The sequence below is a fragment of the Ipomoea nil genome, unplaced genomic scaffold, assembly GCF_001879475.1.
Source record: "Ipomoea nil cultivar Tokyo-kokei standard unplaced genomic scaffold, Asagao_1.1 scaffold1074, whole genome shotgun sequence".
NCBI classification, from domain to species: domain Eukaryota; kingdom Viridiplantae; phylum Streptophyta; class Magnoliopsida; order Solanales; family Convolvulaceae; genus Ipomoea; species Ipomoea nil.
The window spans coordinates 4236694-4380872 of record NW_017617502.1 but is presented as its reverse complement, the minus strand read 5'-3'; the positions used below and the strand labels follow the sequence as shown (position 1 = coordinate 4380872).

Sequence of the window (144179 nt, the reverse complement as noted above, 5' to 3'; positions counted from 1 at the left end):
GGTCCTTTGAAGTGTTTTCTAGAGAGAGGAAAGGGGGAGCCTCGCGCGCGCCGCCGCCGCCGCCCGCCCGGCTCGGTTCGGTTCGCACGCGCGGTGTGGCCAAAGTTTTATTCTTTGTCCAAATTTTTTACTCTTGAATCAGTCTTCTAGTCCGATTTTTGCGCTCAGGAAACGTTCTTGTGGACAGGAGCAATTCGAGCTGCGTAGTGGCTGGTTTCTGCGCTAGCTATCCTCTCTTTGCGTTCTTAATTGTGGTAGTAGTGGGAAGGCAGTTATTATAAACTAGTATAAATACCCAGCCTTCCCATACCGCAAATGCATTCAGCAACTACGCTATTACGTATACTCTGTGCAACCTATACGTGAGTATCCTCTGTGTTTGCTGGTCGAAAGCCCTGGATATAAAAGACTCGCACGGTCTCCGGAATTAGCTTTTAAGGCAGTGTGTCTATACACACGTCACAGAAATTAAACAAATAACCCTTCGTTAAATATTATATCTGAAACACTCCCAAAACACAACATTTTCTGTATTTAATGAATAATGTCTGAGAGTACAGAGAGCGAATATATAGAGATGCTAGATAGAATCCTAGTCTAACATGAATAATATAGTCCTAGTCTAATATGAATAATAGAGTCCTAATACTCCCCCTCAAGCACAAGTTTGGTCAGCCAAAACATTGAGCTTGGAACGGAGTAAATTAAAACGTACAGACGAAAGAAACTTAGTAAAAATATCCGCTATCTGATCTTTAGTAGAAATAAAATTGACTTGTAATTCCTTCTTTGCTACTTTATCACGAACAAATTGGTAGTCGATCTCAATGTGTTTGGTGGGAGCATGAAACACCGGATTAGCACATAGATAAGTAGCACCCAGATTATCACACCAGAGTTTGGGCGCAGAAGGTGGCGCAAACCCGAGTTCCTTCATCAGAGAGACAAGCCAAGTAACCTCTGCAGAAACATCAGCCAGTCCTTTGTATTCTGCCTCAGTTGAGGAACAAGCCACAGTACGCTGCTTTCGACAAACCCATGAGACAAGATTGGTCCCCAAAAACACAGCAAAACCACTAGTAGATTTTCGATCATCAGGATTGTCAGCCCAATCCGAATCAAAATATGCATGAATATCCAGAGAGGAAGAATGAGTAATTTTAAGACCGAGATGTAGTGTCCCATTTACATACCGTAACACCCTTTTGAGATCCGCCCAATCTGCAGTAGAGGGAAAGTGCATGTGCTGACATAAACGATTGACTGCATAGGAGAGATCAGGACGAGTTACCGTAAGATATTACAGAGCACCTGCAAAGCTGCGATACTGAGTGGGATCAGCATATGGCACCATGGCACCGGTCTCAGCCTTCGCGGTTGAAACCGGGGTGGCCACAGGCTTGCAATCAACCATACCTGCTCGTTTTAAAATATCCTTCATGTACCGTTGTTGAGACAGAAGCATGCCACCAGACAATGGAATAGTCTCAATACCTAGAAAAAACGAGGGCACTCCCATATCACGAACTTTAAATTCAAGAGCCAGCTTGCCAATAAGATCAGTCACAAGAGCCGAATCAGAACCCATGACTAAAATATCATCCACATAGACCAGAAAATATAGACGAGTATTGCCACGTGAATATATAAATAAAGAGACATCAGTTTTGGAAGGTGAGAAACCAACAGAAACCAGAAAATCATGCAAATGAGTGAACCAGGCGCGGGGAGCTTGTTTAAGCCCATACAAAGAACGTTGAAGGAGACAAACGTGCCCGGACATCGTTTTGTCTTCATAGTCAGGGGGTTGGCGCATATAAACCGTCTCAGCAAGGTTGCCATTTAGGAAAGCATTGTGAATGTCTAACTGTCGAATAGTCCATCCACGAGAAATAGCTAAGGATAAGAGAAGTTGTACCGTAGTCGGTTTAACCACGGGACTAAAAGTCTCAAATAAATCCTCACCGGCAACCTGATTGAATCCCTTGGCATCTAATCAAGCCTTGTAACGCTTAACCGAACCATCAGTTTTTCTCTTGGTTCTAAATACCCACTTGCAGCCAACCACATTCATACCTGATTTAAAAGGAACGAGCCGCCATGTATTGTTGTGCACCAAGGCATTAAATTCCAAATCCATTGCATCCCGCCATTCGGAAATTTGACCGCTTGAGTAAAACATGTAGGCTCAGTAGTGACATCAGTGGATAGAGCAACATGATCATGCGGCCCCGAGCTCTGCGTATTCATCCCGTGAGACCGAACGGGTGAGGTAACGAGACGAGATCAACCACGGAGTCGACCTCTCGGCCGAGCAGGTGGCTGGTCCGTGATTGTCCGCTCGAACTCGGTCACGGACGACTCGGCAGAGGCGGGCTGATCGCGGTGCTGGTCGGACCTGGCTACGGGCACGGCAGGTTGATCATCTAAGGCCGAGATAGTACTCGGCTTACCACGAGACACAACCGACGCAACACCACATGGCTCCGGGCGTGGTGCGGGTACCTGCGAGTCAACAGAAGCAACAAAAGGAAAGACAGTCTCATCGAATCGCACATGGCGACAGATAAAAACCTTGTTAGTATTAGTGTCTAAACAACGATAGCCACAAAAAGATGGGGGATATCCTAAAAAGACACAAGGAGACGACCGAAATTGTAGTTTGTTGCGATTATAGGGACGCAGGTTAGGAAAACATAAACACCCAAAAACAAGCAAGTATGAATAAGAGGGAGGAGACCGATGCAAGAAATAATGAGGAGATTTATCAGATAAGACACGAGTGGGCATTTTATTAATGAGATACACAGCAGTTTCGAAGGCATAATCCCAGAAACGAGACGGAACAGAGGACTGGTGTGACACCCCGTAATCCAAAATCGATTAAGGGATTAATTAAGTAATTAATCCTAATTCAATTGCCATCTTAATTCCTAAAAATCTTGAAAATTCAATAGTCGGGGACTAGTAATTGACTAGTCAACCCCAAAGTCAAAGTTGTACCTTGAGCTTTGAGAGGAGTTCCCTTGTTCCCTTACACCTCTTCATTTTAGTAAGGGTATTCATGACATTTCACCTTGTGTTAGTAATGCAAGCTAACCTAGTAGACACTCCTCATTCTTTCTCCTTACACTTCCCAAATTAGAGCTCTACCTTCTCTCTAAAAGTTGGATAGCTTTTCTTCCAAGCCAAGTTGGAGCTTTGTCAAATCCTCAAGTGTTGTCTCCAAGATTCTACCTTTCATACCTTTGAGCATCTAGGAGGGTAAGATCTATGTTCATCTTGTGTTTTTAGTGTTTTCTAAGGTGTCTTTTCTTAAAGATAGAATCTTTATGATCTTTTGGTGTGTTCTTGAAGTGGGTTTGGAAGGTGAGCCTTAGTAGGAGCTTGGTGAAGTGTTAAGTGAAGGTTTTTGTCTACAAGAGGTAACACATGCTCTACAAAATCTATTTTGCTTACCTATATGATGATTTCTTGGATTCTACATGTGTTTTGCTATGAAATGTGAGTGTTTATGCATTGTCTTGTGAAAATGCATATCTAGAGCTTGTGTTTAGGGTTCTTGTATGTCATTGCTTGGCTATTCCTTTGATTCAAGTCATTTTGTTGTATTTGGTGAGATTTGGCATGTTTTGGACTTGAATTTGAGCTTGGTGTTGAAAATCCCCGAAGGGATTATTTTGGTGTACAGGTACGTACCCGCGGGCGGAACAACGGGTAGGCGTCCACCCGCCGCCCACCCGCGGGGTACAAGTTGGGCATGGGTGAGTACCCGCGGGCGGAACCACGGGTAGGGGTCTACCCGTGGGCCCACCCGCGAGGAACATGCTGGTGTTGTTGAGGGATTTGTTCCTCGTGATTCTTTTGACTCGGTATTTAGTCTTTTGACTTCCCGTTGTTCTTTTGTGGAACTATTTGAGCGTCTTCTTGATGTTTCGTATGTCTAGAACTATATGGTAGGATTCCATGTAGGTTTTGGTGTCTTGGATCGTGCTAAGTGTTCAACATTGTATTTTGTTGAACCGTGATGAGTCTTGTGTGTTCTTCAGAACTACGTTCGGTTTACCCGTTGGATAAGCATGGTAGTTCGGTGTTTAAATGCTAGCGTGTGTGTTGTTTGTACCTTCTTATTGTTGATGATAACTTGTGTTATTCATCGTTGTTGTTGGACTGTGATCCATTCCTTGATTGAGTATGGTTTCATATCTTCGTTGTGATCCGTTGATTGATTCCTGTTGAGGTGTGGTGTGTGTGGCTGTACCTGGATTGCACGATTAGTGGTATAGGACACTAGTACCAAGGTACGGCAGTGGTCCTCGTGGTGGCCATGACGTGATTATGGAGTTTGTGACCTTTGTGTAAGGTTCACGTATTTCTTGGGTGGCATGTGTTGCCGTGTGTGTGATCGGTACCCTCGTGTACTATGAAATCGGTGGTTCTGTCGGAGAGGGGACGACGGTCCTCGGAGGAAAAAGGTTGGACTTGGTGTACAGGGGTCCTGGAGGTAAAGGTTGGAACTAGACATAAGGTTGGGGGTAGCCATAAGGTTGGAACCGGGCATAAGGAAGGCATATCAATTCGTGATGAGTGATGTCACGAAGATTTGTATAGTCGTTGTTGTGAGTATCTCTTCTTGTGACGTGTGTAGTCACAAAGACATGTGTTGCCATTGGTTGTGTCCTTATTATCTTGAGTTATGCATGTCGGGTGTTAATCTACTGTGTGATGGTAGATTATGTCTTGAGCCTTCTTGTGAGTCGTTATTACATTTCGTGTCTTGCGATGTGTTCCCGTATTGTTGATTGTAAGTGCTTAGAGTCTTGCGTTGACTTCTACTCTCGGTTTTGGAACTTATATATACATATTTCGTTTCGCAAATGATTTTACAAACGTATATCTTATCTATGTATGATAGTTCACATGTATTGGTGGGTTACCAGAGTTATTCGCTGACCGGGCGTCGTCCCATCTTTTATGTGTTTCTTTCAGGTGATGTTTAGACGAGACCGCGGTTTAGTGCCAGCTAGTGTAGCTCCTTTCTTGTGTTTTGTGGCCTGTGAGCCAAGTATAGACTTAGTACTTTGAACATTTATGGTTTTAGATGTTGAATTATGCAGTTGTTAGCATGTGCGTTCACCACTGGGTAAGCGTGGCATAGCACCCCTTTTACTTCCAGTTTATATATTCCTCTTTCAGTCTTCCGTTGTGTGTGATGTTTTATTTAGATATCTGCATATTTAAGGCTTTAAATAGCTTGGAAATTAGGAAGTGTTACAACTGGGCCATTAGCGCCAATCCTATTTCGACAACATGGCGATGCTTGCGTTCTACTCTGCCGTTTTGTTCATGAGTATACGCACAAGACTGCCTGTGACGAATACCCAACGACGCGAGAGTCGAACCAAGCTTTTTGTATTCTCCCCCTAAATAAAACTAAAAAGATAGAATTTTACGAGAGAATGAACGTTCAACAAGTGACCAAAACTTATCAAATATCGCATACAAATCAGACTTAGCCCGCATTGGATAATACCACATGTAACGAGTGTAATCATCCACAAATAATACAAAATATTTAAAGCCATTTGCAGAAAGTATCGGCGTAGGGCCCCAAATATCCGAATATATTAATTCTAAAGGATGCGAACTAGTAGATTCAACATGCGATAAAGGAAAACGAGACGACTTGTCCAATTGACAAGAGGAACAAATATTGGGTAGATCACTGGGATTAAAAGAACTAAGACTAGACGAGCCTAAAATTTGACGCAAGACCCGAGAGTGTGGATGCCCAAGCCGCATATGCCAAACAAAAGAGGATCGTGCAGCAACAAAAGCACGCGAGGTAGGCAGGCATATAAACCCCTAGACGCATGCCCCTTAAACAGAGTGTTCCTGGTTGTAATGTCCTTCACAAAAAAAACACAAAGGGTGAAACTCAAAAAAGACATTATTTTCTTTAGCAAAACGTTGAACAGATAATAACGAAGAAGATAAACCAAGAACATGCAAGACAACAGACATACGAAACGACCTAGAATCAGTGGCTAACGAAGTAGAACCAACAGTAACAATAGGCAAACATGTACCATTGTCGACCCGAAGTGTTTCCGGACCATCATACGTAGTAGAGGACGTCAATAAGGTGGGATCAGGAAAACCACTGATGAGATTCATCCATAGAACCTTCAACACCAGAAACGGCGACATTCGCCTGAGGATCCGGATCAGGAGTGAAACGATGCCAACATGTCATAGCTATATGCCCTTGCTTATTGCAAAGCTGACACCGAGGGCCCGAGTTGGACCGCCCCCGGCCACGGCCACCGCATCCTCCGCCGCGGCCGCCACCTCCTCGGTTCTGCGGACTGCCACCGCGTCCTCCGCGGCTCACGGCCAAGGCTGCCGGTGCGCCTAGAGCTGCACCGTCATCCGAACAGATCCATTCCTACGAAACAAGAAAATCTGCAACCCCCGGGAGGGGAACGGGAGCACCGCGGGCTAGGGTTGCCACCAATGGTTGGAAATCCGGGCGTAAACCACGAAACACGTATAAGTTCTGATCATCCAACTCAACATGACGACCGGCGAGAGCCAATTCATCAATCAACATCTGGGCACGACCAAGGTAATCAGATATGGAGGAATCACCTTGACGGAGCCCCTGAAGTTCACCGAGAAGCAGGAGTGCACGAGAGCGGGTAAACGAACCTAGGGTTTGTTCGATTACCTGCCAAAGCTGCCGCGAGGTGCCCTTGCCGACGGTGAAGCGAAGAGTCTCCTCGGATAAAGAGGAGATGAGCATGGAGAGGATGACTTTGTCTTGCCGGCGCCACGCGAGCTGCCATGTCGGGAGATCGGAAACCACCTTCGGGGCGCTGTCCGCGGTTGATGCCAGCGCCGGCGATGCCGTCAGAAAGGGTGTAGAACCATCAATAAACTCTAGAAGTCCTTGGCCTTCAAGAAACGGAAGCATCTGAGTCCGCCAGAACAGATAATTCCGGGAGGTCAACTTTAACAAAACAAAGTGATGAGCCGATGAGAGGCTACCACTCGTAGGAATCTCGGTAACAGTCCGTTCAGAGGAACCAAGAACAGAGCCGTCATTAACACCGATATTTTCCATAGAAAAAACCTAGATGATACCAGATGAGAATATATTTTCTGTATTTAATGAATAATGTCTGAGAGTACAGGGAGCGAATATATAGAGATACTAGATAGAATCCTAGTCTAACACAAATAATATAGTCCTAGTCTAATATGAATAATAGAGTCCTAATAATCTTTTTCGGGGCAAACCCTTCATTAAGAATCAAGCTCCAGTCTTTAAAATTGGAATAAAACAGGTTGATGCTATTGAACTTTAGACTTGAATTTAAAGAAATCAAAATCCAAATAAATGTTACCAAATCATTTGAGTTGCATGGGTCATTTGTTATTGAATTACATGCTCAGTTTGATTATTTAGATTACATGTAAATTGAAAGGATAAAGTTGTTTTTAGCGGATTCCATGTAACATCATTCTTTTCCAAAATTCAAATGCGCTGCTAGAGATGACAACTTGATTTTGCTTTTTTATTGGATGACAAGGAGATCTGTCGTTTAATTTTTATGGTATATACAAAGTATATTTTATATTTTTGTAATAGCATGCAAATGACATATAAGAGGTAAATTGCATTAAGAAGATCATGTATAACGGACTCAATTGAAAGTGTGTTGGCAAAACAAGATTGACAACTTGATTTTGAATTTTGGATTGAAGAGTTTAAATTAGATTAATGTGGGTGAATTTGGATTTAATTTTAGGTGATATGTATTGATATTATGAATTTGGACACTTTAATGTCCTGGTACATTTTTAATAAATAATATTATATATTAATATGTGAATAATATAATATCAAAGAATTTTAAGTATACAGTTACATATATAGGGATACGCTCTAATGCGAACAAGCGTACAGGAGAAAAATCAAAACGCATGATATCCATTCACGTGCTTAGATCTCACTGATGAGAAATATTGATTTTTTTTTTTTTAAACGCTATGGCATTTTCGTAAATAATTGAGCATCGAAGTGTAAGTAAATTGTGTTAAAAGTTCAAATAAATAATTTCATATAGTGCACCTAAGTGCAAGTAAAATGTATTACAAGTGCAAGTAAAATATACACTGAGCATCAATATTAAGTGCACCTAACGTTATCATTAGTTGCATCTAACGTTATCATTAAGTGCACCTATGTGAAATACTTTATCATTAGGTGCACGAATTTTAACAAGGTAAATTACTTGTACTTGTAAATGAAAATAGTTGCACTTGTAACACATTTTATGTGCACCAAATTTCGAGTTATTTACGAAAATGTCAGTGCGTCGTTTTTTTAAAATTACATCTGATTCGTTGATCTGGACACGTGGACGACTGTAAGTGGTTCTTATTTTTCTCCTGGGCATACCATTTTCACCTGAACACACACACACACACACACACACACACACACACACACACACACACACATATATATATATGAGAGAACAGTTTTATAATTCTTACAAACTTTTAAATTTTCATTATTTATAAAATTGATCACGCCCTTTCTCACCCTCCTTTTAATCACCTTCAATAGTTTATCAACCCAAATAAATGTATTAGATCTCACCATATATTTATCATTTGTTCTCACCATATATATATATATATATATATATATATATATATATATATATATATATATATATATATATATATATATATATATATATATATATATATATATATATATATAAAATGAATTGGGTTAAAATTTTAGAGGTAAAATAAACTTTTTTAAATTTATTAATATGTTTTTAAAAAATTATATTGGTTGTTGGTTGGTGGCAATAACTTATATTTTTATTATGATTATGATATGATAAGTCATCCAAAGGATATGATCACACCTAGCTGTAAATAAAAATAAATTAAAAATGATTATTCAAGGGATAAAATTTTGAATTATGTAAGAATGAGCTAGATGAATCATTTTTATATAAAATTTATGTTTTAAAATAATGTGAATTGTCAGATGTTTATTTTAAGTTAGAGAGACGAATATCTCCGAATGAACCTCTCCTAAGCTCACAACTATGGAGGGTTCAACTTCAACTAAGAGCCAAATACAAAACTATTGATTAAGGCAACCAATCGTTTATTAAGTCCAAAAAAAGAAAATAAATAAATATAAAAAGGAGTATTTAAATGGATAAATCTCAAAGACTCGATGAAAGGTCGCCGCGTAAAGTAGTTTTGGCGCCTATAAATACGTGGCCTCAGCGATGGAAGCGGTACACTCGCAAATGAAAGAGTGAGTCTAAGAGCAGAGCGTAGCCTGTCAACTTTGGCAACGTGTTCTTCTCTCCCAATTCTCTGCAACAAACTCTCTCTCTCTCTCTCTTTCTCTCTCTTTCCACTCTGTGGACTTTCTTTCTGATCTCTTTCTCCCATTTCTTCTCTTCCCACTTTTCCTCTCTACTCTCTAGTCTCAGTAGTCTTTTTGCCTTAGATAAAGCCATGTGCGGAATCTTGGCTGTTCTGGGTTGCTCTGATGATTCCCAGGCCAAAAGAGTTCGCGTTCTCGAGCTCTCTCGCAGGCAATTTTCTTCATTTCCATATTTCTCTCTCTCTCTCTCTTTTTGTTCTTGCTCTCTATCTATATATCCTATCTCTTTTCGTTTCTTCATTTTCCATGTGGGGTTTGATTGATATGGATATACCCATAAATCTCCATCTTGTCAAGATTCCAAAACTTCCTTAAAATTTGTTAAAACTGAAACAGAACTATGTAAAAATCGAAACTTTTTGGTTATGGATGTGACGAAACAGGAAATTAATTCTCTCTGGACAAGATTTCCGCTTATTATCTACGTTTAATGTAAATAATTTGGTTGAATATAAGTATAAAAGTGGGGTGGGATGAATCTCATCTCTGTAAGACAAATTGATGAGTTAACAGGGGAAGAACTCAAGAACTATACATGTGAAGTTGCTGACTTGCTATTCTATACCATATTTGTTTGTTTCTTTAAAGTCTTTGATGCATTTGTGGGCCAACAAACCTTTCATCATCGCTTGGAAATTATTAATTTAGGCTGCTACTTGATTTCAACTTTATAATAGTATTGATTTGAAGCTTTCTGCTGAAATCACCCTAAATTAGGCATCATAATTATATTGCTAGTGTTTAGATTTTATTTATTTATTTATTTTTTTGTTGAGTACTACTGACTCTATTACATTGTAGTATTTGTTTATCTATACTTTCTCAACCTTTTGAAGCAGATCTCATAACCTCCCATGGGAGAGTCACTACATGGTCATCTGATCACAAGGTGTTTGATGAAACAGGTTGAAGCACCGTGGTCCGGACTGGAGCGGGCTGTACCAACATGGGGACTGTTACTTGGCACACCAGAGGCTGGCAATCATTGATCCTGCCTCGGGTGATCAGCCTCTCTATAACGAGGACAAAACGATTGCTGTAACGGTAAATGGAGAAATCTACAACCATGAGGAACTCAGGAAGCAGTTGCCTAACCACAAGTTTTGGACTGGGAGTGACTGTGATGTCATTGCACATCTCGTGAGTAATAACCTTAGAAAACATATATAATATGCTTAAACAAGACCGAACATTAATGTCTGATGACAAGTTTAGAAGCTCTGATAATTAAGCTTTGATATCTTCTTCACCAGTATGAAGAACATGGAGAGAACTTTGTGGACATGTTGGATGGAATATTTTCCTTTGTTTTACTTGATACTCGCGACAACAGCTTCTTTGCTGCTCGTGATGCTATTGGGGTTACTTCCCTCTACATCGGATGGGGGCTTGATGGTAAACCTTTTAATTTTTAAATGGGTCGTTTAACAATCTTGAACCTAAGCTAAGCTGACTTTGTTTTGATGTTCTCTAGGCTCTGTCTGGATATCATCTGAACTAAAGGGTTTGAACGATGACTGTGAACATTTTGAGGTGTTCCCACCAGGGCATCTATATTCGAGCAAGTCTGGTGGTCTTCGCAGGTGGTACAATCCTCCTTGGTTCTCTGAGGCTATTCCATCAACTCCTTATGACCCCATGGTTTTGAGGCGCGCCTTTGAAGACGTGAGTCCAGTGTAGTCGTCTAATTTAATTATAGACGTTGTTGTTTAGGCTACTAAATGTTGTGATCATCGTGGAAATTGTTGCAGGCTGTGATTAAGAGGCTGATGACTGATGTGCCTTTCGGAGTTCTTCTTTCTGGAGGCCTCGATTCATCGTTAGTTGCTTCTATCACTTCTCGTTATTTGGCAGGCACAAAAGCTGCCAAGCAATGGGGAGCTCAGCTGCATTCTTTCTGTGTTGGCCTTGAGGTCAGTCAATCTTGTATATGGCTGAGTTGATAACATATGTATATATATATATATATATATATATATATATATATATATATATATATATTCTTGCATACGAATCAATTTCTCTTCTTGTGCTGGACAGGGATCACCGGATCTGAAGGCTGCAAGAGAAGTTGCGGATTATTTGGGAACGGTTCACCACGATTTTCACTTCACTGTTCAGGTATGCACACTAGTAGATCAGAGGACTAATGTTTTGCCTTTTTTTCTTATCGGATCTTGGTGACCAGCAACTATGGCTGACATGTTTGCAGGATGGAATTGATGCGATTGAGGATGTTATTTACCATATTGAGACTTATGATGTCACAACAATCAGGGCAAGCACTCCAATGTTCCTTATGTCGCGCAAGATTAAGGCACTCGGAGTGAAAATGGTCATATCTGGTGAAGGATCCGACGAGATTTTTGGTGGGTACTTGTACTTCCATAAGGCCCCCAACAAGGAAGAATTTCATCAAGAGACTTGTCGAAAGGTAATTTATATTTATATTTTCCCTGTACTGTGCTGCTTCGAGTAAAGAACAAGTTAGCAAACTCATGATGTTTTCTGTTTACGTGTAGATAAAAGCCCTTCACCAATATGATTGCTTGAGAGCCAATAAGGCAACATCTGCGTGGGGCTTAGAAGCTCGAGTCCCATTTTTGGACAAGGCATTCATCGATGCTGCCATGAGCATCGATCCTGAATGGAAGATGGTAAGCATTTTGCCCGAAGAAAAGTGTATGAGAACAACGAATTGAGGTGTACTTTCTCATCCTTCTCATTACTTTACAGATAAAACCCGAGGAAGGACGGATTGAGAAGTGGATTCTTAGAAGGGCCTTTGATGACGAGGAGCATCCCTATCTACCAAAGGTCTCGATTAACATCTTGCCCAGTTTATCCACTCGTTACTGAAGATTTTGCGTTTAATTCCACTGACATCCTCGGTTGTATTTCCACAGCATATTCTGTACAGGCAGAAGGAGCAATTCAGCGACGGTGTAGGCTATAGCTGGATCGATGGACTCAAAGCCCACGCCGAACAGCATGTATGTATCCTTGCTTTGTTTCATAATATCAAGAATGAAATATAATGGGTGTAACCCCAGCCAAGATAGCTAAGGATACAAACCTGTAACCAGTGTTGCAAAATCGGGCCTAGACGCTGATTACGCTAGGCGGTCAGCCACCTAAGCGCTCTAGGCGCCCTAGGCGGTCCCCAGGCGCCTAGAGGACGCTTAGCGATTTTTTCAACCTTGCCTGTAACCATAAGGTCACGAGTCCGAATCCCAACCTTTTTGGTTAAGCCAGTTAGCTATGGGCTGGTTTACCTCCTTGTGGTCATTTGCCGGCTAGGGTCACAGCCTCAGATAGTGGCTGCGGATTTCCCTCATCACCCCAAAAAGAATGAAAGCCAAGATGGCTAAAGATACGAATTTGTAACCATAAGGTCACCAGTTCGAATCCCAACCTTTTTGGTTTGAGCCAGTTAGCTCTGGGCTGGTTTACCTCCTTATGGTCCTTTGCCGGCTAGGGTCACAGCCTCGGATAGTGGCTGCGAATTTCCCTCGTCACCCCAAAAAGAATGAAATATAATGAATTGCTCAACAACCTAACTAGCTAGCCTCAAAATCATTCGCAGGTGACTGACAAGATGATGTTGAATGCTGCAAATATCTATCCTCACAACACCCCTACATCGAAGGAAGCATACTATTATCGAATGATCTTTGAGAGGTTCTTCCCGCAGGTAATAACACACTTAGCTTGTTCATAATCAACTACTACTCATAAGTTCCAAGAAGAGTAAGTTTGTGCCATTGTTTATCCTTAGAACTCAGCCACGCTAACTGTTCCCGGGGGAGCGAGTGTGGCCTGCAGCACAGCAAAAGCCGTCGAGTGGGATGCTTCATGGTCCAAGAATCTTGACCCTTCAGGGAGGGCTGCCATCGGTGTACACAACTCCGCTTACAAGAACCAACCGCCTCCTGCTGTTGCTGCTACTACTACTGCAAACATCATTGAGAACGTGCCTCGAATGATGGAAGTCTCTGCTCCAGAGCTCACAATTCGGGGCTAATATCATCTCATCTCCCTTCAAATCGAAGCTTAGCTTCTCACTCGATCTGCTTATGAGCTGTAGTAGAAGTAAGTGTCTCTTTTAGGCGCGGTGCTGAGTGGTATTATTAGGCTGTGTATAAATAAGAGCCCTTCCTTGTGGTGGTGTTGTAGAGGTGTTGTTTGTGTAAGCTGTGTTTTCTCTCTTTGTACTGTTTATCAAGGCTGCTTCTGTTATGCTTTGTATGAAAAGTTTAACCTTGTTATTATGGCTTCTTCGTTATCATTAAAAAAAAAATAAAAAATAAATAAATAAATAAATAAATAAAAACTCTGCTTCTAGTCCAAACTCGCATTAACTGCTCCAAATTCACTGCTCTCCTAAACGAAAAGAGCTTTTGGAGAGGGTTTGAGTGAGTTACTGCTTTGTAGAAGGCCATTTAAATGAACTACTATTGAAATGATTAGAGTAGTCATTTTTATTTCAGAAATTTTAATTGGAAGGTAAAATTTTGATAAAATTGTTATCATTGTTCAAATTTCTACCCGGCTCATAAGCCTTTATTACGAGCTTTTTTTTAGGCTTAATTGGTCATATTAGGGCACATTATACTATATGAATTATGATCTATATTTCAATATCCACCACATTGAAAGTTAAAAGGAGAAATTTCAGTTTTTGTCCTATGACTATAGGAGTCTTGTTAATTTGAGTCCCTGATTTTTAAAAGGAGTTAATACCCAAAATCGTCCTCGACTATAGTGGTTTTTCTCAATTTCGTCCTAAACGATTTTGGTGACCTAATATCGTCCCAGACTTTTGTGTTTCGCTCAATTTAGTCCCAGACTTTTGTGTTTTTGCTCAATTTAGTCTCTCATTTGTTATTCTGTCCATTTGGTGTTAAATAAATAGACAATTCAGTAATTTTAATATTGGCATTTCGTTACTCATAGACATGTGAACTGCGAAATCCCTTTTTTTTTTACGAATTACTCCCAGAATTACTCCTAAAACTGCGAATATAAAATTTGATTTGTAGGTCCGGGAGTAATTCTGGGTGTAATTCGTACAAGAAAGAAGAATTTCGCACTTCACAAGTTGAAAGTAAAGAGAGATCAATATTGACATTATTGAATTGTCCCTTTATTTAACACCAATTTGACGGAATAACAAATGGAGGACTAAATTGAGCGAAACACAAAAGTTTGGGACGATATTAGGTCACCAAAGTCGTTTAGGACGAAATTGAGAAAAACCACTATAGTCGATGACGATTTTGGGTATTAACTCTTTTTAAAAGTGACAATTTAATACCTTGACTATGCAATTTTTTTTCAATTTTGGACAGTCCGACCAAATTTCACCGGAAAAACATAATTAACTAATTAATGTTTAATCTGAGGGACAAATTTGTCTTTTTACTACCTTTCTCCCCCACTCCTCCCCTCCCTCACAAACCACCAGCCAAATCCATTATTTCCGGCGATGGTGGTTAGGCCATGGATCGGCAAAGGCAACAGCTTCATCTTCATCCATCTTCGATCCAACGGAGCAGCAATTAATCAACATCATCTTCATCCATCTTCGATCTCGTCATCCTCTTCCAGATTGACTTTCTATGTCAACACCGGGAAAAAAAAAAAAAAAAAAGGAAATCCAGTTCTCGCTTCACGCCATGGGCACCGGTGGGGAAAGATGTTGACGCCGGAGGAAAAAAAAAAAAAAAAAAAAAAAAACAGTTTTCATCATCCTTATCCAAGCTTCGTTGGTCAAGGTCGTTGGAGTTGTTGCGCCAACGGAAACCCAGTCGTCGCCGTAAATTTAAAAAAAAAAAAAAGTCGCTGGAGTTGTTGTGCAGCTGCTCACACCGTTGGTGCTGGAGGTTGTCGAAGCTTCGCTGATCAAGGTCGCCGGCTTTGCTGCTCCGTCGGAGAAGAACTAGCCACTGGAGAATGAAGTGTTGCCTTTGCCGATCCATGGAGTTGGTTGGTGGTTTGTGAGAGAGGGGAGGAGTGAGGGAGAAAGGTAGTAAAAAGAAGAATTTGCTCTTCAAATTAAACATTAATTGGTTTTTTTTTTTTTTTGAGATTAAACATTAATTGGTTAATTATATTCTTTTTGGCGAAATTTGGTCGAAGTGACTAAAATTGATAAAAATTACATAGTAAAGGTACTAAATTAACACTTTTGAAAGTTGTGGACTAAGATTAACAAAATTTCTATAATCACATGATCAAAATTGAAATTTACTCAAAATTAAAGTATAAAACTTATGTTCGTGATTTACTGTAAAAATAAACAAACATTCAAGGTGGGGCAAATTATACCACAGACTATGTTCTATATTGCATTGTGGACCCTGGTCTAAAAATAACATTCAAATTCTATATCAACAACTGATACATTTTGTATTAACCAACATGTTATGTGTCTGCAATTAACATATTATGTACATCGAGTTATGTGTTTGGAGTTATTATGTTATGTGTATGTAATTACAATGTGATGTGCCTTCAATTTGTTTACAAGTACAGAAATGGTTAACTATATGTACAAAATGTGTTAACTGTAGACACATAATTTTTAAGCTAACACCCTGTTTGGTAACATAATTTATCAGCCAATTTTAGCTTGATTGATTAACACGGTTCTATGTTTATAATTACTGAACTATATGTTCATAATTATAAAGCTATATATTCATAATTTTTGAACTTCATATTCATAATTATTGAACTCTATATTCACAATTACAGAACTCTATATTCATAATTACTGAACTATATGTTCATAATTATAAAGCTATATATTCATAATTTTTGAATTTCATATCACAATTATTGAATCTCTATATTCATAATTATAGAATTATATGTTCATAATTATGTTCACAACTCTATATTCATAATTTTTGAACTATATATTCATAATTATGAACAGTTAGGTGGACACGGATCCACAACATAATTTGTCATTATTTTGTATGGACCTAAATTACGTAAATTGTTTAATGGATTTGGGTCCACCTTACAAGGTAGACCCGAATCTAAAGATACACAATTTACATATTAAATGTTTACAATTTATTTTTTTAAAATTCACAATTTGTGATAACTCTGTATTGTATTCACAAATTCTCAAAACTTAAAAGTACAATCTATATTCTAGATGTTCACAATTCTAATACTAAAAATACCCAATTTAGTATCAGAGTTCACATTGTGCGGACCCTAATCCATGGTATAACAATGGGAAAAGGGTCAAATAGACCCCTAAACTTTTCAAGAAAAGTCAATTAAGCCCACGAACTTTAAAATAGTGCAATTGAACACATTAACTTACAATTTTAAGGCAGTGAAGCCCATTAGCCGGTTACTAGCCTGTAAGTGCCGGTAACGGCAAATTATGCTATGCGCACGGCGCTAAAACGGCGTCGTTTTCCGTGAAAACGACGCTGTTTTAACTAAAACAAAAAACAAAATTGTTCGAAACGCCGTTAACGGCATATTCGTTATGAAATTATGAATATACAATTATGACATTATGAATGTACAGTTATAGAATTATGAATGTATAGTTATGGAATTATGAACTTACAATTATGAACATAGAGCTTCGAAAATTATGAATGTTCGGTATGGAATTATGAATATACAGTATGGAATTATGAATGTACAGTTATGGAATTATGAATGTACAGTTATGGAATTATGAATGTACAGTTATGAAATTATGAACATAGAACTCTGACATTATGAACTTACAATTATGAACATAGAGCTTCGAAAATTATGAATTTACAGTTATTGAATTATGAATGTACAGTTACGGAATTATGAATGTACAGTTATAGAATTATGAATGTACAGTTATGAAATTATGAACACAAAGCTGTGAATATATGCTCCTATAACGAAGCGGTCTGAAATTAAATTTAAAAAAAAAAAAAAAAAAAAAAAAAGGGAAAATAACGGTGCCTGACGGCACCGTTATCCGTGCCCATGAAGCACGCTGGGCACGAGCCCACAGCATAACTATCCGCCGGTAACTACACATCTAGCTCGCCACATAAGCCTAATTAAAACAAAAAAAAAAAAAAAAAAAAAAAAAAAAAAAAAAAAAAAAACAAAAAAAATGAATTCAGTCGTATTTCTCTCAATCGCACAGTGCCCATCGGCTTCCTCCTCCAGCCCTAATCGCACCACCACCAGCGTCGCCCACCACTGTCCTCTACCACCGTCCACTACCAGTGTTGCTCCACCACCAAAATTTGGGTCCAGCCCTAATAGCACAACCATCATCATTGGCTTCTTCACTGCTGCATCACCACCAGCGTCGCTCCACCACCAAAAGTTGAAGATTTTTTCTTTCTTTTTCTTTTTCTTCATCATCGTTTTTCTTCATTACATTAATTGCTTATACTCCTTTCGTTTGTTATAGCTTGGTCAATCACGGGAGCCACTCATTCACCCGGGATCAAACTCAAGCAATCAAGCCTCTCAAGCATCAATGAACCAATGAACTGACATTAGAAACTTAGTTTTTTTTTGGGATTAGAAACTTAGTTTGCTTTCGTAGAACTTGTCCGAAATTTTGCAGAAACTTAGTACTGTAATTACTTGATAAAATTACTGAAATCTTTTGAAATGACTGAGAGCATAATGAATTGAAGCTTTTGTTTGGCTTAACTCTGTTTTCCAGTAGAATCTTTTGTTCCTGGCAATTGGACCTCAATAGTTTACTTCATATAAAGCAAATTGCAGGTTTTGATGACTTAATTGTTAAAGGTTTTGAAATGTGCAACTTGTGGAATGCAGCTCTCTTGTGTTGGAAGGTAGTACTACTTGTTACGATGAATTAAACTGAGAAAATTCCCCTTTTATTTTGGAAGTCAATTTTAACAAACTTTCATGTCAGGTAGTGGACGGTGGTAGAGGACCGTGGTGGGCGACGCTGGTGGTGGTGCGATTAGGGCCGGAGGAGGAAGCCGATGGGCACTGTGCGATTGAGAGAAATACGACTGAATTCATTTTTTTTTTTTTGTTTTAATTAGGCTTATGTGGCGAGCCAGATGTGTAGTTACCGGCACTTACAGGCTAGTAACCGGCTAATGGGCTTCACTGCTATAAAATTGTAAGTTAATGTGTTCAATTGCACTATTTTAAAGTTTGTGGACCTAATTGACTTTTCGTGAAAAGTTTAGGGGTCTATTTGACCATTTTCCCTATAACAATTGATATATTTATGCTATGGACCCGGGTCCACTTTGCAAGGTGGACCCAGGTCCAAAACGACGTAGCTTTGAACGTTTAGAATAACAGTGTCGATAGTGGCACCATTTTCTATATTTTTTGTGAATATAGAGTTCAAAAATTGTAAAAATAATGTTGTACAATTGTGAATATTGAATTCAAATAAGAAAGAAAACAATTATTTTTTTAATTCAGACGACGTCGTTTTGGACCGTGTCTAGAACATAATTTGCCATTATACTGTGGACTACGAATAATTATTTATTTATTTTTAATAGGGAAAATGACACTTTTTCCCCCTATGTTATATACTTATAGCACTTTTTCCCCCTCAATTATTTATGTAAGCACATTAGCCCCCTCAATTATTTTAAAAGTGGTGGTTTTCTCCCCTAATATATTAAATTGACATTTCTACCCTTAAAGTAAACATTTTATTTATTTTACTTCTCCAACAAATTATTGCGTATATGTAGCGATTACCACAGTTCGGTTCGAACTGAACCAGACACTATAGCAATCGAATTAAAAGTTTTCAGTTATGATTCAGATCTAGAACCCAATATTTGGATTTCAATTTATTAAATTTAAGAATTAAAAAAAAAAACTGGATCATGAACCGGCGGTTCCGGATCCCGTTCGCGATTTTGAACCGTCTTTATTTTAAAATTTTATTTTTTATTTTAAAGTATTTTAAATTCAGCAATAAATGTATTTTATTTTTTCAGTTTGGAACATGAACAGGCCATTCCAGTTCGTGATTTTAATAAACTATAAATATCGCGTTTTGATTATAAATTGTAATTGGAATATTTTGGTTTGGTTACTATAGTATCTGGTTTGAACCAAATTATAGTAATAATTTATTGGAGAATAAAAATAAATGAAATATTTATTTTAAGGGTAAATATGTCCATTTAACATTTCAGGGGAAAAAAGAGCCACTTAAATAATTGAGGGGGGAAAAGTGCTATAAGTATATAACATAGGGGAAAAAGTGTCATTTTTCCTTTTTAATATGATTGCCTAAATTAGCCGATGGAATCGCCCGGAACCCTCCAGACTGAAGAACCTAGATCATATACTTTCGCCTCTCCATCGCACAATCGACGCTACAATTGATATACACAAGCAAAGGAAAAACAAAGAGAAAGAAAGCAATGTTCTTCTTCTTCGCGGGAGGGGTAGAGCAGCAAGTGAAGCAGGTGCTCAAGAGTGGAGTTGGGAGGTGCATAGCCTGCGGATCGCGCGCCGATCTCGTCCACTACGACAAAGTCCTCAAGCTCTTCTTCGTCCCTGTCTGGAGATGGCCCGCCGACCAACCATCCCTACACTGCAACAACTGCAACCTCTTCTTCCCCGAATCTCTTTCTCCTCCGCAGCCGCCGCCCCGCCCTACGCTCCCCCACGCTCTCACCTGTCGCTTCTGTGCCCGGGAGATTGAGCCTGATTTCCGATTCTGCCCCTTCTGCGGTGCCGCAATCTGAAACTTCTCTTCTCCCTGCATAACTTCCTTCGTTCTCGTTAGAAATCACTAATGAAATAAATGGGGTAATTTTCACTTTTTGGTCCTTCTATTTTGTTGTATTTGTACTTGTAGCTAATTTATCATTTGTTTTGAAAAAACCATCCCTTTACACTATGAAAATGAGGGTGGAATTGCAAGTCCTTTTAACCAAACAAGGGTGGGAATTTTGTGGCCTTTGAAATTATGTGGGAATTAAGTGTGAAAGGAATTTAAATTCCCTTCAACCGAACGCCTTATAAAAAATAGCTTTAATTAAACACTTCAACTTATTAAAATAAATCATGTTTACTGATAGTTAATAGATTATCAGTAAAATTATCATCGTGTTATGACCGATCATTGTCGTTGTCAAAAATAAAATCGTCGCCATTCAAAAAAGAATTTGTTGCCGATTGCCTTCTCCACTTGTCATTTTGGAGAAGGCGACCTGGTTGGTCGTCTTCTTCAATTGTGATGTTCAATGACCGTAATTGTTGGTTGTCAAAATTATTGCCGGAACCTTAATAACAAGTTATTTCATGTGGATAATTCTATTGAATTTAAATGTATCAAAATGACAAATTTGAATGGTTAATTGCTAAAAAGTTTGTACAATTTTTAAATCATGCTCTTGAAACATTGGAGGATTTAAAGATAAAAATTGTAAGAGAATAGATCTTTGCTCAATTTTGTCTATGGATATATTATAGTGATACAGCCATACAAGTTAGTAAAATTATGGCATGATTGTAGGCAAAGAATAATGTTGGATGATTATAAATAACCTCATTAGGAAACTAGGAAGGAATCTAGCTAGGCTGGGAAGGATTAGGAGATCTCCGTTAGAAGAAAAGGGCAGTGTAGAATAATTGATTCCAAGTATCCGGCAAGCCGGGAAGGCACCAATGGCTACAATCGGAGGCGTGTTCCGGGTTGGCCTTTTGATCGGGGGTGAGGTTGCCGCTATAGATGGACGGGTGTGCGTCTTTTCTCATTGCAGATAGAGCGGTTATGTCGAGCAAGAATGGAGGGTTGGCCATGTCCCCTAGCACCGCCTTCACCGCCTCCATTTGGTCGGTGTATGTCCCCGGATATGTCTCTCCGGTCATCGGCGTTGTCTCGCCGTAACAGCTCTTTGTCGTCGTCACCGGTCCTACGTTCCATTCCCCCGGCCTGTAAGTCAAAACCAATTCAAATAAGAGAGATTAATCTCAACTTTTACCCTCTCACAAGTTTACACACTTTTCTATGGATTCACATGATGAAAATAACAAATTATTATTCGCTATTAAAGAGTAGAAGTGGAGTATGTATAGTAGAACTCGAGATTAATAAAACCAACTATCATGTAGTGTGATAATATTCCAATTACTATTCCAAATGAGTGGTCATAGATTTAAACCCGGTGACAAGAGTTAAATTCTGAAAATATTTAAAAAATTATAAAAATACAATCATTAAATTTGTTTTTTTAAAGAAAAAAAAAAAGAGAGATTAATAAATGCTCCCTTGATTGATAGCAACTAGCATTTGGGTGGTGCAGTGCGGTGCGATCGAGACCTTTTTTGATGTATTACAGCAAAATATTTAGCTTTAGAAAAATACTTTTGGACCTAAAACTCCAAAAATGCTTGTTGAAAGTGTTGCAACGAGTTTTTTCCCAATTTTTGTCACTCGACTATTGTATTTTTCCTTTTTTTTTTGGTTGTTTTTGAGTTGAAAATCAATCATATTTTATTTCCCATGACTGAAATTGTTACTTTTAGTCATTAAATTATAAAAACTGTCACTTTTAACCCTCCATGATGACCAAAAGTGATACGTTATTTAATAATAGGGGTCAAATCTAGTCAATTTTAACTTAAGAACCAAAAGTGATAAAACATTACAATCAATAGACTAAATTTGGAATCAAACTCTTTTTGCAATTAAAACCATAAACCCATTACATTCACTTTTGGCGGGAGAACAATAGACTAACGAGGCAAACAAGAATTACTATTACTATGAATTATATTTTAATTTTAATGTTTGGTTTACATGGCAATTGAAAGTGAAGGGAATAAGTAATTTAAAGACTAAAATGCTTGTGAAATTGTAATTCTTATAAAAGATAGGTAATTTGGTCCTCACAACTTAATTTTATTCCCACACCACATAATCATGAAATTGCAATTCTTAAGGGAGGTATGTTGGAGGGAGGCCAATAAAGAGTCAAGTCCAGCACCCTATTTCTCAAAAATAAATGTAATCTATAAGGAAATAAAATTGCACATTTGCTACTAGCTATAAGTTATGGTGTAGTGGTAAGTGTCTGATCGTAATAAGTAGTATTAAACTCAGGTTACAAGTTCGAGTCCCGATCCACCTAACAGGCCGCAAGTGACCCTCCCCCCATGGGTACCAATAATTGAGTCTCATGTCACCAGACCTATCCTGCTCCCTCCAACTTTGACATGGACTATTGCCAGCTATGGTAGCACACCATAAAAAAGTGGCTACACCCTAATTAAGCCTTTTTTCCAAAGGCAGGAAGATATTTATATACAGTTCATTGATAAGATACTGAAGAACTAGGTTGCAATGGTTGGTTTTGACTGTCGGTCGGTCTCGGTTTAGGGTATTGATGCAGAAGCAATATTAGTCGGATTGCAGTTATATGCTCAATAATAAAGAAGTTGAAGAATGAAACATACCCGTAGTGAGTAGGGGAGATGCTTTGGAAGAACACTCTGCTTCTGCTCATATCAACATTAGATTCAACCCATCTTGCCCAGGTTCTCAGAGCTCTTTCCAGAGCATCCACTCGATCCATATCTTCATACATAGTCCCACCATACTCCATGTACTCCCACCTGCCACATTATTAATGCATCATTCATCCCAATCTCAATAATTAACTTCAACTACAATCATCATGTTGCCGGTAAGACCAAGTCTAGCACCTGGTGACTGGGGTTGTTGGGTATAGGCCACTAAAGGACGGTCAAGTCCAGCACCCATCTAGCCTCTTAAAAATTGTTATGACGGTCTATAAAGAAATAAAGTTGAGTCATTGTTACTAGTTACAACTTTCGGCATAACGGTATCGATCCTAACACATCATTCAACACCATAAGAAAAGAAGCCAAAGTTGCCCACATGGGCAGCTCAATTGGTCATAGGGATAAAGTGTGAAAAGAATGACTAGGGATCGAGTCTCATTAGCAGCTGTGTGGGAGCAACCTCTCAAATGTGGTTCAACTGAGTTACCATAATTTACATCCTCAAATACTCTGTCGGGCCGGGGTGTGGGGCCCTTAGGGTTGAGGATTCAACCTTGTGGGAAGAAGAAGAAAAGAAGCAAAAGTAGTTGTACCCTTGGGAAGAGCCTTTGTGACTCCACCAGTGACCTGTGTTGAAAGAAAGCACATCGGCATTCCTCCAAGCATTCGCATTCCCTCTTATATCATCCAGTTTCAGAACCCTTTTCCCCTCAATTGTGTCTATATCCACTAGGTATGTTGCTTTGTAGTAAGAGATTGTAACTCCATAATCCTGAAATTTAAAATTTAAGCTAGCTGCTGCAGAAATTAAATTTGAAATCAATCAATCTTACCAGGAATTTGAAAGAGGAGAAAGGGTCACCCCCTTGCATCTGGGTCTGTGTTCTTGGAACAGAAGTTGAAATCATACAGATCAAAGACTCCCATTGGTTGCGCCCCAATGAATCGCCCACAAACATCACAGTTTTCCCTCTCATTTTCATCAGAAAATCAACCCCGCTGAACCTACTCAACACCCCACAACAATAAGATTGCATATTTCTCCACATTATCATTAACAGAAGCAAAGAACTTAGGATCTTTTTCGGTGCTACCTAGGAAGCTCGCAATTGGCCGGTTTCCATCGGTACTTGAGGTAATCGGTGTCGCGTCGCCCATACATTTGACAGTTAAACCTGGGGTCAATGATGGAGCAAGCAGAATAGGAGTATAAAGGGTAAGATTCGTCATAAACCCAGCTGCCCGCAAATACCTCGCAAGAAGTCTGGTTGGAATGGAGCATTGGGCTTCTATGCTGTGGATGGCTATGGCGGTTCTTCAACCCCACCAACAACATAGCAGAACCTGCGAAGAAATGTAGGGAAAGTAGCCATAGGATTGTAAAAGAAGATGAAAAGACAGTGTGGGAAAGAAGAGGCATTTGCAGAGAGGCTCAAGAAAAGGGTTTAAGAAAAAAGCAAGAAAGAGAAAGAGAAAGAGAGAGAGAGAGATGAATCAGTAATGTCGTGTTGCATATGTTGATATGCAGTTGTTATATTATAGACCGCGGTGCATAATCGATTATGCACCGCGGCCCATATACGGCGCCGTTTCTTTAAGTAAAGAAACGGCCCGCCGTTAGAGTTAACGGAGTCCGTTTGTTTGGTGTATTAAACACCAACTGACACTACAGTATATCCAAACCGACATTGCAGTTATATCAAAATGATACTGTAGTTATAGTGAAATGAAACTGCGGTGTATATAAACTGAAACTGAATAACATTTCACATATTTGAGTGTATATTATACAATGAAGCTGTAATTATATCAAAATGATCATGTAGTTGTGTTTTAATAAAACTATAGTGTATATAAAATAAAATTAAATAACATTTTCACATATTTGAGTCTATAAATATCGAATGAAACTATAGTTATATCGAAATGAAACTGTAGTTGTGTTCAACTGAAACTGCAGTGTATACAAAATGACACTGAATAACAGAATTACTTTTTGTAAAAGGGTGCGAAACGGCGGAAATAAACACTGTTAATTTTCATTTAAAAAAAAGACGCGCGGTGCATAATCGATTATGCACCGCGGTGCATAATATAATTTGCCGTTGATATGTATATTTTTATAGTGGAATATAGGTGTGGGTGTTGTAAATATATAGGGATGTCTATTTTATCTTTCTATGGTCAAATCAATTCTTTCCCTTTGTTTATTTTTTTACTATTTTTTACTTATTTTTTAAATTGAATTGTTTTGTGTTTAATAGCATTTTTAATGAAATTTCTAAATATATAAATTTTGTATACTAATTAATACTAAATTTAATATTATGAAAAATTGAATTAAAAATAATTTCAGTCAAGCCTCGTTAATCGAACTTGACACATAAAATGAGATAGATGGAGTAATTCATACTCATATTCGACGAAAAACTTACTCTCGTCCCAATGAAAAAAGAGGATGGGAATAAAAATAGGGATACGTTGCCACGTTGGTGAGGATGGGGAAAAATTTTAATTCCTTTGTCAGGAATGGGGGTAGGGGTGGGAATACTCTTTCCCCTAGCCCCCGTTCCGTGTAGTTGACATCTCTATAATTATATATATTTTTTGTTATTATTCTAGTTTTTCTCCTTGATTGGATACGGTTTTTTTGACTTTATATATATATATATATATATATATATATATATATATATATAATGGGTGATGGAGTTGATGAGTTCAATATGCTCTGTTCTTCTTTTCTCTTTATACAACAACTCGACAAGTGTCCTTATAATACCCGATATACCAAGTATAAATTGTCACGATGATAAGTAGCACATTAAAAATTATCATTTTGTAAGATATTACATACAATAATTTTTTAGGAAGTGTTTCATTTTATTTGTTATATACTCCGTATATATTAACTAGTAATTCACTCGCGCGATGCACGAGAAAAAATTATGTTACTATAAATATAAATAAAAAATAGAAAAATTAAAATATTTTAAATTATTTAATATAATAATATTTTTGAGCTTCCATTGGTCAAGTATTTATTATTTTTATAGAATACAAAATTACAATTAAAATTAAAATTAAAATTATAATTTTGTATGGTTAATATAATCTCTAATTATGTACATATTCAAATAAACTTATAGAGAGAATTTACATAATTACATTGATTTATTCTTAATTGTATTTCATCTATATTATAATTTTCACAATACGAATAATAACTAAGATAATTACATTTGAAAAGCAAATTTCAAATTTTGTATGTGTAAATTTAAACTCTAATTGCACACATTTTTTATATGATTATATAATATATAGCTATTTTATTTTTCAAAAGTATATTTTTTATATGATTATATAATATATATAGCTATTTTATTTTTTAAATATTGTGTTTTTTTTTTATAATAAAGGATGTTGTGGCATTAATTGTAACATTAATTATTTTCCAAACCATATAGCTTTATTATATAATAAAGGAAAGGGTGAGAAAGTATCACTTTCATTATTATATTTATACAAAATAGTAAATTTAATTCTTCAGATTTTAATGTGAATATTATTGATCTTTCAATTTTTATAAAGTGGCTTGATTTTTACCACAGAAACAATTAAAATTCATCATTTTCACCTTGCACGTGTGAAACATATTTTGATCAATATACAGACAAAATTATAATTTGAAGTTCTAAATCATTAAAGTTTTTATTAATGGTTAATAAATCAAAATCATTGTCTCGTAAAAAACAAAACAAAACCACCCGCATATAAATAAATAAAAAAAATAATTAAAGGGTCACTAATATAGTAATATTCATATTAATAATTAAAATTACTATTTTGTATAATTATATAGATTTTAAAAATCTCAAATTTTTTATATTATTTATTGGCAAATTAGTTTTTTTTTTCCTCTCTTACAAATTTTTTTAATTAAATTTTAAATTAAATATTATAAAAATTGAATTATATATACTGTTTTGGGTTCAAGTGTTCAACAATGCATGTGATACTGTGAAGGAGGGAGTGGGTAGGACCGCAGGAACCAGGGCTCACGTGTTAATGGCATGACTGGTCAGTGTTCAAATGGCGAACTACCAATCTAACTTCGATTTGATCATCTTTTCAAAAAAAAAAAAAAAGCATTTCGATTTGATCATTCACGGCTGTCATTCACTAATTTTGTCAGTTTCACACGGTGGGACAATCTATACTCCCACACAATTCTTTTAAAATTAATAACCAAAATTATCACTTAACTATAACAAAATTATTAATTTAATCATCGATTATTATTCTTATCTAATTAAGTCATCAACTATGAAAATCTTACTCAATTTAATTTTATATTATCATTACCAGAATTACGTGAAGTCTCTATGTATTTTAATGTCAATAATGTATCACTTTTTCTTGTTTAAAATGGTCTTCTAATTATGTTAAAAGCTTATAAATGAGACATTAACGAAAGACTAAATTGAGTAGGGTTTTCATAGTTAAGGACTTTTTTTTTTTCTAATGCTACTGATTCTATTACAATGTAGTATTTGTTCATAACTACTTTCTCAACCTACTGAAGGATAAAGAGTCAATAACGCCTCCACTAAGGCTCAAACTCACAACATCCCATATGGGAGTCTAATCGGGTGCCATTAGACCACAAGGTCTTGGCAGTTAAGGACTTAATATAGCAAGAATGGTACATTTTGGTTATTAACTCATTTTTTAAATGTTGAAATGTGTTATGTAAAATTGTATTTTGTGATAAGAACAACTCTAGTGGTAAAATTTAAATATGTGAGTTTTTGTCAAAGTTAAGACGTCAAGTAATAGAGAGAAAAACAAAAACAAAAAAGTAAAGAAAAATAAAAATCAAGGTGGTCACCCAGTAGAAGTGTGCAAACTTCGGTAAATTTTCGGTTAACCGTTTTTTTTTAATATTGTTATGATATTGTTTTTCTATATTTTCTTATGGATTTATTATTATATGTATTATTTTAATTGGATTTACTATTATAGGTATTATTTTTAGAATTTTAAACTTTATTTTAAAAAAGTTCGGTTAACCGACCGATTAATCGAAAAAACGTCAGTTCGGTTAATTCAGTAACACAAAGTTCGGTTCGATTAACGGTTAAAACTTTAAAAATTTCGATTAAAACGGTTCGGTTAATCGATTGAACACCCCTAGTCACCAGTTGGCAACTACCCTATTTTACCTAGTTGGCGCATGAGTAACCTCATGAAAGTTTTTTCTCTTCTTCTTCAACCTTGAAATCCATGAAAAAAAAACCCTCATATTTGCATAATGTATTGAGTTTTTTTTTTTTTTTTTTTCACTTTCTTCCACATAAACTTGTTTGTCTCAAAAAATTGAGAAATAAACGCTTTGATTAAACTGCTTTTAAAAATAATTACAACTTACAAATACTTAATAATACTATAAAAAAAATTTGAGTAATGGTAAAATTGAGAGGTTGTACTACTATTCTTATTTATCAACTTCAAAATAAACAGATTAGTGATGAACCAAACAAGCATATGAAATCTCAATGCTTATTTTGATTCCATCCCCTTTCCCTCATCTATTTCTTTCCCTATTGCAAGAAAGATACAAAGGAATACTTCCTTCATGCACTTAAGCCAAGCACCCAATTACTTCATAGGAAGGAAAAATTTAAACGAATGTTAAAACTTTTTAAAATTTAATAATTTCACACATTTATCACTTCTATACTTGTTATTATTGGTGAAAAAAAGTAACTATGGTTATTTTTGTCATTCAACTATTATTCACTTCTCATATTTAATTCTCAATTATTAATTTTTTCTCCATTTGGTGCAGCTTGGCCCATACTGGCTGACCCGTCACATGTCAATAGTTATGCTGTGCAACCGTGTGACCATGTATGGTGCACACGGTTGCAAAACGACGTCGTTTTGACTAAAAACGCGCGTCTCATTTAAAAAAAAAAAATCAGTTTCGATTCCCTTCAACAGCATTATTGTGGATATATAGTTATGAATTATTGTTGATATATAGTTATGAATTTGTGGATATTTAGTTATGAATTTATGGATATTTAGTTCATTCATTGTGGATATTTAGTTCATTCATTGTGAATATTTAGTTCATTCATTGTGGATATTTAGTTCATTCATTCTGGATTTTGTATTATTCATTCACTGTGAATATATAGTTATAAATTTGTGGATATATAGTTATGAATTTGTGGATATATAATTTAAATTATGCAAAAAAAATGCTATTGCCGGGAATCGAACATGATTTTTTTTTTTTTTTAAGTGGGATGCGCGTTTTTAGTCAAAACGACGTCGTTTTTGCAACCGTATGGTGTACACGGTTGCACAACATAATTTGCGGCCACAGGTTGGGGAAGAAATGGGTCGAGCTCGACCCAACCCATTTCGAATCCAAGTTGGGATTTTTGGCCTAACTCGGCTAAACACAAGCCAGCCCGCGAACCCATTTCTTATTAATTAATTAATTAATTAATAATATTATTTTTTAAAAATTCTAATTGTTCATATATACCAAGACTCAAACCCTAAGCTTACTAGTCACGGCCGGAAATCTCGCTGTTTCCGTCCAACCGTAATTTGATCGGTATTTTAATAAAAATTTTAACTTTCGATCATTATAAATGGGTGGACGGAACGTTGGTCAAAAGTTTCGTCCAACGAGCGAATGTTGGATAGAATTTCCGTCCAACATCCGGTGTTGGAAGGAAATTCTATCCAACCTATAGTGTTGGTTGGTAAACTCAAATGGACTGATAGGTAGAAATTAAAAATGGTAAGTATTTTAATTTCCGTCCAACAACAATGTTGGACGGAAATTTAAATATTTTAGCCTTCCCTTCTTTTTCTCAGTCGAAGTCTTGAAGACTTTTCCTCCCGTCCAAGTCTACTGTCAAATGGATGCCATCACCTACAAGCTCGGAAGGCACGATTGATTCCGCCGTCCAAGCTCACCAGACAGCCGATGGCTCCTCAGATCGCGCCCGTGTTCAGTTTCGCGGCGGATCTGCGGGCTTTGCGCAACATCGCGGAGGATTATGACGTGCCCTTCCTCTTCTCTTCTCTTCTCTTCTCTGGAAGCCGCAACTGAGAGGTAAGTTTTACGGAGTATTTTTTATTTTTCAACTCTCCTTCATTCTTTAGATCTGTACAAATGGAGCTCTTTTTCGGAGAGTCTTATTTCAGATCTACGCTGGCAACTCAGATCTACGCTGAGAATGGAGGAGATGATGACAGACTGAGAATGGTCGTTGCTCTGCGGGTTAAATCTGTCTTTGGTGATATTTTGATGATATTTGCCTTATGAAACTGTTCTTAGTATTGAATTTAGGTCTGCTACTGTTGATTAAACCTTTATATATGCTAATATGCTTACAGTAAATACTATCGTATATATAATTTCTCATGTGGTCTTGCTGTATTATGTTAATTAGTTTGTTAAGCACTCTGAATTTAGGTCTGCTACTGTGTATATTTTGATTTATTCCATAAGAAGATGTGACAAGTAGATAGATTGAAAATGCATTTTTATTTGTCTATCTTTTAATTCTCTTCCTTTCTTATTGGTTTTCAGTTTTGTTTCTTGGTTATTTTTGCTAGAAATCAATTTAGAAATACATGATCAATGTCATTGAAGTAGAAGGTCACGGATGTTGCATTGATCAAATCCATTGAAGCAGTACCGGATTTGAAGGATTATTTAGGTGCAGCGAGCATACTTAAGTAGTATCAATTAAGCAGTACATATTTTCATGACTTTTTTTTCTTTTTTTTTTTTGTATGGTAATAGACCGTTGTTGTATGTACTATGGAATGCATGAGAAAAATGTTTATTTGATCAAAGCCATCATTTTAAATTAGTTGCATTTGCAGGTATACCCATCATCTACACTTGATCAAAGTCATTGAAGTAGAAGGCTGTGGATGCTGCATTGATCACAGCCATAGAAGAAGTGCCGGATTTGAAGGCTTATTTGTGTACATCGAGCATACTTAAGTAGTATATATTTTTGTTGTATGGTATTTATAGTCTATTGTTGGAAGTACTATGAACATGACTATTTTTGTTGTAAATATTTTTTATGTTTAAATATATTTTTAATTTGAAATTTAGTGTGTTCAATAATTTGTTACGTTGATGACATATAATTTATTAACAATATGTATAAATAAAATTATGGTAATATAAAAATAATAAAAACATTCCATATGATTTATAATTTTCCTACCAACAGTTGGAAGGAAAATAACAAAATATAATATGTGAGTTTTCTGTCCAACGCACGTAGTTGGACGGAATTTCCGACCAACACATGTAGTTGGACGAAAATTCCCACGTTTTAAGAATGGTGGGTTATTGACCGGAATTTCTGTCCATTTTTATATGTTGGACGGAATTTCCGACCAAAAAGTGGAGTTTGACGAAATTTCCGACAAGCGTTTTTCCGAACGTTCAATTTGGTTGGTATGTTGGACGGAAACCTTGTTTCCGACCAATATATAATGTTGGACGGAAAACACAAGATTTCCAGCAGTGAGTTAAGAAGTACAATCTCTATCAAAATAAATAAATAAATAAACAATGAACTTTTTGAACAAATGTCATGTGTGCAGTGTGCTTATATATAATATATGTTTAAATAATCAAATTTTAATTTATATTCAGATAATTAGATTTTAATTTGTGATATAATTATAATTTATTTAATTTACATTTAACACTAATATAATTTATATGTAATATTTTATTTTATATTTATAATATTATTAAGTTATAAAGTGTATAAAATGTTTATAACTTTATATAGTTTATGTAATAAAAAACTTTATATTAACTATATAAATATATTAATATTTATATAAAGTTACAATTAATCATATTAATTAATACTTGTAACAAACATAATATGACTAAGTTATATATATATATATATATATATATATATATATATATATATATATATATATATAGGCTTCGAATCCGGTGCACCCCCTATAGTAGATGAGACCATGAGCCTTCCTAATATCCATTGATTTTATTTCCATGAATGGTTGAGATTATAAGAGATTTAGGTATTAATTAAGGACATTTTCCAATGAGAAGGAGATAATAGTAATTGTATATTTTGTTTATTTATGGATATATTCTGATTGGAATATGAAGCATTATATTAGGGAGTTTATGAATGGTAATTAATACTTTCAATTATTTACAAAGGCTGTTGAACTGAACGTGGCGTGAACAAGGCTTGAGGAGAAAATGAATGGGTGGGAGTGCAGAAACAACGACCGAGCACACTCATGTGCATTTACAGGTATGTGCATTTATGGGCCCTCGTGTGTGCATATGCTGAAGATTGAGATTTTTTCCCGGAGGGGTGGGGGGTTGTTGGACGAACTAGAAGTGATGTGATGTGCATAGCGTGTGTGTGTTCAGGTGGGTGCATACAGGTCTGATTGTTTTTTTTTTTTTTTTTTGTACGGCCTAAATGTATTGGGATGGGTGTGCGTGAGCTTCGAAATTTATGAAGTGTGGAACAACAAGAGTATGTCGATCACTACATACTATGTGAGTTATGATGGATGGTGCGTATACGAAGATGAGTGCGTGCATACCGTGTGATTATATTGAGAAATTTGTTGGTTTTTTTTTTTTGTTTTTTTTTTATTTGGTTGTTAAAAACGTAAAACGTTGATAAGTAGATTTTGTGGGCAGGTGCACCACCTATGGAAGACGATGTGGACGCCGAACAGTGTGTTATGGATATATCGCTTAGTGGGACAAATATTTGGTTGCGGTAGACGAGTTGACTTATTGGTTGGGTTTAAAATTGTTATTAATTTGTAATTATGTTGTGAGCGTTGTTGTATGCAGGTGAATGCAGTATTCAGTAAAGTTTAGCTGTAAGTAAATACTAATATGGTGCATATGCATCTTCGTGCACTGCTAGTGGCGTAGCAGGCCACCAGTCGGTGCATAACGCTGTGGCTAAAAACATGCATGTGTTGCGGTATGCATTAGTGAATAGAAGACAGTTCATAACACTTGTTCTGTGTGGATTTTATGTTTTGGTTTTAGGTTAGTCCTTTGCTGGCACCCAAGTTTGCACGCACTTGACAATTAATTTTTATTTCAAACAAGGATGTGTGTGTAGTTATATAAAGGTTAATGCGTTACACCGTAAACAAGATTTATTACTTATTACTAATATGGTGTGTGTGTAGTAGGTCGTCAATCTATGCATGTCGCTTAGTAGGCCAGCAGTCTGTGCGTAGTAGTAAAAAAGGTGATTGCGTTACTCCTAAAAACAAGAGTAAGTAGTTATTAATAATATGGTGCGTATGCATTGGCGTGCACCGCCAGGTGCGTAGTAGGCCATCAGACTGTGCATATATATATATATATATATATATATATATATATATATATATATATATATATATATATATATATATATCACTACAAAACATCATAAAACTGAAAAGCAATGACCTAAGGACAAACTCAACAACCATAATGCACAAAGCTAAATAAAAAACGGAGAGTGCATTTCACTGAGCGAAGGAGTGTAATGACCGTGTGTGTGCATTCTCGGTGTTAGATGTGTGCGTTATGCTGAAAGAGTACGAAGAACAATTAAACTAAAGAAAGATAACAAGTAAAAAAAGTAAATAGAGGCTAGAGTTAAATGTATATATTACGCTGAAGGATTACATTACGAACATGCATAAATAAATATGTGCAACGACTATGCACACACACCATTTCAACTTGCATTTCCATGCATGCTTCTAGCATCATTTGCATATTGTCCATCCTCTGGTGAAGTCTAACCATGTTAATTCTTAACTCATTGATTTTTCCCATTCCTGCATTGGTAAATAATTTCAATTACAGTATGTCCAAGAAGAAAGATAAACCTCTTGAATTCTATTTACAAACAACTGCATATAAGTTCAGGGTATTATAATATATATTTCACTCTATGATTTGGCATATGAAGAATTGAAGTATACTTTAATGGTTTAGATAAAGAAAAAGAGAGCGTGGTTTGTTAGCCTCTCTACTATATAACTATATTCACTAATCCATTCCCAGTGTACAATGAAATTCAAGAGGGTAGATGAACTTACCATTCCTAGATGCTGATGAGGGGTGTGGTGAAACAAATTTGAATCTGGCAACCCTTGTTCCCAAATAGGTAGAGAGAGAGAGAATCTGGTGGAAACCACCCCCCCCCCCCCCCCCCCAAAAAAAAAAACACAGAAACTAGGTGGAAACCACCCCCGCCCCCAAAAAAAAACACAGAAACCTACACTAAGAAGCACGAAAAACACACCTCCGAGAATGAAAACCCAAAAACTTTCAGATCAGAACAAAAACCAACCGAGAACTGAACAAAAAATACCACAAAAAAAACGAATAGATCAACGGGAATACCTGATATGGAACCCGACGAGATGCTCCTTAGCTGCTTCGACCTCCTGATGCTCGACCCAGCCATGGAGACTACGCGGATGAACTCTGCGCAAGAAAGAGAAGACGCCAATGGAAGACAAAAGGCCGGTATTTGACACACTACTCTAAGAAACGACGGAAAGGAACGATAAATTGATAGTCATTCCTAAAATATCTACTAACACACGCAACAAAATCGGCGACATTACAACTATGTCATAATTAACCCCACTGAGAAAGTACAAAACAACCCCTATCTAGATAGAAACCAAGAGCACGTGGGCAGATCCATCACCAAATCTGAACCGTTGAATATAAAAATTAAACGGACAGCATAAGGGCTCACGAACGCATCTGGCAATGGGGGTGCACTGGATTCAAAATCTATGTATATATATATATATATATATATATATATATATATATATATATATATATATGAATGACTTAAATAAATGAATGTCATTAGTATAGTTGGTTCATACTGTTAGAATAATAATTGAAAGGTTAGGGATTCAATTCTTGTAGTAAACATTAATGTTAAACATGAATTCAAATTTTAATTACACAAAATATATTTAAATAAATTTGGGATGGGATGGGTTATATGAGTTGGCCCGTGGGTTATACTCAGGTTGAAAAATGCTTGCTTGGATTGTCAAAACTCGGGTTAAACGAGTCCAACCTACCCAATTACGGAGCGTTATGCTGTGGAACCGTGCCCACCTTACAAGGTGGATACGGTTGTAGATATTCATAATTTCTATATTGTAGACTCATAATTCCTAAACTGTAGATTCATAATTTAAATATAGTAGATTCATAATTTCTATACAGTAGATTCATAATTTCTATATTGCAGATTCATAATATCTGTACTGTAGATTCATAATTTATGTACTGTAGATTCATAATTTCTAACTGTATAGTTATCAAATTATGATATATAGTTCTGTGATTTGTGAAAACAAAGTTCAACAATTGGATATATAAACATCGAAAATTATGAACATATAGCTCTATAATTATGAACATATATTTATAAAATTATGAACATATAGCTCTATCACATGTTCACAAACTTAATACTGTAGATTCATAATTTCTATACTGTAGATTCAGAATTTATATACTGTAGATTCATAATATAAATACAGTAGAATCATAATTTCTAAACTATGCGATTACAAAGAGAGAAACGCCGTTAACGACAAGTGAAAAATAATTTTTTTTAAAAAAATTAAAACGGCGTTGTTTTCGTTTATGAAAACAACGCCGTTTTGAAACTGCGCCCACCTTGCAAGGCGAGCATGTATCCACGACATAATTTGCCCCCAATTAGTTCCTAGGAAGGAAAATTTTAAATGAATAGTAAAACTTCTTAAAATTTAATAATTTCACACATTTGTCACTATTATACGGAGTACTTGTTATTATTGGTGACCAACAAGTAACTATTGCTATTTGAGTTAATACCCAAAATCGTCCTCGACTATAGTGGTTTTTCTCAATTTCGTCCTAAACGACTTTGGAGACCTAATATCGTCCCAGACTTTTGTGTTTCGCTCAATTTAGTCACAGACTTTTGTGTTTTTGCTCAATTTAGTCCTTCATTTGTTATTCTGTCCATTTGGTGTTAAATAAATAGACAATTCAGTAATTTTAATATTGGCATCTCTTTACTCATAGACGTGTGAACTGCGAAATCCTTTTTTTTTTACGAATTACTCCCAGAATTACTCCTAAAACTGCGAATATAAAATTTGATTTGCAGGTCTGGGAGTAATTCTGGGTGTAATTCGTACAAGAAAGAGGAATTTCGCACTTCATAAGTTGAAAGTAAAGAGAGATCAATATTGACATACTGAATTGTCCCTTTATTTAACACCAATTTGACGGAATAACAAATGGAGGACTAAATTGAGCGAAACACAAAAGTCTGGGACGATATTAGGTCACCAAAGTCGTTTAGGACGAAATTGAGAAAAATCACTATAGTCGATGACAATTTTGGGTATTAACTCATTGCTATTTTTGTCATTCAACTATTATTCACTTCTCACATTTAATTCTTAATTATTAATTTTTTTTCTCACATTTTGTGCACAAGTAAATTTTTGTTGCAAATGTGGCAACAAAAGCATACGTTCATCAACTATAAAAAAAATTAATAGTTAGGGATTAAATGTGAGAAATGAAAAATAATTGAGGAATCAAAAGTGATCGATTAGCTTAATAATCAAAACAAATAGAGCTCTCCCTTGACTCCCTGAGCTTTGCATGCATATTGAGAGCAGAACCGAGCAGCTAATTTTTTGGCGAAGGAAGCCATCACGCTTGATTGAGGGTTGATTGTCTTTGATCAACCGGCTAATAATGTGCTTATGATTGGGCTTGAGATTGTAAAGGAGATATTTTTTGAGATCCGACGGTTCGTAGAGTTACTAGCGACCACTAAATGAGGTCACCCCTCCTCCGTTGATCTAAAAAAAAAAAATTAAAAGCACATAAAAGAAGAAAAAAGGCACAATGTAAGCACATAAGGTATCCAATAGACGTTGGCCAACTGGCCAAGCACTTTGTGCTCAAATGGCACCTTTGTGGCTCCCCTCGAGGGGAGATCACAAAATCGAACTCCGGTGGTGGAATATTGACTCTTTGGACTGCAGTAGTTAGAGAAAGTATAAAAGAGTCAATAGTATTTACCCATGTTGGGAAAAAATGCAAGTCACTCATTAATTATGTGGTTCATGTTAAATCATGATTTAACATTTACCACAAATTAATGAGTGGTTAAGGTCCTTTAAATAATATGAGGCCTAAATCGCTTGGCCTCTTTTATTTAAACAGGGTTTTGCCTTGAGTTTAAATACACCAAGGAAAACATTATAGTGAGGTTCGGCTACGTTTAAGCTGGTGCGAGCTTAGCGTGGTTATTCTGTGTTGCCTGTCGAAAGTGTACTGATTTATTTTGACTGTACCGTCACCGGACAAATGACGTTTTTAAAGTAGTGTTATTATAACACGGCACAGACTTTCTTACAAGTCATATATTCGTTGTGTCCTTGTTTCTTAATAGGTACTCGTTGTGTCCTTGTTTCTTAAAAGGTTTCTTTCTAGCCCGCGCGTTGACGTTGTGCATATTTTCCAACAACCCAATAGCCCAATAGATGCATAGACGCACGCTATTAGAGGAGAAGAGTCAATAGTATTTACCCAATAGATGCATAAACGCACAGTATTGGAGGAGAGAGAAGGAAGGGGTATGAGATAAAAAGAATAAAAGACGCACAATGTTCGCACACAAGTTGCCCAATAGGCACACGCTCTCCCTTATTTTTTTTTTTAGAGAAAATGTACAAATAGATCATTGAACTATTTGGGGATAGCAATTAAGCCACCAAACTTGAACTCCTCGAAAAAACAACAAACAACACAATGAGCAGAACGAACAATAGTACAGCTCAGGGTCTTCCTCGTTATCTTGTCTGATTGCCTCGCTTGTCGTCGTCGCAGCAGTTACTCCAACCAGGTTTTTATACTGTTAGATTTAATTCATTTAAAGATTTGGAATGTATTAATGTTATTGTGTATGCTTAATTGCTTAATTGAGTAAATAGGTTATTGGTTATTGTTGGGAATTGCTGGATTTGCTGCTGTAAACTGTATTGCTATTCTTCTAACTGCCCAGTTTTTTTTTTTTTTTTTTTTTTTTTTTTTTTTTTTTTTTTTTTTTTTTTTAAATTAGAATTTAAATTTTGACTTCAAAATGTCAAATGCTTACATGTAGTCTAAGTATGATAATAAAAAAAAGTATAAATACATATGTCATCTCAATCAGTGCAAATCTGTCGTTAATCTCTGCTAAAAATATTAATTACTTTTTTTTTTTTTTTTCAGATTCATAGATGAATTTGGAACTTTTTTTTTTTTTTCAAATTCATAGATGAATTTGGAACTTGAATGGAACTTATTCAAGTTCAGTGGCGGTAGCTTGATTGCTATCCCCTAAATAGTTCAATAGGCTATTTGTATTTTTTCTTTTTTTTTTTTTTAATTTTAAATATTACTCCGTACTTGCAAAGGAACCACAAAAAACTTACAAGTAATAAATAAATGTAATAATAGCGAGTAAATAGGGATGGGCTTTGTCATGGGATGGTGCATTTAAAGTGCAAACTAAGCCTGATTTTTGAGAATCCACAAAGACTTGATTCATGACTTGTACCTCCAGCCAAAACCTTTGTACACCCACAAAAAAGATCAAAATCAGCTGAAGGATCACAACAACCTTAAACTGTACATAAACATGAGTTATTGGACATAGAGACAGCTCCTCTAGGCTCTAGCTTAGTCCCCCCCACCCCCACCTTAGACTACTATGTACCATTTACAAGATGTTTACAGATTAAGAATCAAAACTTTCTTCAACTAACTTAACCATCAGTCACCACCTTTCTCAACAGATTGGCTTCCACAGCCTCATATCTTCTCCTCCTCTCATAGCATTTGAATATACCAACAGCGTTGTTGTTTCCGGCCTCCCTTTTATCAGCCGCTTCTTCACCTGAGCAATCCAAAGTATTTTGAGCTGGGAAGTCTGGAGTTTCTTTCAACTGTGCATAAACAAAATTTAAATTAACGATACTGATAATATGATAGATCAACAAAAGTAGATAACGGTTTTAGGCAATAGCACAGTACCATAAGAACTAAGGGAGCCGGGTGGTCGTTGGTGCCAGTTCCTCCAGGCGTTCTGAGAAAAGGGATAGAAAGGAAATGGTCAAAATCCCGAGGAATTCACTTCCAATTCAGATGTAAAAATAAGCAAAAGAGGGTAGAAACATACTCTGCTGGTCCTTTGTCTATAATGTCACTTCCATCGATTTGTTCAGCTTGGAGGACCTCAGAAACAGCACTTGTCGTCCCATCCAGTTCGGCGTTGCCCTTTTTGGCCACTGCTCCAAAAATATGTTGGTTGGGTTCTGCAAAAGTACATCCAAAGTCAATTTCGGGAATATATATAGATTTTGGTTCTTGTGAGAACAGGTCTTCCCGTGCGGTCAATGCGGCATACACCATTAGGTATGCATAAATGCACCATACAGTGTTCGAGAATACACCAGAATGAAATGCCAAAAAATGCACCACACAAAAAAAATTACACCACACATAATGGTGTATTTTCGAACACTGTGTGGTGCATTTATGCATACCTAATGGTGTATGCCGCACTGACCGCACGGGAAGACCTGTTCTCACAGTAACCTGACCCTATATATATATAGCCAGCCTCGAGGTTGAGAATTCAGTTAACCTGCTGCTGCTGTTGAGACAATTAATTCCATGGAAGGGGAGGTGGTTCTGACTAAGGGTTTCTGGCACATGACTGTTCCATGGAAATTAAGTATATTGAAACCCGAGAGATCTAGTCGCGTTGATTCTTCCATCACAGAGAAACCAAATGAACTTATCCATGTGTTTAGCACGCTAGTAGCAGCTGGCAGAACTAGCTTCTCGACTCCTAATTCACTGAGTTTCTGGAAGCAAATAAGCACACCGTTTCAGCACCTTATAAAACAAATATAAGTTATAACTAAACAAGTACCGGTGTTACACATCTACGTGTATATCTCATTGGCTTTAATGTATACAAACAGAATCCCAGTAGCCCCAAGCAGAACTTTAAAGAAAGGAGGGAGGGGGGTTTACCTTCTCAAGAACATTCATCAAAATGCGACACATTCCAAGTCGACGATATTGAAAACGTGTGGCAACAAGTGGGATCTCAGCTACCTTGTCTCCATGAACCCTTGAGATGACAATTAAGGCATTTCAGGTTAGTCAATGGAAAGCATGATGGGAAAGACCTGGCTAAATACAAAACCGAGGAAAATAAAATCCACAAGAGCTGCAAGATTTAAAAAGCTTAACATCATGACTGGAATACCTTAGAGTGGCCACTGTAATCAATTCTTCATTTCTCTCCAAAATCACAGTATAGAATCCTTGAAAATTCAAACGGTTGAGTTCAGACCTGAATGTGAGATGCTTACCATTAGGCAAGGAGTAAAAAACCAATGTCTCTAAAATACAAGTGAAAACAAAACAGAAATACCATTAATGCATGAAATTCATATTAAGAGTAATGAAGCTATTTCATGATAGGATCAAACTAGAAAGAATGATAACAGTTAAACTATAGTTAGTCAAAGCAGGCAGCAAGGGATTTGTAATCTCACCATCTACTAAAAACAATATCTTCCATGAGATCCCTCCCAGTTCGAGATTCTTTGACAGGCTCAAAACACTCATGCATCACATCAATAGCAATATTAAGCTTGCTATAATTCTCTAATGCATGTTCGTCATCTACAACATTGTACTTCAACAACGTCAAAGTAAGGTTATCAGTCCCCAACTGAATTGGTTTTCCCAAAAGCTTATGAAGATCCCCAAATATCTGTAAAGAATTTAAAACAAATATTACATATTGTAAAAACACCAGAAACACATGTCAGCATCCATTGAAACACTTATTAACTAATACAAAATCAAACCATCTTCTTCATGATTCCAAACCTGATCAAAGAGTATTATACTATTCTACAATTAATCAAGCACTTTAAGCATGCCAAGATTCATACATATATGCACAGAAGAGAAGAGATGCTTTTGAGTACCTGTTCGCATTTATTATTGCAAAACCAATATCCGTTAGGATGCTTTAGAAGACCATTATTTCTTATACATGCAACATGATCTGCAAAAATCCATCTTATAAATCAATAAGTGCAAATAAACTAAAATATGTATACTCTAGAGTAAACCAACAATTTGAAGGTGCAAAAGAGATAGAGTTTGCTTACATTGATGCTCACATTGACTACAGTAGAGAGCATTATTATCTGCAAAATGATCTTCGTTTTTATCAAATATGGTCTGAGAACAGATTCTACAGCAGCACAAAGGACAGAACCAATCACCATCTGGAAGCTCCTGCTTAAGCAATGGAATTTAATTTAAAACGAAAAACATGAACATGAGCAACAGTAAAGCAGAAAAGATCAGTTATTAAAAGAAATACCTTTAATCCGAGGCAGCTACTATGAAATGCCGATGGACACCGATCACATAGGATTAGTTCACCACCATCATGACAGATAGAACATACATAGTCACTCTTACTCCCTTTCTTTATATGCAGTTCTGTCTTCCTTGCACTAATTTTCCGTTTCATCTCCCGTTGGCATTCATGTATTGAGCGCCCATCTTCCAAAATGATATTTTTTGAAGAGCAATGAGTACTGCTTCCTGCATGAGCTGCAAAAGTACTAAGACCGTAAACTTTCTGGCAGCAAATACATTTTATTCCATCATGACTTATCCGCCCCTCCCTCTTTGGATGGTCATCCTCCCTTCCACGATAGTGTACTTTTGTCCGAGGCAGAATCACATTATTGTCGATCAACCAAGATAAAATGCTGCGAGGTGTCTGGTGAGAGGAAGAAGCAACCTGCCTAGCTCTTTTTGATGATCTTAGCACACGAGTTGAAGAATGAGAATCTGCAACATCTCCTGATCTAATTGAAGCCCTGGATGTATACAAATTGAGCTTTCTCTTCTTGCGCGATTTACTACACCCAGAACCCCCACTATAACCTGAAGTTTTCAACTTTTCACCTGACTCGATGAGCAATTGTTCATGGTCCTCACCAACTTGCCTTATCTGCCTTTGCCCTGTGAGCTGAGCATCACTCATCTCCTTGATATAGCATTCACAGGCTGTTATAAGCGAGTAGAATACTTTCCCAGCAGGAGACATATAGCGAAGTTCCGTCCTATCTCCCTTCCTCTGACTATAGATTTTCCAGTCACTAAAAACTAGATGTCTTTTAGCTTTATCTGCAAGTATAGCAACTCCTGGCCGTTTCTTTTTGGATAATCTGTTTGGAGCCATAACCCGCACATACTTAATCACTGCTCGAGGGCAGCACTCAGAATCAATAATTGTTTCTGCAGAAGGTGGCTCGTATAGTTCTCTGCCTGTTTCTTGTTTGCCTATCGATGAACATGAGGTTGAAACCTCAGCACTTCTTTGGTTATGTACGGGAACCACAGAGAGAGTTTTTGACATTGTCTCCAACTCCTTACAAACTTGAGGAAGTGACATTAATACAGTTCCAGAAGGTGATAAGTAGCGAAACCTAATCATCCCATCATATACAGACTCGACTTTCCATCCCAAATATAAAAGATGTTTCCTTACTTTCACATGTAAGTCCAATGGGGGTCGACGATTCGACAGAGACACCCTTTTGAACTCTGCAATTGCTTCAGGGAAAGACTCGGCATCAAGGGCAACGGGAGACCACATCAATTTGGATTTCCTTTTCGAGTTTTTGAGCTCCTCACCAGACACCTCAGAATTTTTAAAAGGAATCAACATCCCACATATTCCACCTGCAGTATGAGGTAAAGATGATTGTACAGAAGGTGTTGGGGATAGTACTTCATCAAGGTTCCGCATGATCAATGTATCCAAATTCTTAGTGTCGTTAGGTAGCACCCTTGTTTCATCTGCATTGCTGGAGGCTTCGGAATTAGGTACCAAGGAAAGAGATTTATCAATAAATTCAGGTGACTGCCTTTCCTGAATAAACCCTTCTGCAGAGTTCAACAAACTTAAAAAATGCTTGCTGGTATGCTTAAGATTTTCACGTTGAACCAAGGACAGTAATTCCCTCCAATAATCTCTAATGGGAAAATTCCACTCCTTTTTGTGACCATTCTTCTCCCGTACTTCAAACCAGACTTGCCTTACTGAGACTAGAAAGGGATACTTCTGCTCCAATTCCTTGACCAATTCAAGGAAGATCCAATTACCACGAGGTTTCCATTCTTCAGTAACCCCATCCCAGTCCCGTGTGATTCTCAGCTTGTTGACACATACTGTCATTTCATCACCCATATCTGGAAAGAATATCCTCCGGTTCTCTGAACCATCTTCATGGTCAAAGATCACACCTTCCCACCATGCATCCCGATAAAACGAATCAACACATTCTCCATAATGAAGACTACTTTTCCCAATGTCAAGTGGAGGTGGCAAAGGCCTTATCCAACCACGATGGTTATCAAACTCCCCTTCAGCAGGCATAACCCCATCAATCATTGAACTGATTTGCACCCCTTCAACCAAGCTGGCTGATCCATTATCACATAGAAGGTGATCATATTGCACATGACACATTCTTCTTCGCCGCAAAACCACTGTACCTCTGTGCCATGAACCCAGGAACCCTTCTTCTAAACTCCTTACCTGCATAATTCTTGGCTACTATTAGATGCCAAAATGGAAAAAAAGGGAATTCATATTCTATGCAACCCAAAACTAAATACCTATCGAAACAATAATCAAATTGAAGTATGGCTGAAAAAGGAGATATTTTGAAGGCATCCATAAATTTCTTTCCCACATTGATACCCAAGTTAACACTTTGCATGTACAGTAAACCACAAACAAGAAAATAAACTTTGCTTGCTCCGATCCCTCAAATTCCATACCCATAATTGAATGATCATTCAAGAAAACCCGCATGCAACCAAGATATCAATCCCCATTACAGCATAGACTGAGAAACACATCACAAGAACAGAATGCAGGGCAAATTCAGCCAACTAGAAATTAAAGAACTAAATAACAAACAAAAACAAAAAAGAAATTTTACCCTTACTACTCCAAACAAAAATATGCAAATAAACATATAAAGATCGTATTCTTCAACCACCAAGAAAAAGTTTTAGGAAAAAAAAGAAAAAAAAAAACCCACAGAAACCATTACCTCAACTTTTTGCCCTTCGCAAAGTTTGCAATGTTGGTGATCACCCATCTTCCTTTTGACCCCTCTATTGACTTGCTGTTCAAAGTCAGCCGCCATTGAAGAGGGTTTAGCAATCCTGGAGAGGGTTTAAAGTGATAATATCAATGCCGCACGCATATGCATATTAGGAAGGGTATATTAATCAGTAAGAGGGAAAATCGGAGTGTAACACTAGCCCGTATTTATTTCCCAATTCCCTCCAATCTAATCCAATCCTTGATCTCCAAGGAAAGGAACGCAAAGCACTCTTTGGGCTCTCCCTCCTCCTTGTATCCATATTCTTCAATAATAATAACTCTAAAAAATTAATTTTAAAAATATTTCATGGGGAACGGTGCGGCGTACGGATACAATTACAATTACAATTACAACGTGGTTCCATACCATTCGTACTCTTCTTTTGCCATTCAAATACGGTGTGATTTTGCACTTTCTTCACTCCGCCTAACTCCAAAGTTACATATATAACAAAATAAAATTTAAAATAAGTAATAATATCATAATAATTATTATTATTATCATTATTATTATTATTATTATTATTATAGTGTAATAATTATGCATGTAGAAGTATTTTTAATTAGGAAAAATACGATTTCTCTATCGACATGTCATTAAATATATAGACAAATACGATTTCTCTATTGACGTGTCATGTAGATTAGAAAGAAAAAGGCTCATATATATAGATAAATACGATTTATCTATTGACGTGTCATGCGGATTAGAAAGAAAAAGGCTCACCCTAGTATACCCTGTCCGAAGAAAGAAAATCCTGAAAAAACGTAAAATATATAAATTAGGAAACAAAAAAAAAATCACACACACACAAAAGAACAATTCTTTCTTTAAAAATATGTGAAATAATATCATCGGTCCATTGCCAATGGCCTTGTGGTTAAGTTGCATGAAATGACTCCCCAAATGGGAGATTATGGGTTCAAGCTCCAGTGGGGGTGGTATTGACTCTTTGTGTTTCAATAGGTTGAGAAAGTATATTTGAACATATACTACAGTGCAACAGAGTCTAGTATTTAAAAAAAAAAAAAATCCTTCAATTTTGATTGGTCAATGGTAGGGAAAATTAAAAAAATATGATTATTACGTATTAAAAAAAAAAAAAAAGCATCCTTCCATTTTGATTGGTCAATGGTAGGGAAAATTAAAAAAAATATGATTATTATGATGCACTAGATAAAACTTAAAGTAGCTAATATGTGACAGTACGCTCATAATATATGAAAGTGCATTTAAGTTGGATGCTCCGTAACAAATCTGTGAATGCATTGTGAAATTTTGCATGTGTCATAATAATTACAAAAATACAACCATCAATTTTATTTTTATTTTTTCATTTTCCACTTAGTTTTTAACCCTTAATTATTGTAAATCAATAGATCATATGTGATTATCCCACATATTATATATATGTGTATAACATTTCATCTTTATTATATGCAAATCTATTTCCATCATACTTAATTAATTGAAATTCTAATTTTATTCTTTTTCCAAAGGCTGAACCCCAACCATAAGGGACCCCACACCCTGACCCGACAGAGCATTTGGGAGGATGTAAATCATGGTAACTCAACTGAACATGAACCACAAAGGCTAGACCTTTACTCACGGCGCACAAGAATTCTAATTTCATTCTTAATATATCAAGCAGTAATCATTTAGTCATGAATATATTATTTTTAGCATTCGTTTGATTTTAGATCGGACTTTCATTAGTACTAAAAAAGAAAAGATAAAACTTTCATGAAATAAATAAGAAACAGTTAGGTAAAATGAGATTAGAATGACACAAGAGATTATATGAAAAGATCTTACTTGATAATTGACTAAACTTTTTATTCAGCAATTGCTTCAAGGCCACTGATACTACAATTTTTTTTAGTAAACTAAAACTATTTCTAAACGTTTCGTTACTACTCTAAGAATGGCTCTATTTATATTCGTTTCCGGACTTCAAACATGAATTTCAATTTTGTTGAGGAATCTTTAATTACAGTAGTCGTTGACTGCTTTAATTCTTTTTTCAGGAATCTCTCCTTTTTGTTAGAACGACGCGCTATTAATTAATTTTCTTTGTTGGGAATCTTTTCATTATGTAAAATTAGTATTTGCCCGTGCGTTGCACGGAATGAATTTGTTATAATATTTTAAAAATATTTAGACCGATATACAATTGTATAAATTATTATTATCATTATTATTATTATTATTATAGTGTAATAATTATGCATTTAGAAGTGTTTTTAATTAGGAAAAATACGATTTCTCTATCGACATGTCATTAAATATATAGACAAATACGATTTCTCTATTGACGTGTCATGCGAATTAGAAAGGAAAATGCTCACCCTAGTATATCCTGTCCGTAAAAAGAAAATCCTGAAAAGCGTAAAATATATAAATTAGGAAACAAAAAAGAAATCTCACACACACGCACAAAAGAACAATTCTTTCTTTAAAAATATGTGAAATAATATCATCGGTCCATTGCCAATGGCCTTGTGGTCAAGTTGCATGAAATGACTCCCCCAAATGGGAGGTCATGGGTTCAAGTTCCAGTGATAAAGTATATTTGAACAGATACTACAATGCAGAGTCAGTAGTATTAAGAAAAAAAACAAAAAGCATCCTTCCATTTTGATTGGTCAATGGTAAGGAAAATTAAAAAAAAAAAATGATTATTATGATGCACTAGATAAAACTTAAAGAAAAACAAAAAACATCCTTCCATTTTGATTGGTCAATGGTAGGGAAAATTAAAAAAAATATGATTATTATGATGCACTAGATAAAACTTAAAGTAGCTAATATGCGACAATATGCTCATAATATACGACAATATTCTCATAATATATGAAATTGCATTTAAGTTGGATGCTCGGTAACAAATTTTTTTCCATTCTCCACTTAGTTTTTAACCCTTAATTATTTTAAATCCATAGATCATATGTGATTATCCCACATATTTTATATATATATATATATATATATATATATATATATATATATATATATATATATATATATATGCGTGTGTGTAACATTTCATCTTTATTATTTTCATATCTTGCAAAACATGTAAATATATATATGCAAATTTATTTCCATCATACTTAATTAATTGAAATTCTAATTTTATTCTTAATATATCAAGTAGTAATCATTTAGTCATGAATATATTATTTTTAGCATTCGTTTGATTTTAGATCGGACTTTTATTACTACTAAAAAAGAAAAGATAAAACTTTCATGAAATACATAAGAAACAGTTAGGTAAAATGAGATTATAATGACACAAGAGATTATATGAAAAGATCTTACTTGATAATTGACTAAACTTTTTATTCAGCAATTGCTTCAAGACCACTGATACTACATTTTTTTTTCGCAGTAAACTAAAACTATTTCTAAACGCTTCGTTGCTACTCTAAGAATGGTTCTATTTATATTGGTTTCCGGACTTCAAAAAATGAATTTCAATTTCGTTGAGGAATCTTTAATTACAGTAGTCGTTGACTACTTTAATTCTTTTTTCAGGAATCTCTCCTTTTTGTCAGAACGACGCGCTATTAGTTTTCTTTTGCTGGAATCTTTTCTTTATGTAAAATATCTGCTTTGGAGAAAAATTATCATTTACATCTGTTGATTTGTATAGTATTTTAATTACAAAATATTCTTAAAATCTAGTCACGATTTCACAAATTTAATCCAATGAGTGAGACACTTGCACTTTTCTTAAAACTGATTTGCTTCCTCCCGATAATGCTAGGAGCGTTAAAATGTCAATTTTCCAAGATACAATGAATTACAACATATATATTTGACGAACTTGAACAAAGATAGATAAATACGATTTCTCTATTGACGTGTCATGCGGATTAGAAAGAAAAAGGCTCACCCTAGTATACCCTGTCCGAAGAAAGAAAATCCTGAAAAAGCGTAAAATATATAAATTAGGAAACAAAAAAAAAAAAAAAATCACACACACACACAAAATAACAATTCTTTCTTTAAAAATATGTGAAATAATATCATCAGTCCATTGCCAATGGCCTTGTGGTTATGTTGCATGAAATGACTCCCCAAATGGGAGGTTATGGGTTCAAGCTCTTGTGGGGGTGGTATTGACTCTTTGTGTTTCAATAGGTTGAGAAAGTATATTCGAACATATACTACAGTGCAACAGAGTCTAGTATTAAAAAAAAAAAATCCTTCCATTTTGATTGGTCAATGGTAGGGAAAATTAAAAAAATATGATTATTATGTATTAAAAAAAAAACATCCTTCCATTTTGATTGGTCAATGGTAGGAAAAATTAAAAAAATATGATTATTATGATGCACTAGATAAAATTTAAAGTTGTTAATATGTGACAGTACGCTCATAATATATGAAAGTGCATTTAAGTTGGATGCTCGGTAACAAATCTGTGAATGTATTGTGAAATTTTGCATGTGTCATAATAATTACAAAAATACAATCATCAATTTTATTTTTATTTTTTCATTTTCCACTTAGTTTTTACCCCTTAATTATTGTAAATCAATAGATCATACATGATTATCCCACATATTATATATATGTGTGTAACATTTCATCTTTATTATTTTCATATCTTGCAAAACATGTAAATATAGATATGCAAATCTATTTCCATCATACTTAATTAATTGAAATTCTAATTTTATTCTTCTTCCGAAGGCTGAATCCCATCCCTAAGGGACCCCACACCCTGACCCAACAGAGCATTTGGGAGGATGTAAATCATGGTAACTCAACTGAACATGAACCACAAAGGCTAGACCCTTACTCACTGCGCACAAGAATTCTAATTTCATTCTTAATATATCAAGCAGTAATCATTTAGTCATGAATATATTATTTTTAGCATCCGTTTGATTTTAGATCGGAATTTCATTAGTACTAAAAAAGAAAAGATAAAACTTTCATGAAATAAATAAGAAACACTTAGGTAAAATGAGATTATAATGACACAAAGAGATTATATGAAAAGATCTTACTTGATAATTGACTAAACTTTTTATTCAGCAATTGCTTCAAGACCACTGATACTACAATTTTTTTTAGTAAACTAAAACTATTTCTAAACGTTTCGTTACTACTCTAAGAATGGCTCTATTTATATTGGTTTGCGGACTTCAAACATGAATTTCAATTTTGTTGAGGAATCTTTAATTACAGTAGTCGTTGACTGCTTTAATTCTTTTTTCATAAATCTCTCCTTTGTGTTAGAACGACGCGCTATTAATTAGTTTTCTTTGTTGGGAATCTTTTCTTTATGTAAAATTAGTATTTGCGCTCGTGCGTTGCACGGAATGAATTTGTTATAATATTTTAAAAATATTTAGACCGATATACAATTGTATAAATTATCATCATTATTATTATTATTATTATTATTATTATTATTATTATTATTATTATTATTATTATTATTATTATTATAGTGTAATAATTATGCATGTAGAAGTGTTTTTAATTAAGAAAAATACAATTTCTTTATCGACATGTCATTAAATATATAGACAAATACGATTTCTCTATTGACGTGTCATGCGAATTAGAAAGAAAAAGGCTCACCCTAGTATATCCTGTCCGTAAAAAGAAAATCCTGAAAAGCGTAAAATATATAAATTAGGAAACAAAAAAGAAATCACACACACACACACACACAAAAGAACAATTCTTTCTTTAAAAATATGTGAAATAATATCATCGGTCCATTATCCATGGCATTGTGGTCAAGTTGCATGAAATGACTTCCCCAAATGGGAGTTCATGGGTTCAAGCTCCAGTGAGAAAGTACATTTGAACAGATACTACAATGCAACAGAGAAAGTAGTATTAAGAAACAAAAAGCATCCTTCCATTTTGATTGGTCAATTGTAGGGAAAATTAAACAAATATGATTATTATGATGCACTAGATAAAACTTAAAGTAGCTAATATGCGACAATATGCTCATAATATATGACAATATGCTCATAATATATGAAATTGCATTTAAGTTGGATGCTCGGTAACAAATTTTTTTCCATTCTCCACATAGTTTTTACCCCTTAATTATTGTAAATCGATAGATCATATGTGATTATCCCACACATATATATATATATATATATATATATATATATATATATATATATATATATATATACTAATAAAAGCCCAAGAGAGTTAGGCCTATAATGGGTAGAAAAAATGGCGGTCACAGATTTTAATCAAATGAATGGCTCAGATTGATTAAAAGATTGATAAGATTTAAATTTTACACTAAAATTTCTTAAAATACCCACACAGCGTTATTAATTCCGTTAAAATTTTAAGAATTGCCGTTAGTTCACCGTTAACTTACTCATTGATTTCAATTAAAAAAAAAGGTCTTAGGTTCGAACCTCATCCCAATCAAAGTTGGCATAATTAGTACTTTATTTTACTCTTATTAAATTATATAAATAATAATTTAGTAGCTACAACAAAAAATTATAGATATGCATTTCTTTAATTTAGAACTATGTGTCCACAATGCCTTTATTCAAAAAAAAAATTATTCATTATCAATAAATTAAATAAGAGAAATAATTGTATTAGTTATATTGTCGTTATTTTTCTACAATATAAAAATTCTTTATATTCAAACTTATTAATTGATTATATTCACTACAATGTCCTTACAATGTATTAATTCAGTAAAAAATAATTATTCATTATCAATAAATTAATTAAGAGAAATATTTTCATTAGTTATATTGTCTTTATTTTTCTCAAATGTAAAAATTTTTACATTCAAATTCATCAATTGATTATATTCACTATATTGTTTATTATCTTTTTTTGTGCACTATATTTCTAATTAAATATCAAAGTTATAATACAAAATAATGCTATATATTTATTTACCAAGTATTTTATTAATACCATGAAAAAACTAAAAAATATATAATTAATAAAGCCAACCATATTAACTACTTGAGAGATTTTGTGACAAAGAGAGTATTCAAATCACACAACAAATTGAAGTGAGAACTACCTTGCAATGTCCTTGTTTGACAATCAGCAGTTAGCGGATTATATTAGCGAATTTGACCAACGAATTTATTTAATTATTAACATTGGGTAGAAAAAATGACCGCCAAATTATTAAATCAAATGAATGGTTCAAATTGTTCAGGTTTTAATTTTTTTTTAAAAAGTTTTTCTAATTTATCCTTAATTATATGATTATCCATTTAACTTTTCCGTTAAATACCGTTAATTCACCGTTAGTCTAATTCTAATATTAACGTCTAATATAGAATTATAATTACACCATTAATCTAATTCTAATATTAAAGTCTTAATAGAACTTAACCACAAATCCTAATGTCGAAATCTCCTCAAACAATATTAGTATATATTTAATATTTTATGCCCTAATTTTTATTTGTTCTCCCTTATGTCCCGTATTTGGTTTCAACCATACCTATACAATTATTTTATTGACAATTATAATCAATCTTGACTATATTATCTTGCATTTGTAAACTTAGAATTACCTATTTAACCCGCACGAGCTTAGCTCAATGGTTTAGTGGGCAGTATTTGGGAAAAGAGACCAAGGTTTGAACCTCGGCGGCGGCAGTGCGGGAATTATGTCCAAAGTGATAGATTCCTTGTTTGCACCGGCATTTGGTCCTGTCTGTTGAACCATTGAGTCACCGTGATTTACAACTTCCCACAATGCTCTGTCGGGAGTGTGGGGGGGCCCTTGGGGTTGGGGACTCAACTTTTGGGAGAAGAATTACCTATTTAAATACGCAAATTCAACCTTCAATTATCTATGCATGAACAATTTCATTATAATCTTGCCTTATATACTTTAAAGTACTTATTTAAAAAAAAAAACATTGAACATTATCCCAATCGCGCAATGCGCGTATATATATATATATATATATATATATATATATATATATATATATATATGCGCGTGTAACATTTCATCTTTATTATTTTCATATCTTGCAAAACATGTAAATATAGATATGCAAATCTATTTCCATCATACTTAATTAATTGAAATTCTAATTTTATTTTTAATATATCAAGTAGTAATCATTTAGTCATGAATATATTATTTTTAGCATTCTTTTGATTTTAGATCGGACTTTCATTAGTACTAAAAAAGAAAAGATAAAACTTTCAAGAAATACATAAGAAACAGTTAGGTAAAATGAGGTTATAATGACACAAGAGATTATATGAAAAGATCTTACTTGATAATTGACTAAACTTTTTATTCAGCAATTGCTTCAAGACCACTGATACTACATTTTTTTCCCCAGTAAACTAAAACTATTTCTAAACGCTTCGTTGCTACTCTAAGAATGGTTCTATTTATATTGGTTTGCGGACTTCAAACATGAATTTCAATTTTGTTGAGGAATCTTTAATTACAGTAGTCGTTGACTACTTTAATTCTTTTTTCAGGAATCTCTCCTTTTTGTCAGAACGACACGCTATTAGTTTTCTTTTGTTGGGAATCTTTTCTTTATGTAAAATATCTGCTTTGGAGAAAAATTATCATTTACATCTGTTGATTTGTATAGTATTTTAATTACGAAATATTCTTAAAATCTAGTCACGATTTCACAAATTTAATCCAATGAGTGAGACACTTACACTTTTCTTAAAACTGATTTGCTTCCTCCCGATAATGCTAAAAGCGTTAAAATGTCAATTTTTCAAGATATACAATGAATTACAACATATATATTTGACGAACTTGAACAAAGAAGAACAATTTAAAATTTTAAGGAAGTGTTGGCATAATTTTAGAAGAATATAGGGAGTTTTGTAGGAGAGAAAGCCAATATTTTGGGATGTCATTGCTAATTTAAAGGGTGATTCACCTTTCAATCCTTCAATCATTGTTTTGATTTCTTCTTTAGATGTGCAAGTAGCAAATTTTGCCATGATTTTTTTCTTTTTGACAATTTTTTTTTTTTTTTTTTTTTTTTTTGTCTTGGTAATTTGTTTTGGTGATTGCTCTTTGTACATTTGAAGAAACTCTTTAAAAACTTGTTGAATGTATGAACTCCATAATTATCCATATCTATTTTGGTCCACCATTAACCATTTAATTTTGTATCTTCTTCTAAAAAATAGGAATAGTGAACTCTTCTTTTTGGATTTCTTCAATTGAGAATTATGGCATAAAGATCCATGGTACATGAAAATTATGTGAAAATATTTATTCAAGATGGAGAACTTGAAACTTTATCTAGCAATTTTGCCTTGGTTTTAAATAATTTTTTATTACATCAATTACAATTTGAAGAATAATAGTTGTCAAATCTATAACCGGTCCACCATTGTTGAAACCAATATGGAGTGGGATATTTGAAGTCATCAATCAAATAAAAGACATAAGACAAAGATAAATTGTATTTAAAAAAAAAAAAAAAGAAATGCACAAAACTAAGACATTATATAATCCCAATATGTAAATTCATTGTTAATAATTTGTTTATCCTTTTATAACATCAAATCTCTCCCTTGATTAGGTGGTTGGCTCTAATATGTAAGATAATCTTAACTTCACAATATCTAATTTTATTGGTATCAGTGAGCTTTGGCAAGCGACTTTGATTTTTTATTTTGGGTTTTGAGGCTCTTTAGTTTTCAATACTTGCTTGAAAGTTTCAACTTTTGATAGAGTGGATGGATTTATTATTGTTTAATATCTAGTTTGGTTGATGAAGATGGGAGTTACCCCATAGCTGTAAATTTGTTTTCTAATTTTAGAAAATGAGATTTTGTTAGGATAAAATTTGGTTGTAGTTGGTAATTGGGCCTAAGGTGGAACATTGGTATTGTTGTATAGGATTTGAACTCGGTTAGAGAAATGACAAATGGGATGGAACAAGTTTTATCTTTTTCTTCTTTCTTCGTGTTATTGTTTTTTCAGCATTTTCCTTGCAAAAATTCATGAGTGATAAAGTTAGTAATTGAATTTTCATTTCTAGAGATGTGAATAATGTCAGAGTAAAAAAAATTAAATGATATTTTTGTCATCAAGTAAAAATTTGTTTTGTGGCAAAGATTTTGATTTTGATTTTGATTTTTTTTTTTTTTTTTTGTAAAACACTTTAAGCAGCCTTACTATCAAATCTTAATATAAAATTTTAGTTTAATAAATCATCTTCGAATTTTGTGACACATAATACAATAGAAACTATTTTTTTATTGAATAATTAGATTGAGCTTTATTCCATACTCTTGAATGATATTTAACAATATGATCTTTTTCATCAATATTTTGTGTAATTACTCCATCATATCTTTTATCAAAGACATTTCCTTTAACAATTTTCTTAGCCTTTGAGTCAGTAATTGTTAGACAAGGTAATGTTTTAATGTGTTTTTTTTTTTTTTAAATAATAATAATTGTATTATCCTAGTTTGCTCACTTGTCTATGTTATAACTCTTATATTTGTAGTCTACTAGGATTCTCTTTCTGTCTTTCTATATTATTATTGTACAGACTTGTATTACGTTGATTACTGAAATTCCAATACTCATCTGGTATCAGTTGTTTCTAGGTCTTTTACCACTTTTTCCATGGCAACCTTGGGTACAAATAATGACGGCTCTATTCGCGATTTTTCTGAACGAACTATTACCGAGGCTGCTCCTACCCCCGTTTTACCAAACAATAGCCTTTCCTCTACACACAACTTTGTTTCCCTTAAACTCACCGCGCGTAATTATCTTTTTTGGAGGACGTAGATGATCCTGTTCTTGGAGGATCAGGGTTTGCTCAGTTTCATCAACGTCACCTTTCCTTCTCCGGAGGTTTCTGCACTGGCGGCTTCAACGGCGGACAGTGGTGGCGCTGACCCGGCGACGTCCTCTCCTCAAGTTCAGTGGCGTCGGCAGGATCGACCGATCTTGTCTCTTTTGATTTCCTCGCTGTCCGATGAAACGATGCCCTTGACGGTTGGTCGGTCGTCGTCACGGGCATTGTGGTTGGCGATAGAAGAGTCGTTGGGATCGGCGACTCGGTCCCGTGCTCTGTGCCTGCTCGGTTAGTTGCAAGGTTTAGCGCAAGGCGGCTCCTCCATCTCAGATTATCTTGGACGCGCGCAGATGTTGGTGGAGGATTTGGCGTTGGCTGGGCGTCCTGTGACTCTCGACGATCAGAATCTGTATGTTTTCCGTGGCTTGCGGTCGGAGCTTCGTCCTCTGGTGACTCCGTTGACACGCGGTTCTCCGGTAACTTTGACAGAGTTTGCCGATTATTTGGTCTCGCAGGAGTTTATTTGTACTGGTGGAGGTGAGTTTGGCCCGCCGGCTGCTATGGCAGCCCGTCGTGGCCGTGGTGGTCGCGACGGTCATAATTAAGATTGTATTGTAATGATGACTTTTATTAATGACTTTGTAATATTTGGGATGTTTTGTGATGGATGGTAATAATATTTAGGATGTTTTGTAATGGAAGTTTGGTAATAATATAAAATTACTTATATCAAATTGTATACAGAGTATCATTTATTATTTTATTTTTTTTTACGTTTTGGTCTATCAACTCGTTAGTTGTCTCGTGGTGTCTGAACGGTAATAGCCCGAGATTTGTATGTATGTGTATACGTGTGTAGAATAAAGCAATAAGAAGGAAGAAGGAGAAGAACACAATTGAGCACCACAACCATGTAAGTGTATTTTATCATTTAGCTTTGACCCACTTATATAGTGGTCCATACAACCCTTCAACTACATAACATAAATATTGTAATCAATGGAAAGCAAATGAAGAGTCTTTACATTTTAATGGCCATAAGTATAATAATTATAACACTCCCCCTTGGCCATTAAATGATTATACCCATGCCTCGTTAAAAACCTTAGCCTAAGAAAACCTAGTGAGAGAAAAACTTAGTTAAGGGAAAAAGAGTACAATCGTAAGCCTTCCGGGCATCATCTTCCAGATTTAAACTTTAGAGTTTATTGCTCCCCCTGAGCAAAAGTATTCCTAGCCTTCGCATCCCAATTTTATAAACATACTTCTCAAAGGTGGATGTAGGCAGGGACTTAATGAACAAATCTGCCAGATTTTCACAAGAGCGAACATTTTCAATGAGTATCTCACCACTCTTCTGGAGTTCATGTGGGTAAAAGAATTTAGGAGCGATATGTTTAGTAAGGTCTCCTTTAACGTATCAATTACTTATCTCTGCAACACATGCTGCATTGTCCTCATATAGGACAGTCGGGGAATCAACACTGCTCATTGTTCCTAATGAGCGATAGATATGCTGTATAAGTGATCTCAACCATACGCATTTGCGTGCGGTTTCATATAAAGAAATTATCTCCGGGTGATTAGATGAGGTAGCAACTAAGGTCTGTTTAATGGACCTCCAAAGAAAAACATAACCAGTTTGCGATTTAGCAGTATAAGGGTAAGACATATAACCGGCGTCTGAATACCCCGTCAAAGTAATGTCCTGGTTGTTTTCAAAATAAAGACCAAGGTCTTTTATCCCTTGGAGATATCTAAAGATATGCTTTATTCCACTCCAATGTCTTCTGGTTGGAGAGGCACTAAATCTAGCAAGTAAATACACCGAGAAAGCAATATCTGGTCTAGTGCAATTAGCCAGATAAAGCAAGGCTCCAATAGCACTTAGGTAAGGAACTTCAGGTCCTAATACATCCTTATTATCCTCCTTAGGTCTAAATGGGTTATTTTCCGCTTCAAGGGATCGGACTACCATTGGAGTGCTAAGGGTATGAGATTTGTCCATATAGAATTTCTCCAATAATTTATTAACATAGTTAGCTTGGTGAATGAAAATTCCATTGGGGAGATGCTCGATCTGCCGGCCTTGACAAAACTTGGTTTTTCCCAAGTCTTTCATTTCAAATTCTGCCTTTAAGAATGAACATACTTCTATAAGGTCTTCCTTTGTCCCAATAATGTTCATGTCATCGACATAGACATATATAATACAGAAACCATTAGATGACTTCTTAATGAATATACAAGGGCAAATATCATTTTTAACATATCCCTTCTTCAGGAGGAATTCACTCAAATGGTTATACCACATTCTCCAGATTGCTTCAAGCCATATAATGGCCTTTGAAGTTTGATGTTATACATGTTTCGATCTTTCTCCCTCATATTGGAATTTTGAATACCCTCGGGTATTTTCATGTATATATCAGCATCTAGTGACCCATAAAGGTAAGCTGTCACTACATCCATCAACTGCATATCTAATTTCATGTTTACTACCAGTGATATTAAATAGCGGAATGAATGCCATCAATAACAGGAGAGTATGTTTGATCAAAATCAATTCTGGATCCCTGCGTGAACCCCTAAGCTTAGGGGTGAGCAAATTACCGGTTAACCGCCCGAAAACCGCTAACTGATAACCGAACCGATTGAAAAAATCGGTTATCGGTCGGTCACGATTATCACCTTTAAAAAAATTTCGATTTTTCAATTTATCGGTTATTATACGGTTATTAGGGTCACCGATAACCGACATATATATATAATTAACAGTAGTAATTAACACTGTTAATTATATTATTTACTGTTAATTACTACTGTTATTAACAGTAGTAATTAACACTGTTAGTTATATATTTACTGTTAACTACTACTGTTATATTATATTATTTACTGTTAATTACTGCTAATATATATATATATATATATATATATATATATATATATATATATATATATATATAAAAGATGTTTAATTAAATGTAGATAAATTTTTAATTTTTTTTCGCCAGTGTTTATTCTAATGTTTTAACTTTTAAACAATAATAGTTTTATTGTGATTTTGGTTCATTTATTTTGGATTTGGAATTTAGGCATCAGCAGTAGTGACTAAACAGTATGTATGTATATGTATTTTAGATTTTTCCCTTTGGAATTTGATTTATCTTGTTTGAATTCGGTTTTTTGGTAACCGACCGAAAACTGACAGTCGGTTATCGGTCGATCATAGGACCACCTTCAGTCGGTTTCGGTCGGTTACGAAGGTCAAAAACCACGGTCGGTTATTCGGTTATTCGGTCGGTTATGTAACCGACCGACCGTTTGCTCACCCCTACCTGAGCTACCAATCTCGCTTTATATCTAACCACATCATTATTTTCATTCCTCTTTCGTACGAATACCCACTTAGATCCTACTGGGATCACATCTTTTGGGGTTAATACGGTGGGACCAAAAACTTTTCTTTGATTAAGCGAGTTGAGTTCTGCCTCAATTGCCTGTTTCCACTTCAACCAGTCAGAGCGCTTCCGGCACTCAATTATTAACTTTGGTTCTGGATTCAGATTATTTTGTGGAATATTACATGCAACTGCATATGCAAAAGTGTCATCGACGACTATTAAATCTCTGTTATATGTTTCTCTTGTATCAACAAAATTTATGGCAGTTTCTATATTGACATCAACCAGATCATCATCATTTCCCAAAATATTCTGATCAGGATGTTCCACATCCCTAGTGTTCATATTATTTAGAGCACGTGCAGGTTAACTGGGTTCTCCATCTTCGGGATGGTCGTCTTCAGGACGGTTAACATTTTTCTGGAGTGACTGAGATATTTTACCAATTCTCGTCTTCCGCGGATTTAAATCTTTTGCACCAAGTGGTCTCCCGCGCTTCTGGCGATGGGGAGTGTCAATGTGCATACTTGGTCCCTCGGGGACTTCAACTCTCGAAAGAGCATTCATAGCAAGGACATGAGACCTAGTCACTCCTCTGTTATCAGTAAAAACATCTGGCAGATTATTTGCTAAATTTTGCAAATTAATAATTTTCTGAACTTCTAGTTCAGTTTGACTAGTACGTGGGTCTAGATACTGAAAATCCTTTTCATCCCATGAGATTTCTCAGAATTTCGTTAAATAAGGTTTTTTATCTCCCCCTAATGCCGGGAAATGATCTTCGTAAAAAATGCAGTCAGCGTACCTCGCGGTAAACTGATCTCCTGTCATGGGCTCTAGGTATTTAATGATGGAAGGAGATTCATAACCAACATATATACCTAGTTTTCGCTGCGGGCCCATGGAGGTACGGTTTGTAGGTGGTATGGGGGTATAAACTGCACACCCAAATACACACAGATGGGAAATATTAGGTTCTACACAACGTACTAGTTACAAGGGGGAATAATCATGATATGCACTAAGTCAGATTTGTATTAAAGCTGCATATGAACAAGGAATATGCTTAGACAACCAACGACACAATGAATGTTCATATATGGAGTGAAAAATAGGTTTCAAGGACAAGGAGCTTATGTGCACATTATCAGGGTACAACAACCACAGATCTAAACAAGCAAAGCACACAAACACACATAGGTATAAACTTGTATATTTCTTACTGTTATCAACTTCACAAGGTTTTTCTTTCACATTCTAACTTCTAGCTTTCTTAGCTTTTCACTTTCAGCTTTCACTTCTACTTTCAACTTTCAAACTCTTGGTTTTTCACTTCCAATTTCTCACTGATAACTTCACTACTTAACTTCTTAAAGATAGAAGGAACTGTCTTACTTACGAATAACCCAATCTTATGTTTCAATTCTCTATGTTTCTAATTCAACTCTTATTCTTTCAGCCTAACCTTTATAGGTCCCTTCTCTATCAATCCAAAAGCATAACAGTCACAGAAGGTTGAAATTCCAAAATCAACTATGTTACTTAAATAGGTATGGCGTTCATTAGGAGTGTACCTGTCTCCACGCCAACAATCTTCACTTGCACCCTCTTCATCAGCTGATTACTGCGACCACTATTTTGGCCTTGATTTTCCTTCCTACTTCTCTTATTCTTGTTACTGTCGTGGTTCCCCTTTGTCCACCCTTGTCATTCTTGTTCCCAGACCAATTTCTATAGGATCTTTTCTTCAGCTGGCGTCCACTCTCATCAGGTCCTTGACCTAAGGCGTTCCCTTTCTGATTTGCGTAGCATTCATAGGCTCGATGCCCAACCTCACATTTGAAGCACCTTATTAGGTTCCCACTACAGTTGGTTCTTGGGTGATCCTTCCCGCTCTTCTTATAATGATAGTGTCTCCCCCTCAATCTTGTTCTTCCTTGCTACACTTGGGCCTTGACTTGAGCGATCTTTGCTATCCACCGTGCCATGGTTCCTTTGAAAATCCTTGACTTGATCGTGATGGGTAAGTCTTTACTCCTTCTCTACTTGCTTCACATCTTCGCTAGCTTTTCTCTTGCTTTGGCTTTGCGTGCTTCCTTGGATCTGATGTGCCTCGACGACGGGAAGATCCACTCTACGAATGCTCCGAATCCAAACGTTGCTTCTTGGCACCATTACGATACTATAGGAACTAGGCTTAATCATTAACGTTTGACACAAACTATCTCTTTACGCACAACAAAGGCACACAAACAGGATACAAGCATAACTCTTATACTTACCACATTATCAACTTTCACATAACTTTTAAATTTTCAACTTTTAACTTTCAACTTTCACTTTTCAAGGATAATAACAAGGCTAACGAGGCAACTGCTGAACTAACAAACTTGAATTCACCAGATAGGTGTACACTTGATTTGAAGGAATTTGACTTCACGAGGAAGAAAGTAAGAGGTTTCTAATTTTGAAACTGGAGAGTACTATTGGTTACAACCAAAGTTATGCTTATCAAGGTCACGATTTTCCAAAATTCAACAAAGTCTTGTGAAACAAAAGTTGTGGATCGAATCCCAAGAGAAGGACACAACAAAGAATAATCTCAATGAAATAACTCAATACTAATGGGTTCCAAATAAAGATGCAATAAGGATTTAATCTCAAGCAATAGATCAACACACTAGTGAATTCCAAAGGAATATATAAAAGAAAGATGATCTCGAATCAATAGCTCAATAACAAGGAAAGAATACCACAATGGAGAACCTCAAAACTATATCAACAGAATCCAAGAGTACAAAACGACATATAGCCAATACAATAGCTCTTCAAGAACAAACACTTTCAAGAATACTCGATAGGCATAAGCTCATAGGAATAACTCAACAAATACAGATTCCAATGGCATAACAACAACGAATATAGCTTGACTCAACAACTCAATGGATTTCAATAATAAGGATTCAAGGATAACAAGCTCAAATCAAATTCAATGAGATTCCAAGAGTAAGGCTTTCAACAAGGTCATACTAGCTTCAAGGACTAATTATACTTGCATGCAATCCAACGAAAGGCTCACAAGATTACTTATAACGAATTAATAAGCATTTGGATCAACAAATTCAAAATAGCTCATAGGAATATCAAGAATAGATTATTTCAAGAAATTCAAGATCCAAACTCAATCAAAGCAAGCCTAAAATACCCAACTCTAGACTCTAAAGAGTTCCAATAATCATTCCAAACCAAATAGGAGCAATAAGGAGATCATAGTACAAGAAAATAGCCAAAAGCTCAAAATCAAGGATTATCATGCCATCAACAACAATGAATTCGGAATAGAAGATTGGCACAATAAACACAACAATATACTCAAGATTCGACGTCAAAACCAAGCATATGAACAAGGAATATGCTTAGACAACCAACAACACAATGAATGTTCATATATGGAGTGAAAAATAGGTTTCAAGGACAAGGAGCTTATGTGCACACTATCAGAGTACAACAACCACAGATCTAAACAAGCAAAGCACACAAACACACATAGGTATAAACTTGTATACTTCTTACTGTTATCAACTTCACAAGGTTTTTCTTTCAGATTCTAACTTTAGCTTTTCACTTTCAGCTTTCACTTCTACTTTCAACTTTCAAACTCTTAGCTTTTAGCTTTCAAACTCTTGGTTTTTCACTTCCAACTTCTCACTGATAACTTCTCTACTTTACTTTCAAAAGATAAGCAAAAGCAATTTAAACACATTGATAAAGCACATAAACAGTTAAGCAAACGAAAGGAAAACTCACAACCTCACCGCGTTCCTAATTGATACTAAGAGTTCCTCTTAACTCTGATTCTCATAATTAATCACTGAACTTAGAGTCTTTCTCATCTCAAATTCATAACTTAGGGCTCTTTCCCTATTCATATCCTTCCTAGGATTTCACTTAGAATTCTCATCTTAACTTGTCCTTCTTAAGACTTCGACTTAGAGGTCTTTCCTTAACTTGTCCTTCCTAGGACTTTTACTTAGAGTTTCTATACTCAATCTTAAGGGTCAAACTTCCTAAGTTTTCCGCAGTTCGTACCGCTCTGATACCAACTTGTAACACCCCACTTTTCTTAAACTTAATTAAAGTTCTAAAACCAAATTAAGATAAACTAAGCAGCGGAAAATCAAACTTTATTAACAAACTTAGTGGGAATGTCACCGCCACAACCACCTTCCCACGGTGATTGCACAGGCTAAGGGTGAAACTAAACATCAAGTCAAACTAACATCCGAAATTTACTACATTAAAGTAACTTGGGGAAAAGCACCCCGGTGTCTATCATCAACAAAACAAAAGATGTCTACATCCATAATCTCAAAAACAATGATAATAGATCAAAGAGTTTAGACTACATAGCTACTAACTACACTAGTCTAACTCGAGCACTCTCAAAAGCTGGGCCCACCTGAAAGGGGTTTTGCAAATAGACAAATAGAAAACACCCGTTAGCACGAAGCTAAGTATAACCACACTCAACCCTGTAAAATACTACAGTATATACTTTGAAAAACATTTGCTCACATTCTAATTCAAGCAATCTCAAACACTTAGACAACTTTAAGATAAACTACAAGCTTTCTATATGCTCGCAACCTATAATATCAACAGGCATGCTTCATCAATAAACAACTTATCAACGTAACCATACTAACACATAATCAACATAGCAAAATTCAACTCTATAGAACAACTCCATAACGATCTCATGCAATCAAGTTCTCAACATGCAATTAAGAGACATCAATTTCAATATGCAACTAAGGCAATCATACTCAATATACAAACTCGGGTAATCATTCTCAATATGCAATCTAGTGCAAACATTCTCATTATGCAATCTTGTGCAAACATTCTCATTATGCAATCTCGTGCAATATTATACTCGAATGCAATAAGATGCTATAGGATAAGTATACTTATACACTCGTTTGTAAATAGAATACTTTTATGTGGAGGTTTCTTAGAGCCACAAGGACTCGCTTTCTTTCTCTTGAGTCTCTTGACTCGATTTCTTTCTTGCTCAAACTTTCTCATACTTCTCATTTTTCTTCTTGTGCGAGGCAGGTACTCCGCCGCAGCGAAGCCCTAGCGTACGGTGCAATCTCGTGTATCCGCCACATCCGTAACTACGGAACCTCTAAATCGTGGGGAGGTAGGTCTTCACGAATCGTGAATGGACCTAACCGGCTCGGCAATCTAGCCGGCCACATACTCAACTCGCCCACCGAAACACTCTCTTGGTTCTATGCTCAAACTCTGTGGAACCAGGTATCGTACTTTTAGTGTGCACACCCCCTAATCAGGATTCCAAGCCTGGCGGGAAGTCTCCAACCTCGTAACGTGGGAATAGGCCGTGTTACATGATAAATCTGTCGGATCGCAATGTCCGGTCATCCTCTCCGAAAGGAGGTAGTCCTAACGGGCCCTCCAAGACCTCACTAATATATAGATAATATATATATCTCTCATGCACCAAACTTATGCATGTCACATCTCAAGAACTTCTCAATGCAACAAGGTAATGACATACCACATGCTCATGAATTTGGAAAATAATACTTAGACTCACGTTGGCCATTTATGCAATTATAAGACATGAAATGCTTGAAATGCAATTTACTATACAACATAATTCAATTATATATTATTGTGAATTTCTCAAAGAACACTTAATCATGCTTGGATTTCAAAACAACATGCTCTGTACATTTCATCAATTGGAATCTGACTATAATCTCCATGAATCATAACATACACCTTAGGCATGCTTTTCTAACAAGACTTATTCAATTAATGATCATGCTTCTCAATTTAACAATCAAATAGTATCAAGCAACTCACATAGGCAAAATCAAGTCTGATACTCCTCATTTTCAAACACTGAAACATTACTTTAACACATTTGCTTCACAAATTCAATCATAAAATGCTCATTTCTAATCCAAATTCAACGAAATCAAAGTCCAAACGTGCGTCATGACGGCCCCAAGGTACTGAGCCACAAGGGCCCGTGACACCTGGTTCGAAACGACACGTAGCTGAGCCACAAGGGCTCAGCCACTGCACAGAACAAAACCAACGGGGCTAGAGGAGCCCCGCCGCCTGGGACCGCCTAGCGGCGGCCTAGGGCCGTCTAGCCAACGGCTCCCCTCGTGGGCCGTTGGCTAGGCCCGTGACTTCCACTGGTGCACACTGAGAAGTGCACCAGTGGCTCCTTCTTCACCTTTAATGCATTTTCAGACACAATTCCACTTCCAAAACATCACCAACACATTGTACAACATCAACAAGTCATCTAATAGCTCAAACACACAATATTCTAACATTTCTACTCATTTCTAACCATATAGCAGTGACTTCACAGAGTCAAAAAGAGATTGGGAATCCACGAGGTTATACATTTGTTGTTTCATCTTCTTTCTATTGTGTGGTTCCCTTTCCTTCCTCAGATGACACTTCCTAGACTCTTCATACAACCATACAACCCAAGCCTAGAGATAGAACTTCAGAGATTTAAACAAAGGGAGATGAAACCTTAAGGGAAAGATGAATGAAATAGATGGCTGGGGAAGGTGGAATACTTACTGCCTTTGTTGTCTTTCTTCTACAGAGAGCTTGGAGAGGCAAGGAGGAAATCAGGAAAACACAAGGCATTATTGATGCTTATATAGGGTCCAAAACCCTAGGATAAATGCCAATGATTGGTTGATGGCAAAATAGTAAATAGGACTTGGCAGGAAGAAAGAAATCAGACAAGTTTTGGATGGTTTGTGGTCCACCATGCTTCATGGACCATGGGCTAGAAATGCTATTTAAAATAGTTTGGGGTTAAAAGATAAGTTTCCCAAAAATATTTTCAAGTCAAACACTTGACCTGGCACAAAAATAACACGTGAAGGTTAAAAAAAAAAAAGATGAGGTGAACCATTTACCATGATAAAATAGAAAGACATAGATAACAAGTCATAAAAATGACATGAAAAACATAAGTTCATAATTCAAAAGAAAACGATACGAAAAAATAGGTTCATAAACCAAGAACATAAAATAGATCATTCTTGATCACTAAAGTCTTTCTCTGAAACTTCTTGACGGTCCTCCAGGGATTTCCATAATGCAAAAGGGTCCTTTTCAGTCAAGTATCCATTTTTCAGGTCGTGGTTCAAGTGGTGACGTAAGAAAATGAGAGCCTGCGCCTTCTGGGCGTTAGTACATTGTGACTCGGCAACAATGGTTTGGCTTAGTTCTTTAGACGCGAGGTGAGTCTCGATGTCTAGAGCCTAGTCAAATATTTGCTTCCGTAAAGTGCGAGCTCAGTAAATTCTCGTCTAGTAATATAAGGCATGATCTACAAAATACATTTCATATGTTCTCATATACATTCATATTTCTCCATGAACATAACAAAATAAGGAATTTAACATCTTCTAGATGCAAAGTAAACTTCAAGAGATGAAACCAAAAGATAAAATTCGAAATACAAATTGATCTTTCGAATACATACAAGAAGCCATAAAATTGACTTTTCGGATACTTGAAAGATAAATATTCTTCCATGTAAATTTAATAAAGATAATACGGAAAGATAACATGCATATTTCACAAAGTATCCATGCATCGCTTAATATTCCACTAAACAACACATTCCATGCATCGCTTTAAATTACTTTTCGAATTGCCCATGACAAGTCTATCACCACAAATGGTCAAAAGTAAAACGAGAGGTTGAGAATTTCAAACCATACGTACATATACAACATTAAACTTTTCTACAGAACAGATTATCCTTTCGGATTCATGCAAGAGGGAAACTTTCATATTTAAACAAGAAAAAAAAATTGAAGCATAGAAACCTTACTAGTAACATGCTCATATTGCGGTAATAGATTACAAATAATCATGATCAATCATTTTGTTACAGGACATAATTTAGCAACAACATCCATGAATTTAACAATTTAGTACCATCAACCTTAGCTACCGTAATGATTTAGCACACAAATTTTGATATTATTCACCTTCCGTATTGGATCAATGCTCATTAAAGCAATGATGCCAACTTAATGCCAAATTAGTGCTTAATCATTATGCTTTACGAATACACTGTGAACATATATTCCATCTTCATACTTTTATTTGAATAGGAATGAATAAAAAATGAATAGGAATTTTGAATACTTCAAAAAGCAAAAACAACATCACATGCAAACAAAATCATTCTGAATATCCTACTGCACTATGATCTCTTTGTCGAATTAATGGGACTAAGCAAGACAACAAAATCATTCTGAATATACATACTGGGCAAACAATACATACACATAGAAGCAAAATCACATTTTTCCGCAGAAGCAAAAAAAAATTAGAAATCCATATTCAGGAATTTTCAAGCACATATATATACAAACCAATATGTGTAATTCATATTTCAAATTTCAGAATCAATATGTATCATATCAATCATGTAATATATGAATCCTATGAACATGCTTGCCTAGTATATAAATATGTATTATAACAGGTTCAAGCATACCGTTCATCGAGGGATATGTTGGCGATTCATGCTGATAACGTGTTACGTTATGGCCTATCAACTCGTTAGTTGTCTATGCAACACATATTTTATACTACATGTACTCTTTTCCTCGACTAAGTTTTTCCCACAGGGTTTTTCTAGCGAGGTTTTTAACGAGGCATGAGTATAGTCATTTAATGGCCAAGGGGGAGTGTTATAATTATTATACTTATGGCCATTAAAATGTAAAGACTCTTCATTTGCTTTCCATTGATTACATTATTTATGTTATGTAGTTGAAGGGTTGTATGAACCACTATATAAGTGGTGAAAGCTAAATGATAAAATACACTTACATGGTTGTGGTGCTCAATTGTGTTCTTCTCCTTCTTCCTTTTTATTTCTTTATTCTACACACGTATACACATACATACAAACCTCGGGCTATTACCGTGCAGACACTGCGAGACAACTAACGAGTTGATAGGCCAAAATATAACAATTTTAACTTTTTTTTTGAGTGATGAGGAAAACTCGCATGTATTGGTGTGCATTGAGTAAATCCCGTCTTGTGACTCTTGTTGGCAAATGATTACGTACCAGAAGGTAAAACAACTTAGGTTTCTCAAAACTGACCGGTTTAAATAAAAAAGTCAATAATTTTCTCCCACATGGAGTCAAACTTATAAGGCTATCCTTATCCCAAAAATTTCTCACTTTCTAAAATGGGTCCTACTTTCACATCATCAAATTTACAAATTATCTACTATTTATTCTACATCCCTACAATATTCTCTCACTTTCTAAAATGGTCTCACTTTCATATTATATTATAAATATAATAATAAAATAATATAACAAATAAGTAAAGTACACAAATAAAAAAATTAAAAAAGAAAAAGTACACAAAGGCTGCCAGGACAGCCTTTGTAAGTGTTAGCAAGCTTTTTAAATAAGAAAGCTTGCTAGACACATGGCATGAGTTGTTAATAAAAAAATAATTTTTTTGCCACCTCATCTTGCAAGTGGAATCATTTCTGGGATGGGGTTAGCCTAAGGCTGAAGTTACCCCTACAAATATGGTATTGACAAAGTGATGTGGAAGATGCCATGGAATATATGATATTATTTTTCTTTTGTTTAAATGCCAACTGGCTTGCAAATTTGCTAAACAGTCTTTTGGCAGCTTTTGCTCGGCAAAAGCATTTGCAAGCCAATTGTTTTGCTGCCGAGCAGTTGACATTTTATTTATTTTTTTTTCTTTTATTATTATATTTATAATATAATATGAATGTGAGATCTATTTTTTAGAATGAGATGAATTTGTAGGGATGTAGTGTGAATAGTAGATGATTTGTAAATGAGATGATGTGGAAGTGGGTCCATATTTTATAGTGGGAGAAATTTGCTGAGATAATGTTAACCTAACATTGTGGTTACCAAGTCAACAATCTAATCAAATTGTTGAGCGTTGCTACATTTTATAACTTTTTGGGGGCAAGTTAATTCAAAGTAAATAGGAAATATAAAAACATTTATTACAAATTACATTAATTTTATAATAAATAATAATAATAATAATAATAATAATAATAATAATAATAATAATAATAATAATAATAATAATAATAGTATCGATTATTATAAATATAAATAAATAATACAATTTTTATAAATTAAATAATAATTTTCTTTAAAAAAATTAAATAATAATTATACTTTCATTGTTTATAAAAATATCACAACTCTTTTCTATTTATAATAGTATTATTGCATGGACCATGGTCCACATAATTGTATGGTCCATAAATAAAATGTACATTTTTAATATACTAAGGGTACATTATTTTATATAATGTATTTTCAGTATGTTGGAATATGAGCAGCCTATCTTGGAATATGAGCAGCCTATTCTGCAGGGTTATTTATTATGCTTTTAAGTCTTTGGGAGTGAAATAGTTTTTCCTTGGGAAGACCCTTTATGTCCCTTCCCAATACTTTTTATCTTCCTATATATTGTCCTGTAATGTGTTGTTCTTTCTAAGATGGAATAACAAGAAGATGTTCAGGTTCCTTTTAGTTTCCTTTTCAACATGGTATCAGAGCCACCCTCTTGTGGCCTGAAAATCTTCTCTCCTTCACAGCAACTACTCACTGCCACCACTCACTGCCTACTTCTAAAATATTCCATTTTTTTCCTGAGAGCTCTTTTGGCATAACTGGTGCTGCAACTGCTCACTGCCTACACTGTTTTTCTCACATTTTTCTGATCAGTATGGCAGAAGAGGTAATCATAAACAGTACCCAAAATACTATCCTTCCTGTTCAGCCTAGAGTCTATGTTTCAAATCTTTCAGGGAGCATAACTATCACCAGTGAGAAACTCATTGGTTCCCAAAACTATCAAGATTGGGCATCAGCAGTTGAACTATGGTTTATGGGTCAAGGAGTTGTTGACCATCTCACTATTATAGCAGAACAGATTCAGCATGAAAAAGATATTTGGGAGAGAGTTGATGCCCAACTCTGCAGTCTATTATGGCAGTCTCTTGCCCCTGACCTGATTCCTATGTTTAGACCATTTAAAACCTGTTTTTCAGTATGGAAACAAGCTCAATCCCTTTATACAAATGATATCTCTCATTTTTATTTCATTGTTAGTGAGATACTAAATATCAAAAAATCAGAGATGTCAATGGAGAAATTTCTGGGAAAAATCCAAGGACTTATGGCTGAATTTAACAAGCTCATGCCTATTGGGGGATCACCAGAAGAGCAACTTACTCAACGTGACAAGTTCTTTGTTGTCCTTACCCTTGCCAAGCTTGAACCAGAATTTGAGCAAGTCCGTAATGGTATACTTGGTGATGGAAATGTTCCAAACAAACCAAAGAAATGTTCAAAAGACTTCTTCAAGTCTCTTCTATTTATAAAGAAAATACACCATCCTCAACCATTGTTGATCACTCTGCTCTTACTACTCAAAGCTATCATAGAGGAAGAGGTCGTGGAAGTAACCGAGGGGGCCGAGGTGGAGGACGTAATTCCTCTCGTTTTTGTGACTTTTGCAACAAACCAGGGCACACCCGTGAGGTTTGTTGGAAACTCCATGGGAAACCAACTATGGTTAATATAGCTCAATCTGGGAATCCAAATACTGCGGACTCAAGCACACAAGTTATCTCAAAAGCTGAGTATGCAGAATTCTTGCAATTAAAGGGTGCCAAAACAACCATTTCTCCCGATATCTCGGGGCCGAGGTGGAGGACGTAATTCCTCTCGTTTTTGTGACTTTTGCAACAAACCAGGGCACACCCGTGAGGTTTGTTGGAAACTCCATGGGAAACCAACTATGGTTAATATAGCTCAATCTGGGAATCCAAATACTGCGGACTCAAGCACACAAGTTATCTCAAAAGCTGAGTATGCAGAATTCTTGCAATTAAAGGGTGCCAAAACAACCATTTCTCCCGATATCTCTCACACTGCCCTTGCTTCACAATCAAACTCAGTTTGGGTCCTCGACTCTGGAGCCACCGATCACATATCTGGTAACCCTTCTCTTTTCTCCCAAATTGAGTTCTCAGATTCTCTTCCATATGTTACTTTTGGTGATGGATCAAAAGGAAAAGCTAAGGGGATTGGGAAAGTTTCCATCCACTCTTTCTCTTTATTGAATGTTCTTTACATTCCCGGATGTCCTTTCAATTTAATTTCAGTCCATCGTCTCACTCACTCTCTAAATTGCTTGGTTACTTTTTCTTCTAATTCTGTGGTTATTCAGGACCGACAGACAAGGGAGACGATTGGTACGGGACATGAATCACGAGGGCTCTACTATCTTCTAGGTTCTACCGATAACAACACAGCTTGCACCGCTACTGTTTCACCTTTTCTTAGCCATTGTCGCCTTGGGCATCCTAACATCAATAAATTAAGACAACTTGTTCCTGGTTTGTCCAATTTAAAGGAAATAGAATGTGAGTCTTGTCAACTTGGAAAACACTCAAGAGCCTCATACCCTAGTAAAATGAATAGGAGGGCTGATAAACCTTTTTGTTTAGTTCATTCTGATATTTGGGGACCTTGTCGTGTTTCAACTACCTTGGGGTTCCTATATTTTGTTGTTTTCATTGATGATTTCTCTCGATGCAGTTGGGTCTTCTTAATGAAAAATCATTTTGAACTATTTGATGTGTTTAAAAAATTCTACAATGAAATTGTGAATCAATTTGGGGTATCTCTAAAGGTTTTACGAAGTGATAATGCTAAAGAGTATTTTTCTGACTCATTCACTTCGTTCTTCTCCTCACATGGGATATTACATGAGTCTTCTTGTGCTAGGACTCCTCAACAAAATGGTGTTGCTGAACGAAAAATTCGACATCTTGTTGACACAGCCCGCACCTTGCTCATTCACCACAAGGTTCCTAAGAAATTTTGGGGGGATGCTATACTTCACTCTTGCTACCTAATAAATCGAATGCCTTCTTCTGTGTTGCAAGGGAAAATTCCTCTTAATCTTTTACTTCCACAGGAACCTCTCTATAAACTCCCGTTACGGATCTTTGGAAGTACTTGCTTTGTCCATGATAGCTCTCCAGGACGTGACAAACTTGATGCCAAGGCAATAAAATGTGTGTTCATTGGGTATTCCCGTCTCCAAAAAGGCTTTAAGTGTTATTGCCCTAAAACACACCGTTTCTACACCTCCTTTGATGTCACCTTTTTTGAAACTACGCCTTTTTTCTCTTCTACCTCAATTGATGAATCTGACTTCTTGGGGGAATCACTTGAAGTCACAGAAGTTCTCCCTGTTCCTACCTTTACAGAGCCCATGTCCTCTACTGTTCCTGAAAGAACTATACCAATGCCAACCATTCAAGGACACAGTTCACCTTTCTTGTACACCTATCAGCGGCGCAATCGTCAAGGTTCCCAAGAGGATGGACCTTTAGTTGATTCATGTCCCACATCAACGTTGCCCACTGACACGGTCCAAAGCACCACAATAAGCTCTCCCATTGCCAGTCGAGTAGGTAAAAGATCCACTCGGAATCCTTATCCCATTTATAATTTTCTTACACAAAAGAGATTGTCTCCATCATATTGTGCTTTCATTACTAGTTTATCTACTGTTTCTATTCCAAAAAGTGTCAAAGAAGCATTAATTCATCCTGGATGGAAGCAAGCAATGATTGATGAAATGGAAGCACTTCATTCTTCTGGGACCTGGGAGTTAGTTCCTTTACCCCTTGGAAAAACTGTGGTTGGTTGTAGATGGGTGTATAATGTGAAAGTTGGTCCAAATGGACAAGTTGATAGACTCAAGGCCCGACTTGTTGCTAAAGGGTATACACAGATTTTTGGCATTGACTACACAGATACCTTCTCACCAGTTGCTAAGATCACATCTATTCGTCTCTTCCTCTCAATGGCAGCTAATCGTAACTGGTCCCTGTATCAGTTGGATATCAAAAATGCTTTCTTGCATGGGGACTTGAAGGAAGAAGTGTATATGGAGCAGCCCACTGGCTTTGTGGCTAAGACTGGAACTAACCTTGTTTGTCGTCTCAAACGGTCCCTCTATGGTTTAAAGCAATCTCCTCGTGCTTGGTTTGGGAGATTTAGTGATGTGATCCAACAATTTGGCATGAATCAAAGCAAAGCCGATCACTCTGTCTTCTATAGACACCTATTTGGAAAAAACATATATCTGGTAGTATATGTTGATGACATTGTTATCACAGGGGATGATATGGAGGGAATAAACGAACTTAAAAGACATTTGTTTCAGCATTTTGAGACAAAGGATCTTGGAAAGTTGAAGTATTTCCTTGGTATTGAAGTGGCCCAATCTAAACAAGGTATTTATATGTCACAACGGAAATATGCTTTGGACATCCTTGAAGAAACAGGTATGACAGATAGCAAGCCAGTTGACACACCCATGGATCCGAATGTTAAACTTCTTCCAGGTCAGGGGGAGCCTCTATCCGACCCAAGCAGTTACCTAAGATTAGTTGGCAAGCTATTATACTTGACTATCACTCGTCCAGATCTCTCATTTGCTGTAAGCGTTGTTAGTCAGTTTCTACAAGAGCCATGCCAAAGCCATTGGGATGCAGCTATCAGAATTTTAAGATATGTGAAGAGATCCCCAGGTACAGGATTACTTTATAAAGATCATGGAAATACAGAAATTGTTGGTTACACATATGCAGATTGGGCTGGGTGTCTTTGGGATAGGAGATCGACATCAGGATATTGTGTCCTATTTGGAGGGAATTTGGTTTCTTGGAAAAGCAAGAAACAAGATGTGGTTGCACGGTCAAGCGCAGAGGCAGAATATCGAGCAATGGCACTAGGGATTTGTGAACTAATTTGGGTTAAGCAACTTCTCACAGAACTCAATTTCTGCAAGCTTAGACCTATGAAACTTGTTTGTGACAATCAGGCAGCTCTACATATTGCCTCCAATCCTGTCTACCATGAAAGGACCAAACATATCGAGGTTGACTGTCACTTTATACGCGAGAAGGTTGCATCCGGAGTCATTATTACCACATTTGTTGGGTCAAACGATCAACTTGCTGATGTTCTCACCAAATCTCTTCGTGGACCTAGAATTGGGTATATTTGTAGCAAGCTGGGAGCATTTGATTTATACGCTCCAGCTTGAGGGGGAGTGTTGGAATATGAGCAGCCTATCTTGGAATATGAGCAGCCTATTCTGCAGGGTTATTTATTATGCTTTTAAGTCTTTGGGAGTGAAATAGTTTTTCCTTGGGAAGACCCTTTATGTCCCTTCCCAATACTTGTTATCTTCCTATATAATGTCCTGTAATGTGTTGTTCTTTCTAAGATGGAATAACAAGAAGATGTTCAGGTTCCTTTTAGTTTCCTTTTCAACACAGTACAAAAATAATGTACCTTCAATATAAAAATAATGTACTTTTAATATATTAAAAATGTACCTGATAATCATGGTACACACAATTGTGTGGACCATGATCCACACAATAATTTGCCAAGAAATAGTCAATATTCTTACTGTTCAACCTTGTAAAAAAAAATTTATCTATAATTTTTTTTTTTAAAAAAGGAATAAGGTTCAAATTGGCCACTGAACGTAACCTAAAAATGCAATTAGGCTGCTGAACGAAAAAAAGTGCAATTAAGCCACTGAACACTCCAAATGTATGCAATTTCACCTGATAGTAAGTTACCATCAATTTTAGCAGGTTACCTGCTTACGTGGCAACTGAGTTGGCATTTTTAATAATTCTTAATAAATTTTAATAATAATTTTTTTTAAAAAAAAAATTAAAAAATAAAATAAAATAAAACGACGTCGGCCACCCGTAGTTTAATTTTTTTAAAAATTTATTAAAAATTATTTAAAACTTATTTAAAATGCCAACTCAGCTGTCACTTAAGCTGATAACTTGCTAAAATTGATAGTAACCTAGTATCCGGTGAAATTGCATAAATTTAGAATATTCAAAGGCCTAATTGCACATTTTTGGAGCGTTCACTGATCTAATTGACCTAATTGCATTTTCAATTTACGTTCAGTGACTAATTTGAACCTTATTCCAAACAAAAATTGCAAGGAACAGTTTTTATCAACCATAATAATGAGTTTGGAGGCCCAATCTCAGAAGTCCATCATTGCCTTCTAATGATATTACATGTAGCAGGCCCACTCATAAAATCACGACGATGCCAGCGAGTTGAATTTCAATTTCAATGCTGCTTTCGAATTTCAGGGAATAATTGGCGTCATATAATATTGGTATCATCGCAGTCTAAGCTCGACTTTGATTCATGCGCAGCTGTTTGCATCAAATCATCCAAGCTCGCTAAGATTTTCAGGTAAATTGCAGTGTTCTACTCTGAGTTTATGCGAATATGTCGCTTTGAAAAAGGTTCAGTCGTTTTTGAGCCGATTTCGTCGACTTCGATTGCATGCGCTTCGATGAATATTTTATAGGGCTTGGTTTAGGTTGTTTCTCTCCATAGTCAAAGTTTCTGAGGTCATTTCAATTTGTTTTGGAGGCTAATGCGGGCTGTGGTTGAGGCATCGACCATATGTTTGATGAAATGCCAGTTCCAATTTGCAAACATCTTTCTCCTGCTACTATATACGTATATTGAATTTCCTTTGATTGCCGTGTTCTCTTAAATCCAAAGTTCTTATGTTTTCGTAGTGTTTGATTTCTATTGTGTTTGCAATTTATTGCTTGGATCATAATTCATATGGTTGATTCCAGCATGCTAAATGTAGCAGAAGAGGGCGCTTAGCCCTTCTACATGCAACATATTGTTTAGACTTGCAAGCTGCTAGCTTCTGTGTATCTAATCATTGAATTGATGAATACAAATTAAACTAAACTTGGAAAGTTTACAATGATAACTGGCTTATTTTAGACTTTTAGTCAATTACCTGTCAGTAAAAGTAATGTTACTTAATGGTTTTCATTAGGATTTTGGAGTTGGATAGTAGTATAGTACTACCCAAATAACATAGGGATGAAACTGTTGTCACTCTGAAGTCTGAACAGCCAACAAAAAGCCTAACTAATAATTGCTTCAACCTCCATATATCATATAAAAGTACTTTCAGCAGTATTCATCTTCTATTGATATTTATTTTGTTTTAGTGCTGTATTTAGTGAAATTTAACTCTATAGATCAATTTTATTTTAAGTTTGGATGAATGGATGACAATCTGAATTGAGCAGATTATGTAGAAAGGTATTGCAGTTGAGTGGTGGGAGGAGGAAGTTGAGTGGGGATTTGGAGGGGGTTGGAGCCCAGAGGGCCTAATTATTGAGGTGGTGATCATGAGAGTGAGAGAGGCAGGCAGACTGTTGAATTTGGTTTAGATGGGCTAATCATCGTAATGGTGCAGTAAAACACTCTAGACTTTAATGGGTCTCTGTAGGTGTAACTATACTGGAGCATTAGTTTTAGTTGCAGAAAGTTATGTGCACTAGTAATACTTCTTCTTAGGGCACCACTCTACGATGAGGGGTTAATCACATAAGGATGCTTGGTTAGGCCTGATATGTCATCTAGTGGATGTGTTTTTGCTAGGTTAGCCAATGCTCAGATGACAATTTTACATATTAGAATTAACACCATAGAGTAGTACTGTATAACAATAAGAGGTTTCTTTTCTTAAAGTTATTTTCTTGAAACATTTTCCTTTTCTTTTGTGATTCTCTTTGCAGTTTGCTCATTTGCTTGGTATAAAATAGTGTTGCATCAAGTATGGCCAAGCACCACCCTGATCTAATTATGTGCCGGAAGCAGCCGGGAATAGCCATTGGACGTCTTTGTGAGAAATGTGATGGCAAGTGTGTAATTTGTGATTCCTATGTGCGGCCTTGCACTCTTGTGCGAGTTTGCGATGAATGCAACTATGGATCTTTTCAAGGTCGCTGTGTGATTTGTGGAGGGCTGGGGATTTCTGATGCCTACTACTGCAAAGAGTGTACACAGCAGGAAAAAGATCGTGATGGTTGCCCCAAAATTGTCAATCTTGGGAGTGCCAAGACAGATCTTTTCTACGAGCGTAAAAAATATGGTTTCAAGAAAAGATGATTGATGATGGATGTAATGGTGGCAAAGGCACGTTTGAAATTTTGTTGTGGTCCATCTGTTTTCCGGTGTTTAGCCTAAATTGTATGTTGCTAAGATCCAAAAGAGATAACGATGTGTTTCCCTAACTCTGATGTTACTCGAGCCTTTGTTTTCGTTTGTGTTTTTAGTTGTTTTTGCAGCTGAGAATGTGATTTTTGCAGTATCAAACTGATCCCTTTAGTGATCCTCACAACAAAATTCTGAAACAGAAATTTTAAAAATAAATAGAGTTTTTGTTTCCATAACTGATGTTTCTTGCAAATTGTACACAAAGCAAAGCACTCAGATATATTATTGTCATGCATTGGAAGAGCCTTTTGGAATTTACAGTGGAAAAGAATACACACACCTCTATACGAAACGAAAGCACAAGCAAACCGATGAAGATCAACAAACAGCACACTTAAACAAACGTGAAGCGCATCAGAAGCCTGACTGAATTGTAGTTCTCTCCTTTCCGGTTACACAGGCGAACTGCGCGAATGCCTGGTCTCAATTCAGATACAGGAAGGCATGTTTGGCCAGCAAAATCGTCCTTCTCGGACATGTCATATTCGTGTACTTCAATTCGTAGTAAAGCTAGCTCCGGTACAGTCAACGGGAACGTAAACTCTTCTTCCCAAACCGGCGTCCAATTGTCCTCCTTTTTCTTTGTTTTCATCATTTTTTCATCAGCCGGCACACCAGCAATCCCAACCTGTCATAACACTTTGTCATTTTATTTCTCACCATTTCAGGGTGGACTTATCACACATTTACACAAAACTGTTGGTATAGGTATACATATTTTTATTTTTATTTTTTAAAAAACATTTATTCTGGCATTGAAACACAAAGTTCTTGTCTAGTCTAGATGAATAAACAAATATTTTATATGATTTCTGATGTCCTTAAAAAATTGGGAAACACAGAATTGAAAAGAAAAGAGCAAAGTAATTGGGCAAAAGTTAAACCAGCTTACCCTTGTGTAGAAGTCTGGTGGGGAGTACAAATCGAAGTGAGTTTGTTTAAAGTCCAAGTGCCATCCATCTCCCATATATACTTTTACCTTCAAAGTAAAATATGAGTGTAAATACTAAATAGAGAGATTTGATTATTAAAAAAAAATAAAATGAACTGCAGTTTCTCTCATGGTTCGCTTACTTTTAAGGTTTTCTTCACTGGCAGTGTGGCACGAGGATCAAAAACCTCCTTCACTAGGAAATCAGGCTTTTTGACATAACCACAGCCTCCATTTGTTCTGAACATCCCTTGCATCAACCAAAGTGACCGACCATATCCCTGCCGTTGAAGAATAACATTAGTTTAATGGAAGACAAAGAATAAACTTTCAGGAAGCTGGACTCCAAAAGTCAAAATTTGTATCTTCAGGTATAATGATTCAAATCCAAAGTTCATTAAACTTCATGTATCTTCAAATGTATTTAAAAGAGCTATTGTGCAGTCAATATTTTCCAATTAACTATCAATCTATCACACTCTAGAAAACAACGTCTGTATGAATAAATATAGTACAAGCCAATCTTTGTTCATGTACTAATGATAAAGCAGAGTGATATTCAAGGGCTACAAAGAGCACATAATAATTAAAGAACTAGCATGGTAAGGTATCAATCTAAATCAAATAAGGTATACCTGCATATTAAATGCAACCATCTGAGCACCATGCATCCAACCAATTAGTGGTTTATAATTGGAGGAGTTAAACCTAGTACCTTTAGGATACACCCTAAGAATATTTCTTTGTGTAAACCTGACAAGAGACGAGGAGCCATTAGAGCAAAAGCCAAAAAAGAAGGATAATTTATGAGGAAGAAAAAAATTTCCTAGCTTCATGCCTTCATGAATGTGAAATATACCTGACAACATCTGTTCCATGAACTTCAGCAGCCTTTTCAAGGGCTTGCTCACTTAGACTGAGGCGTCTCACTTTATCAGGCTCAATTTTCAGTGCCTCTTTCATCCCTCCTTTGGGCTTGCCGGCATGTATAGCAATCAAGCGTTTATATGCATTTGCTTTCTGATCAAAGTCGTCATCATCCTCATAATCTTCGCTTTCCTGATTGTGCTTGCTTGGATCACCTTCGCTCTGCTTAGAAGGTTATCAAAACATCAATATGTAACCAACTTAAGGCTCTAGGTGGATAGAAACTGAGACAAAAGGTTCACCTTGTCATCATCTTGGAAAGCTGTTAACGTTGAAGGCTCAGCACCCCAAGTATCATCATCAGAATCCTTTCTGCTAAGTGAGCTACTTTGTTTTTCGTTGATACTCTTAGCTTCAAGGTATTCCTTTGGGGGTTTCGTTGAAACAACAATGCGATGTTTAAGTTCTTCTGGTGAAGGGAACTCCTTTAAGCATTCTGATTCAGGAACAAAAAGCATATCTCCAAATGTGTTTGTAAGCATCTACAGACCACAAATAGACAGTTTCTAGTCATACTGAATTCTAGAAATACATTTCCCTTCACCTTATTGGTGATGAAACAAAAAAATTCTACATATCTATAAAACAGAAACTCACCTGAGCTACTTTAGCTTGAAGATCAGGAGTTAGGTGATCTTCCAGTGTTATTACAACTGGGTAGGGAGAGGCAACAAAGGCATTCTCCTTTATTGACTTCAGACATTTTATGAGTTCCACAGGAGTTGTCACTGTCCTGCATTTAGAAATATGCTTAAATGCTATGGAGCATACGGAAATAATATAAAGAAAAGGGAAAATAATGTGTCATAATGTTACCTAGCCAAGCATCGAACATTTCATTCAACCATATAAGTTTCTATATATTTCGGACCTCTATACCCAATAATCCACCATCTTGAGCCATTTGCATTTTAACTTCCCATTATTTACAATACAATGGCACTAAATCTCTTGCTGCATAATTATTCATGTCCTTTGCTTAGGTGATAAGCAAAGTGTTGTACAATCCATTGTTTTCAGAAATAAGTGGAAGAAAGAACCAAAGGTTACTCATCAAAGAAAGTTTTGAACCCCCATACCCATACCTAAAATTTCCCACTTTGCAAATTTCCATTTTTAAAAAATAAATAAAAATCTAGTATCTTAATTTCCTTTAGAAATACATTAACCAAGCCTTTCAGATGAGGAAACAAATGAAATTTGAATTAAGCAGTGGACAAAGAACTAACAACGAGCACTGAACAAACAATATCATGTTAAACTCAACATAATCAAGACAGAAATTATCAACCTTCCATGAAGAACAATCACATCATCCTTTGCTGAGTTTGGCCATATATCAAGCTCTATAACCCTTACACCTCTCTTCAGTGCCTTAATTATTGGAACATCACTGCAATCACTTGTCAGCTGATTTCCAGTCAAGTACGAATTATGCCCAGTGAATATATAATAATGGGATAAGGGAGCTGTCATATCATGATGAACCTGAAATGATAGCACAATGCAAAAGTTACTAATAGAAACAGAAGAACTGCACCAGAAAAGCAGGCCAGAATTATAATTTCTTGCTCAGCATTAGATCCAAGTTTTGTAATAGGTACATCAAGAATCGGAGAAAATCCCAAAGAGACCAAATCTGAAAATGAAAGCACAAAAATTTCGGGTAATTTAAAGAGAGGAACTGAGAGAGTGTGCAGTGAATAAAAACACATCTCCTGGGTTAGATATTCTCCAAATCAGGAACTCTGGGTTCACCATTTCTAAATTCTAATCCTCTCTCATTGTCAATTCCTGATCGAGGAATCCGCAGATTTACTTAATTCAAGAGTCAATACTTGAAAATTGTAAATTATCAGGAGATTTAGAGAAAGATCCAATCTTCGCGCACTCAAAATTCTACAACCAGTCAACGCAAGAGAAATAGTATAGTACCTTTGAAATGATTGGGGGGTTGAGGTCGGCGTTGAAGAGGAAATGGTGGAAATCGTCGAGAGCGAGATTGCGACGAGTTAACTTGGAAATGGGGTGGCGTTTGTGGAGGATCTGCTGCACGATCGCTTCCGCCTCCGCGAGAGTGGCTTCCTTTTGTCCCTGCTCCTCCGTGAGGAAGCGCAGCAGCTGCTCCGAGCTCATCTGGCTCCCTTCCTCCGCATACTTCTTGAACGCCTCCTTCACGTCCGCCGCCGGCTGCGCCTCCGTCACCTTAAACTTCCTCGTGAAACACATACAAACTCTGTAACTCCCCATTCCCAAATCCAAATCCCTCAAGAAACGAAGAAAGAAGATGAATTGTTAGACACTTCACAGTTCACGCCCGGATTTCAAATTTCCGACGCTGCTTCATACTACGACTGCCGCTATAGAGAATGCATATATACACACACAATATACGTTAGTGTGTGTGAAGATTTTGGTGTGTAGTTTCCGTGTCTGATCTCTGAAGGAAGAGAAAAAGTATGGTGCCATGTGCCCATATCCTGTTCGATTAAAAACCGGTTTATAATTTAATGTTTTTTACATTTAAATAATTGTACTCCGTATTAATTCTCCTTTCATTTAATACGCAGGCCAAATAAGAAATAGGACTTTAGCCAAGATCTTGTGGTCTAGTAGCATCAAATTATACTCTAATATGAGAGGTTGTAGTCGAGCGATATAGCTCTGGCTCTTCAAATGAGAGGTCTCAAGTTTGAACTACAGTGTGGGGCATTGACTCTATGTGCTTCAGTAGGTTAAAAAAGTATGTACAAACAGATATCACATTGTAATAGAGTCAATAACATATGAACAGATACTACATTGTAACAGGGTCAGTAGCACTCAAAAAAAATAAGACTTCTTTTATTTTTTATTTTAAATTCTTTACTTTTAGAAAAGAACAAATTCACTGAGTTCTATTCTTTCAATTTTGTTACATTACATCTTTAATTTTCATTTACTTGTCATATTTAATTTTTTTTTTAATTTTGTTATTTGACCATTTAATAAATATGACTAATATTAAATTTAATAATTTAATTGAAAGAATTTACAAGAAATGAAGATAAATTACATGTTGAGGCAATAAACTTGAACAATAAAATAATTTGTTAGCTATTTTTATGAAACGGTGAAATGAAAAGATTTTAAAATGAGACTAAATCTGACAAACAAATGAAAGGCAAAAATATATGAAAGAAAAAAAATTTAATAGAAAATCAATATTACAATAGTCAAAAATGAAATTTTGTTGTTTAAAAATTTAGTAGAAATTTAAGTAAGAAAATCCCCTCAATTATTTTGACTGATTTTTAACTTTTTGTTATATTCTTTGGGACAACGATGATTATCTGGCACTTTGCCTGTTTTTATCCAGTTGGATCTTAGCGCACAAGGACACCATTACCTGTAATTTAATACGTAGTACAAAATTAATTAAAGATTCAACACTGAAATTTCAAATCATAATCTTATCACAATTCAGTCAGAGTGACTATCATTTGAGATTATGGATATTTATAAAACGGATCGGGTCGAGATAGAAATATAATACTTATATTGAAGCCAGTCTACGGATAAAAGTGGAACTAAATTCTCAATTAATTCTAATTTTAATTTTGAATTTAAATGGCTTGCTGTTTCAGATGTTACATAGTCAAATTTAATGGTCATGATTAATGTTATAAAGTACTCCTCCCCTATATAAGAAGGGGTAGAGGACAGAAGTTTTTTACAACAACAAGCACAAGAGCTCACACACGAAATTTTGTTTTCAAGCTTCAAAATTCTTCAGCTTCTACTCCTTTATTAAGCCTAACTGTGTTCAAGGTTTTGCTCTAGTTCGCCGGGTTCGTTCGTTTGAGTGCTCAAACGTCGAACCGTAGCACGTTTTATCCTGAGAAACCTAGGCCATAGCGCTTCTAGCACTTTTGGGAGGTGGCAAATAAGGTTTTAAGGAAAGAGTGGTCTCTTGACTCGCGCTAAAAATCCTATACCCATACACGAGCCATCTTTTCCTTCTTTCGGTTTCGAATTATGCTTCTAAGCAAAAATCCTCCTCTCTATTTGTTTTTAAATTGGATTTATAATCTCAGAATTATTAGTTTCAATTTTTGGTTTATATATATTGATATATCTTTTTCGTAGATATATATGTATATATAACCTTTGGGTCCGTTTTATATATATTTCAGATATATATCCAATAATATTTTATATATTTTCGTGTGTATATATAAATATTATTTTGGGATATTAAATTGATTTGGTTCATTATTTTCAACAATGTTTATTATTTATAAGGAAAAATGTAATGATTTTGAAGAAATAATGTAATACTTTTAAGGGTCAATTTGAAAATCCGGAAAATGACTTACGGTAGTCATTTTTCGAATTTTCAGTGTTTTTGTACTCAAAGAAAATGAAGTCAAAAAGAAAATATTAATTTTGATAAACGAAAACAAGTCTAATTTGGTGAAAATATCTTCTTAGTTTTAGTCTAAATTCTTTATTTTCCATCTCTCTTCCTTTTTTTTTTTTTTTTTTTTTTTTTTTTTTTTGTTTTAAAGTTAGTTTCCGAATGATTATTATTACCAGCACCACACCACACACACAACCACAACATTACCACCATCATCACCACTATTAGACGACGACGACCGCCGTCACCACCACTCCCACACTACCGCACCACCACCACTAACACCACTACCACATCATCACCATCCACCACCACCAACACCACTATCACACCATGACCACCACCCGCACACCACCACCCAACCACTACCACATCACCACCAACACCAATACCAACACCACTACCCCCACCACCACACTACCCCACCACCACAACTATCAATGCCACCACCACAACTATCAATGCCACCACTATCACTAACATCAACACCACCACCGCACCACACCACCACCACCACTACCACCATCACCACCCCCATCACCACCCCATCACCACATATTATTATTATTATTATTATTATTATTATTATTATTATTATTATTATTATAACAAATAATATGTTCATTTTCAGGAAAATGAACCAAACGGAAAAAATTTTATTCCTTAACTTTCAGCCAAACAAAAAAAAAGGATAGTTTTTTTAACATTCAGCCAAACACCATAAAATTAAAATATTTGCAGAAAATGAGTGATTTTTTGAAAATAATTTTCTGGAAAACATTTTCCAAGATTTCAAACGAACCATTAAATCAAAATGTAAAAGTATTACATTTTTCTTCAAAAGTATTACATTTTCCTTTATAAGTAACAAACACTATATTCCTGATTAGTATTACATTTTTATATTAACCTCACCTGTCTCACATACAAAGATCTGTGAATCAATCTCACATAAGTTTTAGGCATTCACAAATACTCATTTCGAAAATATGTTTCCAATAAATTATATTCAAATAATTTTTTTAAAAAAATACTGTAGCATATAAATTTTTAAAAAGTCATAAAATTTATATTGTATTTTTTAATATAAAGAATGAATTAATTCAAATTAGAATATAACGTGTCCAAATAAAAGACTGAACAGTGACAAACCAATTTGATGATTTTATGGCTACCGGGGTACTGATTCAGCATGTCATCATGGCCAATTCGATGAATAAAAGAAAAATAATAAAGAGATAAAATATTTTTTAAAGTTGAAATCAAAAGGTAAAAATTACAATTCTTTTTGGGCGATGTTAAGTCAAAATTCACTATATTTAAAATAACTTGGTAGAAATACAATTTGTATAGAGAGCTATTGGTCTAGAATATTTTATGAAATTTCTAATAGAAATGGAGAAGTAATTTTTGGGTAGAGAGAGAGTTGTAGAGATGTATGGATATGTTGTGTATTGTGTAATGAAGATTGAATTGAGTTGAATTCCATGCCTCTTTGTCTTCGGTTAATAGTCTTTTATAGTATAAAATAGTAGGGAGTACTGCATATATGGTAATTGAGTTTCCTTATGGTAATTGAACATTTATAGTAGATTGAAATATCAGTTAATACCATCTGAGGTCATCTGAGTATAGTGGTTTTGCCACGTTTAGTCCTAAACTTTCAAATTGAATATATGTGGTCCTTCGACTTTCAAATTTAACCATTTGTGATCCAAGTTAACCACTCATGGTCCTTAAACTATTAAATTTTAACTAACCACGGTCCTTTCAAGAGGACCACAACTGGTTAAATTTTGAAACTTAAAGACCATGAGTGGTTAGCTTGGACCGCGAATGATTTTAAATTTGAAAGTTGAAGGGCCACAAATGATCAATTTGAAAGCTTATGACTAAACGTGGTAAAATAACTATACTCAAAGGACCTCAGTTGGTATTAACTCATTGAAATATTCTGGAATATAATATATAGGTCACTTAGGAAATGTATAAAGATATTTAGATAATGGTAGAGATTTAGGGAAGTAAAGATGATATTTGGATATTGGAGATGACATAGGGGAGCAATGGAGCATGCACCAGGCTCCTCATTTGTCCTTTTTTTTTTTTTTTTTTGTTACTATTATTGTCATCTTTTTAGTTGTTTACTATTATTTTATTGCCTTATTTATTTATTTATTTATTTATTTATTATTATTATTATTATTATTATTAGGGAAAATGGCACTTTTTCCCCCTATGTTATATGCTTATAGCACTTTTTCCCCCTGAGTTATTCATGCAGTCACATTTGCCCCCTCAATTATTATAAAAGTGGCGGTTTTTCCCCCTGATAATATTAAATAGACATTTTTACCCTTAAATACATATTTTATTTATTTCTCTTGTTCAACAAATTATTGTTTATACGTAGGGATGGCCACGGTTCGGTTCGAACTGAACCGAACACTATAGCAATCAAATAAAAAAAAATTTCGGTTATGATTCATAACATAACCCAATATTTGGGTTTCCGTTTATTAAAATTGTGAAGTGGAAAAAAATAGATTCTGAACCGTGAACCAGAGGTTCAAATCGGAACAACTACTAGCAATAGCTTAAAATTAGAATTATAATATTTGCAAATAGTGTATGTTTTTTTCGCATTTATATTGACTCTCACATATAAGTATATATAATCGCGATTTGGTTTTTATTTTGAATCGTTGTTTCACAATTTCGGATCCAATTTGAACTGTTGGTTCAAACATTATTTTAAAATTTTATTTTTTTATTTTTAAAGTATTCTAAATTCAACAATTAATGTATTTTATTTTTTCAAATTGTGGTTATAATTTGTTGGAGAAGTAAAATAAAGGAAATATTTATTTTAAGGGTAAATATGTCCATTTAATATATCAGGGGGGAAAATTGCCACTTAAATAATATAGGGGGAAAAAGTGCTATAAGTATATAACACAGGGGGAAAAAGTGCCATTTTCCCTTATTATTATTATTATTATTATTATTATTATTATTATTATTATTATTATTATTATTATTATTATTATTATTATTATTATTATTATACTATACAAATGTCTTTATAGTTTTTTTTTTTTTTTTTTTTTTTTTTTTTTACATGTTAATCATAATAATAAACAATTTATTTCATCAAACATCTATTTTACAAACCACCAGTTAAAATTATTAACAGTTTAACACAAACTGCTAATTAATCTGCTTGCCGCTGATTGCGAATTGCCAAACAAGCAAATATGTCACCATTTTTATTATATTGTTGTTGCAGCGTATTTTATAGAGCTAGAAAGAAGATGACAAAAAAAAAAAAAATGCATATAATATTTGTTATGATAAGCATTTGAATATGAGATTCTTTTTTTTTTTTTCATTGTTTGACTTAGCTTGTGGCACATGTCCCACATGGTGAATAAAAATTAAAAGTACATTTTATTTTTAATAATATTACACTGTACTATCATATCTGTTTACATTGTTAAACTAGGCATCCAAAGCATGCAAAACAAGTAAACAACCGAACCAATAATCATTGGACAAAACAACATATACAGGATAAAGCATATAATTGACAAAAGGGAGAAGAATATTATATTGTTGAAGCCAACGTTAGTTACAACAAACTTCTCCCTTACGACTTCTAAATAATTAACATTGTTGTTCACATCTTGAATTTTTTTTTAGTGTGAAGTATAAATTACACTAAAATTTTTAAAAGTTGCTAACAGTTTTATTGTAATAAGTACTTGATACTACTGATGAATCATAGAAAACGTGGATGGAACGTAGGGGTGGACAATTCGATTCGATTTTTCTGAATCGAACTAGACCGAATCAAACTAGTTCAATTTGGTAATATACCGAACAACCAAACGGTAATGAGTTCTTTTATATTGAACGGTTCGGTAAAAAATCGAATCGAACCGAAATGTTCAGTAAAAAATCGAACCAAACCAAATACCGGACCAAATGCTTGCATATGTTATATGTATATCAGCATTTTCCTCTAAGTTAAATTTAGACGTTCAACATAGTTAATGCATTCAAAAAAACTGGAATTCAATTTTTGTTGAATGTTTGTGAAATGTGACTTTATGACACTTGAAGTGAAAATATTACACGCGGGAGTGGAACACTATTGTTAGTGGTTAGGGTCATGTGCTATTCATTTGGGTGATTTCCTTTTCCCTTCTATTTCAGTTATTTCTAATTTTGCTAGCTGATTTGGATTTGAACAAAAAAGTTTGCTACACTATATAAATAACTTATAAAAGTCTCATTAAATGAGCTTTGTTGAAGATGCAAAATGGATTTTTATTCCTAAATTATTAGTAAAAATAAATAAATAAATAATTAATTAATTAATTATTTGCGCTAGAACACTATGAAATGTTGAGAATTGGGCTAAATATGATGAGTCAGATTTGAAATAATATAACTGTCAAACAGTAGTCTCCATATTCACATGACTATTTTATGAAGCAACTGTAAATGAAAATTTCCAAATTATCTATTGTATATTGGGGAGATCAAATTTGATATATTACTGTTTTTATCGAAATTTGATACACAGAATATCATAAATATTTCCCTTTACATCTAGTACGTGGTGTAAAATTAAATATTTTCTAAATCTGTGTTTTATTAATATGCAACCTATTTTATTATAACACGATTATTGCATATCTCTATAGGCTATCAAATAAAAGTAGGTATACATGATTAGTTCTAAACCTTCGTCTGTTATAAAAATACCTGGAGCCTATGAAATGGGGATCATTTGATACGCTGACGGCATAAATTGTGAATATCATTTTCTAGTATTGGGGGATATATGAGATGGGGATCATTTGATCCACATACTAGATTGACTGAACTGAAGGTGCAGTAGATTATTAATATCTGCCAAATATATATCTATCGATTAATTATGTCTCGAAGACATTCGTCCAGGAGACGAAATACCAGTGGTGCACCAAATAATTATAATACTGGGATGCGAAACGACCAAATATGAATATTTCTAGGAAATGACTATAATTTTGTTGCTTTTGAAATTGCCATGAATATGAGAGAAATTTATGAAAAATGTTGTCGATAACACATTTGCCTTTATAATTGCTCAATCTGGATCCAGAACTAGGCACAAGAAGTGCCCTGATTATTTGATATATAAAGGAGCAATTAAGACATAGCTCAACTCGCTATTGTATTCTCTATATTATGTGTACACACAATTGAATAGGAGTTGGTACGAAAGAGAATAATGATATGATATAAAGCGAAGCTTGGAGCTCATGGGTTTACACAGATACCCAGAATTGATTTTAATATGATATATTCTCCCATAATGTATGACAATAAGTTTTGCTGATTAATTAATATCATTGGTAGTGAATAATATGCAGTTAATAATAAAAGTCATGACCGCATACTTATAGGTCATTGGACATCATATGATATACGTTATGATCACATACTGATGGGTCATTGGACAATATATTCGAAAAATCCATGATGGATTTAGAATTTCTCAAAATAAGAGAAAGTGAGAATCACAACATGAAAAATACTAAGGCATTTATATGACCTGAAACAATTGATGATTGACTAAGTAATTTTCTTCCAGAAGAAGGAATATGTATATAATATGGGTCATTATGTACCCTTTAAAGAGTCACAAATAGAGTTATTAACCTCATGATGAAGGAATAATATGTACCATCATGGGCTAAATAAAGAGTTACTAATGAAGATATTTAATTTGTTTATCATATCAGTCAATATTGATTGTATAATCATCAATGAAATACATAAAAAACTTGATAATGTTAGCTCATGTCTAATCTCTAAAGACATAGTTTTTTTTTTTTTTAAATTTTTTTTTGAAATTAAAAGCTTGGAAAAGCCAAGCATTATCTCGACTTGAAGATCGAGTATTTCTTTAAAATAAATTTATATACTACTTAGCCAATATATGGCAAATTATGCCCTGGACCCGTGTCCACAATGAAATGTGGACACGGGCCCAAAACGACGTCGTTTTTCAAAAAAAACGCGTCATTTAGTTAAAAAAGAAAAATCCGCGCGCGTTTTGCCGTTAACGGCGTTATATTTTTTTTTTGGATTATGAATGTACAGTTATGCCGTTATGAATGTACAGTTATGCAATTATGAAATTATGAACACAGAGCTCTAATGAACTTACAATTATGAACATATAGTGATAAAATTATGACCATGGAGCTTTGAAATTGTGAATATAGAGCATCGAAGATTATGAATGTACAGTTATGGAGTTATGAATGTACAATTATAGAGTTATGAATCTACAGTTATGGAGTTATGAATCTACAGTTATGAGATTATGAATCTACAGTTATGGAATTATGAATGTACAGTTATTGATCGAATTATGAACAAAGAGCTCTGACAATATGAACTTACAATTATGAACATATAGTGATAAAATTATGAACATAGAGCTCTAAAATTGTGAACATAGAGCTTCAAAAATTATGAATGTACAATTATGGAGTTATGAATGTACAGTTATGGAGTTATGAATGTACAGTTATAGAGTTATGAACGTACAGTTATGCAGTTATGAATGTACAGTTATTAACATATAGTATTATGAACATATACTCCTATAACGAAGCGATCTGAAATTAAAAAAAAAAAGGAGATAACAGTGCCTTACGACACTGTTACCCGTGTCCAGCATGCATGCTAGACACGGGTCCAACGCATAACGATTGCAATATATGGTCATGGCTACTTAGACAAGCCAACATATAATGGGCTACTTGGGTACTGGCTATTATTATTGTATCCCCATAATACCAAGTCCAAAAACTGATTGTACTATAATTTACTCCCATTATCCTATAAGGGGACAATAAAGATTGCGTTGCACTAATGATAAGTGGGTATATTATGAAAAATTTTGACTAGTAATTATGATGTCAATATTATACCCACGTGAGCTCCATAAGAGTCACAAGATTATTATACAACATATTCATTTCATTGGCAGTTGAGCATATGTGTTCACAAAATTCCTTCTACATTTTGGAAATATATTTTATAGGGATAAAGTACAAATAATCCACTGAACCATTTGAAAAACAGCAATTAAGCCATCGAACTCAAATAGCCCTCAAATAAGCCATTGAACCCGGAAAAAAGAGCAAATAAGCCATTGAACCCTAAAAAAAAGAGCAATTAATATTTTTTATAGGTTAACTCCAGGTTTTTGCTAATTGGATTGCCAAATGTTTATTTTATTTACGTTTATTATTATTATTTTTAATAATATTATCCACTTGGATAATATTATATTTTAAAGTAATTATAATCAAAATAGTTTTGATTTATTTATTATTATTATTTTTTCACTGGATCTTTTGTTTAAAAAATAATAATAAATAAATAAATTAGATCTAGACAAAACAAAACTACTTTGATTATAATTACTTTAAAATATTTTACTATGTAGGTGGATTATAATAATAAAAAAAACGTAAATAAAATAAACATTTGGCAATCCAATCAGCAAAAATCTGGAGTTAACTTGTTAAAAATGATAATTGCTCTTTTATTTCCGGGTTCAATGACTTATTTGGGGGTTATTTAAGTTCGATGGCTTAATTACTTTTTCCCAAATAGTATAGTGGCTTATTTGTACTTTATCCCTATTTTATATGAAGGATTTAAATATTGTCATCTTTAGGGGAGTATCATTTTACTTGAATAAGTTGAATCAATCATGAATATAATACCACTTGAAGGTTTATGTTGGGGTTATGGTTGTACTCTTTTTTCCTTAGCTAAGTTGTTTTTCACTGAGTTTTCTTAGTTTAAGGTTTTTAATGAGGCAACCGAAGCAACATATAATTTAACATATGTATGTCATGTACTCTTTTTCCCTAGAGTAAATTTTTTTTTTTTACCCACAAAATTTTTCTAATGAGGTTTTTAACGAGGCATGAGTGTGATAATAATGGGCAAGGAGAGTATTATAAATATTCACATCTTATGGCCATTATCCCCACTATCCCATGATCTTCCCCATGTATGATATTATTAACTGCAATGGTTATTCTTTATATATATATATATATATATATATATATATATATATATATATATATATATATATATATATATATATATATATATATATATGGTCAGGTTCCTGTGAGGTCAGGTCTTCCCGTGCGGTCAGTGCGGTATACACCATTAGGTATGCAAAAATGCACCACACAGTGTTCGTAAATACACCATTATGTGTGGTGTATTTTTTGTGTGGTGTATTTTTTGACATTTCATTCTGGTGTATTTTTGAACATTGTATGGTGTATTTATACATATCTAATGGTGTATGCCACACTGACCGCACGGGAAGGCATGACCTCACAGGAACCAAAATCTATATATATATATATATATATATATATATATATATATATATATATATATATGTATATATATATATATATATATATGTATGATGCAATGATTAATGAAAAAGGGCTTCTTGAGTTCCTATTTTTCAGTTCTTCTGATCTAGCCTCCATTTTCTCTCCTTATTCTCTGTATGGTTTTTGTTATAAATATTTTATTAGTGGCCATTAATCTTGAGACTCTCCATTTTCCTTCTACTTAATATATTGTTTATGTTAAGCATATGAAGGGTTGTATGGATTAGTATAAATACATGTGAAGGCATAATGAAATAAAGTGCTCATGTTTGTGCTCTACATCTTGTGTCATTCTTCTCTTCTTACATCTCTACACTTTATAATCTTATATATAATCTCCGGGCAATTACCATGTAATCATCACGCGAGAACTAACAAGTTGATAGGCCAAATTACAACACGTTATTAGCACGACTCGCCAACATATTCCTTGGTGAACGGTATGCTCGGACATGTTATAATACATGTTTTTATACTAGGCAAGTATGTTCATAGGTTTCATATAATACATGTTTTTATATGGCACATGTTGATTCTACACCTCTTGATATGATTATGAAATGCATGATTGATATGATACATATTGATTCTACAATTTGAAATATGAATTGCACATACTAGTTCGTATATATATGATTGTGTAAATTCCTGAATATATATTTCCAATTTTATTTTTGATTCTTCAAATTGAAAGAAGAGCATGTGATATATATGTTTGTGTAAATAGAAGTGGCTTTTCGTATGAAGATGCAATATATGTATACATATTATTTTCATTTCGCATACTTTGTATGTTATATACCATATGCTGTAGTGCATTATTATGTTTTTATGATATGTCGTTTGCATGTGATTAGCAATTCGTTTTTATGCCTGATTAGGCAATGAATGTATGGTTTTTAATTAAGATTGTTAAAGTTTATTTTGTGGAAGTTAAGAGTGAGTAAGACTTTAAAGCTTAATTGATGACTTGGGAGCATCAATTAGGTGTATTGGAGAGTGAAGCACCGTACCACTCGTTGCCTGTAGCACGAGTTGATGCTATAAACACGAGTCGATGCTTGCTGCATCAATTCGGTGTTTGCCGCAACAATTCGTGTCTTGTTGCTTGTAGCACGAGTTGACGCTATAAACACGAGTCGATGCTTGCTGCATCAATTTGGTGTTTGTCTCACCGATTCGTGTTGCACCATTTTTGTTTTTGTGTATATGTGGCTATGAGTTTGGTTTGGAACCTTCAATTATTGTTTCTATGAAATGGGTGATAATTCTTCATGTTTGTTAACAACTTTTGAGTGATGAACCCCTCATCAAGACATGGTTAAGAATTTGGGTAAATACATATTATCTTTATTTATTCTCTCAATTCATGTATATGAGATAGGCTCTATATGAACCATGATGCATAGAAATGGTAAATACATTTTGGTTATATGCTAAATTGTATGTATATGTATCCATGTATGTTCTATGATTATGGAGATCGAATGCATAATCGGTCCTTATTATGTTTGCATTGGATTGTTGTGTTTGTATTAGAATGCTAAGAAACGGATATGCATATTTATGTAAAAGGTGTTTCTTCATCCATTGCTTGAACATGTATTCAAAATAGTGGTTTTTTTTCACAAGTTGTCACATTGCTTCCTAAAGTTGCATCAAATGATGATCTTGTAGATTATGTCTTTCATTGGAAATGTGAATTTATTGAGCTCGCTCATGTCGATAGCAATTATTTCACTTAGGCTTTGGATATTGGAATATATTTGACATCTAAGAAATCGAGCCAAACTTTTGTTGCTAAGTCACAGAGAACCGATGCCCAGAAGGCACAAGCTCTCATTTTCATATGTCACTACTTGAACCACGATATTAAAAATGAGTATTTGATTGAAAAAGTCCCTATTGCATTATGTAAGTCACTGAAGGACCATTTTGACTAGTAGTCATCTATTGTCGTTCCTCAGACACAATTTGACTAGATTAATCTTAAGTTTTAAGATTATAAGTCAGTAACTGACTATAATTCAGCTCTGCACAAAATAGTCTCAGAAGTGAAACTCTAAACAAGAAGTTTTAGATAAATATTTAATTGAAAAGACATTGCCAACTTTTCGTGTGAGTAATTTGTACTCCAGCAGTAGTACAAGACAACAAATTATGAGAAGCATCCTAAGCTGATTTTAACACTTCTTGTGGCTAAGAAACATAACTAGTTGTTGATGAAGAATCAAAACGCATGTCTGGTTGATTTTGCACAGGTGCCTGAAGCACATAATGTTACCTAGTTGAGTAACTTTATAAGGGGTTGCAGTCGAGATTATAACCGGTGTGGTATGAGTTTCGAGCTCAGAATAAGAAACAAAGTGATCAAGATATTCAAGGACGACCAAAACTCATCGAGGCAAAATTCTAGCCAGAAGCAGGTTTGATATCAATGTGGGTGTGAAGGGCATTGATCCCTACGTGCCGCGCACCAAAGCATTTGGTCATTGGAGAATGAACCTCATCTTGATGATTCTAGCTAATTTGCCTGAAGCAAATATTGTGATAAATGCTGATAATGAAATGACGAGGTATTGATGAAGAAATGATTGGTGTCATGATAATATTTTGAACAATGCATGAAAATATATTCATGGCAAAAAAAAAAAAAAGAGTTAGTTCATGCCTGAAGCATGAAGTATCCGAGTAGTTAGCTCATGCTTCAAGCATCCGAGAAGTTAGCTTATGCTTGAAGCATCCGAGAAGTTAGTTTATGCCTGAAGCATCCGAAAAGTTAATTCATGACCGCAATATTCGAAAAGTTAAGTTATTTTTGGACGCAAATTATTATGAATGCAAAGTGATTTTACTTTGCTGTTTTTCACTTTTTCCCTGCTAATTTTACTACTCGAAGTGACTATTCAGAAAGTTTACTTCTATAAGCTTAACTTTCTAATCTTACTTCTTGAATTTTACTTTTCGAATGTTTTATACTTTCTGGAACTTTATTTTTCGGAGGAAGTTTACTTCTCGGAGTTACTCCTCTTAGTTTGCATGCTTACTCATGAAAATTTTTTTCTCATTCATGCAACATGATTCTCGTATGAAATTGACTGGTTGCTAATTCAAAATTGAATTATTATCAATCCTAGAAGGATTGCTATTGTCAATAAATTATGATAATAATCTTTTGACTAAATTTAAGATGTCAAAATGTCGAATCCCTCTCCGAGCACTACAAGAAAAATGTACATAGACAACGGTTAATAACCGTTGTCGTAGGGGTATAATTTCTGTTGTTGAAGCCGGTGTTGTTGTAAGTCCCGCGCATAGACAACGGTTTTTTAACCGTTGTCTTTTCTAGAAACAACAACGGTTTTTTAACCGTTGTCTATTAAGTGTTGTAGAAGCCGGTGTTGTTGTAAGTCACGCACATAGACAACGGTTAATAACCGTTGTCTTTTCTAGAAACAACAACGGTTTTTTAACCGTTGTCTATTAAGTGTTGTCGAAGTCGGTGTTGTTGTATGTCACGCACATAGACAACGGTTAATAACCGTTGTCTTTTCTAGAAACAACAACGGTTTTTTAACCGTTGTCTATTAAGTGTTGTTGAAGATGGTGTTGTTGTAAGTCACGCACATAGACAACGGTTAATAACCGTTGTCTTTTCTAGAAACGACAACGGTTTTTTAACTGTTGTCTATTAAGTGTTGTTGAAACCGGTGTTGTTAAAAGTCACGCACATAGACAACGGTTAATAACCGTTGTCTTTTCTAGAAACGACAACGGTTTTTTAACCGTTGTCTATTAAGTGTTGTTGAAACCGGTGTTGTTAAAAGTCACGAACATAGACAACGGTTTTAAACCGTTGTCGTTTCTTCCAAAGACAACGATTTTTGACCCGTTGTCAATTCAATGTTGTTGAAACCGGTGTTGTTAAAAGTGATGCACATAGACAACGGTTTTTAACTGTTGTCTTTTGTAGAAAAGACAAAAGTTTCAAACTGTTGTCTTTTGTAAAAAAGATAACAGTTTCAAACTGTTGTCTATTGTAAAATAGACAACTTTTAACCGTTGTCTCAACCCGTTTTTAACCTGCTTAAATTTTAATCATATAAAAAAAAAACAATTTATCCATTCACCATGGCCAAGTGTAGTTACATTGCACAAGCTAAACAAGGTTCATAATAACAAGTCTAAATACTGAGCATGACCAATTATAATCAAATCATCATCCAAGTCATAATACTACAAAAAACAATTCTGATCCACAAACCAAGTCTAAATGATCACAACGTCAAATCATACCTACTCTATATAACATGATGATAGAATATCGGCCCATTCTGAACGCACCAGATCAATAACCGCTTTGTCATAATCAACTTGTTAGAACTACATGTATTGATATCCGGGTGATAATATCCATACACAACTCCTGGAGCACAAGGAGAACAGTTAACAAGAATTGATATCCGGGTGATAATATCCATATGAGTAGTTGATGAGCTGGCTTGTTTAGATGACAATCTGACTATAATAGGAACTGTGGCTAACGCAAGACCTGGCAATTTTGATTCCATACAAATCACAAAGATGCAAGCTAAAGATGTTGTGCCTCCTAAGTGATAAAATGAGTTTCTATACAAATGAGGCAGTAAAGGTGCAAAGCCAGAAGATAGATTGATAAGAAAGCAAAAACTGAATAACACAACTTACTTGTGTTGTCCTTTGTAACAAGAGACTTGTCATGGAGGTTTCCTTCTCCATTTTGAACTTAAGCTTGTATTTAAAGCACAATAGTGAATGTTTTTGTAAAGTTTTAATACAAGAGTTACAAGAGTTTGCAAAGAATAATTACATAAGTTAGAAATTTAACTTTTAATACAAGAGTTTGCAAAGTTCACTAGTATTTATACCTTAAAGCTTCCCCCTTTTCACTAGCTACTTACTCCTCTTGGCATTCAAGCACAATAGTGAATGTTTTTCTGTCCTGGCATAATACCCGAGTTATCAGAATTCATGTGTGCTTATATATATATGTATATATATATATATATATATATATATATATATATATATATATATATATATATATAAACATATAACTAGTAATTGCTAAGACTAGAGATGACATTGGTAATAAATGCAAAGCATGTTAACAATCAAGTGAATCAACAACATTAAAAACATATGGATAATAAAACTCTCCTTACATGTTTTTGAAGTTTCTTCAGCTTGGTATTGAGTTCTTCTAACACCTTGGTATGTCTGTCATCTTCTCTTAACTGAAAGGACCCTGATAAATAAGTACACTCTCTTCTTACCTGTAAGATCATGAATAGAATTTTCACATCAAGCTTGGGCATGAGAGCTTGTCACAGTTTTAGACTAAGTATTGCTCACAAAACTTTCCACTTTGGACTGTCCCAATAAGATTGATATCTAGTAAACATTTGTTTGTCGCAATAACTTGAGCCAAACAAACACTAAATGATCCACTTTTAGTGAACTTAATTAATTAAATATTTTTTGTTCAATCATCTCAAAGGGTAATTTATGCATTTATGCATATAACATAATACTCAAAATTTTAAAATTTACAAGTTTCTCCCCATGGAGTGAAATGGCAAAACCCGAGGCTGAAAAGTAGTAATTCAAGTTGAAGTGGTTTAAAAAACTAAATATAAAAATACCTCATTCTCAAGCTGGAGACAAGCAATTTTTTTCTGTCAGCTGTGAGTGCTTTACAGAGTATTTTACAGTGGGTTCCAAATATGTGTAGCTAATCAAAAGATGGTAGCATAAGCCACCAATCAATAACCACGCAGATCCTAGATTTCGCATAAAATCTACAATATAGAGAGCAAATAAAAGAAAGAACATTAGTTCTAATGAAATGAAGCACCAACCATGACCACTAAAAAGAACGTATTATCAATTGAAGATTTTAAATTAAGCCTGACCAAAAAAAATGTATTTACCACTTGATGAACAAGGGAGATAAAGGAAACGCAGCAATGGCTTAATTAAGGGACTGATCAATTTTTTAAAATGTTCATGTTTCGAGGACTTAAGGAGGGAAATCATGACCGTCACATCATTTTCCTGAAACATAGAAGAAGCATGTTGGAGTTATAAGTGGATAATTGCTAAGGATATTGTGGTTATAAATCAAGAGTTTGATAAATAAGTTTATGTTTTTCACTAGAATAACAATAGTCAAAATCACAATATTGCCGTTAACATAGAATTCTATAAGAATGGATACCGACATACCGTAATCATCTTCCATGAATTACAAGGAAAGAGATACTTGATTTCACTGTACTTGTCATCTTCAAATGAACTTTGGTGAGCACTTACAATCTAGAATCACAGGGAACAGGAATTAAGATGTCATTATAATAGTTACAAAGAGAGAAAGGTGGTATTCAGTCCAACTGAAGGGAGAAAAACCTGTTGGAAAAGGAACCGAGCAGTAGATAAAAGGAATTCAGTTATGCAAACATCCATAGAACCATGCCAAAGGTGGTGTGAAGAAGCTCTATCTACTAATTAGTTCGAGTATTGACACAATATCAACATATTTATCAATGAATTTACACATTTTTAGCATTCCATATGTTTAATTCACCAGGTTACAGAAATACAAAACAGATACATACAACTGCATACCTTTCTCCCAGCAATTTTGCAAACACACAGCTGTAATTTACTAATTTATTAAAATTTTTGTAAGTGTTTGGCCAACTCTATCCTGATTGGTTCAAGATTCTGGATAATCCATCATTTTCACCATGTTCCCAAACACATAATCTTAGCTTAACCAGCCTTACCATCGAATTACAGAGGTAAAAAACTAAAATCACTAAATGATTTTATTTGAAAGAATATGCATAAATTCACAAAATCCACCAAAAGTTACTTTAAAAAATTTTACAAGAGCAACAAAAGCAAAAAAAGATGATAGTTTTAAGCTTACTTCGTCGATTGTGAGTGGCAGGGTGGAGTGATGAAGAAATATGGGCACAAACCGGCCGATTTCCAACTCCGCCGCCACCTCCTCTATCCCTCCGTCGCTAGTTCCGTTGTAGATATAATAAAAGGAGTAGATGTGAGCGTACTCCCACAACAGCAGCAGATATGAGCGTAGACTCCCACAACAACAATATATCTGAGCATGAAACTTTGAACTGAGAAATAAAAATAGAGAGAAACCTCTGACCGAATCCATTCCAGCAAACAATCTCTCACCGCTGATTGTCCACTCTTGAGCTCCGGCCGAAACATCATCGGCTTTGCTATAGAAACCGACGTTTATGGCGCTGCTTCCGCCTAGAACGTGACCGCGTGCTTTGGGGACTCCATCCTCAGAGATTAAAGGCTGAGCAAGAAATTAAAGATCTGAGATTTTGTTTAAATGAGAGTAGAAGGTTTTTGGGTGAGATTAGAGAAGAATCAAGAGAGATGCTAAGGGAAGACTGAGCCGCAGAAAGGAGAGGGCGAAAATGGATAATATTTGGATGAATTTCATAGCTTATTACATTACAAGAGAAAAGCTAACCTTCAATTTTTCAAAACCAAGTTTACTGACTTATTCACGGCTGTAGAGGAGGGAGGCGGCGATGGCGGCAGAGGTTGGCGGCAGCAACGGCGTCGGAGGTTGGAGGCGACGAGAGGACACTCTCGGTAGAAAGCACTGACTAAGGAGATGGAAAAGTTGCAATGGAGTGTTAGGGAGAAATTGTTTGGGAGGGAATTTTTTCCGCTAATTGTAGGCGTGTGAATTTCTTTTTTTTTTTTTTGTTTGGGAGGGAAACAAAAAAAAAAAGTTAAAAAGAATGAAGATATATATATATATATATATATATATATATATATATATATATATATATATATATATATATATATGAAGAAGAAGAAGATATATATTTTTATACCTACTATCTACTATACTAATAAGAGCCTAAAAAAGTTAGGTCTATAACAAATATCAAAAATGTTATAGATATAATCTATTGTTTTTTATACTTGATATTTTTTTTATTTTTTTTTTTGAATTCATAGATTGGTCTTAATTGTAATATAATTGAAAATAAAACTTTAATGAATTGACTTTGAAATTTTGGTGAATAATTTTATATTTAAATATGAACGAAAATATAATTATTAAATTAACTTTTGAATTATATTCTTTCTTTGTTAAATTTTTATGCAATATATTTGGACAAAAAATTTTAATTACATTTTTATTCTTGTTAACACTCAGGATATAATAGCTAAAACATAAGGTGTAACAATTTAGTATATAAGAGTTAGTGTGGTTTGGTGGATTTAATTTTGTTTGTTATGTTAAAGGTCTTGGGTTTTATCCTTTGTGGTGGCATCCTTAATCTATTTTATACAATCATTGTCTTGGTTCTTAAAGACAACACATAAGCAATTTGGTTATATCATAGATGTTGCACTTGAGTATATAAGTGTTGGTGTGGCTTGGTGGGTTTAGTTTAGTTTATTATGTTAGAGGTCTTGAGTTCTTTTCTTCCTAGGGGATCCTTCAACTATTTTCTAAAATTGTTGTTTTGGTTTTCACAAACAACACAGAAGCAACCCAGTTATATACCAAATGTTGCACATTTAATCATAAGAGTTTGTGTTACTTAGTTGGTTAGACCTTATTTGTTAATTTTGAGGTCAAAGGTTCGACTCTTGTTATTAACATCCTTGTTTTTATTTTAATTTATACAACTGTTAAATAACGATGCGCAAAGACAACGGTTTTTATAACCGTTGTCTTTGTAATGTTGTGTATTCAAATACGCTTAAAGACAACATATCAAAGACAACGGTTAAATAAAACCGTTGTCTTAAACAAATAAAGAACGTGCAACGACAACGGTTATATAAAACCATTGTCGTTGTAGTGTTGTGTATTCAAGTGCTATTAAAGACAACACATAAATGACAACGGTTAAATAAAACCGTTGTCTTTTAAAAAATAATAATGCGCAAAGACAACGGTTTTAAAAAACCGTTGTCTTTGTAGTGTTGTGTATTCTAGTGCGCTTAAAGACAACACACCAATGACAACGGTTAAATAAAACCGTTGTCTTTTTTAAAAAAAGAGCGCACAAAGACAACGGTTTTAAATAACCGTTGTCTTTCTACTGTTGTGTATTCTAATGCGCTTAAAGACAACACACCAATGACAACGGTTAAAAAAACCGTTGTCTTTTTAAAAAAAAAAAAAAAACGCACATAGACAACAGTTTTAAAAAACCGTTGTCGTTGTGGTGTTGTCTTTTCACAAAATGCACAAAGACAACACACTTATAACAACGGTTAAGTAAAAACCGTTGTCTTTGAAAAAAGGGTTGCATCAAAGACAACGGTTTTGGACCAAACTGTTGTCTTTTATACAAAAGACAACACTTTTCTTAAAAACTGTTGTCTTTCTAGTGTTGTCTATGTGCATTTTTCTTGTAGTGGAGTATGGCTTAGTGCAATTCTGTGTTATTTAAGGGGTAGTATACTATACCCCTTTATAAGAATGATATTTGACTTATGCCTTACATGATATGATTGATTTATATGTTATTAATTTGAAAGATAGGAGAAAATGATATCATATCAGTTTGCCCGAAGCAAACGAAGGAATAAATCATTTCATATCAGTTTGCTCGAAGCAAATGAGGGAGTGAATTATATCATGTGAATTTGGACAAAGCAATTCCCAAACCAGCGAGTGAACTAATGTAAAGTTGAGAATAAGGATTTTTTGGGAGATCTTGAAGATCTATTTTATTTTACAAGCTTCACAGCTTCCTTATGATTGTTGTGTACCCTTATAATATCATTTGATATGTATGCTTTCATATCTGATTATATATGTTTCTCTTAGATGATTGCATATATGTTTTGGGAACTTCATATATTGCGATGCACTTTTAAAAGCTTTATAGACCCACATGATTTTATAGTAAGCATGAGTTAGTGCATCGCCTTGGGAAATTATATATTTTCTTGTTGGGGACATCAGTTTTATATATTATTGTTGTTATCACAATCTGGCCTGCTGCATATCATAAGTATTCCCCCTAACGCCTAGTACGTGGTATAAAATCAAACATTTCCCATCTGCGTTTTATTCACAATGTGCAGTCTTTTTCCTATATCACCATCATAGCGTACATTGTGGGCATGTATATGTTGATTATAAACCGCCGTCTGTTATTTAAATCTTTAGAGCCCATGATAAGGGATCAATATATAATTATGTACGCTGACTGCACACTTTATGAAGATCATTTCACGGCATTAGGGGGAGATAAGAGCTCAAATTTTATAGAATGCCGAGAAATTCTATGAATGATTGATCTTCAATATTTTGAATCCACGTACTAGGTAGACTGAACTAGAAGTTCATAAGAAGTAAACTGAACTGGAAGTTCAGAAGATAATTAATCTGCCAATATATATACTGATAAAAAGAGTGACTAGGTCTCATGTATCTTCCCGAACTTGGACGGTATGTATTTACCAATGCTCCTTGATGCCAGAAGCGTGGAGACATGTTGGTATAAAAGACAAGAATCCGCGGAAAACTAAAGCTAGTAGAAAATTTCGTCACTCTTGAAATCGCTCAAAGAAGTATGTCCTGCAGATATTCGTCCAGAAGACATTCGTCCGGAAGGCGAAAAACCCCAGTAAAATTATAGGTGCACCCAAAATCATAATATTGGGGATGCGGAACGACCAGATAAAAATATCTTTGGGAAATGGCTAGAGTCTGGTTGAATTAGAAATTGTCATTATTTTATATATATGGGAGAGATTTATGAAAAATGTTATAGTTGTCGACAACAGAATTGCCTTTACAAATTGTTCTCGTTATATGATAATCTGGATCCAGATCTAGGCACCAGCTGTGCCTTGGTATTTTTTATGTATAACGGAGCAATTAAGGCATGTACAGCTCAGCTCGCTAAAACTGTATTCTCTTTATAACACGTACACCATTTAATGTTAACCATGTAGGTTACAAATGGGTGTTTGTACGAAAGAGAAATACAAACAATATGATGGTATAATATAAAGCGAGACTGGTAGCTTAAGGGTTTACGCAGAGACCCTGAATTAATTTTGATCAAATATTCTCTCCCACAACATATGGCATTACGTTCCGCAAATTAACATTATTGGCAGTGAATTATAAATTTAGATATGCAGTTGATGAACGTCATGACCAACAAACTTATGGGTCATTAGACGCTAATATTTATTTGTAAATCCCTGATGGATTGAACACTTTTGAAATAAAGAAAGTGAAAATCGCGACGTGTAGCATTAAATTGCCAAATCTTTGTATGACTTGAATATTATTGACTGAGTGTTTTCCTCCTGAAGAAGGAATATGCAAATAATATGTACCATTATGTGTTCGTTAACGAATTGCTAATGGAGTTATTTATTTATCTGCTCAGTCAATATTGATGGTTTAAATGTTATTGAAACATAAAGAGAGCTTGGTGATATTAGCTCATGCCAAAAGACGGAGTTTTGAAATAAAAGACTTGGGAAACCCAAGTATTGTCTCGACCTGAAGATCGAGCTTCTCCTTGAAGAAGTTTTATACACCAGTTAGCCTACTTGAAAAATATCTTGAAGATGTTTTATATGGATAAGTATTATTTACTTATCACACCAATGGTTGTCCAATAATCTCTTGAAGTAGATAAAAGACCATTTAGACTCGAAGATGATAATGAGGATATTTTAGGACTAGAAGTCTATTACTTCATTCCTATTGGAGCACTATTACTGAACTAGAAGTTCCATAATCGCATCAGGCCTGATATTGAATTTGCGATGAAATTGCTAGCAACATTTAATGTTTCCCCCTACAATGAAAGTTGGAATGGTATTTAACATATCCTCCAGCACCTTCGAGGTACAAATATTTTGACGTTTATGTAAGAAACCAATATGTGGTTTTGATGGGCTATTTGGGCACTAGCTCTTTTATTTGATCCCTATGATGCTAAGTCCAAAACTGGTTATGTTATATTTTTCCCCCAATGTCCCATATGAGGACAAATAAGATTGTGTTGCACAAGCAAGTAATAGTTTTGTTAAGGGGAACCTTACAAAACATGTTGCACCTAAGTCCTTCTACACACATGAACTCCAGAAGAGTTGTAAAATTCTTGTTGAGAATGTTTGCCCCACTAAACAATCTTGTAGATATGTTCACTAAGTCTTTGCCTACATCCACTTTTGAATAATATGTTTATAAAATTGGGATGCATAGGCTTAGAAGATTGTTATCTTCAGGGGGAGCGACAACCCCTAGCTGTGCTAGAATGGACAATCTAGAGAACTTTTGATATCCTAAAGATTATGCTACGAAAGCATATGGTTGTACTCTTTTTCCCTTAGCTAAGTTTTTCCCACAGGGTTTTCTTAAGCTAAGGTTTTTAATGAGGCAACCGACGTTGGTGCACTTGAGTAGATAGTCCTGAAGACCCTTGAAATCTTGAAGACTATGCCCAGAAGGTTTATGGTTGTACTCTTTTCCTTGGCTAAGTTTTTTCCCACTGGGTTTTCTTAGGCTAAGGTTTTTAATGAGGCAACTGGTGTAACACATGGATCACCATACTTCGTGCATGTACTCTTTTCCTCGTCTAGGTTTTTCCCACTGGGTTTTTCTAGCGAGGTTTTTAACGAGGCATGAGTATATTAATGGCCAAGGGGGAGTGTTATAAATATTTTATTAGTGGCCATTAATCTTGAGACTCTCCATTTTCCTTCTACTTAATATATTGTTTATGTTAAGCATATGAAGGGTTGTATGGATTAGTATAAATACATGTGAAGGCTTAATGAAATAAAGTGCTCATGTTTGTGCTCTACATCTTGTGTCATTCTTCTCTTCTTACATCCCTACACTTTATAATCTTATATATAATCTCCGGGCAATTACCGTGTTATCATCACGCGAGAACTAACAAGTTGATAGGCCAAATTACAACAGTTTTGAGCTTTATTCTGAGTCTATGATCACACCAAATTAAATCAGATACGTCAATACAGTGTAATTTACAACAATTTATACTAGCTCTAAAAGTTTTTTTTTTTTAAAGACTTATCAATTTTATTTATAACACTGAATATAACTAAAAGAATAATACTTATAAATAATAAAATAAAAATAGATTTCAAAAACTAAAACAATATCATTCTTTCATATATACGGAGTAATATATATACTGTATGTGTACAGTATTGTGTAATATGAAGAGAGAGAAAATCTTAATCTTATTCATAAGAAAATTAGTGACTCATGATTCTAGGTAATTAAAGAGTTTATTATCTTCTCCAAGATCCAAGCAAGTTCTCAACTTCTCTAGAACCCTAGAGTGTTCTCTTTCTACAATTGTGAAGTACAAGAAATTGCAAGTGAGTAAAGTGAAGCAAAAGTGACAAAAGATCATTCTCAACTCCGTCAAATTACAATTTATACACAATTCTCTGACGTATATACGACCTGCATACATATGCGTGCTCGTGAACTACGTACTTTAGACATCTACGTACGTTGTCAGTACATACGTACTCCTCTTGTGAAGCATTCGGCCCATGCACGTACGACCAGGGTACAAGCTAAGTGAGCGTACTTAGCTCGTACCCAGGGACAATCCTGTGTCTTCTTCAATTTGAGCTCCAAACCTAAGCCAAAATGCTCCAATTCCAGCCTCAACTTTTAAAAATATATACACAAATGCACTCACTATTATTATTGTACTTTACTTTATGCAATTTTAAACAATTATAACCACATATAAGCACAAAAGGACATCAATAAAGCACAATTTGATTCCAAATGACCCCAAGGAATAAAGTATCTTTAGCACTTATTAATTACACAAAATACACATCTAATTTTACAAAAAGAAAAAATAAATATTATTGGCCTAATGCTTTAGACAAGCACAATTTTTTAAATAAAATTAGAAGTGTATTTTGTAATGATTGAATTTGACAAAAACAATTGAATCTACATATTTGAGAGATTAAAAATATTTTTTTTTTTAAAAAAAATTGTATTTGTGGCATAATAAGTAGATACCTATAGTATAGTGATTATTATGATACTTAACTTTTGGAGACAGGTGAAATAAGGTTGAATTGGGATTTGCTGATCCAAAAAGAAAGGTTAATAATGCTTGTCTTCTCCAAGTCATTAAGTGCATTTGAAGGTTGGAACAACGTACCAAAAGGATCCTATACATTCCAACCAAATATGCACACAAGTAACACACAAATACCTCTACTGGTGATGGACAAAAAGAAAATGACTTTACAAGATCAAAAGTTGAACTGAGAAAGTAAACAGCAAAAATGATAGAATTATATATGTTTGTCCGAGTTGTGTTATCAAGAGTTAAACTCGTGACCAATTAAGTACAAAATTTTGTTTCACTTATTCAATTTATTTATTTATTTATTTATTTTTTTTGGGAGGGGGGCCTTTACAAACAATTTTGATCCTAGAACTATGTGCATCTATTACTAAAAGAAAAAGTTTACTATAGGTTCATAATTGAGAAATTAAATGTAATTTTTTGTCGCTCAAGATAGTAGTCTAAGTAGTTGGGGGTGATGCACTTTAGACTTGCTTTAAGTGGTAGGGTGCGGTTCGAATCCACCATACATAGACAATTTGGAGTTTGACTCCCTAGCTGGGTTAGGCTTGGAGTTGAACTCCATGTGCGTCCGCAGAAGTGTATAGTTGGGTCTCAATGCTCTCGGTTTACCTCCTATCACAAACAATTTGTAGTTGGGTTCCCTAGCTAGATTGGTTGGGGTTGAGCTTCTTGTGTGCAAACATGTACAGTTGGGTCTCAATAATGTTATCGATTTACCTCCTTACAAACTTAGGGAGCGGGATTATGGGTAGGGGTGGAAATAGGCCGAGCCGAGCCGAGCTTTAGAAAATTAGGTCTCGATCTGTTACGAAAATCTAAAGCCTGAGCCTGATCATGTATGTAGGCTTTTTGTTAGGCTAGGCTCAAGCCTAAGCCTACAATTGACCTGGCCTGGCCTGGCCTGAAGCCTTTTTAAAAACTTGTTTAATATTTAGGCCATTAAAAATGTTTCAAAGTAAGTCATACTTTGAGCCTATTTAAAGCTTACATGTTAAGACTTTTTAAAAACTTTAATAAGTATATCTAAATGCTTTCAAAGAAAAATAAGTATATCTAAATAATTTAAGAAATATACCTAATACAAAACTAATACATAATTACAAAGTATATCACCACAATGCAAACATAATAGCATTAAAATATAAAATAAAATAAAACAAGTGACAACTTCAGCATTCTCGTTAACTTATTTTGAAATATATTCAACTGTTTTATTGTTTGTTATCCTATATAATCTCATAAATAATTAACAATCAACTCACATAATTAAGTTGTGACATTTTATTTTATTAACTATTATGATAGTAAGAGCAATTAATGAAAAAAAATTAAACAATAAGAACACTTATAACAGGATTAGCAGCAATATTTATAGTTGAATCATAATTTAGAATGAGATTTTGGAGGTGGAGGGTTAGGGTTTGGTAATTATATATGCTTGGGGTTATATTGTAAATATAAAAATATATTAGGTATAAAATAGAATATATATATATATATATATATATATATATATATATATATATATATATATATATATATATATATATATATATATATATATATATATGGAGGACCTTAGGGGGTCCATTTTGTTAGGAAAGTATTGACCCAAGTGAGAGTGGTGAAAGAACGAGGTTGGCCCAAGTCCGGTTAGGCTGGGAAGGCAAGCATGCATGGTGGCCTGATGGAGGAGGGGGGAAATACAATCATTATTACATGGACCATGGTCCATACAATTGTTTGGGCCATAAATCAAAAGTACATTTTTAATATACTAAGGGTGCATTATTTATGTACGTAAGGTACATTTTTTGAAAGTACATTTTTTAATATACTAAATGTACATTATTTTATATAATGTACCTTCAATACAAAAATAATGTACCTTCAGTACAAAAATAATGTAATTTTAATATATTAAAAATGTACCTGATATTCATGGTCCACACAATTGTGTGGACCATGTTTCACACAATAATTTGTCGGGAAAATATACCTAATACAAAACTAATACATAATTACATATTTACATAAGTATATCACCACAATGCAAACATAATAGCATTAAAATATAAAATAAAACCATATTTTGTATATTATAAAATAATGTACATTTAGTATACAAATAATGTACTTTTAATATATAAAAAATGTACTTTGTTTTCAGGAAAAGTACATTATGTGAATACTAAATGTACATTATTTTAAATAATGTACATTCAATACACAAAGAATGTACTTTTAGTACATTAAAAATGTACTTTCTTTTATGGTCCATACAACACTATGTGGACCATGGTTCACACAATAATTTGCCCGGCGGCCGATCGACCAACCCGCCGGCGGTGGTGGTACGGGTCTCGCCGGACCACCGGCGAAGTGGAGCAAAATAAGTTAAGGGTGCTGCTAGTAAAGGTCAAACCTGAGACCACCAGCATAGCACACAAAGGTCAACCCACCAAGCCAAACCAACTCTTGTGTACCAAGGCGCGATACCTTATATTTATGCCTATTTTTACGGGCTGGCAACTTTGACCAACGACCATGACCGGCCATTGGCCGCCCGGCGACTGGCCAGCGGCGTATCCCGCTGGCCACCTCAAGCCATGGCGTGGCCGGGCAGAGTGGTGCGCCCCGGGCACTTCAATGGCGCCCCTGTTCCCGAGGGGGTGCGATGCGGTGCGTTGTGGTGTTCGAAATGGTGCGGTATGGTGTGGAGGGGTAAGGTACGGCAGGGATTGATAATCGACCCTTCCGGCTAGCGCATGGCTAGCAATGTGAGCCCATTGGACTCCCCATGGCATGGCGTGACTAGTGGGGACAATGCACCCCCCGGCACACCATCGGCGCCCCCATCAGCTGGGGTTGGTAGTAAGGGGTGGAGATGGGTAGTAGAGAAGGTGGGGGTGAAGGTGTGAGAGAAGGTGGAGACGTGAGTGAAAACATGAGGCATGCATGGGACACGTGGAGGATGGATATGGAAGACTAGTTGATCTCGTACACTTATCAGCAATCCAGAAAGCCCTTTACACTATATAAGGCACTATTCCCTCCTTTTAAGGGGGGAGGATTTAAGCACTATAAGCACTACGGTATAGTGGTCTTGACCTCATGCTCTTAACCCTCTCACCTGGGTTCGATTATTGTATGTAGCATAGTTAGCTATAGCCCATCCTTTGGGCTTGTACCTCGGGTTTTGTACAAACTGAAGAACACTTACCCCACGAAACACCAAACACGATATTGGTTTATGGTGGACCCGGTCCCAATAAAACCATCATTGGCGCCGTCTGCGGGGACCGCTGCGATTAGCACGTGTCTATAATCTCTATTTGAATGAGCGAAAACGCCGTCATTGGGGACCGCTGCGAGGTAGGCCGAAATGGCTGGCTCGCCAGATGAGCACTTACCCTGCGCACGATATGGAGCAGGCGCCTGGCTGGCTCGCGTGAAGAACACTTACCCCGTGAAATACCGAACATGATATGGAGGAGGCACCACCCTCGAATCACGCAGAAGGAGGGAGACCGGAGGGCAACGAGAGGACGAATGTTATCCAAGCCGGCGATCAGCTCCCCCAGCACTTGGGCCCGAGGCCAGACCCCCTTGGAAACGGGAGGAGGGCCCTCGTGGTACCGCGGGACCAAGGGCCTCCGAGGAAGAACACCCGCAAGGCAAGTATGGAGGAAGCCGAAGGAGAGAGTGCATATCGCCCGTTAGAAAGAGGGGCGCATGCCCGACAAGTCAACCCTTCGATGGACTGACTTGAGAGGGTGAACGCCAAGAACGAGGAATTGGTATGGTGGAAGGAGCATGACACCCACCCCATGGTACCCAGGATAGCCGTCACACCGCCTTTCACCCCCAAGATCATGAATGAGCCCCTCCCTCCCATCTTCAAGACCTCCAACATTATGCGGAATGATGGGGCGGGAAACCCCCAAGAGCATGTGCTGACCTATCAGGCCACCATGATGTTAAATGGGGTCCTCCGACGCCTTGATGTGTTGCACATTTTTGTCCACGCTGTCCGGAGGTGCGCAGCGATGATTCACGAACTTGATGGGCAACTCCATAAGCTCATTCCAAGATCTGGCCACCAGGTTTATTACCCATTTCATGAGAGGGAGGAGGAACAAGAAGCATTTCACGCACCTTGCTAGTATTAAGCAATGGATGGACGAAACCCTCACCAAATTACTCGCGCGATGGAGATCAGAAGAGGCCGAGGTAGAGGATATGGATGACCGATCAGTGATCGTCATGTTCATCGCGGCACTTCGCACCGGAGACTTATACAAGAGCCTATGGCGCGAAACCCCGAGGTCGTACGCAGCCTTAATTATGAAGGCAGATCGATACGTGGAGGCTGAATAAGCAAATCACTTGAAATGCCTAGAAGAGGAAGGGAGTATGAGGCCGCAGATGGAAGAACCATCTAAGTCTAGGTGGGGACGGTTTATCCCTCCAGAAGGAGTGTAGAAGGACCAATTGCCCGTACACACTGTCTAAAAGGATCAGGAGAAGTAGGCGACAAACGATAAGTATGAGTCACCAACACGATAAGTTGGAGCTACCCTACGAGGTAACACATTTAGTGCATTGAGACGCTACCCTTATGTCTACACTTTAACACTTAGTTCAGTAAAGATTAAGTTTATTTTCCCAAACTATGTGCTCGATTCCTCAGTGGAGGCGTTATTGGTTCTCTGTGTTTCAGTAGGTTGAGAAAGTATATGAACAGATACTACAATGTAATAGAGCCAGTAACTTTCAAAAATGTGCTCGATTCCTCCTCTCTTTTTTTCTTTTTCTTTTTTGGTGTTAGTTGGCAAGGTTTTACCTTGGGCCAAAAGATTCTTCCGTCTGACGGTAGGCGAGGTCGGACCACGTACCGTACCTAGGGTATTAGTCCCTTGGTCGAGGTCATTCGACCTTGGACCATTAACTCTTCCGTCAGGCAGTAGGCAAGGTTAAACCTCGTACTGCCCCAAGGGTACTAGCCGCTTGGTCGAGGTCATTCGACCTTCGACCATTAAGCTCTTTCGTCTGGCAGTAGGTGAGGTCGGACCTCATACCGTCCCAAGGGTACTAGCCACTTGGTCGAGATCATTCGACCTTGGACCATAAAGCTCTTCCGTTTGGCGGTAGGTAAGGTCAGACCCCGTACCGCCCCAAGGGATGTGTTGTGAGGTCGGCTAAGGGTTTCTTGGGCCACCTCGGCGGTCGGCCTCCCCTCCCCTCCTCCTTATGAGTTATGAAAATGAGTATCATGACGAAAGTTTGCTATCTTATTCAAGAATGCGGGTTGTTAAGGAGTTGGACCACCTTACAAAATGAAATTATTGAAAATATTGAGTAGGGGCTCGGGGTCCCAAACCCTATCGACTAGCTTCCCCTTCGGGGTCTTAAGCTTGCAGTTGCCGGTTCGAACCACGGCTGCCACGATCTATGGCCTCTCCCAATTATTCATTCGGCACCAGGTGAGTTTCAGCCTCGCAATGCCCATAAGGATAATTAAGGTCGAGGTCGGCTTGCTTCGACCTATGCTAGGAATTAATCCTTAGCATTGCAATAGGCGATGCCGGGCTTCTCAACTCCATTTAAGAAAATTGAGGTCGGGGCATGTCTCGCCTACGAGGAATTTGGGGGACCTCGTCGCCTTACGCCTAACATCATTTCGGCTGGCCCAAACGTTCCTACTACTCTGGTTCATCGAGCCCATGGTGGCCGAACTCGAACTCCACGTGCTCGTGATGGCCAAGCTTGGGCTCATCATGCTAATAGTGGCCGAGCTCTTGTGACAAAGTCTGTTTTCTATTGCAATGCATTATTAAGAGCCTCATACTCCGTAATGGAAGCCCAATCACGCTTTCCCTGAAGCTTTGCTAACCCCTGCTTTAGTTCTTTGATTCTACGACTGAAATTATTAAAGTGGTCGCCACCCCAGGTTGTCAGATTTGCACGCATGTAGACAGTCTTTTCTGGAAATCCATGCCCATTGAATCAATCCATGAGCGTTCCACTACTGATTTTCAACCTGCATCCCCTAACCAAGCTGACTCAAAGTGAAATCCCATTTTCCTTCGCTGCATACGTTAGACAAAAACCTCCAAGTAACGCGTAGAATGATCGAAGCAAATAGTAAAAACATTAGTGACATCATGACATTGGAAAAAGGTGCACCAGTTATCTGTAGCCACCACTCAATACAAGCGCCCTTCCACCCAGTTCTCTGTTCTCCATCCTCTCTCCAATTGTAGGGATAACCTAACATACCCAAATCAGCAAGTCCGCATTGGTCTAAAGTTGTGTTAAAGCCCCTAATTAAAGGGCCAGGGTGGCGATGAATACTTTTCTTTTCTACCTCACTATCAATATCATTGAAATCACCCGCTACCACCCAAGGTAGAGCAAATTTCTGACTCAACATTCTCAACATATCCCAAGACTGCTATGATTCCTCTCTAGGAACCCATAATAGCCTGTTAACCGCCAAGGTGATATTCCTGGGATGATAACAGCCACGCCAATGTGATTAAGAGAGTAGCTTATGAAACTCGCACACCCTCTATCCTTCCAAAACAGTGCGAGACCACCACTCAGTCCCCTTCTATCCACGTAAAACAATCCTTCATAACCCATCTTTATGCGTAGGTCTTCAGCATGACATCGACGTACTTTTGTTTCACACAAGAAAAAAAAAAAGCCAGAATTTGGACACTATGTCCTGGATTTCACGAACTATCCGAGAGCCTGCCAACCCTCGATAGTTCCATACCAAGGTACTCATTGGGCCAGGCGGGATTGGCAACTAGTTCCCGCCAATGGCTAGTTTATTGACTGTTCAATCATCATTGTGTCGTGGTTCTTAGTGGCCTGCTTCTCCTCATATCTTCTACGTTTGGCATCTCCCAATATATGTGTCCCTTCCGTTATCGATAGTGGGGATGTTACCATTAATACTTGTGGTGGGATGGGTTTACCATCTTGGCGTAGACACTTTGCTCTAACTTGCTGTGGTGTGCGTCTTGTTGCTGCTCTCATCCATGCACCATAAGGGTAAGAGCTCGATTCTGCCTTGTCATCATATGCTTTCTTACAGAATTTATCTATGTGACCGAGGAGACCACAGTAGTAGTAGTAGAAGGAATTCAATCGTCAATAGCAGAAAGAAACTCAAGTGAAAGTACCATCCTGGAGTTTAAGCTTTATGCGTATCTTCAAAGGCTGTTGAACATCCAGAGAAACCCTAGCACGAATGTAGCCGTGCCAAGTTCCCCCAAAATTGTTCGGATCACAAGCCACAAAAGTCCCGACGTAGTTGGCAACTTTCTCAATAAATTGTTCTGTGCGGAAACTAGAGGGAAGATCTATAATATGTACCAGTAGTCGACATGAAAGAGCGGGGTAGATGTTGGTGAAGCACCTGGCTCCAGCCTCACATAGACTAGAGTATGATTGTCGAAGGACCACATACCATCTTCCAAGACTCGGTTTGCATCCCGTTCATGGAAGAACTGGAATAAAAATAGATTATCTTGCTCCTGTAAAACTCGTAGACCCATGACCGGTTGTCAAACTGCGGCTTGAGTGTTATGCATGTGGTCAAATTTGATCAATTTGTCTATTAGAAAATAACCCACCAAGGTGAATAGACAGTCTGGGCTCGAAATCGGTGGACTTGCTTGAACAGCATCCGATGCAGCTATACCCTCCCTTGTCCTCTTCAGCCAACGTGATTATATTGTTGAGCACCGTTTTTCCAGATCACTCGTGTCCATGGCGTAAAGTATCGCTAAGAGTACCAGTAATCCATCCACAAAAAAAAAAAAAAAAAAAAAAAAAAAAAAAACACGAAGAATCGGTATGAACTTGAAGATCAGACAGAAAACCTAACGCGTAGGGAGAGAAGACTAGTGAGAAATCCTAGAAGACCGCATATTACCTCCCAAATTTGCTATATTTTATAACTTTTCAAAATGAGTTACAAGAAGATCCATTTTTTTACCAAAGAAAGTCTATAATTTATCTATAGTTCAAAATAAGTTATAAGAAAGTCATAGCTTAAATGAAAATGACAACTTCAACATTTAAAAAAAAAAAAAAAATAGCAATTAAAAGCAATTTCTATTTCGTGTTAGTAGCATTAAACATTTAGGGTGTGTTCAGTTCAAACATGGGAATTAGAATTAGAATATGAATCAAATACTTAGTAATTGGAATGTGTTTTGGTGAAAGTATTTTGCATGGTGGTAGGCTTGGAATTTGATTGATTACCAAAATTGTTGTTTGGTTATATATGACCTTATAATTGGAATAAAGATTTTTAAAATACAAAAACAAAAAATTAAGGTAATTGATCATAATATCATAATATGATACATCCAAAGCACAAAATGAACAAAAAATCAAAATCAAAATCTAAAAGCACTAATACTATGTATTGATGAGGAGTCGACGAGATGATGAGAGATAAATTTGAATTAATAGAATGATACCTGATTTAAATTAGGCAATGAATATTTTTAATTATATGAGTAACAAATCATATACGTGTATTTTAAAAAATTGTCAACCAAATAATGTGTATGACTTTCATTTTCATTTCTTGTGTCTAACTCCGGAACCAAACACATCCTTAGTTTCATTGTGATGTACATACAAGTCCTTACATTATGGATGCCTAATTACTCAATAAATTAAAGAACTACTCTTCACACATATAATGTGTGTAATTGAGTGGGGAAAAAATATTGATTTTCCTCAAAAGTAAAATGTTTGAGTTTGAACATAACAATAGATGGAGGAACAGAAATTATGAAAATGTGGATCGAGTATGAGCAGTCTCTACTCTCTAGTCTCTACCATAGCCGGTGTAAGTAAGGTTTGTATGTGGAGTTAGCTAGGTAGTAGCTACCAAAGTGGTAAATTGTCAATAATTTTTCTCTTCTTTTTCATAGCCTTCTTGAGAAGTTTCATATCTGCAGAGGGAAGAGTGCAAGGCGGGGATGAAGAAGGGAAGGCGGTTGTCCTTTCCAGGAATTCCCTCTGCTTTCCATCAGCAAAACAAAGCACAGAATCCAGACACACCTCTTGAGCTGAGGATGGTGGAACTGGCACGAAATCCTGCAGCTTTGCATACTCCCTGATCAGATGATACATGTAGTCGTAGATCCGATCCATGCTCAGATTTCCCATGAATTCTTGTGCTGCTTTTCCTATTTCTGCAGCCTATCCAAACCACATCATGTTAGAATCAAGCCCTTACAGAAGATATAGCTAATAGGAATGCGCAACTGTATTTCCTTATACTGCCACACATTTTCGAATACTGGGTGTTGGGCAGGCTTGGCCTTTACCCTTTACCCTTTACGGACCTCTGCCCTACAATCTCCAGCCAACAGGTGCTAGACTTCCCTATACCGGCCTCCACCCAACACATTAATAATGAATAATACTAAGCAAAACTAGGTATACAACTAACTATATATGAAACGCTTACAAAAGCTATAGCTAATAGGAATGCACAACTGCATGTCCTTATACCGCTACACATTTTCGAATAATGGGTGTTGGGTAGGCTTGGCCTTAACCCTTTACCCTTTACGGACCTCTGCCCTACAATCTCCAGCCAACAGGTGCTAGACTTCCCTATACCGGCCTCCACCCAACACATTAATAATGAATAATACTAAGCAAAACTAGGTATACAACTAACTATATATGAAACGCTTACAAAAGCTATAGCTAATAGGAATGCACAACTGCATGTCCTTATACCGCCACACATTTTCGAATACTGGGTGTTGGGCAGGCTTGGCCTTTACCCTTTACCGATTTCTGCCCAATAATCTCCAGCTATCAGGTGCTAGACTTGCCTATATCGACCTCCACCCAACACATTAATGATGAATAATACTAAGCAAAACTAGGTATGCAACTACCTATATATGAAACATACATATGTATATACCTCGTACGGATGTTCATTGCCCCACTCAACACCCATTTTTATAGCTCGGCACATATCAAATGTAGGAATGGGCCAATAGTGTTGCTTTGGAATGAGACCGCGACTAAAGAAATCTTCGTATTCTGGTGTTATTATAAGTGGAACAGAACCACATGCAAGAATGTATTTCAAGCTTACAGACCATGCATATCCCTCAGCATAGATCTTATACCTGTAAATACAATACAATATATATAATGGAAACAAATTCATCCAAAAGGCCAGCCGGGTAAGTCATATATATCTTCTTTAATTTGCACTTTAAATTAAGGCCACCAGATCAGAAGAGTGAGTATCTATCAGTAACAACATAAAACTAAGGGATATGATCCAAGCTAGGCATAATTGATTAATCCCAAAATATAAAGAATGAGAATTGAAGATGGATTTTATGGTTCCACAGCATTATATTTGGAAGTTAAGTTAAGTTACCGATGCTGGCACTGCTTGGATAGTTTGGACTGCTCAAAACCAGACTTTGCTTCTTCTACCCAGTCCTGCGGGTAAGTATATATATTTGAAAATGATATTCATGAGGCCATATCGATCTATGGTAAATGTCAAATTATTATAATATTAACAATAAGATAAAGAAGTTACTCAATAACCTGACGAAAAATCTGTGCCCTCCACAGTCTAGTGTCATTACATTGCAACAATTCGGTGCGAATTGGAGAACTGACATCCGGATTTCCTTTCCAGTAAGCAACTGGCCATTTTCTTGCCCAACTCCGCAATCTTGAACCTTGTTTAATGTTATAAAACTCTTCATCCCATGGTCCTATGTTAATCTCCGACCTGTACATACAATGCTGCTAATTAATAATCTGATGTATGGGTAAAAAAACAAACAATTATATATATCCTAGAAAGAATGTTAATTACCAGCCCCAGAAAGACCAATCTGGAAAGGGAATATCGAAATGTTGGGGGGTGGTGCAATAGCGGAAGATTGGCAATGGCATCTCTGCATTCTCGGTTCGATTAATGGTGGGCTTATCCATACAATCAAACATGAGATCCACATCGGGAATCAGGCCGGGATATCTCCTAAGCAGCTGCAGGAGGCCCCAAATGGTAAACATTGCTCGGCTCTGCACACAAGCAAAGTAAAAATCCACATACAATTTCCCCTGCACGATCACCACCCGGAACGCCGCGGACTTCTGGGCTTCCGTGACATGAGCCCGTGAAATCCTGGACTTCGCCCACGGCTTCAGATCATAGTATATGTATTTGTAGAAATCTGGGCATTGCGGGGATTCACGGATTATTTTCGGGTCATCGTAGATGCTACTGATCGTGGTACTCCCTCCTAGAATGTCCGTGGTGGGGTTGATGGTCGGGGTGGTGGCGGCGGTGGTGTTCGCCGCCCGGGTGCTGCAGGTTAGATAAGAGCATTGCAGGATTTTGGAAGCTCTGGAATAGGTCGATTCGTCATCGAAGTCTTTAGCCGGGAACACATGCCATGGCGTGGGCTCTAAATTGTGCCCCACGATGGTTTTCGTCCTCGAAATCAGGTTATCTACCTGGTAGGATTGAATGTGAATTGAAGAACAGAACAGAACAGAGCATAAATCAAAATTAAAATTGAAATGATATATATATATATATACCTCGAAGAGGAGGAGGAGGGCGAGGGAGATGAAGGCCAAGATAAGGACGTAGCGAGGGATGAAGGAGGGGGAGCGAGTTGGGGTCTGCCTGGAGAGAATCGCCATTGTCGTGGAGGTGGGAGAGACGACGATGCATTTTTGATGGCGATCATGATCCGGTGGCACAGCTTTGGCACTCCTATTTTTCTAACCAATGGCTGGGGGAGGGCTGAACATTCCGTGCCGCCACGTGGAGATCAGGGACAGTAGCTCACGCTTTCCGACCCCGACATCATAACTGATTACAGATATTTTTGTAACGGATTTACATGCACATTACGTACCGACCCGTTTATTGCGGAAACGGGTCCAACCCACCACCCGTTAAATTACAATTACAATACTTCTTCTCCCAAACATTCCCATTATTTAATTACGCTAATCAATGCTTATAACACCACTAATTATATTTTGAATTTTGAATGTCTCATAAAACTGTCAAATTCATATGTTATTGCTAAAATTTTTATATCAATGCTTATAATACAATTAATTATATTTTCAATGTCTCATCAAACTGTCAAATTCATACGTTATTACTAAAGGCTTTTATATCAATTTACTTCTTGATTATTATTATTATTTTTGTTGAAAACACTTCTTGATTAATATTATTTCATCCCAACCCATTAAGGGACGTTTGGTTGATGAAATGGCAAATTACCTTAGGTAATGATGTGTTGCAGGTTAGGAACATTAGAGGAAGGCGGGAGGGTGGTTTCATGTAAAAACTGGATACTGATTAGGCTTCTATGGTATAAAGTTGGGCGATCTTAAAAGGACTAGATTGAGCCTTGAACATAAGTGTTTGGAGGATGGAATTTAGAGTGACTCTTTGGACGTGAAAAGGTGGTTGCATGGTACACCATCATTGACCAGTAACCTGGCTGACATCATTGATCAATGCAAATCATGACTGTAATTCCGTTCTTGTAAGTAAATAAGGTCCTAATTTAGTTGTTTGATACATAAAAATTGAAGATTTGATTAAGAAGAAAATTGAATGTAAACGATTTTGAACGATTTTGCCACAATCATGCTCAATTAATTAGGAGAGAGAAGTGAAAACTGAATTGCAACTTTTGTAATCAACTAATCAAAGAAATTTGGGGGAAAGTTGCAAAATTAATGGAGAAAGGAAGAATCTTGCCATCTTCAATGGTGATGCCTGATTTTAAAAAAAAAATAAAAAAAAAATAATGAGTTTTAGGCAAGATAGAAAGAGACGTTAAGGAATGTGGGCTTAATTGCATATTATTATTTTATTTCTTAAGCAGTTTGGTCAAAAATAAATATTGTGCCCTCTAAAATTGAATCTTTGTATTGTTGGGCATTATGTACGGGCGAAAAATTGGCCCTGATGCAAACAATGGGTGAGCAAGGAATAATATGTACCGTTATATAATATAATACATATATAATGTGTCATTATGTACTATTTAAAAAATTGCTAATGGAGTTGTTATTCTTATGATGAAGGAATAATATGTACCATTATATGCTAAATAAAGAGTTACAAAGAAAGATATTTGTTTATCATATCATTCGCTATAGTGTCCGGTTTAGTTCGAACCGAACCGTGGTCATCCCTACGTATACGCAATAATTTGTTGGAGAAGAAAAATAAATAAAATGTTTATTTTAAGGGTAGAAATGTAAATTTAATATATCGGGGGGGATCGCCACTTTTAGAATAATTGAGGGGGCTAATGTACTTACATGAATAATTCAGGGGGAAAAAGTACTATAAATATATAACTCAGAAAAAAAAATGTCATTTTCCCTTTTGCATATATCATGAACAACCTACTCTGATCTTTTTCCCTCCACTAGGTTTTTCCCACTAGATTTTTCTAGCCAGGTTTTTAACGAGGCATTAGTAATGAGTATGGTATAGTAATATCAAAGGGGAAAATCATCTTGAAAATTATGTCCTGAATTTTTATTGATTAGTTTATGATTGTACTCTTTTTCCTTGACTAAATTTTTACCACAGAATTTTCCTAGCAAGATTTTAATAAAGCATGAATATAATAAGATAATGGTCAATGGGGAATGTTGTAAATATAACCACTTTATGGTCATTTCCCACTACCCCTTTGTTTAGTTGATTCGGTACTTTTATTATCGAGTGTATATTCTTACAGTGATGAATGAAACGTGGGTTCTGGATTATTACAATCAGATGATTCTTCTCTTTTTCCTCTTTATAGTTTTGAGCATTGTTTGGATACATCCATTTTCATAACAACAATCACACTTTAAATAAATTTTTCCTACGGTCTAGAAGAGTAAATTAATACTTATATTTTTTGCATGTATTTTTTTTTTGTGAGCTTTATAATGAGTTATGAATTGTAAAGATTATTTAACTTGATTAATTAATTTACATGAAATATATTTTGTGATTCACTTATGGAAAAAAAACAATAATTTGTTTTTTTTTTTTTATTATTGAATCATCTCGTCAATGTAATTTAAATGTTTCTATTATGATTTATTGTATTTAAATTACTCTATAAAAACTTGAAATTGATATAGCTAAAAAGAAAAAGTATTTTCAAAATATCATATGGATATAGAATATGTGTGATTTATAATGTGTTTCTATTTAAACCATTTTATCCAATTAATTATGTTTTATATTTTGTTATTAATATTTTTTTGCGTTTTGAAATATTTGAATTTCTCGCCCCAGTCAAAAATATTTTTAGCTCCACTTTTTTTTTTTTTAAAGTTTTGTTTTATAAATTTTTATTAATAATTAATTTATTATTTATTATGATAACAATGCTATTGTTGGTTAGTTTTTTTAGTTTATAATTGTTTATTAGTTTTTATAAACTATAATTATTTATTTATGAATGCACTGATGTAATTATTGATCATTTTACATTTAGAGAAATACTTATAATTTTTTTTTTTCATAATTGTTATTGTGTATGTAAAATTTTTACAAAACTTGTGAATCTTATTTTAAGTTATCTGATATTATTATTTTTTCCTTTTATCTAATTTAAATTTTAAGTAAAATGTTAATTAAGTAGGTCCTTGGCCTGGTCAAAGCACAAATACCTTAATCACGTTGCTGGCAGCAGTGAATGAAGATAAGTTATTAGAAAACAAACATCAATAAGATTACACAGAAGATCAGACGTACAATGGAGCATCACATTTACTGATTTACCGTCCAAATTGAACGAACAGTGTTGGACGATATACAACAATTCAACAACGTAACCTTATTCAGATAAGAAACAATGGACTAGTACAGATATATATATATATATACCTGCAGACTCGAAGACCTTAATTTAAAGCGTAAAACTGAAAGAAAAGTCACCGATCGAATTGAAGCGAAGATTGCGTATTGCAGTTTCCAATAATGAGGTGAATGAGTTGACCAGTGAGGACTGGATCGGTACGGTGTCGTGGCTACTGTTCCCGGCCTCCGGAGCGGCGCTGGTGAACGATGCCGGAGAAATTTCCGGAGAGATCGGAATACATTCCGACGACTTTGGAGATATTCCCGTTGATCTCGCGAATCAGATCCACGTTCCTGGCGATGTTATTTGGAAGCTTCGACTGGTGGTTCTCGTTGACCTGCTGAATCAGAGTCCGGTTCTGATCCAGCACCGTCTGAACATCACGGAAACTCTGGCTCAGCGTCTCCCACGCCTCCTGATCGCACTCCTCGCCGCCGACTTCCTCTCCCTCTTCCTTCTCACTCTCGTATTGCTTCCTCCCGCCACTGAAACGGCTTCCTCCGCCTCCGCCGCCGCCGCCGCTTCGTTTCAAATGCTTCTTTACGGCTCGTGACGTGTTCTCCATGCTCCGATCCAACTCCACCACTCCGACCTCAACTGTACTTACGATCCATATACATACATACACACATATATATAGCTAGATATTTATCGATAATATTCGATTTTTCAATCAATCTCTAGCTTTTTGAATTGGGGGCGAATTAATAAAAAAAGGAAAAGAAAATAGAATCAAATTTATCTGGTTTTATGGAGAGAGAATTGACGGACGGCGGTAACGGAGGAAGGAACTGCCGAAGTCGTAAATGGCGAGCATTTTCGTAGGGATGATGCCGAGGCGTGGGAATCAGGGATTGGTCTGTCACGGAGAGTAATGTGACCGTTGAATGGGTTGGAGGGGTGGACTCGAGAATCTGGGCAACTGGGAAAGATATTTGTATTTTCTGAATATAAAAATAAATATCTTGGGAGCAAAAGTGCAAAGGGATCAAAATGGAAAATGTTATTGGGTCATCACCTTTACCAGATATTTCCATTATTCCATATACAAAATATCTTCCACCAAATGCGGAGCCCCATGGTTTCATTTTTCTGTTTTTTGCGTCTGCACGCGCCAAAATATCTTACTCCTATACTTTATATTTTGAAAAAATAATTTTTTTTTCTTGAAGAGTAAATACCCAAAATGGTACCTCGACTATAGCTAAATTCATAAATTGGTCATTGACTTTCAATTTCAACAAATTAAGTCCTTAACTTTGTAATTTTAACACAATTTGATCCTCTGTCTATTTGACTGTTTGTTGACAGTGATTTTTTAGGATATATATGTAATTTCATGGTCCATCGTCGGTATTTTAAGGTTCTGGTTGCATTTCCAGACCGCACTGTTACATTTGAATCCCTGCCGAAAGCAATCTATCAAATCTGGTCACATTTCTTCATCCTCCCTTTGGATTCAATGTATTTGAGTTCGTACCAGAGCGAAGAAGACGACGTGTTTCCGAACCAGTGCAACGTCATCCTGGAGGCCTCCACGTGCTCCGACGAGAGTTGAAGGTTCTTCTGGAGATCGTCGATCACAGTCAACAAACGGTCAAATAGATGGAGGACCAAATCGTGTCAAAATTACAAAGTTAAGGACTTAATTGGTTGAAATTAAAAGTCAATGACCAATTTGTGAATTTAGCTATAGTCGAGGGACCATTTTGGGTATTTACTCTTTCTTGAATTATATACTTCTAGCGCACTAAGACCTTGTGGTTTAATAATATCCAGATTGCATTTTCATATAAAAAAGTAGTTTATGAACAAATACTTTTAGCGCTTTTCTTAAATTATTTATATATTCACATCAGTCCTCTAGATATTTTAAAAAGTAACGTTTTTTCCTCCTTCTATGTTAAATGAATTTTTAGATTATTTAAAATATGAGCAAAATAAGTATTTTAAAAATGACACTTTTTTCTTGAATTATGTACTTATAGCGCTTTTCTTAAATTAGTTATATATTTACATTAGTCCTTTAAATATTTTAAAAATGACACATTTCTCTTTCGAATATTTAGATTATTAAAATATGAACAAAATAAGTATTTCAAGTTAAAAAAAAAAAAAAAAAAAACCATTTACAAATACTATAATTATGATTTTAAGTTAATGTTAGTAACAAAATTAAGACTTAAATACACATTTAACAATAATAATTGTTTGTATTTAAGTCTTAATTATGTTATTAGCATTAGTTTAAAATTATAATTATAAATATTTTTTTGGTTCCGGTTGAGCGGTGAAAAGTTTAGAGGGGGTGAATAGACTTTTCAAACTTTTTTACACAATATAAAATATTAGCTCTAAGATAATAGAAATAATGAGATGAGTATGAAATATGTTCAATACTTAATATGCACAACGGAATAAATGTATTTAAAGTGTAATGCTCAGAGAATTAGATGATTGTGAATATTTAGATGGTTAATGTATGTAGTAAAGTAAAGTAAAGGCACAAAATTAATAGTGCTTCGAATGTGATGTAATTCTTCTACTCCACTCTAATCCTATTTTCATGAAGAATTTACTATGTTAAATACCCAGATACAATAGTGAACAACCAAATGCAAGTTCACAAACTCAGCACTTTTACAACTACTTCTTGTTTAGTGCCTTGAACACCAAGCCATCACTAAGACAACTTGGAGTGCTTCTACACCAAGCTTGCACTCCTCAGGATTTTCACAAACTCCTTTGTTACTCTCTCATCTACCTAGCTACACTCAGTTGGGAATGTGTTTATAAGAAAAATAATTTTTTCTTTTCTCTCCAATTCTTAGAGACTTTCAGAAAAATAAATCGTTAGAAATTGCTAAGTCTTTTTTCTCGATGAAACTTTGAAGGATTTCTTTTTACTGCTCTTTCTCCCTTGATTTTTGAATATGAACTCTTCTCAAGTATAACTTGTTTCGTGTCTTATGCATCCTTAGCTCAAGATTGAAAACCTTAGCTCAAATTAAATTTGTTCTTTGTGAGATGCGAATTGAACAACTCATACTTTTCCTTGGCTCAAAGAAAATTCTTGAATCATCCTTGAAAACCTTAGCTGATTTTTGAAACCTTGGCTCATCAATAATTTGCTTTGCTCCATTCCAGATTCAAACGTCTTCTCTTATTCAAAAACCTTGGCTCATTTATTACAACCGCATTTCATTCTTTGAAACCTTGGCTCATCAATAATTCCTTAGCTCAATATTTTCCTTCAACGTTAACTGCTGCAAGTTATTCTTCATTGTACATCTTTTGCCTTTCTCATAATATTTCCTTGGACTAGTTTTCTTGACCCTTATAGACTAAAATAAAAATTATCGAAACATAAAAAATAGGGGTCTAAAATTACATTTTTGCTCATCAAAATCTATACAATTATTACTTACAATTTTTCCATTTTTTGATGATGTCAAAACCTATACCTAATCATTTGGCTCAGTCATTTGAAAAGTTTGATTTTTAATCTTTATTTTATTTCGACTAGTCTCAGACAAGTTTAACAATAATAATATGACCTAGAAGAATTATTTTTAGACAAAAATTACTTATACTCGCTACCTGGTTGTTATATCCTACTTAAAACCAATTGGTGATAAATATGTGAGTAAGTCACATCGCCACGTCTTGAATCGAGCATGGGCTGAACTAGGCCAACCCAGTCGACGCCCAACAAGTGGAATTCTTCAACTTAATTCTTACAACTACAAAAACACTCGACAACTAATTAGATGAACTATTTTGTTATTATAAAAAAACAAGACAAAAAAACACAAGGCCAACAGATCTATTGGATCCGATCTAAACTTTTTAGCCCAATAAACGTAGCACGAACCTAGAGTGAAGCATGTGGACTGAGATTCGACATCGGGGTGGGCTAGGCGTGAGCTCAATGGGCGAACTCAAGAGTAGCTTGTGATCGATATCGATGTTGGTGTTGGTGCATAGGATCGGCAATAGGGTCCCGGTAGTTGGCTATGTCTATGGCTGTTGGATGATGCACGAGTCATGCTAAAGCAGTCTGGATCTCTCGGAGAAATTGATAGAGGACCAATATAAATAATCAAGTCCTTGTCTCGTTTAAGACACACTTTGTCTCTCACAAACATTAAGTTATTGTACTAAATAAGTATTCAATTGTAATTTATGAGCATTCTTGTCTTTTTGTTACATTATCTAGTGTTTCTATATTTCTTCTTCTTGGAATTGATTAATATGGCTCCATTTTAATTTATTCTATCAAAACTATTATTTTATTATACTCGGTATAAATTTTAAAATGAGTACATAAAGAATAATACTTTATAATTTGATTAGTTTAAACAAATTAAAAAGAAAGGTTAATTTTATTATTTTTATATGTTCTGCAATCCGCACTACACTTTTATTAGATTAATTTTACGATTTTTAGTATTTTAAATATACTTTTAAGTCTTTTTGTAGGAATAGATTAGATTCTAATAATTAATGGAGTGGTGCGCTATGTCCGAGTAGCGGATTCCATCATGAGCTTTTGTGATCCTAAAAGAAAATAAAAAGAAAAATAAAATAAAAACATAGCAGCCAATGTGGATTGCAGTATTCACTTTAGCAATTGAGTTGGAAGAAAATTGTATCAACATGTTGTTAGATATAGTCTAATGAGTTAAGCACTTTGTGCTCAGATGGCACCTCTGTGCCTCCCCTTGAGAGAAGGTCACATGATCAAATTACGGTGGTGGAGTATTGATTCTTTGGGTTGTAATAGTTAGAGAAAGTATAGAACATATACTACCTTGTAATATAGTCAATAGTATTAAAAAAAAAAAAAAGAAGAAGATATCCCAAGACCCTAATATATATGATGGATTATAATAACCCAATAATTAAAAGATAATGTATAAAGATAAAGGCAATGAACGTAAAGACAGGAAATAGTGTCACAGAGAAGAGATTGTATTAAGACTCATGTTAAGCTATTATAAGAGAGTGAATAAGATGTGCTAATAAGACAAAGATGAGTGTTTTTATACTAGGTTGCGCCCCAACCACTCCCACAAGAAAACGACGGGTAGTTTGGACCTCCTTGAACAGGTCTAACGCCCCCACTACGCGTACTATAACCGTCCAAGAAGCCACGGAGGCCGAGCCTAAGAGCTCGGCCTTGGACCTCCTCAAGGCGCTGAGCTCGGAGCTTGGCGTGGGACCTTTGAGGTGCATTTGGCATGGGACCGCTGAGGTGCACTTAGCGTGGGACCTCCGAGGTACACTTAGCCTAGGATCTCCAAGGTGCCAAGCTCAGGACTCGGCCTTGGGCCCACGTCTGGTTGTCATATCCTACTTAAACGAATTGGTAATAAGTAGCTAGACATTAACCATTTAACCACACTCCTCCATGGTAAACCACAAGGCCATGTCTCGAATCGAGCAGGGGCTAAACTCGGCCAACCTGGCAAATGCCCAACAATCCCCCACCCAGCACCTGCCACAACCTTTGATCACAAAGCTTAGTTGCGCAGCATGCCTAATTCGGTCCTTAACTTCTGCGCCTATTAATCCCCTCCCGGGACTGGACTCAGTTACTACTTTGCCATCGATTTGAACCCGACTTCGGCTCTTATACCAATGGATGGATCTCAACACTGCACTATTCTTACTTCCCAGTAGGTGACCCATTCTGTAAGTCAAGCACGCTTAACCATAAAGTTATTTAGTTATCTGGTTGTTATACCCTTCTTGCATATTTCCAATAACTTGTTCAGGTAGATGATCTTTGAGCTATCTTAGATCAGGGCCTAGACTGATAGAAATGCTCAAGTGTCTAGAGATATATTCCATATCCTCAGTTGTTTCTGCCCAACATAATCGTTGAATTGTGGATCATATCCAACACCTTGAGACTGTTTTCAAGGTACTACAGCAGCACCAATTGTATGTCAAATCATCTAAGTGTAGTTTTGGTGAGCGTCAACTTAAAGACTTGGGAAATTTAGTTTTGGTTAGCAGAGTTAGTGTGGATTCTGCAAAAATCCATATTGTAATGACCCAAACGTAAGTATGTAACAAAGGTACGTGGCTTCCTCAACTTAACAGGCTATTATCATTGCTTTGTTCAAGGCTACGAAATCATCTAAGTGTAGTTTTGGTCAGCGTCAACTTAAATACTTGGGACATTTGGTTTTGGCTAGCAGAGTCAGTGTAGATCCTGCAAAAATCCAAGTTGTGTTGGAAAGACCCAAACGTAAGTCTTTAACAAAGGTACAGGGCTTTCTCAACTTAACAAGTTATTATCATTGCTCTATTCAAGGCTATGCAAAACTAGCCTGGCTGTCGAGAAAGATACTAAAAGAAGGATATATGGCTGATCTAATTCATTAATTTGGGTATATCAACAATTAATAGTTGCTAAAAATGACTTAATATCCAATTTAGTCATTGACTATAGTGATTTTTTTTTATTTAGTCATAAACGTCTTTTTGTGCTTAATTAGGTTCTCAACTTTTAGGTTTTACCCAATTGAGTCTTTGACTGTTAAAATCAATTACTAAATTGAGAAAAACCATAATAGTCGATGACCAAATTTGGTAAAATCACTATAGTCAAAGACTAATTTGGATAAAACTACTAAAGTCGATGACTAAATTGGGTATTGATAAAGATGGAAGATTCACTTTTGGTTCTATGACTATTAGGATATTGTTAATTGGGTCCACGAGTTTAAAAGCTGTCAATTTGACTCCACAATTACTTAATTTTAGTCCTCGGTCAAATTGCAGGCAAAAAATAACCAAAAAATTTTAATAGATAAAATGATGATGGCTATTTAATCTTTTACTTTTTCTCTTCTCTTTCTTCTCCATTTCAACCCTTACAACTCTACAAGTACAGAGGAGGGCTCAACATCTATCATTTTGAACTTTTTCTTCCCCAAGATCAAGTGGGGATGACGGTTGAGCTTGGGCGACGCCGTCGTTCTGGCGGTGTTCATCATTATCGGCTCCATCTTACTCCCTGAGAAGCCGAACTCTCTGATCGAGCGCAGAAACCACGGCGTCGCTAAAGAACGACTCAAGAAGATTAGGGGAATGACAACATTGATGAAGAGTTCACGACTTAATCGCAACAAGTGAAGCCTCAAAGAAAGTCGAGCATCCATGGCGCAACATGTAGAGGAAGAATAAGCTGCAACTATCAATGGCAATCATGATCCCCTTGATCTATTAGTTTACAAGAAATCAGGGATTAACGTCATCATGTTTTACGCCCCGTGTTGTTCAACACTGTCGGCTTCAATTCATAGATAATGCTTTTGAGCTTCAACCTTCCGACGATATTCATCATTATCAGCTCCATCTTCCTCCCAGATACACAGAACTCCCTGATCGAATACGGCAACCACAACATCGCCAAAAAAAGGTCTTGATTTTAATCGAGAAAAAATCAAAAACTAAATTAACTAGGTATTAACTCCTAAAAGTTAAAAGGAAATAGATAATGTCAATTTTATAAATACTACAAACTTAAAAGGTTAAAATAATTATAAAATTGATCTCAATCTTTTTTTTATCACTAAAATTCTCAACCATTAATGAATCCTGATAGCCAACTTTAGTCAGTCCACACTTTTTAACCCCTATATATATACACACACACGCATTAACACATATAGTGGGGGCTTGATGGAGGGGGAGCAATTGCCCCATTGCCCCCCTCTGAATCTGCCCCTAGCTCCAGCAATTATATAAAACAGAACTTCATGCCCAAAAATCTCTTTATATTCAAAATAACAATTCAACTGGCGGAAATACGTATCCTCCGGTCACTGTTTATTTTCAACAGATTTAAGGGGTTCTTCACAGACAGAATAAACTAAAAACCTTTGCTGTTCACTGCATTTTGCTCTAGGAGAATTAGGCAACTCCCGTTTACATTCCTGAAGAGAGTATGTTGGTACTGATTTGGCTGCACTAAGAGCTGTGTGGAACACCTCGAGATCTGCTGCCTTCACTATCTTCGGGTCTTCAGCCTGCTTTTCTTGGCACCCAAAACTCTGTAACCTTCTCCTCTGTATTTCATCCTTCACTCTCTGTGAAGAAAATGTATGCAATGTGAAAAGATAGGCACATGAAAATATAATTCATGTAAAGCACAAACAAACAGAATAAGCAGAAATCGCGGGCCTGTGTTTGCTAACGGATCAAATGTATTAAAAGAAAAGGCAGAAACCATCTCAGCATATTATCTCGTATAGTGGTTTAAATGTAAGGAAACAAAATTAAAGCTTGATTTAAGAAAGGGTAAAGTGATGTATCAGCACTGCCCAATGTTGCAAATTGGAATGGTGTTATTTACTATGGATTGAGCTTGTTACTGCTAGATCCTATAGCACTAAATGGTTTCGATATTGTTCACCCAGAAGAAATAATCAAGAAAATGTGTCTACCATGGAAAGACAGGAAAAAGAGATAGGTAAAGGTATGCATAAATATGATGTTCAAGTCAATGCGGGGAGTTTTCTTCCTTAAGTAATCAGAGAAGTCTAAACACGATAATGGGTAGTTTATCTGAGAGCACAATTGCAATATATAGAGAGATATAACTTCTTAGGATCCCTCCCTAAGTGGTAGGGCAGTAGAAGGGTGTACTTGATAGTCTGGTTTCCAGAATTCCCATTTATCATGCCTAGCAGATTTTGAAACTGAAACATGTTAGCAAAATATTAGTATTCTCGTTTTCAACATTCTTGTATATTCAATATTTTGTGCAATATAGCCTTTATAACTTGAGCTAGTTCTGAGATAGTTGTTTAACAAACATGGGATGGTTATGCTACCTGACAAGTCACTCAGACTACAAATGACGGTGAATGCGAGACCGAAAAATAGTCTCCCAAATACCCTAATGTATCTCCTAAATACAATTATGGGGATTTATGGCAGTAGTTCCCTAAATAGAAAAAGGCAACCATTAAAACTTAAAAGTAGAAAACTACCAAATAAAAAAGAGTGAAACTTAGCCTTAATGCCTTATTAAAGTCCTAACCATAAATAATATGAACAGAGTGCCATCATATCATATCATACAAATGCGATTATACCAAAGTTGGAATTACAATGTGAATCTACTCAAATTGCTTAGTTCTAACCCTATATGTACAAAGGGCAAAATTTTCTTTGCAGTCACATAGTAGCATATGAACCTTCTTTCCATGGCATTATCAGGTAGGTGATATATTATAGGGAAAAAGGTCAAATAAGCCCTCAAAAAGGTAAAAAAAGTCAATTAGGCTTCTAAACTTTTTAAAATTCAACCCATCAACATCTCATTTTAGTGCAATAAAGTCCAAAAACCAATTAGTGACATGCTATTACAGTCACTATTCACTAAGGTTCCCGTCAACATTCCGGCAACCTCCGACTAATTCCGGCAACAAATCGACCGACGACCTTAGAACGGTCGCCGGTCGATTTTGAATTAACAGAAACTGCCTTCTCATTGGAGAAGGAAACGACGGTGGTTGCCTTCTCACCGGAAAATGCAACCCACCCGTGGGTTGCCTTCTGCCGGAGAAGGCAGCCCGTGAGGAGAGAAGGCAACCCCTTCTCCGGTTGCCTTCTGCCGGAGTGAGAAGGCAACTGCCTTCTCTGTTATTTCAAAATCGACCAGTGACCATTCTGCGGTCATCGGTTGATTTGTTGCCAGAAATGTAGCCGGAGTTAGCTGGAGGTTGTCGGGATGTTGTTTGGAACCTATTAACCTGTAACATAAGTTACTAAATGGTTTTTGGGCTTTATTGCAGTAAAATGAGCCTAATTAATTTTCAGGTAAAGTTTCGAGGGCCTATTTAACCATTTTCTCTATATTATATATATGAATGTGCATTACTGGTTTTTAAATTTAAAGTTCTAACACGAAAAATTGCATAAACTAACCTGTAACTGCCACGAGTCGAACTTAGAGAGCCCGATTTGGCCAACTGTGAGCGACCCGAAGAGGTTTCCCAACAATGCCGCTTCGGGCACAGATAATCCATGAACAAGCCCAGCTACTAACCCACCAAGAAAACTATCTCCGGCTCCGGTGGGATCAACTTGAGCCGTCGGAAAAGGTACAATCTGCAGCTTTCTATCCTTCCTGTACACCGTGCAACCCTCCTTCCCATTCGTCACCACCACGCAACACCATTTCGTTGCCTCCATTATATCCACGTAAGGCGCCTCCTCAGACGACGCCTTCAGAAATCCAATCCGCGGTAGTAAATGGAAGAACCCGGTTTTCTTCAATTCAACGAGACCCACAGTTCCGTCGCTCGGATCGAAGACTCGAATCAGCGCTTGGATATCCACAAACACCGTCTTACATATCTCAACCATTCGCCCCAGAGTCTCCGGCAGAATCTCTCCGCCAACACCGACGGCTAGCCCGAATTCGAACTCTGAGTCAGGGAGATCCGATGGGTAGATCGGGTCACACGCCCTAACCCGTTTGAGGACCCGATCCTGGTGCTTGATTTCGGACGAGAAATGGGCATGGAAGAGGGTAGTTTGGGAAGAAGATACAATGGGAGGGTGATTCATACAGTAGCCAAAATCGGAGCCCACCTTGGAGACATAGACGGACGAGACAGAAAGGCCATCGAGAACGGAGGAAATAAAAGAGGCGGCGCCGCCTAGAGACTCGGCAATTACGACGTCGTCTTTGATCAGAACATCATGACAGTAATTACCGACGATAAGGCAACGGCTGTGAGGGGTTACTGAAGATGGATCCTGGCTTCCTCTCACCATGATTGAGGATTGAACGAGGAGAAAACGGCGTCGTCTGCAGGTTGATAGCAATTCGAATCGTGAACTGAGGTCATAGAAACAAGCCCTGTAATGGAGAACGCGTTCGTGTCAGCTCTGAATTGAAGAGAATCAACGGATAAACCAATATGCAGACGCCATTATTTGCTGTAAATTGAAAGAAGAATGTTTCTGGGCAAAGTATACAAATTGGGAAATTGGAAAGCAAAGAAGAGGGCGGAATGTTGTGGTTTTTTTTTTTTTTTTTTTGGAGGGAGGAATGTTGTGGTTTTATTCACAGGGAAAGGAAAGGAAAGGGGGAAAGGAAAGGATTATTGAATGAAGTCATTGAAGTGTGAACCTCTGGAAATTTGACGGTGTCATTGCGACGTGTCTCTTCCAAGTGTACTCTCTGTTAGTCTCTATCCAACTCTACTATGTAATGTTCAAACTAGGAATGGCAACGGGACGACCCGGGGAGGGGGACTATATTCCCCGTCTTCGTCCCCGAAACCTCGTTCCCGTCTTCATTCTTGACGAGAAACTGAAAATAGTCCTCATTCCCGTCCTCGCGAGAAATTTGGCGGGGACGGGGATTTCCCATCCCTGGTCGATTTTCAGTCAAAAATTTTAAATTAGTATAATTTTTAATTTTAAAAAATAAAAATAAAATTTTAATTTTAAAAAAAATTTTATATATATATATATATATATATATATATATATATATATATATATATATATATATATATATATATATATATATATATAGATTTAGGTTCTCGTGCGGGTGAGGGCTTCAAGTGCAGTTGTGTGGTTTAATCTGAGCCATGCCATCCATCTCGCTTTAATCAACGTCCAGGATTATCAAAGTTAAAAAAAAAAAATGCGGTGGCAATTTTATAATTTTTGCATCTAGGTCAAAATTAAGGTGAGCGGATCTGTGATTAATGTGCGTGAGTTTTGTGCTTAATGTGCGTGTGTTTTGTGCTTAATGTGCGTGAGGTTTGTGCTTAATGTGCGTGGGGATATGCTTAACGTGAATAGTTGTTAAAAGTTAAAGTCTGTGAGTGAATACTTAAAGTGCGTGAGTTTTGTGCTTAATGTGTGTGATGTTTGTGCTTAATGTGCGTGGGTTTTGTACTTAATGTGCGTGAGTTTTGTACTTGGTTGTTGAAACTTAAAGTCTGTGAGTTAATATTTAAAGTGTGTGAATTTTGTACTTAATGTGTGTGAGGTTGTGCTTAATGTGTGTGGGTTTTGTACTTAAAGTGCGTGAGTTTGTGATTAAGATCTAACACTTAAGGTGCACCAAGCCTCCGACTTGCCCTGGGCTTTGGCAAAACCCTCCAGCAAAGCTGCGCTACTCCTAAGCAAGATAAAAGGAGAAATCCAAATTCAAAGTATAGAGTTGATGAGTTGAATGAGTCTCCTCTTCGCTTTCCTGGTATTCGCACACTGGGCTTTGGCAAGCGTTTTTTTTTTTTTAAAATTTTCATTGATTTGAGTCGTTGATCTAAATTTGATCCACTGCTCAGATTTAACCGCACAACCGCACGGAAGCTATACCCGCACCTGAACCCTTCCCTATATATATATATAGCTCAGATTTAACCGCACAACCGCACGGAAGCTATACCCGCACCTGAACCCTTCCCTATATATATATATATATATATATATATATATATATATATATATAAAAGAATGTTATATGTGTTATTACTTTACAGTAGCTAGTATTACGATATATATATATATATATATATATATATATATATATATATATATATATATATATATATATATATATAAGAGCGCTCATATGCGGCGGGGTCTTACGGTGCGGCGGTGCGGTCAAATTCCAGAATACACCAACAGTGTTAACAATATGCACCAACAGTGTAATAAATACACACCCCAATGAAATGTAATAAAACATCACAAAATACACCACAGACTCAAAAAAACACACCATATAACTCACCACCCCCAATGGTGTATTTCCGAACAGTGTATGGTGTTTTTACTCACACCTAATGGTGTGTGTTTGGTGATGCAAGGCTCTGTTTACTCTGTTTTGTGTGGTGTATTTCCTAACGTTGATGGTGCATATTTGGTGAACTATTGGTGTTGCCGCACTGTAAGAAATAACCGCACCGTAAGACACTGCCGCACCTGAACCCGCATATATATATATATATATATATATATATATATATATATATATATATATATATATATATATATATATATATATATATATAAAACTTATAATTATTTATTTATTTATTTTAATTATAATAATTATTCGGGGACGGGACGGGGCGGGGCAAGGAGGTGTATCCCCGTTCCCGTCCCCATCCCCGCTGGGGAATGTCAAAAATTCCCGGTCCACGTCTCCGATCCCCGAAATTTTTTCCCGTCCCCGTCCCCATCCCCTACAGGGGCGAGGATCCCTGACGGGGACGGGGCACATTGCCATCCCTAGTTCAAACGCGCAAAGCTCACATTCTCTAAAATGTAAGAATGACAATGTGTCCCGTCTTTATTGGAGATTCTCGTATTTGTTGGATATGAGAACGGAAATGGAGACGGAGAAAAATTTCAGAAATCGAGAACAGAAACGAAAATTTTGAGAAATTCCAATATCGGGGACGGAGATACCCTTCCCGTCTCGCCCCGTCCCCGAATATATATATATATATATATATATATATATATATATATATATATATATACACACAGAGAGAGAGAGAGGGTGCAGATCCCATGAGACCCCCTTATTAAATGAGATGGCGAGATTAGATCCCATCCATTTATAAATTTGTAATATATAGATGAGATTAAATGAGGAATATAATGTAAATAATGGCATATTTTAAATAGGGGTTTAATAGTAATTGTATTAATGTGTTAATTTTGGTTAGAATTAGATTGGAATCTTTGCCATAATCAAAGATGACAAATATTATGGAAATAAGTTGTAGTCAATTCTAGACAATGTCTGTAGGACTTTAACCGTGAGCTTTTGATTTGTGATTGGGATGAATTTTTAGAGGTTGAAGATGGCGAGTAGTGCATGTATGAGAGTTGCTGACTTAAGTATGTAATTAACTTTGTACGTTGGTCTGTGCATCCAGGTCCTACGGTGTGTGCGTAATAAAATTTTACACTGTTGTCATTGTTTTTGTTGGTGGCTGTATTTAAATTAATATGCAAGGGAAACACGAAACATTTGGGTGTTTTTGTGTGTGTTATTTTGACTTAAATATGATAATAATGGATGTGAGTGGAATGAAATTGTGTGCTCATTTGGTATGAATTAGACGGTATGGGTGGTATTTGGTTAGTGCATGAAATTCTGGTGTGTGCGTTCGTTTACGACGGAGTGTGCACCATAGGCATTTGTAGTATAATGGGTGTGCCGGGAATGAAGTAGTTTGCGTCTGAAATTAGTATTATAATGGGTGTGCGTGAAAGGAATTTGTATGTTAATTTTGAATGAATTAGACGGTATGACTGTTTTTGTGGTTAGTGCATGAAATGCGGTGTGTGCGTTTTTTTACGACGGAGTGTGCGTCATGGGCCATAGCAGTTTTGTGTGTGCATTTGTTCACCTCGGCCTGTGCGTGTGTGTATTATTTGTGGTCTGTGAGTGATGGCAAATAAAATGTTCTGTGTATTACAATGATCTAATGTAATGGTTGTGATTATTTTATGGAAGATAATATTATATTATTCATAACATCTTATGGACTACTGTATTGGTTTGTGACTTACAGACAACTTTGAAAAGAATAATGAGGGGGTGGATTGTGTTATGGAGGTATCCCGGGTAGCACGATTGTTTGGATACCGGAGTGTGATCAATGTCTGAAACCATTTGAAGGACAAGAATTTGAGTCATTAGACGCCGGAATTGATTTTTATATACAGTTAAGAAAAAACGAACGTGCAAAACATGTGGTTTGGCGACAAGGCATAATAGTCGAAGCTATCCACAAAAGCAGTGATGTTTTTATTTTGTTAGAATTGCACACACCAAAAACAAAAAAGAGCATAAATAATGGTGTGTGATTCAGATCATAGTGGATATGTTTGATGTGCATGTTGTCTAAATGATGGTTTGCGTTAAAGTTTTTTAGTACGTAATATGAACAATTGTTAACCAATTGCACAATGGACAACATTACGCACAAGCATAATACGTAAGACGCATCAACAAGCAAGGGATTACAGCAAACGCACACACTTCACCCCAAGAACGCACATATGCTACACAAAATGTAATGTGGAATATACAGATGTAATTCAATATAAGCTAAGGTGGATTCGATGAATGGGATACGAATTAGAAGGCGAATACTAAGTTTATAAAAATAAAATAAAATTATATATATATATATATATATATATATATATATATATATATATATATATATATATATATATATATATTCAAGGAGTCAAAAAGAATTACAATTATGTAATCATCAATTTTGTTACGCTCGTGACTAATTTAGGGACTTAAATATTGGCCTAGAACACACCTACTGCCCCTCATAAAAACACAACATTACACACAAGCTATAAACCTTCGTGGATTTGAAGATTCAACAACTCTCCTAACCCCAACTCGACCACAGCTCTCTTCTGACAAGCATTAAACCGCCTCATCGGTGCGACCAAATGCTTGGGAGAAGCACGAATCTTCAAAAGCGGAAATAGTTTCAAGTCATCCGCGTCTAGCCCATTATCCTCCTCATCTGAATTCGTGTCTGGTTGCAGAACAGGAGGTGCTTCAACATCCTCGGACAGCATCAAATTTGCAGCCTCTACCGCCTCTACAGCCGTGACACCTAGACATACCAAAATTGATGCACTATTAACAACAAAAGGTACCACAAAACAGTAAAAAAAAAAATTATCATACTCCTGAGCACTCACTTTTCTCCCCCAACGCACATACCAGAATCGGGAAACCAGCAGCCCAATATTACGCACTAGCTTATTACTTAGAACGCACCAACCAATTAGCAATTACAGTATTACGCACAAACATCACCCCAAGAACGCACACACTAATTGCCAGTACAATATGCTCTACAATATTATAATAAATGAGAACATGACAAGCCAATTACGATTAAAGCTACCTTATATACACAAAAAATAAAATATATTCCGGATACTTCTAACAAAACCAACATTAACGAACCCCAACTCCAAATATGTCCAACAAGAGCACACACTTCCCCACACCACCGTACACACATAAATGTAGATCCTAAAAATACAATATTACGCACAAACCTCATACCAACAATGCACACACTAATTAATACTCTCATATGCTACACAATATTTAATGTGGAATACACAGATGTAAAACAATATAAGCTAAGGTGGATTGGATGAAAGGGATACGAATTAGATCGGAATATTAAGTTTATAAAAACAAAATAAAATACAATATATGAATTCAAGTATTCAAAAAAATATCACCAAATTTCCAAAAATCTCATAAAAAGAAATACCTTCAACATCCTCGGACGGCATCAAATGTACAGCCTCTACCGCATCTACCGTCTCTACAACTGTGACACCTAAACACACCAAAATTAATGCATTATTATCAACAAAAAATTACCACAAAATAGTAAAAAAAAAAGAGTTAATACCGTTTGAGGTCCTCCGAGTATAGTGGTTTTGCCACGTTTAGTCCTAAACTTTCAAATTGACCATCTGTGGTCCTTCGACTTTCAAATTTAACCATTTGTGGTCCAAGTTAACCACTCATGGTCCTTCGAGTTTCAAAACTTAACCAGTTGTGATCCTCTTGAAAGGACCATGGTTGGTTAAAATTTAATAATTGAAGGACCATGAGTGGTTAACTTGGACCACAAATGGTTAAATTTGAAAGTCAAAGGACCATATATGGTCAATTTGAAAGTTTAGGACTAAATATGGCAAAACCACTATACTCGGAGGACCTCGAATGCTATTAACTCAAAAAAAAATTATCATACTTGTGAGCACCGACTTTTCCCCCCGCGCACAGACCAGAATCCCTCTCCCAGCAGCCCAATAGTACGCACTAGCTTATTACTTATAACGCACCAACCAATTAACAATTACAGAATTACGCAAAAACGTCACCCCAAGAACGCACACACTAATAGTCAGTACAATATGATCTACACTATTATAATAAATGAGAACATGACAAGCCAACCACGATTAAAAACTACCTTCCATACACAAAAAAAAACAAAAAAACAAAAAAACAAAAAAACAAAAAAAAAAACAAAACAAAACAAAATAAAAAGCTCATATGGTACTGTTTTTCTTTCCTACCACATCTGTATAGATATAAACGCACATGCCAAGTGTCTTCTACGCACCGGCTACCGCCATATGAGTATACGAATTGGTTTCACAATCATAACAATACTTTTATTGTAAATAACAAAAGGCATGAATTCAAACTCATTGAGAATACCGACTTTTCATATCACTAAAAATTAAAAAATCACACGCATGACATATTATGCATAATCCCTAAAAAAAAAAAATCAAAACAAAACAAAAGGAAAAAAGTAGTGAAACCCCACCGCACATTGATCCCCCAGCACCGCCACACCCAAATATAAATAAATATAACACAAAAAAAAAAACATATGATAAAAAGTTCAAGGGCCGGTGTTGTTAACTAAGAATGACAGACCAACTAATCGAGTTTAGAAGTATTTGATCTCATGGATCAGAAATGGAAAAAGTATATGTTCGATACCTAAACACGCCAATAAATTGTCATCGGAAAGGTAAAACAAATACCGCATCACACATCAAATCTTATGCAAAAAGTTATGTGCATTTAATTAGGATGAAAATAATGAGTAGTAGTACGTGTAGTTGCAACCTCCTATCAATAAACTTGAAATAGTGCTCATGTGATCTGATATGATCTGGTGGTGGCTATAGATTGTTGAGTGTTATCAACCAGGTTGGTTAACAGAAACACTCCAAAACCCACGCTGAAAACCACAAATAGGTTATTAAAAATAAAAAATAAAAAATAAAAAATAGAGTTGTACAATAAGAACCCTAAGCACCCTACCGCCCACCACCACCACACTCCGACTACCCCCAACTACCGTCAAAACCCCCCATACAAAAAACCCTCCCACCGGGAACAAAAACCCAAGCCGAAAAATGTAGTATGCATAACAACTTACCAAAAAAAAAAAAAGGAAAACAACACAAAAAAGACCGGGGAAGTCGGAATACCTTGAGTGGATCCGGAAGAACTGCCCTTTTGAAGCTTAGAATGCCTGATAGAAGAACCGCCATGTAGACTACCTAGACAACACGGACAGACCGGCACCGGAGAGGGACGAGCTCGCCAAAACGGAGGAGGCTGCCTACCTTGCATCGGAGTGCAAAACAATCTGATAGGAGAGAAACTGAAGAGACACGGCAAGGGGTGAGAGAAATATATTGAAAATTGATTTGAGACCAAAAATAACGCTAAAATCCTCTACAAATGACGACATTAATTAAGGAAAAGTAATAAATACAATGAGAGAAGACCAAAACGACCCTGGATACATGTAAACTCTATCAGAACGTGGCATCAAATACAATAAATTTGAAATGTTAAAAACTCAAAATAAATGAACAAGATATCGTGTCACCATCTCACCTGGCTTGGGGTCTCATTGGATCATATATATATATATATATATATATATATATATATTTTGAAAGGTTCCTGTGCGGATGTGCGGTGGATTAATGTGCGTGAGATTTGTACTCAATGTGCGTGAGTGTTGTGCTTAATGTGTCTGAGATTTGTACTTAATGTGCGTGAATGTGTAAAATGCAGCAGAAAATATGGATGTCAGCTTCTTCCCCATCCCCAGTAGCCATTGCCCCCTCCCTGATGATGATGATGCGGAGGCAGCTATGATGGTCAAGAATTATGAGAATAATACAATAGAAATCACACTTAACTGCAGTGAAAATTTTACTGTGCGTGCGTCATCTATATAAACATTCAACTGCACTGAAGGTAGCTGATAATCCAGAATCCATGGCCAAATTGAAGGAAGAAGTAACATGAAGCTTGGGCGTTAATGTGCGTGAGTTTCTGTTCTGCTTCCTTCTGAACTCGTAATTCTGAAATATTCACGCACATTAAGCACAAATCTCACACACATTAAACACAATACTCAGGCACATTAAGTACAAAACTCACGCATATTAACATTACGCACATTAAGTACAAATCTCAGGCACATTAAGCACAACACTCACACATATTAAGTATAAACCTCACGCACATTAATCCTCCGCACAACCGCACGTATATATATATTAGGAATTAAAAGTATTATCGTATTGCGTGTATACATAATGTGAAACAATTTAAAATTGAATCATATTATTGTTTGATGGTGGAATAACTGGAATACTGGATTCATATAATTATTTGTTGATGTTACTTTGTTGGTGTATACATACTGTGAAACCATTTTAAAATTGATTCATATAATTGTTTGTTGGTTGTTTCATTTTTTTTTTTTAAATTGTATTAATTTGACATTTTGACTATAGGATTAATCGGGGATGAGGATTTCCCGTTTCCACCAAATTTACCGCGGGGACCGAGACGGGGTCGGGGTAGCGGGGAAGGGGATATACTCCCCGTCTCTGTCCCGCCCCATTACCATCCCTACTAAAATGTATCCATTCAAGGATTAACTCTGAAACTAGTATAACGCCCCTAACTCAGTATTGTAATAACTAATAATCGGCATAGGCGTCCGATTAGTTGGTGCCCAACTCGGTCGAGTCAGCGCCTAACTTGATTGAGTAAGCGCCTAACTTGGCTAAGTATTTTTTAAGATTTAAGACGTCTACACCTTCTTCTTCTTATTATTATTATTATTATTATTATTATTATTATTATTATTATTATTATGTTCAAGTCTGACTGTATGGACAATTTTTCAATCCCTTTTCCTTCTATTAGTCATGTTTGGGAGTTAAGACTCTTTTTAATCTAATATACGTTTCTGCTTCCAAAAATTTATTATTATTATTATTATTATTATTATTATTATTATTATTATTATTATTATTATTATTATTATTATTATTATTATTATTATTATTATTATTATTATTATTATTATTATTATTATTATTATTATTATTATTATTATTTTACTCCACTGCCTAGGCGTTTTAGTCTCTAGGCACTCCCCAGCTTCCGTACTAAGTACTAAGGCCTCCTACAATCGTGTGTCAAATTAACATACCCAATAAATTTATTCCTTTACGTGAAAATAAAAAATAAAATAAAATAAAGGGAAAATGGCACTTTTTCCCCCTGTGTTATATGCTTATAGCATTTTTTCCCCCTGAGTTGTTCATGTATTCACATTTGTCCCCTCAATTATTATAGAAGTGTCGGTTTTTCCCCCTGATAATATTAAATGGACATTTCTACCCTTAAAACAAATATTTTATTTATTTCTCTTCTTCAACAAATTATTGCTTATACGTAGGGATGACCACGGTTCGGTTCGAACTGAACCAAACACTATAGCAATCAAATTAAAAAATTTCGGTTATGATTCATAACATAACCCAATATTTGGGTTTCCGTTTATTAAAATCGTGAACTGGAAAAAATGGATCCTGAATAGTGAACTGGAGGTTCAAATCAGAACAACTACTAGCAATAGCTTAAATTAGAATTATAATATTTGCAAATAGTGTATGTTTTTTTTCCGCATTTATATTGACTCACACATATAAGTATATATAATCGCGGTTTGAGTTTTATTTTGAACCGTCGGTTCACGATTTTGGATCCAATTTGAACGGTTGGTTCAAACTTTCTTTTAAAATTTTATTTTTTTATTTTTAAAATATTCTAAATTCAACATTTAATGTATTTTATTTTTTCAAATCGTGGTTATAATTTGTTGGAGAAGAAAAATAAATGAAATATTGATTTTAAGGGTAAATATGTCCATTTAATATATCAGGGGGGAAAAACTGCCACTTAAATAATTTAGGGGGAAAAAGTGCTATAAGTATATAACAAAGGGGGAAAAAGTGCCATTTGCTTCATAAACTTCACAAATGAATAAAAACTGCAATTCAGTCATTTAAGGTAATTAATAAATAATAAATAATAAATAATAAATTGGAAGAAGGTAATTAATAAATAAAACCTAATTGACGGTACATTAATGCTAAACCTAAAATAATAAGAAAGGTTGTACATAATAAATCAATGCTAACTTTAAAAAAAAAAAGAAATACACAATAAATCCAACATAGCATTAATTAACCGCCAATTTAGCTTTTATATGTTAACTTTTCCTTATCCACAAAAGGTGAAATTCCCTCACCCCAAAGTTCAGATTGGACAGTAGAGAGATAAATAACTGTAACTCAATATTCTATTAGGTGGGAGGATCGGTGCTCACAAGGAATCCACCATATTAAGAGTAACTCCCAATCTCTTACATTGCAAGTGCCTGTACTTGATTATGTGTCTTTGCTCACATTTATCACCCATGAACTAATTGAGTTGTCCATGCGAGATGTACACTATTTTACTTACTTTTAAGGTTTAAGTAATGAATTTTTACTCTTTTCAATAATTAATTAATAGAGAAAATTACACTTTTGGTCCTGTGACTATTGGGGGTGTGTTAATTTGAGTACGTGACTTTTAAAACTAACAATTTAGTCCTTTAACTATCATTTTTTTAGCAGATTTGGTCCTCCAGGCCAAATTGCCGGTGGAATTTGGCCGGAAAGACGTTCGAATTTTTAAATAAAACGCTATTTTTTTTACAATTAAAAAGACCAAATTACCCCCACTAATATTTGATTTAAAAATTCGAATGTCTTTCCGGCCAAATTCCACCGGCAATTTGGCCAGGAGGACCAAATCTGCTAAAAAAATGATAGTTAAAGGACTAAATTGTTAATTTTAAAAGTCACGTACCCAAATTAACACACCCCTAATAGTCACAGGACCAAAAGTGTAATTTGCTCTTAATTAATATTTTTAACATTGCAAATTTTATATTTAAATAATTTTTAATGACCATTTACTAAAATCCTAGCAAATTTACTATTGTTTTTTTAGAACATAAAGAAATTTCAATACTCTTATCACCATATACGTTTTTCCAACATTATTGTTACCGCCCTAAATTATTTGTTGCTTTCAAAGAGAGTCTAAATAGATATATGCACACAATAAAAAGTTTTAAGATATTAAAAAAAAAAAAAAGAAAGAAATTAAATCACTTTTCTTTCTTCACTAGAGTTACAAATTTTTCATTTAATATGATATTATATGATGGATGGCATATCAAGCAGACTAAAATGGATCGGCCCAAGAAAAATAACTCGATCAAGAAAGGTCAAGAAGGAGGCCCAGCATGAGACGACACGCAAATTATGCTGTGCAACCGAATCAAGAAAGGCCAAGAAGGAGGCCCAGCATGAGACGACACGCAAATTATGCTGTGCAACCGAATGCACCTTGCAAGGTGCATACGGTTGCAAAACGGCGCCGTTTTGGTTAAAAAACGCGCGTCCCACTTAAAGAAGAAATCAGGTTCGATTTTCGGCAATAGCATTTTTATATATCCAGAAATTCATAACTATATATCCAGAAATTCATAACTATATATCCACAGTGAATGAATGAAGTAAAAATTCACAATGAATGAATGAAGTAAAAATCCACAATGAATGAACTAAATATCCACAATGATTGAACTAAATATCCACAATGAATGAACTAAATATCCATAAATTCATAACTATATATCCAGAAATTCATAACTATATATCCATAAATTCATAACTATATATCCACAGTGAATGAATGAAGTAAATATTTACAATGAATGAACTAAATATCCACAATGAATGAACTAAATATCCATAAATTCATAACTATATATCCACAAATTTATAACTATATATCCAGAAATTCATAACTATATATCCACAATAATGCTATTGCCGAGAATCGAACTTGAATTTTTTTTTTTTAAAGTGAAACGCGCGTTTTTAGTCAAGACGACGTCGTTTTGCATCGTATGCACCATGCGCATGGTACATTCAGTTGCACAGCATAACTATTGGAGACGACAAAGGAGTTGAGACAAGTGGAGATTATTATTCCCCAATATTAAGGATCGGGCCTATTTATATCGGGCACATCACTTCTAACATAATTAGGACTCCCAGTTTGAAGTTGTCTAGGATTTTACTCCTTGTAGGGTTCCAGGCTCAAAATATGTATAAATAGACCCCCTATACATGGGGAGAGGACAAGCAATTCTGAGCAATACAATACCTATATTCTCTCCATATTTTTTTGTTTCCCATATACTCATTATTTTAACAGTTGTGTTGACCAGCCGTTGACTATCCAAAAGTCATAAAACCAACATTGGCGCAGCCTATCGCAGGGGCCGACCGGTCGGTCAACGCCAC

The 144179-nt window shown here is 35.6% G+C and overlaps 10 protein-coding genes and 4 long non-coding RNA genes across 16 annotated transcripts in view; 4 read left to right on the top strand and 10 right to left on the bottom strand.

Annotated features, from left to right (window-relative positions):
- LOC109182687 overlaps positions 1-5236 on the top strand; it is an 18400-nt gene extending 13164 nt beyond the window's left edge. The window contains exon 4 of the long non-coding RNA XR_002054396.1: positions 5226-5236. This is a non-coding gene — a long non-coding RNA (uncharacterized LOC109182687). The remainder of the gene's footprint in view (positions 1-5225) is intronic.
- A 1212-nt stretch (positions 5237-6448) lies between these two features.
- Positions 6449-7126, bottom strand: LOC109182662. Its single transcript, XM_019332812.1, has one exon. The coding sequence runs from the start codon at positions 7124-7126 to the stop codon at positions 6449-6451; it is 678 nt and encodes a 225-aa protein (XP_019188357.1).
- A 2201-nt stretch (positions 7127-9327) lies between these two features.
- LOC109182791 (asparagine synthetase [glutamine-hydrolyzing]) lies at positions 9328-13778 on the top strand. Its single transcript, XM_019332987.1, has 12 exons — positions 9328-9641; positions 10396-10630; positions 10744-10885; positions 10965-11155; positions 11242-11403; positions 11531-11611; positions 11703-11924; positions 12013-12147; positions 12227-12307; positions 12397-12483; positions 13077-13184; positions 13269-13778. Exons 1-12 carry the CDS (start codon positions 9562-9564, stop codon positions 13512-13514), a joined length of 1770 nt encoding a protein of 589 aa, XP_019188532.1. The 5' UTR covers positions 9328-9561; the 3' UTR covers positions 13515-13778.
- Positions 13779-20915: 7137 nt separating this feature from the next.
- LOC109182792 (protein PMR5-like) lies at positions 20916-24526 on the bottom strand. The gene is made up of 5 exons (XM_019332988.1): positions 24112-24526; positions 23851-24022; positions 23611-23789; positions 22949-23107; positions 20916-21425 (listed from the first exon to the last, which is right to left on the bottom strand). Exons 1-5 carry the CDS (start codon positions 24435-24437, stop codon positions 21095-21097), a joined length of 1167 nt encoding a protein of 388 aa, XP_019188533.1. The 5' UTR covers positions 24438-24526; the 3' UTR covers positions 20916-21094.
- A 14163-nt stretch (positions 24527-38689) lies between these two features.
- On the bottom strand, positions 38690-44643 carry LOC109182566. The gene is made up of 11 exons (XM_019332718.1): positions 44369-44643; positions 41611-43845; positions 41393-41522; positions 41207-41286; positions 40766-40986; positions 40474-40560; positions 40236-40335; positions 39841-40063; positions 39373-39508; positions 39228-39279; positions 38690-39139 (listed from the first exon to the last, which is right to left on the bottom strand). The coding sequence occupies exons 1-11, from the start codon at positions 44462-44464 to the stop codon at positions 38960-38962; spliced, it is 3540 nt and encodes a 1179-aa protein (XP_019188263.1). The 5' UTR covers positions 44465-44643; the 3' UTR covers positions 38690-38959.
- Positions 44644-58407: 13764 nt separating this feature from the next.
- Positions 58408-62125, bottom strand: LOC109182577. Its single transcript, XR_002054385.1, has 3 exons — positions 62114-62125; positions 59997-59998; positions 58408-58571 (listed from the first exon to the last, which is right to left on the bottom strand). It is a non-coding gene; the product is annotated as an uncharacterized LOC109182577 (long non-coding RNA).
- Positions 62126-70089: 7964 nt separating this feature from the next.
- LOC109182576 lies at positions 70090-71166 on the top strand. The gene is made up of 3 exons (XM_019332729.1): positions 70090-70237; positions 70467-70757; positions 70991-71166. The coding sequence occupies exons 1-3, from the start codon at positions 70102-70104 to the stop codon at positions 71026-71028; spliced, it is 465 nt and encodes a 154-aa protein (XP_019188274.1). The 5' UTR covers positions 70090-70101; the 3' UTR covers positions 71029-71166.
- A 3729-nt stretch (positions 71167-74895) lies between these two features.
- On the top strand, positions 74896-77099 carry LOC109182837. The gene is made up of 2 exons (XR_002054446.1): positions 74896-75084; positions 76446-77099. It is a non-coding gene; the product is annotated as an uncharacterized LOC109182837 (long non-coding RNA).
- On the bottom strand, positions 77070-81283 carry LOC109182836 (phosphoinositide phospholipase C 4-like). 2 transcript variants are annotated; one of them, XM_019333049.1, is made up of 9 exons: positions 80720-81283; positions 80076-80272; positions 79382-79517; positions 79027-79266; positions 78717-78949; positions 78493-78610; positions 78001-78138; positions 77819-77905; positions 77070-77554 (listed from the first exon to the last, which is right to left on the bottom strand). In XM_019333049.1, the coding sequence occupies exons 1-9, from the start codon at positions 81032-81034 to the stop codon at positions 77261-77263; spliced, it is 1758 nt and encodes a 585-aa protein (XP_019188594.1). In that variant the 5' UTR covers positions 81035-81283; the 3' UTR covers positions 77070-77260. The 2 variants fall into 2 exon arrangements, with proteins under 2 accessions (XP_019188594.1, XP_019188595.1); XM_019333050.1 differs by having other exon boundaries at positions 77120-77554; positions 78717-78946; positions 80720-81281.
- Positions 81284-88271: 6988 nt separating this feature from the next.
- LOC109182672 lies at positions 88272-88723 on the bottom strand. Its single transcript, XR_002054393.1, has 2 exons — positions 88685-88723; positions 88272-88638 (listed from the first exon to the last, which is right to left on the bottom strand). It is a non-coding gene; the product is annotated as an uncharacterized LOC109182672 (long non-coding RNA).
- A 7175-nt stretch (positions 88724-95898) lies between these two features.
- Positions 95899-113459, bottom strand: LOC109182661. Its single transcript, XM_019332811.1, has 10 exons — positions 113372-113459; positions 113085-113264; positions 112858-113003; positions 112105-112161; positions 98664-99065; positions 97958-98047; positions 97663-97786; positions 97375-97530; positions 96895-97005; positions 95899-96671 (listed from the first exon to the last, which is right to left on the bottom strand). The coding sequence occupies exons 1-8, from the start codon at positions 113457-113459 to the stop codon at positions 97382-97384; spliced, it is 1236 nt and encodes a 411-aa protein (XP_019188356.1). The 3' UTR covers positions 95899-96671; positions 96895-97005; positions 97375-97381.
- A 1058-nt stretch (positions 113460-114517) lies between these two features.
- LOC109182678 (O-glucosyltransferase rumi homolog) lies at positions 114518-117645 on the bottom strand. Its single transcript, XM_019332829.1, has 6 exons — positions 117523-117645; positions 116792-117435; positions 116515-116704; positions 116339-116403; positions 115868-116078; positions 114518-115125 (listed from the first exon to the last, which is right to left on the bottom strand). The coding sequence occupies exons 1-6, from the start codon at positions 117625-117627 to the stop codon at positions 114808-114810; spliced, it is 1533 nt and encodes a 510-aa protein (XP_019188374.1). The 5' UTR covers positions 117628-117645; the 3' UTR covers positions 114518-114807.
- A 3036-nt stretch (positions 117646-120681) lies between these two features.
- LOC109182530 (protein EARLY FLOWERING 4-like) lies at positions 120682-121837 on the bottom strand. Its single transcript, XM_019332668.1, has 2 exons — positions 120958-121837; positions 120682-120901 (listed from the first exon to the last, which is right to left on the bottom strand). The coding sequence occupies exon 1, from the start codon at positions 121390-121392 to the stop codon at positions 120997-120999; it is 396 nt and encodes a 131-aa protein (XP_019188213.1). The 5' UTR covers positions 121393-121837; the 3' UTR covers positions 120682-120901; positions 120958-120996.
- A 6762-nt stretch (positions 121838-128599) lies between these two features.
- LOC109182906 (inositol 3-kinase-like) lies at positions 128600-132033 on the bottom strand. 2 transcript variants are annotated; one of them, XM_019333157.1, is made up of 3 exons: positions 131952-132032; positions 130779-131889; positions 128600-128932 (listed from the first exon to the last, which is right to left on the bottom strand). In XM_019333157.1, the coding sequence occupies exons 2-3, from the start codon at positions 131631-131633 to the stop codon at positions 128666-128668; spliced, it is 1122 nt and encodes a 373-aa protein (XP_019188702.1). In that variant the 5' UTR covers positions 131634-131889; positions 131952-132032; the 3' UTR covers positions 128600-128665. The 2 variants fall into 2 exon arrangements, with proteins under 2 accessions (XP_019188702.1, XP_019188701.1); XM_019333156.1 differs by having other exon boundaries at positions 130779-132033.
- Positions 132034-144179: the final 12146 nt, after the last annotated feature.

Coding starts and splice junctions, on each gene's coding strand:
- LOC109182662 (XM_019332812.1), bottom strand. CDS start 7,126: ATGGAAAATATCGGTGTTAATGACGGCTCTGTTCTTGGTTCCTCTGAA.
- LOC109182791 (XM_019332987.1), top strand. CDS start 9,562: ATGTGCGGAATCTTGGCTGTTCTGGGTTGCTCTGATGATTCCCAGGCC. Junction 10,631..10,743: donor GTGATGTCATTGCACATCTC/GTGAGTAATAAC, acceptor CTTCTTCACCAG/TATGAAGAACATGGAGAGAA. Junction 10,886..10,964: donor CATCGGATGGGGGCTTGATG/GTAAACCTTTTA, acceptor GATGTTCTCTAG/GCTCTGTCTGGATATCATCT.
- LOC109182792 (XM_019332988.1), bottom strand. CDS start 24,437: ATGCCTCTTCTTTCCCACACTGTCTTTTCATCTTCTTTTACAATCCTA. Junction 24,023..24,111: donor GCCAATTGCGAGCTTCCTAG/GTAGCACCGAAA, acceptor GGTGTTGAGTAG/GTTCAGCGGGGTTGATTTTC. Junction 21,426..22,948: donor ATCTCCCCTACTCACTACGG/GTATGTTTCATT, acceptor TTTGACTTACAG/GCCGGGGGAATGGAACGTAG.
- LOC109182566 (XM_019332718.1), bottom strand. CDS start 44,464: ATGGCGGCTGACTTTGAACAGCAAGTCAATAGAGGGGTCAAAAGGAAG. Junction 40,561..40,765: donor GATATTGTTTTTAGTAGATG/GTGAGATTACAA, acceptor TCTCACATTCAG/GTCTGAACTCAACCGTTTGA. Junction 40,336..40,473: donor ATTACAGTGGCCACTCTAAG/GTATTCCAGTCA, acceptor TGTCATCTCAAG/GGTTCATGGAGACAAGGTAG.
- LOC109182576 (XM_019332729.1), top strand. CDS start 70,102: ATGTTCAAAAGACTTCTTCAAGTCTCTTCTATTTATAAAGAAAATACA. Junction 70,238..70,466: donor AAGTAACCGAGGGGGCCGAG/GTGGAGGACGTA, acceptor CTCGGGGCCGAG/GTGGAGGACGTAATTCCTCT. Junction 70,758..70,990: donor AGCCACCGATCACATATCTG/GTAACCCTTCTC, acceptor GTGGTTATTCAG/GACCGACAGACAAGGGAGAC.
- LOC109182836 (XM_019333049.1), bottom strand. CDS start 81,034: ATGGGGAGTTACAGAGTTTGTATGTGTTTCACGAGGAAGTTTAAGGTG. Junction 79,267..79,381: donor TTCAAGCTAAAGTAGCTCAG/GTGAGTTTCTGT, acceptor TGTGGTCTGTAG/ATGCTTACAAACACATTTGG. Junction 77,555..77,818: donor CACCAGACTTCTACACAAGG/GTAAGCTGGTTT, acceptor GTGTTATGACAG/GTTGGGATTGCTGGTGTGCC.
- LOC109182661 (XM_019332811.1), bottom strand. CDS start 113,459: ATGGGTCTACGAGTTTTACAGGAGCAAGATAATCTATTTTTATTCCAG. Junction 98,048..98,663: donor TGCCACTCACAATCGACGAA/GTAAGCTTAAAA, acceptor CTGTGATTCTAG/ATTGTAAGTGCTCACCAAAG. Junction 97,531..97,662: donor TCTCCCTTGTTCATCAAGTG/GTAAATACATTT, acceptor TCTATATTGTAG/ATTTTATGCGAAATCTAGGA.
- LOC109182678 (XM_019332829.1), bottom strand. CDS start 117,627: ATGGCGATTCTCTCCAGGCAGACCCCAACTCGCTCCCCCTCCTTCATC. Junction 117,436..117,522: donor CCCTCCTCCTCCTCTTCGAG/GTATATATATAT, acceptor CAATCCTACCAG/GTAGATAACCTGATTTCGAG. Junction 115,126..115,867: donor GCAATGAACATCCGTACGAG/GTATATACATAT, acceptor TGGTTTGGATAG/GCTGCAGAAATAGGAAAAGC.
- LOC109182530 (XM_019332668.1), bottom strand. CDS start 121,392: ATGGAGAACACGTCACGAGCCGTAAAGAAGCATTTGAAACGAAGCGGC.
- LOC109182906 (XM_019333156.1), bottom strand. CDS start 131,633: ATGGTGAGAGGAAGCCAGGATCCATCTTCAGTAACCCCTCACAGCCGT. Junction 128,933..130,778: donor TCGACTCGTGGCAGTTACAG/GTTAGTTTATGC, acceptor TTTTCTTCACAG/AGAGTGAAGGATGAAATACA.